This window comes from Primulina eburnea, chromosome 10 (assembly GCF_022965805.1).
Source record: "Primulina eburnea isolate SZY01 chromosome 10, ASM2296580v1, whole genome shotgun sequence".
Classification (NCBI taxonomy): Eukaryota; Viridiplantae; Streptophyta; class Magnoliopsida; order Lamiales; family Gesneriaceae; genus Primulina; species Primulina eburnea.
In genome coordinates, this window is record NC_133110.1 from 12,568,681 (window position 1) to 12,712,859 (window position 144,179).

At 37.4% G+C, this 144,179-nt stretch overlaps 2 protein-coding genes, 2 long non-coding RNA genes and 2 pseudogenes across 4 annotated transcripts; all 6 read right to left on the reverse strand.

Moving 5' to 3' along the window:
• Positions 1-11,151: 11,151 nt before the first annotated feature.
• LOC140803118 (probable U3 small nucleolar RNA-associated protein 11) lies at positions 11,152-103,944 on the reverse strand. The gene is made up of 7 exons (XM_073158817.1): positions 103,773-103,944; positions 21,337-21,427; positions 21,141-21,232; positions 20,945-21,037; positions 20,770-20,849; positions 11,931-12,014; positions 11,152-11,240 (listed from the first exon to the last, which is right to left on the reverse strand). The coding sequence occupies exons 1-6, from the start codon at positions 103,826-103,828 to the stop codon at positions 11,932-11,934; spliced, it is 495 nt and encodes a 164-aa protein (XP_073014918.1). The 5' UTR covers positions 103,829-103,944; the 3' UTR covers positions 11,152-11,240; position 11,931.
• A 3,054-nt stretch (positions 103,945-106,998) lies between these two features.
• Positions 106,999-109,815, reverse strand: LOC140803529 (probable U3 small nucleolar RNA-associated protein 11; annotated as a pseudogene).
• A 4,850-nt stretch (positions 109,816-114,665) lies between these two features.
• LOC140842901 (uncharacterized) lies at positions 114,666-116,093 on the reverse strand. The gene is made up of 2 exons (XM_073211107.1): positions 115,749-116,093; positions 114,666-115,616 (listed from the first exon to the last, which is right to left on the reverse strand). Exons 1-2 carry the CDS (start codon positions 116,091-116,093, stop codon positions 114,666-114,668), a joined length of 1,296 nt encoding a protein of 431 aa, XP_073067208.1.
• A 732-nt stretch (positions 116,094-116,825) lies between these two features.
• LOC140803791 (uncharacterized) lies at positions 116,826-117,666 on the reverse strand. Its single transcript, XR_012111932.1, has 2 exons — positions 117,417-117,666; positions 116,826-117,254 (listed from the first exon to the last, which is right to left on the reverse strand). It is a non-coding gene; the product is annotated as an uncharacterized lncRNA (long non-coding RNA).
• Positions 117,667-131,403: 13,737 nt separating this feature from the next.
• LOC140803115 (probable U3 small nucleolar RNA-associated protein 11) overlaps positions 131,404-144,179 on the reverse strand; it is a 23,478-nt pseudogene continuing 10,702 nt past the window's right edge.
• On the reverse strand, positions 131,749-134,339 carry LOC140803119 (uncharacterized). The gene is made up of 3 exons (XR_012111775.1): positions 133,730-134,339; positions 132,539-132,621; positions 131,749-131,975 (listed from the first exon to the last, which is right to left on the reverse strand). It is a non-coding gene; the product is annotated as an uncharacterized lncRNA (long non-coding RNA).

The window sequence follows — 144,179 nt, forward strand, 5'->3', positions numbered from 1 at the left end:
TGTTGTAAATGAAATAAAGATTGTTGCTTGTTTAATTACATTTGATTAAATGTAAAAGCAAAAAATTGACCCACGTTTTAAAATAATGATCCATTTAATCCCAAGAAAAAGAATTAGAGCCCGGGTCCCCACAGCTAATGTAGTGGCAGATGCGTTGAGCAGAAAAGTCGCAGTGGTGGCTCACTTGATGATTCAGAGACCTCTTCAGACTGAGATGCAGAGGTTTGATCTGGAGACTTATCCTCGAGGTAGAGTTCCCCGTCTATCTACCTTGACCATTCAGTCTTCCCTTCTTGACCGTATTCGCAGTGGTCAGTCAACAGATGAGCAATTGGCACAGTGGAATAAGAGAGATGAAGCCAAGGGCAGTGTCTTGTATACAGCCATCGACGGTATTGTGAGATACCGAGACAGGATATGGGTTCCTAGCAGTCATTCTATCCGAGCAGACATATTATCAGAGGCACATATGTCCCCGTACTCCATTCACCCTGGGAGTACGAAGATGTACAAAGATCTACAGCTATTGTATTGGTGGCCTGGTATGAAGAAGGACATCAGACGATTTGTGTCCGAGTGTCTGACCTGTCAGTTAGTGAAGGCCGAGCATCAGAGACCAGCATGTTTACTCAAGCCTCTCCCTATTCCCGAGTGGAAGTGGGAGAACATTACCATGGATTTTGTGACCGGTTTGCCGAAGTCAGCCAGAGGATCGAATGCCATCTGGGTGATTGTAGATCGTCTTACCAAATCAGCGCACTTCTTGCCTATTAAGACGACTTTCACCATGGTTCAGTATGCAGAGTTGTATAACCGGGAGATAGTCCGACTTCATGGTGTTCCAGTTTCGATCGTATCCGACAGAGATCCCAGATTCACTTCCTCATTTTGGAAGAGTTTGCATTCGACTTTGGGTACGAAGTTGCTGTTTAGCACAGCTTTCCATCCGCAGACAGATGGGCAGTTGGAGCGAGTTATTCAGATTTTAGAGGATCTTCTTCGTGCTTGCGTCATTGATTTCTCTGGGAGTTGGGAGTCGAACTTGCCACTGGTTGAGTTCACCTATAACAACCGTTTCCAGTCTTCTATTGGTATGGCACAGTATGAAGCTTTGTATGGCCGCAAGTGCAGATCTCCTGTTCATTGGGATGAAGTAGGAGAGAGAGCAGAGTTGGGTCCAGAGATTGTTCAGCAGGCTGCCGATGTAGTAGTCAAGATCCGGGATAGGATGAGGACTGCTCAGAGTCGACAGAAAAGCTATGCAGATCAACGGAGGAGAGATTTAGAGTTCGCAGTGGGCGACCATGTTTTATTGAAGGTGGTACCTATGAAGGGTGTCATGAGATTTGGCAAGAAAGGGAAGCTCAGTCCGAGATTCATTGGACCGTTTGAGATCCTCGACAGAGTTGGGACGCTAGCGTATCGTGTGGCTCTTCGGCCGAATCTGGCCGGAGTACACAATGTGTTCCACGTCTCCATGCTGAGGAAGTATATGGCAAATCCTTCGCACGTGCTGAATTTTGAGCTGTTGCAGCTTACTCCGAACTTATCTTATGAGGAGAGACCAGTGCAGATCCTAGACAGACTGGAGAAGAAGCTTCGGAACAAGCCGGTTAGACGAGTTAAAGTCAAATGGCTCAACCATTCTGAGGAGGAAGCTACGTGGGATTCTGAGCCGAAGATGAGAGATTGTTACCCTGAGTTATTCGGTGAGTTCTAATTTCGAGGACGAAATTTCTTTTAATGGGGGAAGGATTGTAGAACCCGTAAATCAGTCTACGTATAAGCCATGCATAATTCTAGTATTTTAAATTTAATTGACTTCATTGCCTGATTATTTTTGAAGTTAATTATTTTATTATTTCAGTTCAGTAGTTTGATTTTTTAGTTATTTCAGTGAGGCCGGACTGGAGTTGGAGTTTTGAGATAGAATTTAAGATTCGAGAAATATTTCCAGAAGTTAATTTAGCTAGCAAGTAAGTTCATTTAAGTTAAAAAGGAGGTTTGAGGATTTAATTTGATTACTTGAGGTGATTAAGAAATAAGTTCATTTAAGTTCCAATAATTAAGGGTTTAATTCACTAAATTAATTAAAGGATTAGTGAGGCTTTTAAGGGTTATTAATTTACTAGATAACCAAAATTTCCCATTTATTTTATTATGCATTTTCGGCCACCCCTAGTTGCTAGAATATTAATTTGCCAACTCATCACCTTGGACCCCTTCTTGGTATTTAATTAGGAGGATAATTCTTTTTGTTTGGGAGCACCATTAAATTATTAATTAACCTCATTCTAACCTAGACTACCATGCATAAACTCGGCCACCTCATCCCCAAGTAGACTTGATATCAAACAATAATTCAAATTTCAAAAGGAGAGTGGACTTGGTCTTGATTCTTCCTTATATTTTGCACCCATCTTCCCTCACTCCCCAACCAATTCCTCCCTCCCTCACCACCGAATTCAGCACCATTCAGAGCCCCATTTGTGTGAAAAAAATCGTGAGTCTTAGCTAGAGGGAAAGAAAGAAAAAATCGAGTGCAAGAGGAAAGGAAAGAAGCGCTCCATCTTCTTCGTGCCGCGTCGTCGTCGTTTCGTTCGTTTTCTTTCGAAACAAAACCAGGCATGTCTAGATCTCTTTCAAACCTCAATCAAGTCATATTAGCAATTTTTTTTCAGTACATGATCATGTTTTATCAAGCAAAAACCGAAATGCATGTCAAAACATTTTCGAAACCATGATGCAGAATTTTCGATTTTCCTTGGCAAGCTTCACGATTTCTTTTGGTTTGTGAGTTTCAGGTATTGGATCGACTCGAGGCTCCCAAGGAGACTTATATACATGTAATAGGATGCATTAGGACACATTTGTCCATCGGTTTCACCCCATGCTCGCTGGAAAGCAAGAAATGACAGCAACACCATTGGTGTCCCTTTTTGAGTTTGAAAATTCAGTTTGGTTGTCAAGGAGGAAGGATCTGATCTTGGCTGCCCCAAAGGCCTATAGCCATGGTTAGATCACTTCCCTAGCATGTCTAAGACGTGACTAAGTCGCCCTTTTGGTGTCTTGGTCCATGGCTCATCGGTTTTTACGCAAAACATCAAAACAGCCCCCTCCCCTTCTCGCCCCTTCGGTTGGACAGCACTTGTGCTTCGGGTTTTGTTGGTTTGGTGTGGATCTTGGTTGGCCTATGGCCCCTAGCCATGGTTCGAATCATTCCTTGGGACGTTGTGGAGAGGCTTTGGTCGGTGGTTCAAGCCCCAATGGCCAAAAGTCTCGCAAACGACGCGATGCAAGTAAGGTTGCAGCTGCTGGAAAATTACAGCAAGTTGCTGTGTCAGTTCGGAGGCTCGTTCGAGTTCTCGGTCGGCTTTTAGCCTATGGCTTTGCACTGGACAGTGCCCCCTTGAGTTATGAAGGTCGTGTTTTTGACCGTTCGTGATTCGGATCATTTTTGAGGTCGTACGAGAATTTACGGTGCGATGTGCCAAATTGACTCTCGAAAGAGCGTTTCACGTTATGGCCTCCATTCACCTAGATTTCGTCCCTCATCATTTTAGGAGCATAAGTTCATAATTTTAAGCATATTTTAATCATGACTATACGTCGATTCAGTGTTGGTTCGGGTTGGTTCGGGTTGGTTCGGAGTCATGATTAAATACGAAGTCGGTAGACGTAATTGTCGCATTTTCAAACTTGATTGCATAGTTGGGTCAAGAAAAATATATTGCATATTTTCATGGCATATTTAGGTTGCAGCGAGCCTGGGTACGATCCAATCCAGTTGGTAAAATGGTACAAGATATTTAATTCAGTCATTTAATTTATTACATGCAAAAATAATAAATGCTTATTTTTGAGATTTATGCGATATTGCTTGTGGTCGATTCACTATCATGGGAATATTATTTTACACGGTCGCCAGTGACCGATCATCTCAATTTGGTACCACGGTCGCCAGTGACCGATCAGTTCAGTTTGGTACCCCGGTTGCCAGTGATCGGACAGTTCAGTTCAGTGCAGAGACCACACGCGTAGACCATAATCTCAACAGAAAATTTTTATCAGTCATTTCAGTGCAGGGCTCCAAGGAGCAAACATTTTTACTATGTTATTTAATTCAGTTATGCACGTAATATAATTGCTCAGTACAAGGTATTTTCAGCATGCCTCATGACACGATATTTTATCCCATGCAAATTTTACTACAGTATTTTCCCGTTATCTACGATATATGCATGCTGAGTCTTTAGGCTCACTAGACTTGATTGTTGTAGGTACCGATGAGGTCAGGGCCGAGGGCGGGGATCAGTGAGCCAGCTTGGGTCGGCAGTAGCGGCACCCGAGGACCTCAGTTCAGCATTTATTATTTTATTCCGCAAACAATTTTTATCAATTGTTGGATATTCTTAAAATGTTATTTCGCAAACAAATATTTTCTTCCGCTGCCATCTTGGATATTAAACTTTGTTTATTAGTTTAATTATGAACGAGGCATTTTAATTATTTAAAAAGAAAATTTTTAGTTTTCCGCAAATATTCAAGTAAATATTTTCGGGCCTTCACACTACATCTCAATCTTAATGAAAGCAAACAATCTCTTTGATTGTTGATATTACAACTCCAGGAGTTTGATCCAAGGATCATTATGTACAAAATGACTTCTTCCAACATCCTCTTCGCAGCAAGCTGTCTTCTGAACATTCTTGCCTCGGCTTCTGGATCAGATTTTACTTTTATTTTTTTTCATTCGAGTTTTATTTAAATGTATACTTAACCTTGTTTACTCCTTGCAGGTATTTATAGTGATATTCAAAGGAGATAAGGATCATTGAGACTGTTCAAATTCAACGGTTTAGATTGAAAAGATTGCCAAGGGTTGTCTGGTGTTTAATATCCATTATTACTGCATTAATTGAGGGGGAACATCTTTATGGCATTTATATTAGAAACTGATTTGTCTTTTCGATAAAACAGTATATCTACCAGAATTTGTTGAAGTGCTGCATTTGTTTCAGCACCTTATCCACTTCCAGTAGATATTATAATAAAACGACAAATCAGTTTCTGTTTTTCCTTTAGCAACCGCCTCGAACAGCCCGCCAATTTTTTTAAAATATTTTGAAATGAGTAGAGTAACTGACACATTTGCCTCTATCTCTACTAACATATTGACACGTGTCCCTATGTTTACTAACGGCTGTACATATCATTTGTTAACTGATAATTTTTGTCTTCATTACGCTTTACGAACTCAGATTATTTCCTTGCCTCTACTGCTTTCTCGCATCTACTGCTAATATACCTCTTTTCTCTCTCAAACTCAGAAATGACCGCAGCTTATACTTTGATTTCTTATCAGGTGAATTTTGCATCTGTTCTCACTATTAAGGATGATAATCTTGTCAAGATGTTCAAATCATTGGAAAAGTCTGGGCTTCGAAAATTTTTGGAATCGCCTGCTGTTATCTACAAGTCTGCTCTTCTAGATTTCTATGCTAAAGCAGAAGTTGTGGAAAGAAAGATTACCTATACACAGAGAGATGCATCAATCTCTATTGATGCTGCACTTCTCGGTTCCACTTTCTTCCTACCGATTTCTGGACTTTCCGAGCTCTCGGACATATCAAAGGAAGACATGTCCATCGCCTTGACAAATTTTTCAGCCACAGTAGAAGAACTTTCACCCTCATGCTTCAAGAAGCTACTGAAAATTGAGTACCAGGTACTCGTTGATATAGTAGCAAAAGCCTTGTTAGTTAAGGCTGGAACCTTTGACAAACTAACAAAAGAAAAGGTTCAATTGATGGTGGCCATCACTTCTGAAAAGAAAGTAGATTGGGGTCATTTTCTGTTTCGTATTATGAAGGATATGATTCTCAGGAAAAGTACTGGATTTGCTGTACAATTCAGTACAATGTTGAAAGATGCTGGTTTTCCTGGAACAGCAGAAGAGGATGGCTCTTCGGTGACCATGACTGATGCTGATAGAGTGCTTGTTTTAAGGCCAAAGCCAACCGTTGGTGAGTTTGTGGCCATTAAGAAGGAGATTGGAGAATCTCAGGCTGAGGGGCAAAAGAAAATTAAACGAAAACGAGTTGTGGTTTTGTCTGATTCTGACAAAACGGAATCTGGAGAATCAGCAGCACCCACTCAGCAAGCTTCACTGCCTCCCACTTCATCAAAGAAGAAGCCATGCACCACCATCCACATCAAGAAAACAACAGCTCTTTATGAACTGGAAAATGTCCCTCTTCGACAAGTTTTTCCAACAGTTGTCTCATCCACCAAAGCCAAACCAATTGAATCAGGGCCTTCACATGCTCAAAGCTTCAGACCAACTTCTGGTGTGGTCATTCGAGAATCATCTACTGGTTCTTCTGCTTTTAAACCAGTAGTCTCTGCCTCTTCTGAAAAAGGGAAAGGTAAGATTACTGAGTTGTCTGAATCACCGGTGGCTCCCTCCTCAATCCAAACAGCAATTGATCTTCATCTGGAAGAAATTGAGATCTCAACCAGAGAAGATATGAAATTCTTTGACGATTGTCTTAAGGTAATAGAAGCTATAAATCGTCGAAATTACATTCTGGAAAAATTCAAACTGCAGAAGATGGGCACTGTTCTGAAAACTTTAAAGTCAAATTTTGACTCTTCTAGTCCTACTGCTTTTCATGACAAGAATGTCATTCAAATTTTGTCGGAGCAGCTGACAATTCTATCTGAACAAATTGCTAATAAGGAAAAGGCCTTTTCTCGGCCACCAAAGTTCAGTATCACTTCTGTCCCCACCTTTTTGAAGAGTCAGACAGTTGAGGAACCGACCAAAGCTTCTTTTGAAGTCAATGTCTCTAGTACTCCTGAACCTGTAGAAGTTCCTACTCAATCATCATCTCTGATCTCTGTTCATGATCTGGCCTCTGTTGATGAGGTAATTGAATCGATTGTGCCGACCCAAAGAGCACAAGATGACTTGCTTCAAGTTATTCCTACTTCTACTGATCCTTCTCCAGAATCTGCAACTGCTGCTGCCAATGCTACTATTATTGCTACTGCTTCCTCATCTCTTCCAGCACTTGAGCATTTTTCAGAAGCTCATCAAGCTGACATGGCAACTTTGTTGCATACTTCACCCTCTGTTGTTGAGCCACAAGCTATATCTGAACCTGCTGCTGACTTGCAGCAACCAGAAGAAAGGCCAACAAAACAGTCTACTACTTCAGAAGGACCTTCTGCTGAACCAGAACCAGCTGTTACGACTCAAGCAGAAGCTGCACATTCTTCTATTCTTTCTTTGTAGTCACCTGAGCGCATTGCCAGAATGGAGGAAATTAAACAACGATTGCAAGCAAGAACTCCTTCCCCAGTTGTGGAACCATTTGATCTAGAATTCCAAATTGATGCTCTACAAAGGGATCTTGTAAATATTTCAGACTTAGTCAAGCGGATATCTTATGAAAATGCCGCAGAAATTCATGACGCTCAGTTCTTCCGAGACCGCATGTCTAAAGAAATACAGAACACGGCGGAATTGATGCATAAAATGTATGCTGAGATCAATGTTTTTCGACGGGCTATCTCAAGAAATTCCAGTCAAATCACGCTTGCTCAATCGGACATACTTACCTGGATCACCGAGCATGATGATATGTTTCGATCAATCTGCACTACCATGGACCTGATGGATGCCAAGATTGATTCTCAATCTCAAACTCTCACTGCTATAAATGATCGAGTTTCTAATCAGGCTCCATATCTGGAGATGCTGACAAATGGCATTCACAACTTATCTGGGCGAATGGTTGAACTACTTGCTAGGGTCATTCCTGATGATGCAAAAAAGGGGGAAGAAGATAGAACTGGAGCAAGTAGCAGCAGACCTCATTCAACTGGAAGGAATCAAAATCCAGATGAAGCTACCTTCAGAGATATTGGAACAAATTAGTTCTCTTTGTGTCCTAATTAACTAATTAATTTTCTCTGGATATAAACTGTTTTGTTTATCTAATCCGTTCTTTTCTCTACTTTACTAACACAGAACATCTAGGTTTTGGCATCATCACAAAGGGGTTAATTGTTAGAATTTAAATTTATTGTGGAGATGCTAAGGAAAAACCAGTAGATGTTGGGTTAGTACAAAACCAGTAGATGTAAACCAGAAGCACTTAGATCGCGCTAAAACCAGTAGCAGCACTTATCAAGTACTGCTTAAACAAATAATTTCTTAGCTAAAACAAGAACTAGAAGGATACAAAATTCGAAATATACACTAACAGAATCTTGCGTATCTCAAAGTCTCTAAATATTACCGTTGATCTATTAACGTGATACTAGAATTTATTGCTTCATTAAATGCCATTAAATGTTATACGATAACATTTAAGACGGTTTACCATTTTTTATATGAACTGAGACTGATTATTTTTAATGTATTTTGCAGGGTCCATTTTAAGCAATAAAGCTGAACCACTGAAAATTTAAAGAGCCGTTCAGATTTTGGAACGTTAAATGGATCCTATATATGGAGATGAAGGATTTTGTCAAGTATATCGGTGTTGAAACAAAAAATCTGAATCAATAATATCATTCGAGCATTGTTAGAACTTTCAGTTATCTAAAAAGCTCAACACTGAAAAAGTAGCACACGCTTCATTGCATACATTTGATCATCAAGATCATATTGTGATAGCTATTCTCAGTTATATCTTCTTAAGCTATTCATTTCACCAACTCATTGATAGAAGAATTTGTAACTGGAAAAGAGTCTTTTCTAGAACTTAAGATCATTCAAGAAGTTGAGTTGTAAAGCTGAGAGTTTCAATAGGCGAAGGGTAAGTCCTGTTGAAGTGGGTGTGTACAACTGCTGTACTGTATTCACCAAAGTCTTTTAGTGATACCTTCTGGAAACAGAAGAAGGAGAGACGTAGAAGATTCATCTTCGAACTTCCAGAAACAAACCTTGTGCTATCTACTGCTTTTCTGCTTTATCATTTTTCACCCACTAACCAACAGATCGTTTTCCGCACATTATCTTGTGATCTGCTGGTCTTTGAACTTGAAAAAGAATTGCTAATATCTCTAACAGTATTTTAGCACATCAAAAGAAGAATTTATTAAGTTTGTCGTTGAGTTTATTCAACCCCCCTTCTAAACTCAACCCGATCCTCAACAAGTGGTATCAGAGCAGAGTTATTCTTGTTCTGAAAAATATTTAACAGACATGGCTCATTTCAGCAAAGTTCCAATGTTGATGCATAACCGTCACTATTATTGCGACGGTTAGCTTGAACCGTCGCTATATAGCGACGGTTTTATGAAAACAGTTGCTTATCATATTAAGCGACATTTTATGTAAATTGTCGCTCTATAGCGACTGTTTTGATAAAACCCGTCGTCTTTAGAATTAAGCGACGGTTGATTGAAAACGATCGCTAACATAGCGACGGTAGAATACAAGACCGTCGCACATGGGCGACGGTTTGTGGAATTGTCGCAATATTAGCGACGGTTGATGAAAAACCGTCGCTAATATAGCGACGATTTTAATAAACCCGTCGCTATTATAGCGATGGGTGTTAGTAAATTGTCGCTAAATTTAATAGGCGATGGTTTTAATAAAAACCTGTCGCTATATAGCGACGGTTTAGCGGTTTAGGAAACACCGTCGCTATAATAGCGACGGTTTTAATAAAATCGTCGCTACGCCTTCCGCTTTTTTGTAGTGAACCGCGCTATCAATGACAGTTGTAAGTTTATCCACTCTCAAATCCAAATCACGTTTTAAAAACTTCACTACTCAATTCTTCAATTCTAAAGCCATCAATCTTTGTTCCTGAAGTAACAATCAATATCTCATCCAATAATCGGACATCATAAATCTTCAATGGCTTATAAAAAAACATGGTCTGAATCTCTTTCAGCCGATACAAGATCATTTTCCACGAACTTAAGAATCTCTTTATTCTTGTTTAATAGTAATTCTTGAACTTCCTTATCAAACCCATTAAAGTAAACATTGATCAACATCGAACTCAAGGCAGATTCTTGAGGCCTAAACAAACCCCACCCAATTCAATGTTGACTATCTTACATTCAAACAACATTTTTATCAAATCTAGAAATGCCTTATCTTCAATTTTCTCGCCCAGTATCAAAAACAACTTATCAATATGGCCAGAACTAAATAATTCACGATCAAATTTAACAATAAATCAGCAACTTGGGTTCACCACCGAATTCTTTAAATACCAAATCGATGTGTGGCGGCCCAAGTTTGCTCGCTTGTCATAGCAAAAGGTTGCAAACCTAAAAACTTATGCATAAACCATAAAACTTGTTTGAACTCTCTCCAAAGTAACTCTTTTATTACACATATATCTAAATAGAACATATTTTTAAATGTTAGTTTTCTAAATATATATATATATATAAAACATTCAAAACAACACTCTATTTTTCCACTTTTTTCTATTATATTTTTATGGAAAAGAATTTCGACAATGAAAATACAAGCTATAAACTTTACACACATTATTGTAGTTCTTCGCAGTGAAATTTGATGGATCTGACTGCTCTAATGGCAGAGTATTTTTGGGAACTTAAAAGCATGAAATATCACTATATCGGTAACTATATCTTTTTCATTATTTATAATATTATATTATTATTTTATTTAATATAACAATTTTCAGTCACACCATAAATTCAACATGTGTTTTTCGATTCGATCACCGGTTCGGTTATGAAGGTGATCCGGTTATGAAAACATTGAAGTATACTTTTCTTTCAAACATCAGTCACAGAAAAATTATGTTTCATTGTTTACGGTTGTTCCGATTAAAAAATCACGCAGTTTCCACACAGTTACGAAAATTGTGCTTCCCAGATGACTACAGGATATTGTTGCACTTCCCCTCCTCATGTTCTCATTCAAGAAATCTTCGTTATATAAGTATTCTATTCAACGTTTCCTTTCCTGTCGCCATTTATACATGGGGCTTGAAGTGGGACTAACCATTTCATATTCACGCAGTTTGCGTTTCTTACCCCTTTTCTGCACCAATGATGCATTAAAATGATTACCCTACAGCGAAACAAGGAAAAAATGAAGCGTATAACGTACTCTCTGAAATATTGATACATGTAACTCTTTCTGCATAGACATATCCGTGTATATTTTCTCTAGATATTTTAACCGTTTTTTTCTAGCCTCTAGCTCTCGATATGAAGAATCTGTCTTCCTGCATGTTGACCGTGTTTCTATACACGATTAAACTAAACTCCTCAACCACAAATTCTAGTCTAACTTCCTCGATGTAGAAGAGAAACAAAAGTAATATGAAGGCATAAAGCCAAGGAGAGACTGAAAAGAAATTTGGAAATCAACCAAAGAAAAACTCATCAAAAGGAAAAGGATTTGTGCAAGGCGGACAGATAACCAACCATTTGATTCGATAAAGTTATGTTCTACAAGAAACAGAAAAGTCATTTTTGGAAAATGCAGCAACGATTGCCAACAAGCAAGAACCTTTAGGGAATATGATAGATAGTAGTTCATGATACAAGAAACGTCAGTTGGGTTTAAATGCTCTAGCACTTGTGCATCAATTCGATTTCTGATGAAGAGACAAATATCACTATATTCAATCAACAAGTGAGGTATTGATAACTTAAAGGGGGTAAAGTATGGGTGGTGAAGAGACAAATGAAAGAGCTGTGAGGACAGGCAGACTAAAGCAAATTATTTCTGATTGTCAAGGAAAATTTGTAGTCCACTTCGTTTTTGCAGTATAGCTTATGGATTGACGGTAATGATATCATTCGGTACTCGGTAATGATCTTAATTGTGGGGAGGCAAGTAAAAACAGGTTATCAATCTGGCAATCCAATTTCGTAGGAGGCAATTGACTAAAAAAAATAGCTTTTAGTACCTCAAAATAACTTTAGGCAAGTCTTTAAAAGCTGATGGGTTCCCTTGTTCTGAAACTTTTTTGCGTACTTCTCTTGCCTCCTCCCTAGAAAGAGAATCAACAGCCAGCCAACATACTTCATGAAACACAAAAATATCTACTAAGCTCAAAATGCTATACTACTGAGCAATATTTGCCCTGCACCATTTTATGCATTAATACTTTGTGTGACCAGTACATTACCACCAAATCACTGTCTTGGATGAAAAAAAAATCTGTCATTTGTAGACACACAAGTGTAAACATGGAATTCAAGTGATTCAAAAAGAAGTTCCAGAGAAGACAGTCTCATTGCCCCTTGGTGTAACGTCACGAAAACCGAAAAGTCCACGAGAACCTCATGATGCAAATTATTAAATTTATTTGGTATTTTATTAAATTCTTTTAAAGCATAAAATGCATGTTTATTTCATTAATTTGTGTTTAATTATTTTTATGCATTTTATACATAATTCATGCATGATAAGATTTAATTCATGAAATTCATGCATTAGGATTTCTAGATACATTTCAAGTTCGAACGAGGATCGGAGACCGGAGAATTTTCAGGAAAAACTATTTTATTTCACGATTTAATTTTGTAAATTAATTTAAAGCATTTTTAAGTGTATTTTTTCGAAAATGGGAAATTTTGGGTATTTTTAACCGCATGATTTTAATTTTTAACGGTATGCAAATTTTATCGAATCGAGAGACTTTTTAATGGTTCGTCTAATATTTTCAAAATCATTTCAACACGACATATTTTTCGAGATTGTATTTGGATGTAATGGGCCAACTTTTAAGCTCGTTGGGCTTAAAACTCTTTTAAGCTTTTAATTAAACAATTTAGGGTCCATTAGCCATTTGATTACTATTTAATTAACACTAAACCATTCTTTAACCTAAACCTAACCCTACCTTTCCCCCCACCAGCCGACACCCACTTGTTCATCATTATTCTCCATCGGTTTCACCATTTTCTGCTGAAGGTTCCATCGGCCAAGATCATTTCTTGAAGAAAAAAATATCTCCGGCAATCGTTCTTCGATCCCCTCGCATCTATAACATCAAGGCACACATTTGTACCATTTTCTTTATTCATCATACACGATATATACATGCTGTTAAGTGAGTATTTGTTTTGTGAAACTCTCGATCCAAGTATGTGCATGGTTAGTTTTGGTTTTTGCATGTATCTTTGCATTCCATGCTTTGAAACTCACGTTTTTCTGAATTCGGTGCAAAGGGATGCGATCCTTGTGTGGTTAAGAGTTTTTGGTGTGTCGAGATGTTTGGCTTGGAGTTTAGTTGAGTGGTTGAACGCTGCTAAGGAGTGGTCAAGTAGAGGGATTTCTGGGAGGGAGGCTCGGTTAGTGCAAATATGGAGGTAGGGGTGGAGTCGATGGCTTGAAGACCGATCCGAGGTCTGAACCAGGTTACATGGGGTCTGAACCGTGGCTGTGGAAAGGTCTGAAGGCTGCTGGTACACCGTGGTATGGTTCAATCACGGGAAGGAGCATGAACCGTGGGTGGCACATTTTAGTGTGGGGCGATCATGAGTGAAAGGGTTGGTGCATGGGGGTGTTTGCGTGGGTTGTTTGCGTCCAGGAGAGAGCTTAGATTAGTCGAGAGGTGATTGGTTGAGGGCAGGTTCGGTGGAGGAGGGTTGGCATGAATTTGGAGAGGTGAGCAAAAGGTAGACGTGGCTTGTGGAGAGAGATTAGTGTCAAATGATGTGCTGGAGTTCCAGCCGTGGGTTTATGAGATTGAGGTGATAATTTTAGGATCTTTTTAAAGTTTGTAAGGTGGGTTCAAAAGTTTGAAAAGATTTAGTTGGGTTTTCGAGTCGATTCGGATTAAAACTTGGACCCCGGTCCAAGTTTTAAAAAAAAGAATCGATTAAGTTATAGTATGGGCTCGAGTTTACGTATAAGAACACTTTTAAAAATATTTTGGGACATTTTAAGGAGTTTGGTAAGATTCGGGTCAATTGTAGAAGTCTAGGGGTGAAACGCTAATTTTCGGGTTTCTAGGGGCAAAATAATCATTTTGCAACCGAGATGAGATTTTTGGTCCTGACAGCGTCCTGAGCACAAATCATGATATTTTAAATGTTCATGCATCACGTTTACGATTTTTACGCTATTATAATAATTATGGTGCAAGCTTGGTTTAAAGGAATTAAGAGAGAAAAAGTGAGAAAGTGAAGAGCACTCTGTCTCCGCCGTGCCGTGTCGTTATTTCGATTGTTTTCTGTCAAAACAAACCAAGGCATGTTTATATCTTCTTTCACTCTTCAATCAAGCCATATTGGTATTTTTAAATATCGCAAGTACATGATTTTAATGCAAGAAGATCGAAATTGTTCATACTTAATGATGTTATTTAATTATATCACGTGAAAAATATTCATTTTGAGATTTATGCGATATTGCTTGTGGTCACTTTACTATCCTGGGATTCTTATTTCATCCGGTCGCCAGTTACCGGTAAGTTCAGTTCTCGGTCGTCAGTTATCGGTCCGATCGTCAGTTACCGATTAGTTTCACCCGGTCGCCAGTTATCGGTCAGTTTCCCCCGGTCGTCAGTTAACGGCCCGGTCGCCAGTTACCGGTCAGTTCAGTTCAGGGACCACTTGCATAGACCATAATCTCACCAAGTAAACTATTACAAGTTATTTCAATACAGGGCTCCAAGGAGCAAACATTTTTACCATGATATTTTTAGTTCAGTTATGCACGTACTATAATTACTATTGAAATGATATTTTACGTTACACCTCATTACAGGATATTTTCACTTGCATGCGACTTTATTAATTATTTAATTGTTATTTACGATATATGCATGCTGAGTCTTTAGACTCACTAGACTTGATTGTTGTAGGTACTGACGAGGTCGGGGCCGAGGGCGGGGATCAGTGAGCTAGCCTGGGTCGGCAGTAGTGGAACCCGAGGACCTCATTTTTAGCATTTATTATTTTCCGAACTCTGTTTTTATCTGTTGATGAATTATTTTAAATTGATATTTTGCAAATATTAATTTCTTTCGCTGCCATTTTGAACATTAACCTTTATTTATCGGTCTATTTTATGAATGAGGCAATTTAATTATTTAAAAAAGAAAATTATAATTTTTCCGCAAATTTTCAAGCACGAATTTCGGGCCTTTACAGTTGGTATCAAAGCCTATTTCTTGTAAAGGGTTGTACTACTACTGACCACGAGAAGCTCATGAAGTCACGTCTTCGGTCTGTAAGTTTTACATTTACGCCTTTTATTTAAAGCATGAAATATTTTATCAGCATGTTTTCATGAAATTTTTTATGTTTAGATTTTAATTATTCAGTATTTTCTTAAATTTAAAGAAATAATGTAATTATGCATTTTGGTTACGTTTGGAATTGTAAATGTCTAAGAATCCAAATATTGGGCTTTAGGAGAAGTTGAAATTGATTTGACTATATTAATTTTTGGTCAACAGTACCGATGTCCTCCTTATGGGTCATAAGTTAATCTTGAAAATTATGAATGCCTTTGGGACTTGGAGAATTTCTAAGAAATTATTGATGGTTCTTGGTTGCTAGTCGAGTGAACTTTTGAGGATTTCATATAAGCAATAGCGATTCGAAGACTACGACAATCGTTAAGATTATAAATGTACAATTTGAGAATTTTAAGTATCTATAAAAATGTAAGATTAATTATGAGAATTTATTTAGGATCCATGCTCTATCTAGTTGGATTTAAGGATTGAATTGCATGAATTAAGAATTTTAAGGACCCGATTGTGATAACTAATAATTTGAGGACCTAAGTACAAAACAAAAAAAATTCTAAGGGACTATTTTCGAATTTACCAAATTTTGGGATTTAATTTTTGAGTTCGAGAATTTAAAAGTTCAATGAGGGAAATATGGAAAATTTTATGGGGACAATAATGCAAATTTCGAAGAGTTGTAGGGCCAAAATGTAAATTTGGAGAAGTGTAAGGGCCAGATTACAATTTTCAAAATTTTTAAGGAGTAAATGCGAACTTTTGAGGAACACTTGGGATTGTAAGAAATGTAAGACGTGTTATGGGAATTAATTTTGGTTTTAATAAACTTAAGGCTATTGAACCTTATGATACCGGAAATCTATAAAATCAAATTGGGAATACTGAGGACTCACGGGTAATTGTTGAATTTCGAGATTTAGGGAAAAATTGGATGATGTTCGAGGAAAGTAAGAATTAATTTTACAATTTTAAGAAATTTGAGAACTTATTTAGTAGTAAGTGGGAATTGAACGGTTTAAAGGATAGGACTTTTCGGTTATTTAGTCTTGAAGGAAATATAGAATATTTAGATATTTGGGTTATAATGTTATAATGAATGGTAACCAAAGACATTGTAGGATGAATCAATCTTAGGCGTGAAAATTTAAACGTTAGATAAATAATGTTGTGACGAATTACGAATTTAAAGTGACGACAATTTAAGGTAAAGTGATAAGTTAGTTAAGTTATAATAGTAGATATTGAGTTAACAATAATTTGAGAAATTAAGTTCGACGTATCATAAGTTTTAATCGTGATCTTAAGAGTTAAAATTATATCTTTGTTGGGGTTAAATCTTTCTAGAAAGTCGGGTATGATGGATAGGTAGGTTACTTGATAGACGCATATAAGAATTGAGGTAGACACCTTACCTTGAGGAATTTTTGTAAGTCATTAAGAAATTTGGGAATAAGGGATTATGTGTGTTGGAATTAGGTTATCTTAGACTACTTGGATTGTGTAAGTTTGAATTTCATATTTATGGGATATTTTTTTCATACGGAAATTTTGGGTGAATTAAAAACAAAAAGAAATTAGTTGTGTTCAACATAAGTTATCAATGAATGAATGTTAAGATTTTTATCGAGTAAGAAATCTAAAAGCTTGTTATGGGGATTCTAGAACTCTATGGGTTATAATTGAAGTTGATTTATTAAAGTTAGTCTAATGCTACCATGAGATAACTTATTAAGTTTTATACGCTAATATTTAATTAAGTAATGAAGATACTTAAGAATGCGACATTTGTTCAATGAGGAAAATCCCGAGTCTTAGGCCTCGACTATATTGTAACTGGAAAGAGAATAGTTTAAGAATGTATTTTATACTAGAAGGGTTTTATTATTAAGGTAGAAGATCGAGATTGTATATTTTGGGTTTTATGGATTATCACTACTCGAATTTAAGATTTGCAATAATTTAATATTTGGGGTGTACTTGTAAATAATTAAGTTATGTAAGTTTGGTGCCGTAAGATAAATATTCGATTCAAGTATCTTAGGCTAATTTTGTTATGTGGTTGAGATAAAGTTTAAATTTTAAGTGTATCACCGAGGATAGAAGTCGATCAGTAAATTTTGAGGCTAAGGTTTCCTAAGTTGAACTGTCTAAATACCAGTGTAATAGGACGCTGGACATTATGGGTGTTGTATAAGAAAAGTAAAGTGCGATAAGTTGGGATATCCATTTATAGTATGATAAATTGCGAGAAAGTCAGAAATTTGAGGACATAGTAGAATAAAACTAAGTCACCATAAGTCTTTTAATGTTGCAATTCGCAATCAAGGATTCAATAGGCAATATAATTAGGATTGAGGAGACATAAGGACGGTTTAACATTTATTTTATCAGAGTAGTGCAGTGGAAGCGTGGATTATTTGGATACTAGAATTAATAATCTAAACTTTTTTATTATAAAGGATAAGCGAATTTCGGGGACGAAATTCAATTTAAGGGGGGAAGATTGTAACGTCCCGAAAACCGAAAAGTCCACGTGAACCACAAGAAGCAAATTATTAAATTTATTTGGTATTTTATTAAATTCCTTTAAAGCATAAAATGCATGTTTATTTCATTAATTTGTGTTTAATTATTTTTATGCATTTTATACATAATTCATGCATGATAAGATTTAATTCATGAAATTCATGCATTAGGATTTCTAGATGCATTTCACGTTCGAACGAGGATCGGAGACCGGAGAATTTTCAGGAAAAACTATTTTATTTCATGATTTATTTTTGTAAATTAATTTAAAGCATTTTTAAGTGTATTTTTCGAAAATGGGAAATTTTGGGTATTTTTACCCGCAGGATTTTAATTTTTAACGGTACGCAAATTTTATCGAATCGGGAGACTTTTAATGGTTCGGCTATTATTTTCAAAATCATTTCAACACAAAATATTTTTCGAGATTGTATTTGGATTTAATGGGCCAAATTTTAAGCTCATTGGGCTTAAAACTCTTTTAAGGTTTTAATTAAACAATTTGTGGCCCATTAGCCATTTGATTACTATTTAATTAACACTAAACCATTCTTTAACCTAAACCTAACCCTACCTTTCCCCCCCACCAGCCGACACCCACTTGTTCATCATTATTCTCCATCGGTTTCACCATTTTCTGCTGAAGGCCGTTCCATCGGCCAAGATCATTTCTTGAAGAAAAAAATATCTCCGGCAATCGTTCTTCGATCCCCTCGCGTCTATAACATCAAGGCACGCATTTGTACAATTTTCTTTATGCATCATACAAGATATATACATGCTGTTATGTGAGTATTTGTTTTGTGAAACTCTCGATCCAAGTATGTGCATGGTTGGTTTTGGTTTTTGCATGTATCTTTGCATTCCATGCTTTGAAACTCACGTTTTTCTGAATTCGGTGCAAAAGGCTGCAATCCTTGTGTGGTTAAGAGTTTCTGGTGTGTCGAGATGTTTGGCTTGGGGTTTAGTTGAGTGGTTGAACACTGCTAAGGAGTGGTCGAGTAGAGGGATTTCTGGGAGAGAGGCTCGGTTAGTGCATATATGGAGGTAGGGGTGGAGTCGATGGCTTGAAGACCGATCCGAGGTCTGAACCAGGTTACATGGGGTCCGAACCGTGGCTGTGCAAAGGTCTGAAGGCTGCTGGTACACCCTGGTATGGTTCAATCACGGGAAGGAGCATGAATCATGGGTGGCTCATTTTAGTGTGGGGCGATCATGAGTGAAACGATTGGTGCATGGGGGTGTGTGCGTGGGTTGTTTGCGTCCAAGAGAGAGCTTAGATTAGTCGAGAGGTGATTGGTTGAGAGCTGGTTCGGTGGAGGAGGGTTGGCATGAATTTCGAGAGGTGAGCAAAGGGTACGTGGTTTGTGGAGAGGGATTAGTGTCAAATGATGTGCTGGAGTTCCAGCCGTGGGTTTATGAGGATGAGGTGATAATTTTAGGATCTTTTTAAAGTTTGTAAGGTGGGTTCAAAAGTTGGAAAAGATTTAGTTGCGTTTCGAGTCGATTCGGATTAAAACCTGGACCCCGGTCCAAGTTTAAAAAAAAACGAATCGATTAAATTATAGTATGGGCTCGAGTTTACGTATAAGAACACTTTTAAAAATGTTTTGGGACATTTTAAGGAGTTTGATAAGATTCGGGTCAATTGTAGAAGTCTTGGGGTGAAAAGCTAATTTCGGGTTTCCAGGGGCAAATCATGATATTTTAAATGTTCATGCATCACGTTTACGATTTTTACGCTATTATAATAATTATGATGCATGCTTGGTTTAAAGGAATTAAGAGAGAAAAAGTGAGAAAGTGAAGAGCACTCCGTCTCCTCCGTGCCGTGTCGTTATTTTGTTTGTTTTCTATCAAAACAAACCAAGGCATGTTTATAACTTCTTTCACTCTTCAATCAAGCCATATATGTATTTTTAAATATCGCAAGTACATGACTTTAATGCAAGAAGATCGAAATTGTTCATATTTAATGATGTTATTTAATTATATCACGAGCAAAATATTCATTTTGAGATTTATGCGATATTGCTTTTGGTCACTTTACTATCCTGGGATTATTATTTCATCCGGTCACCAGTTACTGGTCCGTTCAGTTCTCGGTCGTCAGTTACCGGTCCGGTCGTCAGTTACCGGTTAGTTTCACCCGGTCGCCAGTTACCGGCTCGGTCGCCAATTACCGGTCAGTCCAGTTCAGGGACCACTTGCGTAGACGATAATCTCACTAAGAAAACTATTACAAGTTTTTTTATTACAAGGCTCCAAGGAGCAAACATTTTTACCATGATATTTTTAGTTCAGTTATGCACGTACTATAATTACCATTGAAATGATATTTTACGTTACACCTCATTACAAGATATTTTCACTTGCATGCGACTTTATTATTTATTTACTTGTTATTTACGATATATGCATGTTGAGTCTTTAGACTCACTAAACTTGATTGTTATAGGTACTGATGAGGTCGGGGCCGAGGGCGGGGACCAGTGAGCTAGCTTGAGTCGGCAGTAGTGGAACCCGAGGACCTCATTTTTAGCATTTATTATTTTCCGAACTCAGTTTTTATCTGTTGATGAATTATTTTAAATTGATATTTTGCAAACATTAATTTCTTCCGCTGCCATTTTGAACATTAACCTTTATTTATCGATCTATTTTATGAATGAGGCAATTTAATTATTTAAAAAAGAAAATTATAGATTTTTAAGCAAATTTTCAAGCACGAATTTCGGGCCTTTACACTTGGTCATTGAACTTTTGAAATTGTCCTTAGGATAGTTTTATTTTAATTGCCTAGATTACATATTAGACGTTCTTTCTAAAGCAGAAGGGAATAAAATGACTTTGAAGAAATAAATTAATTGAGCTATCAGAAGCGACCATATCTAATAATGAGAAAAGAATAAACTTTGGTGGTGACATAACTATTATAACATGAAATTGACTACTCTAAAAAATGGGTATGAAAACTATCAAGAATCAGCAGAAAAAGGGCTTGATCACTCACCTGTTGTCGGCATAATAAACATGTTTGGATGATGACTGATTGTCAAGAGAATGCAGCATACCATTAAGTCTTTCAATTTTCTGCATCCAAAAAGTTAAATTTCAGAATAAAGAACCTGCATGACAGCTATCTCGAGAATCCGAGACCCAAAAAACCAGAAACTCTAAAATAAAACCTTTTTTCAGTTTGAAGCTTCTGCAAAATATATCCAATGTCTTGGGTCTTCATCAACATCAGCTCTTCGTTAGTGTAATTATTAGCCTGGCTCCTTTACAAAATCCACATTCAACCGCTAATATTCAAATTACACTCAAATAAATATCCTCAAAAGAGAACAGATAACCTCATAAAAATAAAATTTTCCAGCTTACTCAGGTTTATGGACTCCGCCAACAATTTTTGTTTTAATCATCTTGAAGTAAAATTCATCTGGGTTCCTCAATGCTGCTTTTTCCTTAAGTTTCTGTTATAAACACGCAGAAGCGACTTACCATAAAATAAGAACTCGCCAAATTTCGTTCATAAAATGCTACCAAAACCAACAAGACGCAGGGTAGTAGAAATTACCAGTAAAGTCTGCTCCTTCTGGTGATAGGCTCGTGCATGAATGACATAATCTTTATGTTTTTCGAGCAGCCCAAATTTCCTTCTCAAATGCCTGGTACACACAACAAATCATCAATTGAGTGAACCAGAAATATACGTCAAAATATTTCAAAACGGGCAATAAAAAAATTAAATGCTCCAAAAAATAATCACTCTTACGGCTGAGCGCGCTCCTTGTGAGCTTTTCTTGGAATAGCATTCCTTAAAGACGACATCTTTATGCTAGCAAAAAAACTTCACAGAACTTTAAAATCAGTTTACGCACTTCAGAAAGGCAAAAACCACTACAGAAAACATAAAGGGCTAACAAAAATCTTGAGTTGAAATAATTTAACCGTGAAACAGCGAAGATTATCGGTACAGAAAAAAACAACGAATTTCTTTCGTATTTACACCAAATTCAAAATAATTATTAAGCACAGAAGACTCGCCTGTGGAAAGCGATGAAGGCTTAGGGTTTAAAGGAGACATCAATGCAGAGAATCTTGATTTGATGAAAAGTATTTTATATTGTGGCAAAAAAAAAAATTCTAAATTAACTAAAATTCAATCATGCAAATTGGCTTCCGGATTGAGTGCAAAAACTTATGTGAGACGATATCACGAATCGTATTTTGTGAGATGGATCTCTTATTTGGATCTTCCATGAAAAATATTACTTTTTATGGTAAGAGTATTATTTTTTATTGTTAATATCGGTAGGCTTGACCCGTTTCACAGATAAAGATTCGTGAGACCGTCTCACAAGAGACCTACTCCTGATTGAGTATACAAATACACACACAACACACAAAATTATGATATCACAGAAATAAAGAAAACAAAATCTTGATATTATATTTAAAAATTTAGAAATAATTTTTATATGATTTTCTTATAATTAACTAGAATAATTACTTAAATATGATAGTATTTTATTATTTCAAATTTATGAAATTGTTAGATATGATATCATATTTTAAAAGATTAATTTGGTTTATAAACATAAAGAAATATTTATTAGCATATGATAATTATAGACGAACCAAAAATTTTATAAAAATAGGCTTTGGCGATATTTTTTATTAAAAAAATAAAATATTTTATCATTTGTTTGAGCTTATTTTTGTTACATAAAAATTAGATAATGACATTAAATTTAATTACTTCAGGTCTCTTAATGTTTAATAATACTAATATCAATGTGCATACAATTATTTGATTAGAGTTTCATTAATTTTTAGATTAAACTTTGAAGATTGATATTGAAAATATTAATGATTCTTTTGTTATAGTTTGGAATTATTATTTAGATAATGAAAAGGGTAAGACGACGGTTTTAACGACGGTTTTGCGATCCGTCACCGGAGGCTGCATCGCATTCTAGAAGCGACGGGTTTTCAACTCTCGTCGCTTATAGCGATGGTTCTTTGGAAGAAGACCGTCGCTATTTTTGCGACGGTTTTAAGAAACCGTCGTTAATATTAAGCGACGGTTTATACAAAACCGTCGTTAATATTAACGACGGTTTTAAAAACCCGTCGCTATATTTAGCGACGGTTTCGTAAAATCCGTCGCTCTATTTAGCTTGAACCGTCGCTTTATGAACCGTTGCTTATCAAATTAAGCGACGGTTTATTTAAACTGTCGCTCTATAGCGAGTGTTTTGATAAAACTCGTCGTCTTTAAAATTAAGCGACGGTTGATTGAAACGATCGCTAACATAGCGACGGTAGAATACAAGACCGTCGCACATGGGCGACGGTTTGTGGAATTGTCGCAATATTAGCGACGATTGATGAAAAACCGTCGCTAATATAGCGACGGGTGTTAGTAAATTGTCACTAAATTTAATAGGCGACGGTTTCAATAAAAACCGTTGCTATAATAGCGACGGTTTTTGTAACGATCATGGGCCATTAGGCTGAACCAACAAAGGCCTCGGCCCATACCCACACACCACTACTGGTCATGGGTCGTTAGGATGGTCCAGCATGGGCCTCGGCCCATGCCCATGCACCGCCACTCATAGAATATCCCACTCCTGGAAAGTGGTTTCTTTCGCCTTCCCCAACACTCGAACCCAGGACCTCCAAGCTTAAGTACCTAGATTCCTAAGTGTTGGTACCAATTAAGCTAGTAGATCAACTGGTACCAACACTTAGGAATCTAGGTACTTAAGCCTGGAGGTCCTGGGTTCGAGTGTTGGGGAAGGCGAAAGAAACCACTTTCCAGGAGTGGGATAATCTATGAGTGGCGGTGCATGGGCATGGGCCGAGACCCATGCTGGACCATCCTAACGACCCATGACCAGTAGTGGTGCATGGGTATGGAGGCCTTTGTTGGTTCAGCCTAATGGCCCACGATCGTTACAAAAAAAGACGCCTTTTTTTGTAATGCACATGGGCTGTTCCCGATTGGGCTTAAGTCCCCTCACAGTTATCCCATTTCCCATTACTCATAGAACTTCTCCAGCCCAGGCACTAGAGCTTTTACCTCCCTAAGATTAGAACCCAAGACCTCCTGGACTTATATAGATCTTGGCAGCAATCCTGGTACCAGTTGATCTACTCTGTAAAGGCCCGAAAATTCGTTCTTGAAAATTTGAGGAAAAATTTAAAATTTTCTTTTTAAAATAATCAAAATTTCCTCATTCACAAACTAAATTGATAAATCAGGTTTAATGTTCAAAATTTGCAGCGGAAGAAATTATTACTCGCCAAAATAACAAGTTAAACTATCCAACAACTGGTAAAAAAAAATTTTGAACATAAAAATGGCAAGTGCTGTAAATGAGGTCCTCGGGTGCCACTACAGCCGACCCAAGCTAGCTCACTGGTCCCCGCCCTCGGCCCCGACATCATCAGTACCTACAACAATCAATTCTAGTGAGCCTAAAGACTCAACATGCATATATCGTAAATAACGAGTAAATAATATTAAAATTTTGCATGGGATAAAAATATCATGTCATGAGGCATAATTTGAAAATAACTTATCATGAACAATTATAATACGTGCATAACTGAACTGAAAATCATAGTGAAAATGTTTGCTCCTTGGAGCCCTGTAATAAAATAGCATGTCATTAATTTTCTGTTGAGATTATGGTCTACGCAAGTGGTGCCTGAACTGAACTGACCGGTAAGTGGCGACCGGACCGGTAACTGACGACCGGTAACTGGCGACCGGGTGAAACTAATCGGTAACTGACGATCGGACCGGTAACTGACGACCGGGAACTGAACTGAACTGACCGGTAACTGGCGACCGGACCGGTAACTGACGACCGGGTGAAATAATACACCCAGGATAGTAAAGTGACCCCAAGCAATATCGCATAAATCTCAAAATGAATATTTTTCACGTGATATAATTAAATAACATCATTAAGTATGAACAATTTCGATCTTCTTGCATTAAAATCAAGTTCTTGTGATATTTAAAAATACCTATATGGCTTGATTGAAGAGTGAAAGAAGATATAAACATGCCTTGGTTTTTTTTGACAGAAAACAAACGAAATAACGACGTGACACGGCGGAGACGGAGTGCTCTTCACTTTCTCATTTTTTCTCTATTAATTCCTTTAAACCAAGCATGCACCATAATTATTATAATAGCGTAAAAATCGTAAACGTGATGCATGAACAATAAAAAATATCATGATTTGTGCTCAGGGCGCTGCTAGGACCAAAATCTCACCTCGGGTATAAAATGACCATTTTGCCCTTGAAAACCCGAAAATTATCGTTTCACCCCTGAACCTCTAAAATTGACCCGAAGCTTATCAAACTCCTTAAAATAATCCAAAACATATTTAAAAGTATTCCTAGACGTAAACTCGAGCCCAAACTCAAACGTAATCAATTCGCTTTAAAACTTGGACCGAGGTTCCCGTCTTTAGCCCGAATCGACCCGAAACTTAACTAAAATTTTACCAAACTTAAACCATGACTTAAAAACACTTAAAGGACTCTAAAGAAACCAAAACCCAGCTTTTTAAGGCATTCAAATCCCCCTGGGCAGCCGCTGAAAGATCCAGCAGCTCGCCCCTCACCTCTAACCAAACCACTAGCACACAAACCCCACTCTTACACTCAAGCTGATGGCTCCAGCCCCTAGCCAGCCTATTGTGGACTTAAACCAGACCCCAAGGAGTCTACCAGCACCAAGAACACAGCCCCATACAGCCTGCACTACCCGCCTACACGCTAGAAGCAGTAACGCCAACACAGAGAGTTCCCTCAAGCTAGGTTCGATCGTGCTTGCTCGAGAGTTTGGACCATAGGGGTTAGAGCTCTCCTAGGTCGTGGTTAGTACCCCTCAGGGGCATGTCCAATGCCTGGAATAACGCTGACGCTGGTGGCCTCTCTCCCCAACTCATGATCTACCCGATACCCTTCCAAGCTCACCGATCCAGCATGTATTCTCACCCTCTCGACCAACCACGCCTCCAGCAGCTACACTACTGGAACCCTTGACAGAAACGACTCTGAAACACTACACCAGCAGCCCCTTTACAACACAGATTACAGAAAACGTGAGTAGTGAACTCATGATGCATGTATTTGAACAAAAAGATGAAAACTCCCCTGCACATGGCTAGATCGAAAAACCCTCATACATATACATACACACGATAGTATAAGGCTTGGATGATGCAGAAATAAAGGTACAAATGCATGCCTTAAGATTGGAGGAGCAAGAACAAGACAAAACCGATGGGGACCTCTAGTTGCAAATGGTGAAACCGATGGGTCCTCAAGCTGAATGAATTCAGAAGGGTGTCGGCTGGTTGGGGAGTAAAAGATTAGGTTTAGGGTTAAATGGGTGATTAGAGGTCTAATTATATGGATATTAATTAGTTAATGGGTCACAAATTGCATCTTAAAGGTTTTAAAATAGGTTTAAGCCCCACAAGCTTAAACGTAGGCCCATTAAGTCCAAATGCATTCCCGAGAAATAATTCGTGTTGGAAAGCTTTTGAAAATAATTGCCGAACCCTCAAAAAGTTCCCTGAATCGATAAAAGTTGCACACCGCTAAAAATTATATCCTGCGGGTAAAATACCCAGTAAATCCAAATTCTTGAAAAATACCTTTAAAACATCTTATATTAATTAATAAAAATTAATCTTGTAATAAAAATAATTTTCTTGAAAATTCTCCGGTCTCCGTTGATCGTTCGGGCGTGAAATACAACTTAAAAATCTTTAATTCAAAAACCTTTAAAATTTAATGAAATAATTTCTATCATGCATGAATTATGCATAAAATGCATAAAAATAATTAAACACATAATTTATAAAATAAACATGCATTTAATGCTTTAAAACAAATTAATAAAATACCAAAGAATTTAATAACTTGCATGCATGTCAATTTTTTTTTTTAAATATATTTACTAACATGCTAAATTACCACTTCTTAAATAAGTCTTTATTAACTTATCTCAATACTCCATCTCCAGTCCGGCCTCACTTATTTTACTGGAAAGATAACAATTAAGCTACTGCGTAAAATAAATAAATTTAAAGAGAAAAATTTAAATACTCATACAATAAAAATCCTTTTAATTTTAAATACTAGAATTATGCATGGCTTATACGCAGTCCAATTTACGGGTTCTACAATCCTTCCCCCCTTAAAAGAAATTTCGTCCTCGAAATTCGCTTATCCTCGATAAACAAAAAGTTTAGACCCTTAATTCTAGGATCCTAATAATCCACGCTTCCGATGTGCTACTCTGATAATATAAATATTGAGCTGTCCTTACATATCTTCAATCCTAATTAAATTGCTTACCATAAACCTCGTTCGTGAATCGCAACTTAAAGCGACTTATGGCGACTTACTTCTATTTTTCTATAACCTCGAATTTTGACTTATCTCCCAATTCCTCCTTCTAGAAATGGATGTACAAACTGAACGCACCTTACTTTTCTTATACTATACTCGTAATATTTATCGACCTATTATATTAGCATTTATGCAGTTCGACTTATGAAACCTTTGTACCAAAATTTACTGATCGACTTCTATTCTCAGTAGAACGCTTAAAGGTTAAACCTTATTTCACCCTCATTGTAGTATTAGCCTAGAATCTTTGAACCGAATCTTTATCTTACGACACCAAACTTACGTAACTTATTATTTATAAGTGCATCCCGGATGTGAAATTGTTGTAAATCTTAAACCTCGAATAACGTCAATTCATAAAACTCAATTATACAACATCGAATTTCTACCTGACTAACAACACTTCTAGCATCAAAAACATGCTCAAACTATTCTCTTCTCAATTACAATATAGTTGAGGCCTAGAACTCTGGACTTCCTCATTGGAACAAGTGTCTCATTCTTATGTGTCCTTAATGCTTGCTTAATTCTAGCATATAAACTTAAGGCAAAAACTTGTGTGAGACGGTCTCACGGGTCGTATTTGTGAGACAGATCTCTTATTTGGGTCACACATGAAAAAGTATTAGTTTTTATGCTGAGAGTATTACTTTTTATTGTGAATATGGGTAGGGTTGACCCGTCTCACGGATTATGACCCGTGAGACGGTCTCACATGAGACTCACTCTAAACTTAATAAGTTAGCCCATGGTAGCATTAGAATAACTTTACTAAATCAATTTAACCTATAACTCATAGAATTCTAGAATCCCCATATCAAGCTTTTAGATTTCTCCCCATATCAAGTTTTTAGATTTCTTACTTGGTAAAAATCTTAATATTCATCAATTGATAACTTATATTGAACACAACTAATTCCCTTTTGTTTTTATTTCACCCAAAATTTCCGTATGAACGAATATCCCATAAATTTGAAATTCAAACTTACCTAATCCAAATAGCTTTGAATAAAATAATTCCAATACACATATCCGTTTAGTCCCAAGTTTGTTAATGACTTCCAAAATTTCTCAAGACAAGGTGTCTACCTCACCTCTTACGTGCGTCTACCAATTAAGCTAACCATCATCGTACCCAACTTCCCAAAAAAAAAAAAACTTAAATTCTCCCAAGGTATAATCTTAACTGTTAAGATCATGGCTAAAACTTGTGAAACATCAAACTTATATTCCAAAAAAAAATTAGTAACTCAATGTTTATTCATATAACTTAACTAACCAATCAAATTTACCTTAAATCGTCATCACTTTAAATTCTTAATTTGCCACAACATTATTTCACTAACGCTTAAATTTTCACGCCTAAGATTGATTCATCCCACAATGTCCTTGGTTACCATTCATTATAACATTATAACCCAAATATCTAAATATTCTATAATTTCTTCGAGCCTAAATAACCGAAAATTCCTACCATTTAAACCGTTCAATTCTCACTTACTACTAAATAAGTTCTCAAATTTCTTAAAATTGTAAAATTAATTCTTACTTTCCTCGAATATCATCAAAACCCTAAATCTCGAAAATTCCACAATTACCCATGAGTCTTCAGTATTCCCAGTTTCATTTTATAGATTTCCCGTATCATAAGGTTCAATAGTCTTAAGTTTATTAAACCAAAAATTAATTCCCATAACACGTCGTACATTTCTATAAATACTTAAAATCCCAAGTGTTTCTCAAAGGTTCGCAATTACATCCTTAAAATTTTGAAACTTGCAATCTGGCCCTTACAATTCTCCAAATTTACATTTGGCCCTACAACTCTTCGAAATTTGCATCATCGTCCCCATAAAATTTTTCCATCTTTACCTCATTAAACTTTTAAATTCTCGAACTCAAAATCCCAAAATTTGGTAAATTCAAAAATAGTCCCTTAGAATTTTGTTTTGCACTTTGGTCATCAAATTATTATTTATTACAATTTGGTCCATAAAATTCTCAATTCATGCAATTCCATCCTTAAATCTAACTAGGTAGAGCATGTATCCTAAATAAATTCTACGTTTTATACTTCAAAATATCGTCGTAGGCTTCGAATCATTAATCCTGGCATGAAATCCTCAAAACTTTAACTCAACTAGCAACCACGAACCATCGTTAATTTCTTACAAATTCTACAAGTCTCGAAAACATTCATAATTTTTAAGTTTAACTTATGGCCCATAAGTAGAACATCAGTACTACTAACCCAAAAATTAATATAGTCAAATAATTTACGACATCTCCTAATGCCCAATAGCAAAATTCTTATTTATGTCCGGTGGGGGTGGAGGTGCATTTCCCTCCTGCCTCTGATGCTCACCGTCCTCATGACGGCGCTCATCATCTCTCGCGCGTTCAACAAGGCGTCTAGGAGGCATACTGTTCCATACATATAACCCAAACGTAACCAACATGCATAATTCCCTAATTTAAATTTAAGTAAATACTGAATAATAAAATCTGAACGTAAAATATTTCATGAAATCATGCTGTTGAAATTATTCATGCTTTAGATAAAATACGTAAATGTAAAACTTACAGACCGAAGACGTGACTTCATGAGCTTCTCGGAGTCAGTAGTAGTGCTACCCTTTACAAGAACATAGGCTCTGATACCAGCTGTAAAGGCCCAAAAATTCGTTCTTGAAAATTTGCGGAAAAATTTAAAATTTTCTTTTTAAAATAATCAAAATTGCCTCATTCACAAACTAAATTGATAAATCAAGTTTAATGTTCAACACTTGCAGCGGAAGAAATTATTACTCGTCAAAATAACAAGTTATATCCAACAACTGGTAAAAAAATGTTTGAGCATAAAAATTGTGAAGGCCCGATAATACTTGCTTGAAAATTTGCGGAAAATTAAAAATTTTCTTTTAAAATAACTGAAATTGCCTCGTTCATAAAATCAATTGATAAACAAAGTCAAAGATTAAAAATATCGCAGCGGAAGAAAATAAAGTTGCCAAAAGTCATAATTTAAAAATATCCAACGACTGATAAAAATATTGTTTGAGAAATAAAATAGCAACTGCTGCACTGAGGTCCTCGGGTGCCACTACTGCCGACCCAAGCTGGCTCACTGGTCCCCGACCTCGGCCCTAGCCTCATCAACACCTACAACAATCAAGTCTAGTGAGCCTAAAGACTTAGCATGCATATATCGCAGGTAACGAGTAAAATCTGAAGTAAAATATTCATAAGATAAAATATCATGTCATGGGATATGCTGAAAATAATCTGTACTAAGCAATTAAATTACGTGCATAACTGAACTGATAATCACAGTAAAAATGTTTGCTCCTTGGAGCCTGTACTGAAATAACTGGTAAAATTTTCTGTTGAGATTATGTTTTACGCCTGTGGTCACTGCACTAAGCTGAAACTGATCGGTAACTGGCTACCGGGGAGGCTGAAACTAAACTGAGCTGGCCGGTCACTGGCGACCGGGTGGTACCACACTGAACTGATCGGTCACTGGCGACCGTATAAAATAACACTCCCACATAGTGAATGAACCACAAGTCATATCGCATAAATCTCAAAAATAATCATTTTCTAATTAATGCACGTAAAATAATTAACTGGCATACTGAAATATCTTGTATTAAAATCATGTACTTGCGATATTTAAAAATACCTATATGGCTTGATTGAAGAGTGAAAGAAGATATAAACATGCCTTAGTTTGTTTTGACAGAAAACAAACGAAATAACGACGCGGCGCGGCGGAGACGGAGTGCTCTTCACTTTCTTACTTTTTCTCTCTTAAATCCTTTAAATTAAGCATGCACCATAATTATTATAATAGCGTAAAAATCGTAAACGTGATGCATGAACATTTAAAACATGATAAAATGTGCTCAGGGCGCTGCCAAGACTAAAATCTTATCTCGGGTGCGAAATGACCATTTGGCCCCTGGAAACCCAAAATTATCGTTTCACCTCTAGACGTAAAATTTCACGTTTGTGGCCTTTTCTTAATTCCATTGACTATAACATGTCCCAAATAATTATTTAAGCCTACATGAATTTTCCCATATTTTTATTTGGCTTAAATCGATAACTTTTAAATAAATCCTTAAATATAACATAATAATACGCTTTAATCCCGAATTAAATCAAAACTTAACATAAAATTCCCAAATTAAAAACTTAGACTTCTAATAATTATTTGAGCTTAAATAAAATTTTTCATAGTTTTATCAAGCTTAAATCTGGGCGTTTCAATTAATCCTTTAATTAACATTTCGTGTGACGATTAAATCTCGGATAAATCCAAAACTCATTATTTTGATCCTAAGCTTACCCATCTCCTTAATATATCCCAAAACATATTTAAAAGCGTTCCTAGACATAAACTCGAGCCCATTTCATAACTTAACCGAATTGTTTTAAAACTTGGACCGGAGTCCTGGTTTTAACCCGAATCGACTCGAAACTTAACCAAAACTTTCCCAACTTTTTATCACACCTTAAAAACACTATAGGGTTCCTAAAACATCAACCTCAGGTCCCCAACCCTCGGCTGATAATTCCAGAATTAATTAAAACTCTCGGCCCCTTCTCTTGTACATTTATTTCCCAACACCTCTTCCACCTCTTAAATGTTTCGGTCCAATCATATCCTCATGTGTCCAGCCATTAAGGGTCCCCTTTAAGACCTTAATGAACGCCTAAACCAAGACTAAACGAATCATAAAGCTGCTGATAATTCCATAAATTACCCCAACATTCTCGTCCCTACCTTGTTTGCACTCTATTTCATCATCTTCTCCAAAAACTCGTGTCCTTAGCCTACACCGACTGCACGCGGCTGTCTTTAAAAAAACCGAGAATCAACAAGAAGGCTTCTACCGAGACCAACTCGCTTCTACCTGGATATATCGATTGTCCCGTCACTCCAGCGTGGTTCAAGCTATTCCAGACCCCTACTCAGACCCACCAGGGTCTGGTCCAAGGCTGGAGAAGGCCCTCACACAGCTGGTGTAGCAGGAACACATGAATCGAACCCCTTTTTCACCTTACACCCGATCAACCTACCCGACTTCATCCAAACCGAACAAACTTCATACCCAGCGTGTAGAACCCGGAATTTAGACTGTGTACAAGCCATGCATAATTTTATTATTTTAAAATTTAATTGACTTCAGTGCATGTTTATTTTAATGCATTTCTTTGAAGTTAATTATTTTATTATTTCAGTTCAGTAGTTTGAATTTTAGCATTTCAGTTATTTCAGTGAGACCGGACCGGAGTTGGAATTTAGAAATAAATTTAAGGTTCGAGAAATATTTCCAGACTTTATTTTAGCTAGCCAATAATTTAATTTAATTTAAATTGAGGTTTAAGGAATTTATTTTAGCAACTTGAGGTTAGTAGAAAATAAATCCCTTTAAGTTTCGATAATTAAAGGATTAATTCGATAAATTAATTATAGGATTAGTGAGACTTCTAAGGGTTATTAATATTCTAGATAATCAACATTTTTCCACTCTTTTTAAATGAAAATTTTTGGCCACCTTGAATTGTTTAAACAATTATTTGCCTTATCACCATATTATCTCATCTTTGAATTTAATTAGTAATTTAAGTCTAGGATTTTTGGGAGCAACATGTAATTAATTAGGAGCTTATCCTAGTCTAGTTTAACTTGGGAGAAATCGGCCATCACCCTTCTAGTGCCATCCAAAAAGATTTGTTAGCAACAAACATTAGAGAATTTAAAATTTAAAAACAATTTGTTGGAGACTTAGCACTACAAGAAAAAAGGCCAACAACAACACATCAAAGACAACGGTTTTTATTAAAACCGTTGTCTTTTTCCTTTTAACAACGGTTTTTGTTGAAACCGTTGTCGTAGCCTAAAAAAACACGCTAATAGACAACAGTTTCTTAAAAACCGTTGTTAAAGATGTGCCTACGACAACGGTTTATAAAAACCGTTGTCTTTTATGGGTCTACGACAACGGTTTGCTAAAACCGTTGTCTATGGGCGTGTTTTTTTGTTGCAAAGACAACGGTTTTCAAACCGTTGTCTTTGTGCTGGTTTTTTTATTTAGCAAAGATGTGTCTACGACAACGGTTTATAAAAACCGTTGTCTTTTATGGGTCAACGACAACGGTTTGCTAAAACCGTTGTCTATGGGTGTGTCTTTTTGTTGCAAAGACAACGGTTTTCAAACCGTTGTCTTTGTGCTGGTTTTTTTATTTAGCAAAGATGTGTCTACGACAACGGTTTATAAAAACCGTTGTCTTTTATGGGTCAACGACAACGGTTTGCTAAAACCGTTGTCTATGGACGTGTTTTTTTGTTGCAAAGACAACAGTTTTCAAACCGTTTGTTAACACCGTTGTCTTTTATGTGTTATGACAACGGTTTTTATACCGTTGTCTATGAACAGATTTTTTAGCAACTATGACAACGGTTTTGAAAACCGTTGTCTATGAAGCAAAATAACAACGGTTTCTTAAAAATTGGCTATATTTCGCTAAATTTAGCGACGGTTTTAATAAAACCGTCGCTAAATTTAGCGACGGTTAGTTTAAAACTGTCGCCGATCTATATATCCTATAAATAACACCCCTCGGTCCATTTCCTACACACAACTTCCCAACACTTCAGATTTTGTTCTCTTTTTTCTCCACATTATTTCACAACATTTAAAATTTTTACTTTTTTGATAGTTTTAGTTTCGTTTTAAGTTAATTTTTTTTCACTTTAATTTTTTGGAAATTTTTAAATGTTAGTTAAAATCATGAAAATAGTTAATATAGTCAAACTTTTTTTTATTATTAAATTATTAAAAGTAAATTTTTTTTTTTATTTTACGGAAAATATTAGTGACGGATTATGAAAATTGTCGCTAAAATTAGCGACGGTCGTGATTAACAATTTGTCGCTACGTAGCGACGATCATTATGGATAATCCGTCGCTACATTAGCGACGGATTTTGTAAACCGTCGCTAATGAGCGACGGAATATTTTTAAAGTCCGTCGCTAACGTTTGTTAATAAACTTGACGGATTTCCAAAAACCGTCGCAAATATTAGTTACGACAACGGTTTTTCCCCGTCGTCGTTAGACATTTACGACGACGGTTTTTCACCGTTGTCTTTGAGTGTACTCTTTAACCACAGGACCTTTAACAACGGTTTTACAAGGCTTACGACAACGGTGTTTCACCGTTGTCTTTAGACGTCTACGACAACGGTTTTTCACCGTTGTCTTTGAGGGTACCCTTTAACCACAGGGGCTTTAACAACGGTTTTTTAAGGCCTTTAACAACGGTGAAAAACCGTTGTTAAAAGGGTTTTTTCTTGTAGTGTAGTCTTGAGTTATCCCCTTTATCTTGCACCTATCCTCCTCACTCCCATAACCACTTATCCCCTCTCCCTTGACCGAAAAACAGCAGCCCATTTCAGTAGAAAAAACGTGAGAAATAGCTAGGGAGATAGGGAAAAAATCGAGAGCCAAGGGAATCAAGAGAAGCCACTCCGTCTCTGCGTCGCGTCGTCGTTTCGTTAGTTTCTTTCAAACGAAAAATACAAGGCATGTATATAATTTTTTCTAAACCTCAATCAAGTCATATTATCATTATTTTTAACATCACATGATCATCTTTAAATGCAAAAACCGAAATACAAGAAGGATTTTCAGAAAATGTAACATGCAGAATTTTTCGGCCCTTCATACATGCCTCACTTTTTTGCTGAGTTTTGGTGGTTTCAGGTTATGGCTCGACTCCAGGCTCCCAAGGCGACTCCTAGACACGTAATAGGATGCATTAGGATCGTGTTTGTCCATTCATACAGCCCCCATATTGCTGAGAATTCAGAATTTGACAGCAACTCCCTTGCTGCCATGTATGCTCTTCGAAAATTTCAGATTTGTATGTCAAGGGGTTGGATCTGATCTTGGCTGCCCTAAGGGCTCTTAGCCATGGTTGGATCACTCCCCTAGCATTTCTAAGACGTGACTAAGTCACCCTTTTGGTGGCTTGGTCCATGGCTCCACGGTTTTTAAATAAAACGTAAGTACAGCCCACACTCCCCTCTCGGCCCCTTCATTTGACAGCACTTGTGTTTCGGTTTTGGGTTGGCTTGGTGTGGATCTGGCTTGGCCTTGTGCCCTTAGCCACGGTTCATACCACACCCCAAGATTTCTAGGTCGTGCCATGGTCCATTAATGGCCACTGGAACGACGCGAGATAACCCACGAAACAAGAACAACCCCCTCCCCCTTCTCGGCCTTCATTGTACAGCACATGCATTTCGAATTGTTTGGTTTGGTGTGGATCTTGGTTGGCCTATGGCCCTTAGCCACGGTCCATACCACACTCCTATATGTCTAGATCGTGCCATGGTCAATCAAATGGCCACTGGAACGACACGAGACAACAAGCAAGCAAAACACACCACACGCGCATCAAATGTGCTCTCGGTGCATCTTCTCGGTTGGTTGCTGGAATGGTGAGGATTGTGGCTGGCCTAGGGCCTTTAGCCATGGTTCAAACCCTTCCTTGGGATGTTGGTAAGGGTCCCTGGTCGGTGGTGCAAGCCCAAATGGCCGGCGGACTCGAAAACGACGCAAGCAAAGCGCATGCACAGCTGCTGGAATTTGACAGCAAGTTGCTGTGTCGGTGCGAGGGCTCGTTTGAGTTCTTGGTTGGCTTTTAGCCTATGGCCTTGGACTGGACAGTGCCCCATTGAGTTAGGAAGGTCATGTTTTCGACCGTTTGTGATTCGGATCATTTTTGAGGTCGTACGAGAATTTACGGTGCGATGTGCCAAATTGACTCTCGAAAGAGCGTTTCGTGTTTTGGCCTCCATTTCACCTAGATTTCGACCCTCATAATTTTAGGGGCATAAATTCATAATTTTAAGCGTAGAAAATCCATTGCATATTTTCATGGCATTTTTAGGTTGCAGCGAGCCTGGGGACGATCCAATCCAGTTGGTAAAATATACAAGAATTTTCATTATGCCAGTTAATGATTTTACGTGCATTAAATAAAAATGATTATTTTTGAGATTTATGCGATATGGCTTGTGGTTCATTCACTATGTGGGAGGGATATTTCATACGGTCGCCAGTGACCGATCAGTTCAGTGTGGTAGCACCCGGTCGCCAGTGACCGGCCAGCTTAGTTCAGTTTTAGCCTCCCCGGTAGCCAGTCACCGATCAGATTCAGCTTAGTGCAGTGGCCACAGGCGTAAAACATAATCTCAACAGAAAATTTTACCAGTTATTTCAGTACAGGCTCCAAGGAGCAAATATTTTTACTGTGATTTTCAGTTCAGCTATGCACGTAATTTAATTGCTCAGTACAGATTATTTTCAGCATATCCCATGAATATTTTACTTCAGATTTTACTCGTTACCTGCGATTTATGCATGCTGAGTCTTTAGGCTCACTAGACTTGATTGTTGTAGGTGTTGATGAGGCTAGGGCTGAGGGCGGGGACCAGTGAGTCAGCTTGGGTCGGCAGTAGTTGCAACCGAGGACCTCAGTGCAGCAGTTGCTATTTTATTTCTCAAACAATATTTTTATCAGTCGTTGGAAAATTTTAAATTGTGATTTTTGGCAACTTTATTTTCTTCCGCTGCGATATTTTAAACTTTGACTTGGATTTATCAGTTGATTTTATGAACGAGGCAATTTCAGTTATTTTAAAAGAAAATTTTTAATTTTTCACAAATTTTCAAGCAAGGATTTTCGGGCCTTCACAGTTGGTATCAGAGCCTATGTTCTTGTAAAGGGTTACACTACTACTGACCGCGAGAAGCTCACAAAGTCACGTCTTCGGTCTGTAAGTTTTACGTTTCAGCATTTTATTTAAAGCATGAATTATTTTGACAGCATGCTCTCATGAAATAGTTTATGGTCAGATCTTTTCAGATTTTCAGTATTTCAGCGCTCATTTAAAATAAATTATGGAATTATGCCTGTTGGTTACGTACGGGTTATGTTTGGAACAGTATGCCTCCTAGACGCCAAGTAGGACGCCCGAGAGGGGGCCGTGCCTACCATCACGAGGACGATTTTGATCAGAGACAGGAGAGGCAGGCACCTCCACCTCCTCCTCCTCCTCCTCCTCCTCCTCCTCCTCCTCCACCTCCACCAGATATGAATGCCCAGATGCTGGCTGGGATGAACAGGTTCTTCGAACGGTTTGCGGAGAACGAGGCCATTCCAGTTGCCGCAGCCAGGCCGACAGGGCCCGAGGCTGTCTATGAGAGGTTTATGAAGATGCGGCCGAAGGAGTTTTCAGGGACGTCTGATCCCATGATTGCCGAGGGATGGATCAAATCCCTCGAGGTTATTTTTGAGTTCATGGAGCTTAGAGATGCTGACCGAGTTAGATGCGCCACTTATTTGTTCAGTGGTGATGCCCGCTTATGGTGGGAAGGAGCTTCGGTAGCCTTGAACGTGGCTACATTGTCTTGGATCCGCTTTACGGAGGTTTTCTACTCCAAGTATTTCGTCGAGGAAGTGCGAACCAGGCTGACTACTGAATTCATGAGTCTGAGACAGAGAGATCTATCTGTTACGGAGTTCATCCGTAGGTTTGAGAGGGGCTATCACTTTGTGCCCCTGATAGCGAATGACGCCAGAGCAAAGATGATGCACTTTCTGGTGGGTCTGCGGCCGATCTTACGCCGTGATGTTAGGGTGTCTGACCCTACTACCTATGAGATTGCGGTCTCCAAAGCTCTTGCCGCAGAGCAAGACCAGCGAGATATTGAGAGGGACCGACAGGGCAAGCGCCCAGCCCAAGTACCGCACCGCCCTCCTCCTCAACAGCATCAGCATCAGCACAAGAGGCCTTTCCACGGGCCGCCTAGAAACCATGGTCATCAGCAGCAGCGGGGGCGCCCGACCCCGAGAAATTTAGAGCACCCACTCTGCCCCAGGTGCTCACGCCGCCATCATGGAGCGTGTATGGCTGGCTCAAGAAAGTGTTTCAAGTGTGGTAGTCCAGACCACGTACTGCTGCAGTGCCCTCAGCGGAATCTGCCTACCCAAGGCAGAGTTTATGTTCTCCATGCTGCTGAAACAAACCCAGAAACAATGTTGTTGACAGGTACCTTTAAGCTTTGAATTATTGTTTGAATTTCAGTATTTTGGGAATCGGGATTAAGATTTGAACTTAGAACCGCGATAGGATTGCATGCTCTAGTCAGTATTATTTTGGTATTTAAGTTAGAAGAACTTTGACCTTTGCATGCCTATGAGATTAGTTCTGGTAGCGTTTGGGTTCAACTTAGAGTTCCGATCTTTCAGGGAGAATTTCAGCCACAAAAGCCTTGATAGATTCAGGGGCTACTCACTCGTTCATTTTAGAGGTCTTTGCGAACTTTCTCAAAATTAAGACCATTGGGCTAGACATAGCCTTTTCAGTAGTGTTGCCGTCAGGCGAGGCGATGACAGCCACCAACGTGATCCGAGACATAGACCTCGAGCTGCATGGAAATCTTGTTTATGCGGATCTAATCGTGCTACCGATGCCAGAGTTTGACATCATCCTAGGGATGGACTGGCTATTACGGAACAGAGTGTTGATAGACTTTCAGCGGAGATTTGTTCTTGTCCGACCGCCTGGAATGGAGCAGTTCTTATTTGAGCCTGACAGGTACTTTCCTTTACCGCGCATTATTCCATATGTTCAGGCTAGGAAGCTCATGCATAGAGGGTGTCGGGCATTTTTAGCAACCTTTTTATCTGTTCCCGAGGAACCCAGTCAGTCAGCCGCAGATGTTCCAATTGTCAGAGATTTCTTGGACGTTTTTCCCGAAGACGTCTCTGGTATACCACCCGTGAGAGAGGTGGAATTTTCCATTGAGCTCATGCCAGGTACGACTCCGATTTCCAAAGCGTCGTACCGTTTAGTGCCGACAGAGATGGCAGAACTTAAGAAGAAGATTCAGGAACTTCTGGACAAGGAGTTCATTCGCCCGAGTTTTTCACCATGGGGCGCGCTAGTCTTATTTGTGAAGAAGAAGGATGGTACGATGAGACTATGCATTGACTACCAGGAGTTGAACAGGGTTACAGTGAAGAATAAATACCCACTTCCGAGGATAGAGGATCTGTTTGACCAGTTGCAGGGAGCTTCGATCTTCTCTAAGATTGATCTGCGCTCCGGTTATCACCAGTTGAGGGTGAAAGACGCGGATGTTTCCAAGACTGCTTTCAGGACTCGTTATGGTCACTACGAGTTCCTTGTGATGCCGTTCGGTCTGGCGAATGCACCAGCGATCTTCATGGATCTCATGAATCGCGTATTTCAGCCGTATCTTGACCAGTTTGTGATAGTGTTCATAGACGACATTCTCGTCTACTCCAAGAGTCAAGAGGATCACAGCAGACATCTGACCACAGTTTTGCAGACCTTGCAAAAGAACAAATTATTCGCAAAGTTCAGTAAGTGCGAATTCTGGTTAGAGAAAGTGGCGTTCTTAGGCCACATTGTTTCTAGCAGTGGCATTGAGGTAGACCCAGCAAAAGTTGCAGCAGTCAGATATTGGGTTGTGCCGCAGAATGCATCTGAGATCCGTAGTTTTCTCGGGCTAGCAGGATATTATAGGAAGTTCATTCAGGGATTCTCATCCATTGTCGTTTCTCTCACATCATTGTCAAGAAAAATGCTAAATATGTTTGGAGCGATGAGTGCCAGAAGAGCTTCGATACTTTGAAGCAAGCTCTTATCTCAGCACCAGTTTTGGCCATGCCGTCAGGGCCCGGCGAGTTTGTCCTTTATACCGATGCTTCGAAGCTCGGTTTAGGCGCAGTATTGATGCAACATGGGAAGGTAATAGCTTATGCTTCTCGACAGCTGAAAATCCACGAGAAGAATTACCCTACCCACGATCTAGAGTTGGCAGCAGTAGTTTTTGCCTTGAAGATCTGGAGGCACTATTTATATGGAGAGAAGTGCCAGATCTTTACCGACCACAAGAGCCTCAAGTATTTCTTTACGCAGAAAGAACTGAACATGCGTCAGAGGCGTTGGTTGGAGCTTGTGAAGGATTATGATTGCGACATTAGCTACCACCCGGGTAAAGCTAATGTAGTTGCAGATGCTTTGAGAAGAAAAGTCGCAGTGATGGCTCAGTTGACGATTCAGAGACCTCTTCAGCATGAGATGCAGAGGTTTGATCTAGAGTCATATCCTCAAGGTATAGTTCCTCGTCTATCTACCTTGACCATTCAGTCTTCCCTTATTGACCGTATTCGCAGCGGTCAGTCCACCGATGAGCAGTTGGCACAGTGGAAACAGAGGGATGAAGCCAAGGGCAGTGTCTTGTATACAGTCAGCGACGGTATAGTGAGATACCGAGACAGGATGTGGGTTCCTAGCAGTGATACTATCCGTGCTGATATTCTATCAGAGGCCCACATGTCGCCGTACTCAATTCACCCACGGAGTACGAAGATGTACAAAGATCTACAGCAATTGTACTGGTGGCCAGGGATGAAGAAGGACGTCAGGCGTTTTGTATCCGAGTGCCTGACTTGTCAGTTAGTGAAGGCAGAGCATCAGAGACCAGCAGGTTTGCTCAAGCCTCTTCCTATCCCCGAGTGGAAATGGGATAATGTTACCATGGACTTTGTGACCGGATTACCGAATTCAGTCAGAGGATCTAATGCCGTCTGGGTGATTGTTGATCGTCTTACCAAATCAGCGCACTTCTTGCCTATTAAGACGACTTTCACCATGGTTCAGTATGCACAGTTATATATCCGAGAGATAGTCCGCCTTCATGGTATTCCAGCTTCGATCGTATCTGATAGAGATCATAGATTCACTTCCTTCTTTTGGAAGAGTTTACATTCGACCATGGGTACGAAGTTGCTGTTTAGCACAGCTTTTCACCCACAGACAGATGGTCAGTCAGAACGGGTTATTCAGATTTTAGAGGATCTTCTCCGTGCTTGTGTGATTGATTTCTCTGGGAGTTGGGAGTCGAACTTACCATTGGTAGAGTTCACCTATAACAACAGTTTCCAGTCGTCTATAGGTATGGCTCCGTATGAAGCACTGTATGGCCGTAAGTGTAGGTCTCCTGTTCATTGGGATGAAGTAGGAGAGAGAGCAGAATTGGGTCCAGAAATTATTCAGTAGGTCGCCGAGGTAGTAGTCAAGATCCGTGATAGGATGAGGACTGCTCAGAGCCGACAGAAAAGCTATGCAGATCAGAGAAGGAGAGATCTAGAGTTCGCTGTCGGTGACCACGTCTTCGTGAAGATAGCACCTATGAAAGGTGTTATGCGATTTGGAAAGAAAGGAAAGCTCAGTCCGAGATTCATTGGACCCTTTGAGATCCTTGACAGAGTTGGGACGCTAGCTTATCGTGTTGCTCTTCCGCCAAATCTGGCCGGAGTACACAATGTGTTCCACGTCTCCATGCTAAGAAAGTACATGGCGAACCCTTCGCATGTGCTGAATTTTGAGCCGTTGCAACTTACTCCGAACCTGTCTTATGAAGAGAGACCAGTGCAGATCTTAGACAGACATGAGAAGAAACTTCGGAAAAAATTGATTAAGCGAGTCAAAGTCAAATGGCTCAACCATTCAGAAGAGGAAGCTACATGGGAATCTGAGCCAGAAATGAGAAGTCGGTACCCTGAGTTGTTCGGTGAATTCTAATTTCGAGGACGAAATTTATTTTAAGGGGGGAAGGATTGTAGAACCCGGAATTTAGACTGCGTACAAGCCATGCATAATTCTATTATTTTAAAATTTAATTGACTTCAGTGCATGTTTATTTTAATGCATTTCTTTGAAGTTAATTATTTTATTATTTCAGTTCAGTAGTTTGAATTTTAGCATTTCAGTTATTTCAGTGAAACCGGACCGGAGTTTGAATTTAGAAATAAATTTAAGGTTCGAGAAATATTTCCAGACTTTATTTTAGCTAGCCAATAATTTAATTTAATTTAAATTGAGGTTTAAGGAATTTATTTTAGCAACTTGAGGTTAGTAGAAAATAAATCCCTTTAAGTTCCGATAATTAAAGGATTAATTCGATAAATTAATTATAGGATTAGTAAGACTTCTAAGGGTTATTAATATTCTAGATAATCAACATTTTCCACTCTTTTTAAATGAAAATTTTCGGCCACCTTGAATTGTTTAAACAATTATTTGCCTTATCACCATATTATCTCATCTTTGAATTTAATTAGTAATTTAAGTCTAGGATTTTTGGGAGAAACATGTAATTAATTAGGAGCTTATCCTAGTCTAGTTTAACTTGGGAGAAATCGGCCGTCACCCTTCTAGTGCCATCCAAAAAGATTTGTTAGCAACAAACATTCAAGAATTTAAAATTTAAAAACAATTTGTTGGAGACTTAGTCTTGAGTTATCCCCTTTATCTTGCACCTATCCTCCTCACTCCCATAACCACTTATCCCCTCTCCCTTGACCAAAAAACAGCAGCCCATTTCAGTAGAAAAAACGTGAGAAATAGCTAGGGAGATAGGGAGAAAATCGAGAGCCAAGGGAATCAAGAGAAGCCACTCCGTCTCCGCGTCGCGTCGTCGTTTCGTTAGTTTCTTTCAAACGAAAAATACAAGGCATGTATATACTTTTTTCTAAACCTCAATGAAGTCATATTATCATTATTTTTAACATCACATGATCATCTTTAAATGCAAAAACCGAAATACAAGAAGGATTTTCAGAAAATGTAACATGCAGAATTTTTCGGCCCTTCATACATGCCTCACGTTTTTGCTGAGTTTTGGTGGTTTCAGGTTATGGCTCGACTCCAGGCTCCCAAGGCGACTCCTAGACACGTAATAGGATGCATTAGGATCGTGTTTTTCCATTCATACAGCCCCCATATTGCTGAGAATTCAGAATTTGACAGCAACTCCCTTGCTGCCATGTATGCTCTTCGAAAATTTCAGATTTGTATGTCAAGGGGTTGGATCTGATCTTGGCTGCCCTAAGGGCTCTTAGCCATGGTTGGATCACTCCCCTAGCATGTCTAAGACGTGACTAAGTTGCCCTTTTGGTGGCTTGGTCCATGGCTCCACGGTTTTTAAATAAAACGTAAGTACAGCCCACACTCCCCTCTCGGCCCCTTCATTTGACAGCACTTGTGTTTCGGTTTTGGGTGGCTTGGTGTGGATCTGGCTTGGCCTTGTGCCCTTAGCCACGGTTCATACCACACCCCAAGATGTCTAGGTCGTGCCATGGTCCATTAATGGCCACTGGAACGACGCGAGATAACCCACGAAACAAGAACATCCCCCTCCCCCTTCTCGGCCTTCATTGTACAGCACATGCATTTCGAATTGTATGGTTTGGTGAGGATCTTGGTTGGCCTATGGCCCTTAGCCACGGTCCATACCACACTCCTATATGTCTAGATCGTGTCATGGTCAATCAAATGGCAACTGGAACGACACGAGACAACAAGCAAGCAAAACACACCACACGCGCATCAAATGTGCTCTCGGTGCATCTTCTCGGTTGGTTGCTGGAATGGTGAGGATTGTGGCTGGCCTAGGGCCTTTAGCCATGGTTCAAACCCTTCCTTGGGATGTTGGTAGGGTCCCTGGTCGGTGGTGCAAGCCCCAATGGCCGGAGGACTCAAAAACGACACAAGCAAAGCGCATGCACAGCTGCTGGAATTTGACAGCAAGTTGCTGTATCGGTGTGAGGGCTCGTTTGAGTTCTTGGTTGGCTTTTAGCCTATGGCCTTGGACTGGACAGTGCCCCATTGAGTTAGGAAGGTCATGTTTTTGACCGTTTGTGATTCGGATCATTTTTGAGGTCGTACGAGAATTTACGGTGCGATGTGCCAAATTGACTCTCGAAAGAACATTTCGTGTTTTGGCCTCCATTTCACCTAGATTTCGACCTTCATAATTTTAGGAGCATAAATTCATAATTTTAAGCGTATTTTAATCATGACGTCACGTTGGTTCAGTGTTGGTTCGGGTTGGTTTAAAGTCATGATTAAATACGAGGTCGTTAGACGTAGTGGTCGCATTTTAAAAATTTAATCGCATAAATTTGCCCAAGAAAATCCATTGCATATTTTCATGGCATTTTTAGGTTGCAGCGAGCCTGGGGACGATCCAATCCAGTTGGTAAAATATACAGGAATTTTCATTATGCCAGTTAATTATTTTACGTGCATTAAATAGAAAATGATTATTTTTGAGATTTATGCGATATGGCTTGTGGTTCATTCACTATGTAGGAGTGATATTTCATACGGTCGCCAGTGACCGATCAGTTCAGTGTGGTACCACCCGGTCGCCAGTGACCGGCCAGCTTAGTTCAGTTTCAGCCTCCGCGGTAGCCAGTTACCGATCAGATTCAGCTTAGTGCAGTGGCCACAGGCGTAAAACATAATCTCAACAGAAAATTTTACCAGTTATTTCAGTACAGGCTCCAAGGAGCAAATATTTTTACTGTGATTTTCAGTTCAGCTATGCACGTAATTTAATTGCTCAGTACAGATTATTTTCAGCATATCCCATGAATATTTTACTTCAGATTTTACTCGTTACCTGCGATTTATGCATGCTGAGTCTTTAGGCTCACTAGACTTGATTGTTGTAGGTGTTGATGAGGCTAGGGCTGAGGGCGGGGACCAGTGAGTCAGCTTGGGTCGGCAGTAGTGGCACCCGAGGACCTCAGTGCAGCAGTTGCTATTTTATTTCTCAAACAATATTTTTATCAGTCGTTGGAAAATTATAAATTGTGATTTTTGGCAAATTTATTTTTTTCCGCTGCGATATTTTAAACTTTGACTTGGATTTATCAGTTGATTTTATGAACGAGGAAATTTCAGTTATTTTAAAAGAAAATTTTTAATTTTCCGCAAATTTTCAAGCAAGGATTTTCGGGCCTTCACACAGCGCCTACACCTCAACACTCTCGATCTGCACAGGCCCTTGACAACCTTAAACAACAGCCCCTTGCACCACGTATCAGAAAACGTGGGTAGTGCAGTATGAAAAATTACATGAAATACATGTACAAACCGAAATTATTCATGTACCATAATGGATCTAAAAAAATTTCATGCATGATACAAACATATTAAACATAAATCACGTGAATGATGCAGCAAGGATGGTATAGTACGTGCCTTATGATGAATAGACGCAAGAGAAATGAAGAGAGAAGTGCCGGATATCCTTTGATGCATGAACCAACAAACAACCGTGGCTTTAAATTGGTGCTCCCATTACTTTTCTGAAACCAAGGGTCCTAAATGTTTAATGGGGTGTCGGATGAATTATTCTTTGTGAGAGTAAATGAAACTGAGGCAACCAGCTGCCATTCATGGAGAGAAATGATGTTGAACCCACGTACATGAAGAAGAGGTGAGAGCTGGTGGGCTGGTGGAAATATTAATAATGAGTGTAGGGTAGCTTTAGTTTAATTTTAAAAATAGTTTAGGTTAATTAAGACGTACACTAATGAGCCTCAATTAAAATAAAAAGGGTTTTAAGTCCAATAAACTTAAAAGTAGGCTCATTAAATCCAAACATATTCTCGAAAAATGTTTCGTATTGGAAAGTTTTTTTTTTTTTTAAACATTAGCCGGACCCTCAAAAAGTCACCCAATTTGATAAAATTTACATAGCGAATAAAATAAAATCTTGCGGGTCAAAATAATTAAACACAAATTAATAAAATAATTATGAATTTTTATGCTTTAAAATAATTTAATAAAATACCAAAGAAATTTAATAATTTGTATGTATGTGGCTCATGTGAACTTTTAAATTTTCGGGACGTTACAAAAATGGCAAGTCATGTAAATGAGGTCCTCGGGTGCCACTACTGCCGACCCAAGCTAGCTCACTGGTCCCCGCCCTCGGCCCCGACAACATCAGTGTAATGCCCCAGATTCGACGACTGTCCTCACTGTACCAAGACGAGTCTTTCCAGCTTTCTTATGTCCTCACTCACACGCACCCTGAGAAACTTCCCAGGAGGTCACCCATCCCAAAATTGCCCCATGTCAAGCACACATAATTTTGGAGTTCTTATGTGATGAGCTACCGTAAAAAAGATGCACCTTCGTGATATGAGTAGTACCAATCAAATCTTTTAAGCCCTCTTCAACTGTACAGTCCATTACATTGAACAGTCTCGGAATCCCTCTCATTCCCGTGTGGGTCGGTTCATTAATGTTCCCTCCACCTAGAAGCCTGTCAGGAGCCGCTCATTGTCCGTGCAACTGATGGCACCGACGATCACCCCCCGCCCTCTTCGGCCCCGGGCCTCACAATCAGTACCTACAACAATCAAGTCTAGTGAGCCTAAAGACTCAGCATGTATATATCGTAAATAACGAGTAAATAATATAGTAAAATTTTGCATGGGATAAAAATATCATGTCATGAGGCATAATGTGAAAATAACTTATCATGAGCAATTATAATACGTGCATAACTGAACTGAAAATCATAGAGAAAATGTTTGCTCCTTGGAGCCCTGTAATAAAATAGCATGTCATAAATTTTCTGTTGAGATGATGGTCTACGCAAGTGGTCCCTGAACTAAACTGACCTGTAACTGGCGATCGGACCGGTAACTGATGACCGAGAACTGACCGGTAATTGGTGATCGGGTGACACTAACCGGTAACTGACGACCGGGAACTGAACTGAACTGACCGGTAACTGGCGACCGGACCGGTAACTGACGACCGGGTGAAATAATACTCCCAAGATAGTAAAGTGACCCCAAGCAATATCACATAAGACTCAAAATGAATATTTTGAACGTAATATAATTAAATAACATCATTAAATATGAACAATTTCGATCTTCTTGCATTAAAATCATGTACTTACGATATTTAAAAATACCTATATGGCTTGATTGAAGAGTGAAAGAAGATATAAACATGCCTTGGTTTGTTTTGACAGAAAACAAACAAAATAACGATGCGGCGCGGCGGAGACGGAGTGCTCTTCACTTTCTCATTTTTTCTCTCTTAATTCTTTTAAAACCAAGCATGCACCATAATTATTATAATAGCTTCAAAATAGTAAACGCGATGCATGAACATTAAAAAAATATCATGATTTGTGCTCAGGGCGCTGCTAGGACCAAAATCTCACCTCGGGTACAAAATGACCATTTTGCCCCTGAAAACCCGAAAATTATCGTTTCACCCGTGGACCTCTAAAATTGACCCGAAGCTTATCAAACTCCTTAAAATAATACAAAACATATTTAAAAGTATTCCTAGACGTAAACTCGAGCGCAAACTCAAACTTAATGAATTCGCTTTAAAACTTGGACCGAGGTCCCGTCTTTAGCCCGAATCGACCCGAAACTTAACCAAAATTTTACCAAACTTAAACCATGACTTAAAAACACTTAAAGGACTCTAAAGAAACCAAACCCAGCTTTTTAAGGCATTCGAATCCCCTGGGCAGCCGCTGAAAGATCCAGCAGCTCGCCCCTCACCTCTAACCAAACCACTAGCACACAAACCCCACTCTTACACTCAAGCCGATGGCTCCAGCCCCTAGCCAGCCTATTGTGGACTTAAACCAGACCCCAAGGAGTCTACCAGACCAAGAACCCAGCCCCATACAGCCTGCACTACCCGCCTACACGCTAGAAGCAGTAACGCCAACACCGCGAGTTCCCTCAAGCTAGGTTCGATCGTGCTTGCTCGAGAGTTTGGACCAGCGGGGTTAGAGCTCTCCTAGGTCGTGGTTAGTACCCCCCCAGGGGCATGTCCAATGCCTGGAATAACGCTGACGCCGGTGGCCTCCCTCCCCAACTCATGATCTACCCGATACCCTTCCAAGCTCACCGATCCAGCATGTATTCTCACCCTCTCGACCAACCACGCCTCCAGCAGCTACACTACTGGAACCCTTGACAGAAACGACTCTGAAACACTACACCAGCAGCCCCTTTACAACACAGATTACAGAAAACGTGAGTAGTGAACTCATGATGCATGTATTTGAACAAAAAGATGAAAACTCCCCTGCACATGGCTAGATCGAAACACCCTCATACACATACATACACACGATAGTATAAGGCTTGGATGATGCAGAAATAAAGGTACAAATGCATGCCTTAAGATTGGAGGAGCAAGAACAAGACAAAACCGATGGGGACCTCTAGTTGCAAATGGTGAAACCGATGGGTCCTCAAGCTGAATGAATTCAGAAGGGTGTCGGCTGGTTGGGGAGTAAAAGATTAGGTTTAGGGTTAAATGGGTGATTAGAGGTCTAATTATATGGATATTAATTAGTTAATGGGTCACAAATTGCATCTTAAAGGTTTTAAAAAAGGTTTAAGCCCCACAAGCTTAAACGTAGGCCCATTAACTCCAAACGCATTCCCGAGAAATAATTCGTGTTGGAAAGCTTTTGAAAATATTTTCCGAACCCTCAAAAAGTTCCCTGAATCGATAAAAGTTGCACACCGCTAAAAATTATATCCTGCGGGTAAAATACCCAGTAAATCCAAATTCTTGAAAAATACCTTTAAAACATCTTATATTAATTAATAAAAATTAATCTTGTAATAAATAATTTTCTTGAAAATTCTCCGGTCTTCGTTGCTTATTCGGGCGTGAAATGAAACTTAAAAATCTTTAATTCAAAAACCTTTAAAATTTCATGAAATAATTTCTATCATGCATGAATTATGCATAAAATGCATAAAAATAATTAAACACATAATTTATTAAAAAAACATGCATTTAATGCTTTGAAAAAAATTAATAAAATACCAAAGAATTTAATAACTTGCATGCATGTCAATTTTTTTTTAAAATATATTTACCAACATGCTAAATTACCACTTCTTAAATAAGTTTTTATTAACTTATCTCAATACTCCATCTCCAGTCCGACCTCACTTATTTTACTGAAAACATAACAATTAAACTACTGCGCAAAATAAATAAATTTAAAGAGAAGAATTTAAATACTCATACAATAAAAATCATTTTTAATTTTAAATACTAGAATTATGCATGGCTTATACGCAGTCCAATTTACGGGTTCTACAGTTTTATTAAAACCGTCGCTACGCCTTCCGTTTTTTGTAGTGAACCGCGCTATGAATGACAGTTGTAAGTTTATCCACTCTCAAATCCAAATCACGTTCTAATAACTTCACTACTCTATTCTTCAATTCTAAAGCCATCAATCTTTGTTCCTGAAGTAACAATCAATATCTCATCCAATAATCGGACATCATAAATCTTCAATGGCTTATAAAAAAACATGGTCTGAATCTCTTTCAGCCGATACAAGATCATTTTCCACGAACCTAGGAATCTCTTTATTCGTGTTTAATAGTAATTCTTGAACTTCCTTATCAAACCCATTAAAGAAAACATTGATCAACATCGAACTCAAGGCAGATTCTTTAGGCAGACCCCTGCCTAAACAAACCCCACTCAATTCAATGTTGACTATCTTACATTCAAACAACCTTTTTATATAATTTAGAAATGCCTTATCTTCAATTTTCTCACCCAGTATCAAAAACAACTTATCAATATGGCCAGAACTAAATAATTCACGATCAAATTTAACAATAAATCACCAACTTGGGTTCAACACCGAATTCTTTAAATACCAAATCGATGTGTGGCGGCCCAAGTTTGCTCGCTTGTCATAGCAAAAGGTAGCAAACCTAAAAACCTATGCATAAACCATAAAACTTGTTTGAACTCTCTCCAAAGTAACTCTTTTATTACACATATATCTAAATAGAACTTATTTTTAAATGTTAGTTTTCTAAATATATATATATATATAAAACATTCAAAACAACACTCTATTTTTCCACTTTTTTCTATTATATTTTTATGAAAATAATTTCGACAATGAAAATATAAGCTATAAACTTTACACACATTATTGTAATTCTTCGCAATGAAATTTGATGGAACTGACTTGTGAAGGCCCGAAAATCCTTACTTTGAAAAGTGGCGGAAAATTTAAAATTTTCTTTTTAAAGAACTTAAATTGCCTCATTCATAAAATCAACTGATAAATCAAGTTCAATGTTTAAAAATATAGCAGCGGAAGAAAATAAAGTTTGCCAAAAATAACAATTTAAAGAATATCCAACAACTGATAAAAATGTTTGAGCATTAAATAAAATGGTAAATGTTGAAACTGAGGTCCTCGGGTGCCACTACTGCTGACCCAAGCTGGCTCACTGGTCCCCGCCCTCAGCCCCCTGCTCATCAGTACCTACAACAATCAAGTCTAGTGAGCCTAAAGACTCAGCATGCATATATCGCAGGTAACGAGTAAAATCTGAAGTAAAATATGCATGGGATCAAATATCATGTCATGAGGCATGCTGAAAATAATCTGTACTGAGCAATTATGATACGTGCATAACTGAACTGAAAATCACAGTAAAAATATTTGCTCCTTGGAGCCCTGTACTGAAATAACTGGTAAAATTTTCTGTTGAGATTATGGTCTACGCCTGTGGCCCCTGCACTAAGCTGAACTGGTCGGTAACTGGCTACCGGGGAGTATAAAACTGAACTGAGCTGGCCGGTCACTGGCGACCGGGTGGTACCAAACTGAACTGATCGATCACTGGCGACCGAATAAAATAATGCTCCCATCATAGTGAATTGACCGCAAGCAATATCGCATAAATCTCAAAAATAAGCATTTTCTAATTTCATGCACGTAATAAATTAAATGACTGAATTAAATATCCTGTATCATGTTACCAACTGGATTGGATCGCTCCCAGGCTCGCTGCAACCTAAATATTTCATGAAATATATGCAATAGCTTAAACTTGACCGAACTATGAAATTAATTTTGAAAATGCGACAATTACGTCTAACGGCTTCGTATTTAATCATGACTTCGAACCAACCCGAACCAACACTGAACCGACGTATAGTCATGATTAAAATACGCTTAAAATTATGAACTAATGCTCCTAAAACGATGAGGGACGAAATCTAGGTGAAATGGAGGCCAAAACATGAAACTCTCTTTCGAGAGTCAATTTGGCACATCGCACCGTAAATTCTCGTTCGACCTCAAAAATGATCCGAATCACGAACGGTCAAAAACATGACCTTCCTAACTCAATGGGGCACTGTCCAGTCCAAGGCCATAGGCTAAAAGCTGACCGAGAACTCGAACGAGCCTCCGAACCAACACAGCAACTTGCTGTAATTTTCCAGCAGCTGTACAAGTGTAGTGTCTTGCTTTGATCGATGTCTCGTGTCGTTCCAGTGGCCATTTGATTGACCATGTCACGATCTAGACATCTAAGGGCATGGTATGAACCATGGCTAAGGGCCATAGGCCAACCAAGATCCACACCAAACAAACCAAACCCGAAGCACAAGTGCTGTCCAACTGGAGGGGCGAGAAGGGGAGGGGGCTGTTTTGATGTTTTGCGTAAAAACCGATGAGCCATGGACCAAACCACCAAAAGGGCGACTTAGTCACGTCTTAGACATTCTAGGGAAGTGATCTATCCATGGCTATAGGCCCTTGGGGCAGCCAAGATTAGATCCTTCCTCCTTGACAACCAAACTGAATTTTCGAACTCAAAAAGGGACACAAATGGTGTTGCTGTCATTTCTTGCTTTCCAGCGAGCATGGGGTGAAACCGATGGACAAATGTGGTCCTAATGCATTCTATCACATGTATATAAGTCGCCTTGGGAGCCTGGAGTCGATCCAATACCTGAAACTCACAAACCAAAAGAAATCGTGAAGCTTGCCAAGGAAAATCGAAAATTCTGCATCATGGTTTCGAAAATGTTTTGACATGCATTTTGGTTTTTGGCTTGATAAAACATGATCATGTACTGAAAAATAATTGCTAATATGACTTGATTGAGGTTTGAAAGAGATCTAGACATGCCTGGTTTCGTTTGAATGAAAAACGAAATGAAGAGACGACGACGCGGCACGGAGGAGGTGGAGCGCTACTCTTGTTTTCTTTACTCTCGATTTTCCTCCCTTGATTCCTACTGAATTCCCACGGTTTTTCTACTGAAAAATACTCTGAATTTTGGTGGTGAAGGGTGGAGAATGATAGATAGGAAAGTGAGTGGAGATCCACTAATAAAGGGATTAAGATGGCATGACCAAATCTTCTCTCTTTGAAATTTGAATTATGGTTGCTATCAAATACTTGTTGGGTGATCTAGAATGAGGTGGCTGATCCACTTGCTAGTCTAGGCTAGGATAAGCTCTTAATTAATTAAATGGTGCTAAATAACTAGGAGGGATTATCCTACTACTTAAATATTAAGAAGGGGTCAAAGTTTGATGAGTTGGAAAGGTGTTGTCTAGGCAAGGGGGTGGCCGAAATTTACACATTAAAAATGAATGGGAAGTGTTGTTTATTTACTAAATTAATAACTCTTAAAAGCCTCACTAATCTCTTAAATAATTTAGTGAATTAATTCCTTAATTAAGTAACTTAAATGAGCTTATTTCTTATTCACCTCAAGTAACTTAAATAATTCCTTAAACTCCCTTTTTAACTTAAATGAACTTACTTGCTAGCTAAAATAACTTCTGGAAATATTTCTCGAATCTTAAATTCTATCTCAAAACTCCAACTCCAGTCCGGCCTCACTGAAATAACTGAAATGCTAAAAATCAAACTACTGCATGAAATAATAAAATAATTAACTTCAAAGAAATGCCTTTAAAATAATCATGCAATGAAGTCAATTAAAATTTAAAAATCTAGAATTATGCATGGCTTATACGTAGACTGATTTACGGGTTCTACATGACTGCTCTAATGGAAGAGTATTTTTGGGAACTTAAAAGCATGAAAAATCACTATATCGGTAACTATATATTTTTCATTATTTATAATATTATATTATTATTTTATATAATATAACAATTTTCAGTCACACCATAAATTCAACATGTGTTTTTCGATTCGATCACCGGTCCGGTTATGAAGGTGATCCGGTTATGAAAACATTGAAGTATACTTTTGTTTCCAACATCAGTCACAGAAAAATTGTGTTTCAACGTTTACGGTTGTTCCGATTAAAAAATCACGCAGTTTCCACACAGTTATGAAAATTGTGCTTCCCAGATGACTACAGGATATTGTTGCACGTCCCCTCCTCAAGTTCTCATTCAAGAAATCTTCGTTATATAAGTATTCTATTCAACGTTTCCTTTCCTGTCGCCATTTATACACGGGGATTGAAGTGGGACTAACCATTTCATCTTCACGCAGTTTGCGTTTCTTACCCTTTTTCTGCACCAATGATGCATTAAAATGATTACCCTACAGCGAAACACGGAAAAAATGAAGCGTATAACGTACTCTCTGAAATATTGATACCTGTAACTCTTTCTGCATAGACATATCCGTGTATATTTTCTCTAGATCTTTTAATCGTTTTTTTCTTGCCTAGCTCTCGATAAGAAGAATCTGTCTTCCTGCATGTTGACCGTGTTTCTATACACGATTAAACTAAACTCCTCAACCACAAATTCTAGTCTAACTTCCTCGATGTAGAAGAGAAACGAAATTAATATGAAGGCTTAAAGCCAAGGAGAGACTGAAAAGAAATTTGGAAATCAACCAAAGCAAAACTCATCAAAAGGAAAAGGATTTGTGCACGGCGGACAGATAACCAACCATTTGATTCGATAAAGTTATGTTCTACAAGAAACAGAAAAGTCGTTTGGAATAAAACTAAATACCCAAAATCAAAGTCGAAAGATACAGCCTAGAAAAAGGATTAAATTTGTGGAAAATGCAGCAACGATTGCCAACAAGCAAGACCCTTTAGGGAATATGATAGATAGTAGTTCATGATACAAGAAACGTCAGTTGGGTTTAAATGCTCTAGCACTTGTGCATCAATTCGATTTCTTGAATCAAAGTTCGTCAAGTGGCAAGGATAAATGGAGAAAATTATCATCCCCTAATTCCCATAAAATTTATACAAAGATACAGCACTCACAATGACGGGATAGTATTGATCTCTGGGAAGAAATAGAAGCCCAGTAGAAAGTCCAGACAAGACAAAAAGGACACACGGCCATAAATATTTATCATGCACGCATAAATGGAATTATAATTAACTCACATAGCATGCGATTGATATTCCCAATTGGTATATATTTGTGACCAACAAATCCAAAAAATTTTTTGAAGATAAAACTCGAACAATAGCAGGGAATACCAAAGAAGTAGAAATTGAAAACTAAATTCAATAAGAAAAATAAGATATTATGACAAGGCGCCAAATATCACCATATTCAATCAACAAGTGAGGTATTGATAACTTAAAGGGGGTAAAGTATGGGTGGTGAAGAGACAAATGAAAGAGCTGTGAGGACAGGCAGACTAAAGCAAATTATTTCTGATTGTCAAGGAAAATTTGTAGTCCACTTCGTTTTTGCAATATAGCTTATGGATTGACTGTAATGATATCATTCGGTACTCGGTAGGGATCTTAATTGTGGGGAGGCAAGTAGAAACAGGTTATCAACCTGGCAATCCAATTTCGTAGGAGGCAATTGCCTAAAAAAATAGCTTTCAGTACCTCAAAATAAATTTAGGCAAGTCTTTAAAAGCTGATGGGTTCCCTTGTTCTGAAACATTTTTGCGTACTTCTCTTGCCTCCTCCCTAGAAAGAGAATCAACAGCCAGCCAACATACTTCATGAAACACAAAAATATCTACTAAGCTCAAAATGCTATACTACTGAGCAATATTTGCCCTGCACCATTTTATGCATTAATACTTTGTGTGACCAGTACATTACCACCAAATCACTGTCTTGGATGAAAAAAAAAATCTGTCATTTGCAGACACACAAGTGTAAACATGGAATTCAAGTGATTCAAACAGAAGTTCCAGAGAAGACAGTTTCATTGCCCCTTGGTCATTGAACTTTTGAAATTGGCCTTCGGATAGTTTTATCTTAATTGCCTAGATTACATATTAGACGTTCTTTCTAAAGCAGAAGGGAATAAAATGGGTATGAAAACTATCAAGAATCAGCAGAAAAAAGTCTTGATCACTCACCTGTTGTCGGCATAATAAACATGTTTGGATGATGACTGATTGTCAAGAGAATGCAGCATACCATTAAGTCTTTCAATTTTCTGCATCCAAAAATTTAAATTTCAGAATAAAGAACCTGCGTGACAGCTATCTCGAACTTTGAGGAACACTTGGGTTAAGTCAATAATTTTTTAGGTTATGGGAATTGATTTTGGGTTTAATAAACTTAAAATTTCTGAAATTTATGTACGAGAAACCTATAAAGTGGGATTAGGAACGCCAAGAACTTATGGGTAATTGTTGGATTCTTGCGATTAATGACAAATCGGATAATTTTCGAGGAAATTAAGAATTAATTTTGTAATTTTTTTAGAAATTTGGAGACTGGTTTATCAGTAGTAAGTGAGAATGGAACGGTTTAAATGGTAGGAATTTTTGGTTATTTAGGCTCGAAGGAAATACAGAATATTTAGATATTTGGGTTATAATGTTATAATGAATGGTAACCAAGGACATTGTAGGATGAATCAATCTTAGGCATGAAAAACTAAGCGTTGATGAAATAATATTGTGGCAAATTAAGAATTTAAAGTGACGACGATTTAAGGTAAATTTGATCGGTTAGTTAAGTTATAAGGATAAACATTGAGTTAGTAAATTTTTGGGAACATAAGTTTGATATGTCACAAGTTTTAGTCATGATCATAACAGTTAAGATTATACCTGGTGAGAATTTAAATTCTTTTTGAAAGTTGGGCACAATGAGGGTTACTTAATTGATAAACGCACGCAAGAGGTGAGGTCGACACCTTGTCTTGAGAAATGTTGGAAGACGTTAACAAACTTGGGACTAAACGAATATGTGAATTGGGATTATTTTATTCAAAGCTATTTGGATTAGGTAAGTTTGAATTTCAAATTTATGAGATATTTGTTCATACGGAAATTTTGGGTGAAATAAAAACAAAAGGGAATTTGTTGTGTTCAATATAAGTTATCAATGGATGAATATTAAGATTTTTATCAAGTAAGAAATCTAAAATCTTGATATGGAGATTCTAGAATTCTATGGGATATAAGTAAAATTGATTTATTAAAGTTACTCTAATGCTACCATTGGCTAACTTATTAAGTTTATATGCTAGAATTAAGTAATCATTAAGGATACATAAGAATGCGACACTTGTTCTATTGAGGAAGTTCAGAGTCCTAGGCCTCAACTAGATTGTAATTGGGAAGAGGATAGTTGAGCAGGTAATTGATCCTAGAAGTGTTATTATTAAGGTAGAAGGTCGATGTTGTATAATTAAGTTTTATGGATTAACGTTTATTCGAGGTTTAAGATTTACACGATTTCACACCCAGGATACACTTGTAAATAATAAGTTACGTAAGTTTACTGCCGTAAGATAAAGATTCGATACAAAGATTTTAGGCTAATACTACTATGAGGTTGAAATAAGGTGTAACCTTTAAGCGTTCTACTGAGAATAATAGTCGATCAGTAAATTTTGGTACAAAGGTTTATAACTGCATAAATGCTAATATAATAAGTCGATGAATATTACTAGTATAGTATAAGAAAAGTAAGGTGCGATAAGTTTGGACATCCATTTCTAGTATGAGAAACTGCGGGATAAGTCAAAATTCGGGGCTATAGTTGAATAGAACTAAGTCACCATAAGTTGTTTTAAGTTGCGATTCACAAACGAGGACTTTGGTAGACAAATTTATTTAGGATTGAGGAGACGTAAGGACAGATTAATATTTATCTTATCAGAGTAGCGCATCGGAAGCGTGGATTATTAAGATTCTAGAATTAAGAGTCTAAACTTTTTGTTTATCAAGGATAAGCGAATTTCGGGGACGAAATTTATTTTAAGGGGGGAGGGTTGTAGAACCAGTTAAATCAGACTGCGTATAAGCCATGCATAATTCTAGTATTTAAAATTAAAATGATTTTTATTGTATGAGTATTTAAATTCTTTTCTTTAAATTTATTCATTTTACGCAGTAGTTTAATTGTTATCTTTTCAGTTAATTAAGTGAGGCCGGACTGGGGATGGAGTATTGAGATAAGTTAATAAAGACTTATTTAAGAAAAGGTAATTTAGCATGTTAGTAAATATATTTTAAAAAGTTGGCATGCATGCAAGTTATTAAACTTCTTTGGTATTTTATTTAATTGTTTTTAAAGTATTAAATGCAGGTTTATTTCATTAATTTATGTTTAATTATTTTTATGCATTTTAGGCATAATTAATGCATGATATGATTTGTTTCATGAAATTTTAAAAGTTCATGCATTAAAAATTTTTAAGTTGCATTTCACGCCCGAACGAGGATCGGAGACCGGAGAATTTTCAGGAAAATTATTTTAATTACATGATTAATTTTTATTAATTAATATAAGATGTTTTTAAGTGTATTTTTCAAAAATGAGATTTTTCTGGTAATTTTTACCCACATGATTTTATTTTATCGGTACGTAAATTTTATCGAATCGGGGGACTTTTTGAAGGTTCGGCTAATATTTTCAAAATCTTTCCAACACGAAATATTTTTCGGGAGTGTGTTTGGATTTAATGATTTTACTTGTAAGCTTGTTGGACTTAATTATATTTTAAAGCTTTTAATTATTAAATTAGGGCCCATTATTTTGTAATTTACTATTTAAATAATACCCTAAACCTAACTCTATTATTATCAGCCGCCCCACCCACTATCCAGCAGCCTTTTTGGGCATGAAAACTAGCATCAACATTTTTCCTCCATTGTTCTTTCAAGAAAGGTTCACTCTCCGCTCCTCCGGCGCCTCCCCGACACGAAATTCTTCAAGTTTTCGAGATAAATCATCAAGGCACGCTCGTATCTCGTTTTATCTTCATTCACGCCATATTATTGCTGTTATTTAAGTAAATGCATGAGGCTTTGGTTCGGTTATCATGAGGATGCATTTTACTCAAGTTCTTGTTGTGTTTTTGCAATCTTTTGTTGGGATCTCACGTTTTCTTGCATCATTGTGTAAAGGGGCTGCCGATCTTCATGCTAGGGGACTTTCACGTTGAGAATAATGAGGTTAAGATGCTAGAGTCAAGGTTTGGTCGATAACTTTAAGGGCCGATCGGTGTTGGTTGTAGGGTGGTTCGGTATGGCAAGATCTAAAGTTTTGGGGTGTGCTGCAATGCATGGCTCGATTCCAGCCAAGGAGCTGACCCCCTTGGGTTTGTGACGGGGTTGGGAGAGGACCATGAGCAGCTGGTCAAGGTCTAGGAGTCGGTCGAAGAGCTAGGTGGAGTTGTGACTTGGTGGTCTCTTGCGGAGCGCCTTCGTGAGGATCGCACGGGTCTGGGTTTTGGGGGGCAGTAATGTCAGCTAGGTTTGGTCAAGGAGAGTCTCTTGGGTTTGAACTTGGTCCTAGTATGGTTGGTTAGGCGCTGGTCTTCGTGGTCTTGAGCTAGGATCGATAATTTGCAAGTTTATTGAATTATGTTGAAGATGTCTTGCACAGAAATTTCCAGCAGCCTAAGGGGCCTGGTCGAGGGGTTTAAGGGGCTGGTATTGAAGGTTTTAAGGGTGTTAATATGTTTATAAGGTATGGAAAAAGGTTGGGAGAAATTTGGTTAAGTTTTGGGTCGATTCGGGTTAAAACCGGGACCCCGGTCCAAGTTTTAAAACGAATATGTTAAGTTATGAATTTGGGCTCGATTTTACGTCTAAGGAATTCTTTTAAAATTTTTTTGGGACATTTTAAGGAGTTCGGTAAGCTTCGGATCAAAATAATGAGTTTTGGATTTATCCGGGATTTAGTCACTGCACGAAATATTAATTAAAGAATTAATTGAAACGCCTAGATATAAGTTTAGTAAAATTATGGAAAATTATATTTAAGCTCAAATAATTATTAGAAGTTAAAGTTTTTAATTTGGGAATTTTATGCTAAGGTTTGATTTAATTCGGGATTAAAGCGCATTATTATGTTGTATTTAAGGATTAATTTAAAAGTCATCAATTTAAGCCAAATAAAATATGGGAAAATTCTTATAGGCTTAAATAATTATTTGGGACATGTTAGAGTCAATGGAATTAAGAAAAGGTCAAAAACATAGAATTTTACGCCTAGGGGCAAAATGGTAATTTTTGGGTTTCCAGGGGCAAAATGGTCATTTTGCACACGGAGTGAGATGTTGGTCCTGGCAGCGCCCTGAGCATAAATAATGATATTTTTAAATGTTCATGCATAACGGTTACGATTTTTACGCTATTATAATAATTATGGTGCATGTTTGGTTTAAAAGAATTAAGAGAGAAAAAGTTAAAGTGAAGAGCACTCCGTCTCCACCGCGCCGCGTCGTTATTTCGTTTGTTTTCTGTCAAAACAAACCAAGACATGTTTATATCTTCTTTCACTCGTCAATCAAGCCATATAGGTATTTTTTAATATCGCAAGTACATGATTTTAATGCAAGAAGATCGAAATTGGTCATATTTAATGATGTTATTTAATTATATCACGTGCAAAATATTCATTTTGAGATTTATGCGATATTGCTGGTGGCCACTTTACTATCATGGGATTATTACTTCACCCGGTCGCCAGTTACCGATCATGGGAGCATTACTAAATCCGGTCGCTAGTTACCGGTCAGTTCAGTTATGTACCACCCAATATACTGTGGTATTAGTCTGATCAGACGTTCATTACTTAATCCGATCGCCAGTTACCGGTCCGGTCGCCAGTTACCGATCAGTTCAGTTCAGGGGCCACTTGCATAGAACATAATCTCAACAGAAAATTATTACATGTTATTTCAGTACAAGGCTCCAAGGAGCAAACATTTTTTTTCTACAATTTTCAGTTCAGTTATGCACGTATTATAATTGCTCATGACAAGTTATTTTACGAGTATGCCTCATGACATGATATTTTTGTCCCATGCAAATTTTACTATATTATTTACTCGTTATTTACAATATATGAATGCTGAGTCTTTAGGCTCGCTATACTTGATTGTTGTAGGTACTGATGATGTCGGGGCTGAGGGCGGAGACCAGTGAGCTAGCTTGGGTCGACAGTAGTGGCACCCGAGGACCTCATTTACAGCACTTGCCATTTTTTTATGCTCAAACTTTTTATCAGTTGTTGAATACTTTAACTTGTTATTTTGGCGAGTAATAATTTCTTCCGCAGCTATTTTTAACATTTAAACTTGATTTATAAGTTGATTTTGTGAATGAGGCAATTTTGATTATTTTAAACAGAAAAATTTTAATTTTTCCGCAAATTTTCAAACATGAATTTTCGGGCCGCTATACAAACGAACCACCAAATAACACCTAAATACATCTCATAAAATATCTAAATGCAGTAGCACAAGCCCGTCGATGTCCAACGAAGCCTGCAACAAATAACTTCAAGAACATATCACTAACATAATTTTCAGGAAACGCAATTTGAGCAGTCCCACGAAAATGGTCATAACTCACTCAATTTTTATATCAATCGAAGGTATCGAAAAGTTCTACAATTTTGACTATGAAAGTTTTCTCAGAATCACGACCGAAAATTCGCAGTTTTAAAAATGATAGCAAAAACGAGTTTTCAAATCTAAAATTATCTCAAAACTGATCCGAACCGTTTTCCGCTCAAACGACGAACGTCACTCATATATTTTTACGCAACAATGCAACACATAATATGACATGATCGATGCAGCAAAAGAAATATTATACGTGTCTTTTGATGATAAACTTTACCGACACGGCGATACCGAAGCGGAGAAAGAAGCGAGGTTGATCTGGGACGATGGTGGCTCGATTATCTTGCAATAAAATCGCCGAAAACTTGCTGGAAAATAGAGGGGAAGGGGGCGGCTGCTTGTTCTCTCAAGAACCCTAAGTTTTCTTTCTTTAAAAATCTGAAAATGAATGTGTAGGTGTGTTGTGTGTTTTAGTGTGTGTAAAAACATGTGAGTGTGTGTGAGTGTGTGTAACGTGTGTGTGGGTTTTTAATTAGGAGAAATTAGTGCTAAATTAACTAATTAAAATACTAACTAAAGGTTGACACACACTAATTTAATCAAACTCCTCCATTAAAATAATTACACACTAATTTTAAAAGTTCTAAACTCTTAAATTACTAAATACATAAATAAGGCTTTTAAAATACTAAAATCTTAAAAAATTATTTAAAATGCCTCATCTTAAACTTAAAATAAAATACCACACTTTAAATTTCTAACAATCGTTACCGGTCTTTTCCTCGATCTCGCCTCGAGTAATCGCCTGGACATGAAACTCAAAAAAAACATTTTAACGTGCATCAATTAAACATAAATATTAAAATAATGCAAATTCTTAAATCGTGAACTAAAACCCAAATCAATGAATTAAACATCATTAAAACCATTTAATAAAATATTTAAAGAATTTAATAACTTTCACGCACGTGGTACATGTGGATCTCAAATTTTCGGGACGTCACAATCTATCCCCCTTAATTTGAATTTCGTCCCCAAAATTTGCTTATCCTTGATAATCCAACAATTAGATTCTTAACTCTAGTGTCCGAACAATCTATGCTGCCGCTGCGCTACTCTGATAAATAAATTTTTAAATCCTAGGTTGTCCTTACGACTCTTCAATCCTAATTAGATTGCCTACCAAAAATCTCGTTCGTGAATCACAACTTAAAGCGACTTATGGTAACTTAGCCTTACTTTACTATGACCTCGAATTCTGACTTTCCTCACTGTTCTCAATATTAGAAATGGAAGTTCAAACTTGTTGTATCTTACCTTCCTTATACTATACACGTATTGTTCAACGACCTATTACATTAGCATTTACGCAGTTCAACTTAAGAACTCTCAGCGCCAAAGGTTACTTATCAACTTCTATCCTCGGCAATACACTTAAAAGTTAAACCTTATCTTAACTCCATAATAATATCAGCCCAATATCCTTGAATCGAATCTTTATCTTACGACACCAACCTTACGTAATTTAGCTATTTACAAGTACATTCCAATTACAAATTGTTGCAAATGTTAAATTTGAGTAGTGTTAATTCATAAAACCCAAAATATCTAATACCCATCTTCTACATGTTATATAAAATCTTTCTAACATCAATTACATGCTTAAACTGTTCTCTTCCCAATTACAATATAGTTGAGGCATAAGACACTTGGACTTTCCTCATTGGAACGAATGTCACACTTTGACATATCCTCAATACTTAATTAATTCTAGCGTATAAAACTTAAATGGTTTCCTTTGTTAATGATGGATTAACTCTAATCAATCAACTTCACTTATAACACATAGAATTCTAGAATCCTCAATTCAAGATTTTAGATTTCTTACTCAATGAAAATCTTAATATTCGTCCATTGGTAGCTTATGTTGGACACAGCTGATTCTTTTTCGTGTTTATTTCACCCAAAATTTCCATATGAACCAACATTTCTGTAGAACCCGTAAAATCAGTAGGCATATAAGTCATGCATAATTCTAGATTTTTAAATTTAATTAACTTCATTGCATGATTATTTTAATGCATTTATTTGAAGTTAATTATTTATTTATTCAGTTCAGTAATTGATTTTCAGCATTTCAGTTATTTCAGTGAGGTCGGACCGGAGTTGGAGTTTTGAGATAGAATTTAAGATTCAGAAAATATTTCCAGGACTTACTTTAGCTAGCAAGTAAGTTAATTTAAGTTAAAAAGGAGTTTAAGGGATTAATTAAGTTGCTTGAGGTGAGTAGAAAAAAATAAGCTCATTTAAGCTAAATAATTAAGGGATTTAATTACTAAATTAATTAAAGAATAAGTGAGGCTTTAAAGGCTTAAAACTTAGCAACTAGAAAACTTTTTCCCATCATTTTAATACCAATTTTCGGCCACCCCTTGGAGATGCACTAACTCAATTGCCAACTCAACACCTTTGACCCTTTCTTGGTTAATTAATTAGTAGGATAATCTTTTATTTTTGGGAGCACCATTTAATTATTATTTAGAGCTTATCCTAGCCTTTAAACCAAGGTATATTTCGGTCACTTTCATTCTAGATCCATCCAACAATTCGTTGCTAGCAACAACATTTCAAATTTGAAAGGAGGGGGAGACTTGGTCTTGCTTTCCTATCCCTTTTATTGTGGATCTCCCCTCAATATCTAGAACCACCCTCTTCCCTCTCCATCACCGAAAACAGCAGCTCATTTTCAGATCTAGAACCGTGAGTTTTCAGTAGAGCTTTAGGGTGGAAAATCGTGTGCATCAAGAGAGAAAAGAAGGAAGGAAAAGCGCTCCACTCCTCCGCGCCGTAACGTCTCGTTCTTTTCGTTTTCTTTCAAACGAAAAATCCAGGCATGTACATATGTTTTTCTAAACCTCAATCAAGTCATATTAACATTATTTTCATGATTCATGATCACCCTTCCATGCCAAAAACGAAATACAGCACAGAATTTTTAAGGAAACACATGCAGATTGTTTTTGAGTTCTTGAGCAGCTTTACGGTTTCACTTGTTGTGATGTTTCAGGTGGATGGCTCGACTCCAGGCTCCCAAGGCGATATCTAGACATGTTCTAGGATGGATTAGGATCACTTTAGTCCATTATTTCAGTCCACATGCTTGCTGGAATTCGGTTTTGACAGCAACCTTCCACAGGTGCTGAAATGTGGTTCGAAAATTCTGTTATGCTGTCAAGGAGAAGGGATCTGATCTTGGCTGCCCCAAGGGCATATAGCCATGGTTAGATTGCTTCCCTAGCATGTCTAAGACGTGACTAAGTCGCCCTTTTGGTGGCTTGGTCCATGGCTCATCGGTTTTGACTCAAAATGCAAGAACAGCCCCCTTTCCCAACTCGGCTTTCGGTTGGTACAGCATGTATGGTTCGGTTTTGTGGTGATTGTGTGGATCTTGGTTGGCTTGTTAGCCATTAGCCACGGTTCACACCATGCCTCATAAAGTCTAGATCGTGCCATGGGCAATTAAATGATCACCGGAATGATCCATGACAATAAACGAAGCAAGACACCACACGCATGTATGAGTGCTCACGGTTGGAGTTTCTGATGTTTGCTTGAATGGTTCGAATTGTGGCTGGCCCTGTGCCCTTAGCCATGGTTTGGGTCATTTCTTGGGATGCTGGTAAGGGTCTCCGGTCGGTGGTTCACGCCCCAATGGCCGATAGACTCGAAACCAACCCAAGACGAGCAAGTGCGCAGCTGCTGGATTTTGACAGCAAGTTGCTGTGTCGTTCAGAGGCGTCGTTTGAGTTCTCGGTTGGCTTTTAGCCCATGGCCTTGGACTGGACAGTGCCTAATTGAGTTAGGAAGGTCATTTTTTCGACCGTTCGTCATTCGGATCATTTTTGAGGTCGTACGAGAATTTACGGTGCGATGTGCCAAATTGACTCTCGAAAGAGCGTTTCACGTTTTGGCCTCCGTTGCACATGAATTCGACCCCCATCATTTTAGGAGCATAATTTCAGTATGTTTAGCGTATTTTAATCATGACGTGATGACGGTTCAGAGTTGGTTCGGGTTGGTTCGGAGTCATGATTAAAATACGGAGTCGTTAAGCGCAATTGTCAAAATTTTCAAACTTTAGTGCATCATTCATCCAAGTAAAATCTATTGCATATTTTATGGCATATTTAGGTCGCAGCGAGCCTGGGGACGATCCATTCCAGTTGGTAAAATTTCAGGATATTTTCATTACCGTCAGTTAATTATTTTACGTGCATGAAAACAGAAAATGATTATTTTTGAGATTTATGCGATATGGCTTGTGGTTCATTCACTATGTGGGAGCATTATTTATACGGTCGCCAGTGACCGCTCAGTTCAGGTTGGTACCATCGGGTCTTCAGTGACCGCTCAGTTCAGGTTGCTACCATCGGGTCTTCAGTGACCGCCAGCTCAGTTTCAGGCTCCCCGGTAGTCAGTTACCGATCAGTTCAGCTTAGTGCAGTGGCCACAGGCGTAAAACATAATCTCAACAGAAAAGTTTTATCAGTTATTTCAGTGCAGGCTCCAAGGAGCAATTATTTTTACTGTGATTATCAGTTCAGCATGCACGTATTATAATTGCTCAGTACAGATTATTTTCAGCATGTCTCATGGCATGATATTTTATCCCATGCATATTTTACTTCAGATTTTACTCGTTACCTGCGATATATGCATGCTGAGTCTTTAGACTCACTAGACTTGATTGTTGTAGGTACTGATGAGGCCAGGGCCGAGGGCGGGGACCAGTGAGCTAGCTTGGGTCGGCAGTAGTGGCACCCGAGGACCTCAGTGCAGCAGAGTTTATTTTATTCCGCAAACTAAATTTTTATCAGTCATCAAACATTTTTTTAAATTGTTGTTGTTGGAAAACAATTATTTTCTTCCGCTGCTTTTATTTTTAAACATTGGACTCGATTCATCAGTGGATTTTATGAGTAAGGCCATTTAAGTTCATTTAAAAAGAAAATTTTTAATTTTTCGCAAATTTTAAACCGAGAAGTTTTAGGGCCTTTACAATTGGTATCAGAGCAGTGGTTCTGTATAGGGTTTCACTACTACTGACTGCGAGAAGATCACGAAGCCACGTCTTCGGTCTGTAAGTTTTCAGTTCAGCATTTTGTTCAGCAATTATTTAAAGCATGAATTTATTTTGTCAGCATGCCACCAGACATTCAGTATTTCAGTATTCAGTTATAATAAATTATGGAATTATGCATGTTAGTTACGTACGGGTTATGTATGGAACAGTATGCCCCCTAGACGCCAAGTTGGACGCCCGAGAGGTGGTGGCGAGCACCGTCGCGAGGACGATGATCAGATACAAGAGAGGCAGACACCTCCTCCTCCTCCTCCACCTCCTCCACCGCCCCCACCGGACATGAATGCCCAGATGTTAGCTGGGATGACTCAGTTTTCGCACAGTTTGCGGGGAACAATGCTGTGGTGACTAGGCCGACAGGGCCCGAGGCCGTCTATGAGCGATTTATGAAGATGCGCCCAAAGGAATTCTCCGGGACATCTGACCCCATGGTTGCCGAGGGATGGATCAAGTCCCTCGAGGTTATATTTGATTTCATGGAGCTGGGAGACGCCGACCGAGTTCTTTGTGCGACCTATTTATTTACTGGAGACGCCCGCTTATGGTGGGAAGGAGTGTCAGTAGCCCTTACTTTGGCTACACTTTCTTGGACCCGATTTACGGAGGTTTTCTACTCCAAGTATTTTACCGAGGAGGTTCGCACCAGACTGACCACAGAGTTCATGAGTCTGAGGCAGGGGGATATGTCGGTTACGGAGTTTATCCGTAAGTTCGAGAGGGGCTGTCACTTTGAGCCCCTGATCGCGAATGATGCCAGAGCGAAGTTGATGCACTTTTTGGTGGGACTTCGGCCGATCTTGCGCCGGGATGTTAGGGTATCTGACCCTGCCACTTATGAGATCGCAGTCTCCAAAGCTTTAGCCGCTGAGCAGGATCAGCGGGACATCGAGAGAGACCGCCAGGGCAAGCGCCCAATCCAGGTACCCCACCGCCCTCCTCCTCATCAGCATCAGCAGCAGCATAAGAGGCCATTCAATGGACCGCCTAGGAACAGAGGGCCCCACCAGCAGCAGCAGCGGGGACGCCCAGCCCCGAGGACTCAGGAGTACCAAGTCTGTCCGAGGTGCTCTCGCCGCCATCCTGGAGCATGCATGGCTGGCTCAGGAAAGTGTTTTAAGTGTGGCAGTCCAGACCACATGTTGCCACATTGCCCTCAGAGGAATCTGCCCACTCAGGGCCGAGTTTTCGCTCTCCATGCCGCGGAAACCAACCCTGAGACCATGTTGTTGACAGGTACCTTTAAGCTTTAAGTTATCACTGAATTTCCGTATTTTGGGAATCGGGATTTAGATTTGAACTTAGAATTGCAATAGGGTTGCATGCTCTACTTAGTATTATGTTCGAGACTTAGTTAGAAGAACTTTGACCTTTGCATGCCTATAAGCTTAGCTCCTATGATCTTTGGGTTCTGCTTAGTGTTCCGAACTTTCAGGGAGAATTTTCATAGCCGGCAAAGCTACCAAGGCCTTGATAGATTCAGGGGCCACTCACTCGTTTATATCGGAGGTCTTTGCAAACTTTCTGAAGATCAAGACCATTGGGCTAGACATAGCCTTTTCAGTAGTGTTGCCGTCAGGCGAGGAGATGGCAGCCACCAATGTTATCCGAGATATAGACCTTGAGCTGCACGGTAAGCTCGTATATGCGGATCTGATTGTGCTACCGATGCCGGAATTCGACATCATCCTAGGGATGGATTGGCTACTGAAGAACAGAGTGTTGATAGACTTCCAGCGGAGATCTGTTCTTGTCCGACCGCCTGGAATGGAGCAGTTCTTATTTGAGCCTGACAGGTACTTTTCGTTACCGCGCATTATTCCATATGCTCAGGCTAGGAAACTCATGCATAGAGGGTGTCGAGCATTTCTAGCGACCTTTTTAGCTGTCCCCGAGGAACCCAGCCAGTCAGCCTCAGATGTTCCGATCGTCAGAGATTTCTTAGATGTTTTTCCCGAGGACGTCTCTGGTATGCCACCTGAGAGAGAGGTGGAGTTTTCCATTGAGCTTATGCCAGGTACGGCTCCGATATCCAAAGCGTCGTACCGACTAGCACCGACAGAGATGGCAGAGCTTAGGAAGCAGATTCAGGAACTTCTGGACAAGGAGTTCATTCGCCCGAGCTTTTCTCCATGGGGCGCGCCGGTCTTGTTTGTTAAGAAGAAGGATGGCTCGATGAGGCTTTGCATTGACTATCGGGAGTTGAACAAGGTTACAGTTAAGAACAAATATCCACTGCCGAGGATCGAGGATCTGTTTGACCAGTTGCAGGGAGCTTCGATTTTCTCCAAGATAGATCTGTGTTCTGGTTATCATCAGTTGAGAGTGAGAGATGCTGATGTTTCAAAGACAGCTTTCAGGACTCGTTATGGCCACTACGAGTTCCTTGCGATGCCATTCGGTCTGACGAATGCGCCAGCGATCTTCATGGATCTCATGAATCACGTATTTCAGCCGTACCTCGACCAGTTTGTGATAGTTTTCATAGACGACATTCTCGTCTACTCCAAGAGTCGGGAGGAGCACAGCAGGCATCTGACCACAGTGTTGCAGACATTGCAGAAGCACAAATTATTCGCAAAGTTCAGTAAGTGCGAATTCTGGTTAGAGAAGGTGGAGTTCTTGGGCCACATCGTTTCTAGCAATGGTATTGAGGTAGACCCCGCAAAAGTTGCAGCAGTCAGAGATTGGGTTGTGCCTCAGAATGCATCCGAGATCCTTAGTTTTCTTGGACTAGCAGGATACTACAGGAAATTCATTCAGGGATTTTCCTCCATTGCCGTTCCACTCACAGCACTGACCAAGAAGAATGTGAAATTTGTGTGGAGCGAGGAATGCCAGAAGAGCTTCGATACCTTGAAGCAAGCTCTTATCTCAGCACCCGTTTTGGCCGTACCGTCAGGATCCGGTGATTTTGTCCTTTATACCGATGCTTCGAAGCTTGGTTTAGGAGCAGTTCTGATGCAGCATGGGAGAGTGATAGCATATGCTTCTCGACAGTTGAAAATCCACGAGAAGAACTACCCTACCCATGATCTGGAGTTAGCAGCAGTAGTCTTTGCTTTGAAGATTTGGAGGCACTATCTGTATGGAGAGAAATGCCAGATCTTCACCGACCATAAGAGCCTCAAGTATTTCTTTACACAGAAGGAGCTGAACATGCGTCAGAGGCGTTGGTTGGAGCTTGTGAAGGACTATGATTGTGACATTAGCTACCACCCGGGTAAAGCTAATGTAGCTGCGGATGCTTTGAGCAGGAAAGTCGCAGTGATGGCTCATTTGACGATGCAGAAACCTCTTCAGATTGAGATGCAGAGGTTTGATCTGGAGACTTATCCGCGAGGTAGAGTTCCTCGTCTATCTACCTTGACCATTCAGTCTTCCCTTTTGGACCGTATTCGCAGTGGTCAGGCCGCAGATGAGCAGTTGGCACAGTGGAAGAAGAGGGATGAAGCCAAGGGCAGTGTCTTGTATTCAGTCAGCGACGGTATTGTGAGATACCGAGATAGGATATGGGTTCCTAGCAGTGATTCTATCCGAGCAGACATCTTATCGGAGGCCCATACGTCCCCGTACTCCATTCACCCTTGGAGTACAAAGATGTACAAAGATCTGCAGCTATTGTATTGGTGGCCAGGGATGAAGAAGGACATCAGGAGTTTTGTATCCGAGTGCCTGACTTGCCAGTTGGTGAAGGCCGAGCATCAGAGACCAGCAGGTTTGCTCAAGCCTCTTCCTATTCCCGAGTGGAAGTGGGAGAACATTACCATGGACTTTGTGACCGGATTGCCGAGGTCAGCCAGAGGGTCGAATGCCATTTGGGTGATTGTAGATCGTCTTACCAAATCAGCGCACTTCTTGCCTATTAAGACGACTTTCACCATGGTTCAGTATGCAGAGTTGTATAACCGGGAGATAGTCCGACTCCATGGTATTCCAGTTTCGATCGTATCCGACAGAGATCCCAGATTCACTTCCTCATTCTGGAAGAGTTTGCATTCGACTTTGGGTACGAAGTTGCTGTTTAGTACAGCCTTTCATCCGCAGACAGATGGGCAGTCGGAGCGAGTTATTCAGATTTTGGAGGATCTTCTTCGCGCTTGCGTCATTGATTTCTCAGGAAGTTGGGAGTCTAACCTGCCACTGGTTGAGTTCACCTACAACAACAGCTTCCAGTCTTCCATTGGTATGGCTCCGTATGAAGCACTGTATGGCCGCAAGTGCAGATCTCCTGTTCATTGGGATGAAGTAGGAGAGAGAGCAGAGTTGGGTCCAGAGATTGTTCAACAGGCAGCAGATGTAGTAGTCAAGATCCGTGATAGGATGAGGACTGCTCAGAGCCGACAGAAGAGTTATGCCGATCAGCGGAGGAGAGACTTAGAGTTTGCAGTGGGCGACCATGTCTTCGTGAAAGTGGCACCTATGAAGGGTGTCATGAGATTTGGCAAGAAAGGGAAGCTCAGTCCGAGATTTATTGGACCGTTTGAGATCCTCGACAGAGTGGGGACGCTAGCGTATCGTGTGGCTCTTCCGCCTAATCTGGTCGGAGTACACAATGTCTTTCATGTCTCCATGTTGAGGAAGTACATGGCGAACCCTTCGCATGTGCTGAATTTTGAGCCGTTGCAGCTTACTCCGAACTTATCTTATGAGGAGAGACCCGTGCAGATCCTAGACAGACAGGAGAAACAGCTTCGGAACAAGCTGGTTAAGCGAGTCAAAGTCAAATGGCTCAACCATTCAGAGGAAGAAGCTACGTGGGAGTCTGAGCCGGAGATGAGAGATCGATACCCAGAGTTATTCGGTGAGTTCTAATTTCGAGGACGAAATTTCTTTTAAGGGGGAAGGATTGTAGAACCCGTAAAATCAGTAGGCATATAAGTCATGCATAATTCTAGATTTTTAAATTTAATTAACTTCATTGCATGATTATTTTAATGCATTTATTTGAAGTTAATTATTTATTTATTCAGTTCAGTAATTGATTTTCAGCATTTCAGTTATTTCAGTGAGGCCGGACCGGAGTTGGAGTTTTGAGATAGAATTTAAGATTCAGAAAATATTTCCAGGACTTACTTTAGCTAGCAAGTAAGTTAATTTAAGTTAAAAAGGAGTTTAAGGGATTAATTAAGTTGCTTGAGGTGAGTAGAAAAAATAAGCTCATTTAAGCTAAATAATTAAGGGATTTAATTACTAAATTAATTAAAGAATAAGTGAGGCTTTAAAGGCTTAAAACTTAGCAACTAGAAAACTTTTTCCCATCATTTTAATACCAATTTTCGGCCACCCCTTGGAGATGCACTAACTCAATTGCCAACTCAACACCTTTGACCCTTTCTTGGTTAATTAATTAGTAGGATAATCTTTTATTTTTGGGAGCACCATTTAATTATTATTTAGAGCTTATCCTAGCCTTTAAACCAAGGTATATTTCGGTCACTTGCATTCTAGATCCATCCAACAATTCGTTGCTAGCAACAACATTTCAAATTTGAAAGGAGGGGGAGACTTGGTCTTGCTTTCCTATCCCTTTTATTGTGGATCTCCCCTCAATATCTAGAACCACCCTCTTCCCTCTCCATCACCGAAAACAGCAGCTCATTTTCAGATCTAGAACCGTGAGTTTTCAGTAGAGCTTTAGGGTGGAAAATCGTGTGCATCAAGAGAGAAAAGAAGGAAGGAAAAGCGCTCCACTCCTCCGCGCCGTAACGTCTCGTTCTTTTCGTTTTCTTTCAAACGAAAAATCCAGGCATGTACATATGTTTTTCTAAACCTCAATCAAGTCATATTAACATTATTTTCATGATTCATGATCACCCTTCCATGCCAAAAACGAAATACAGCACAGAATTTTTAAGGAAACACATGCAGATTTTTTTTGAGTTCTTGAGCAGCTTTATGGTTTCACTTGTTGTGATGTTTCAGGTGGATGGCTCGACTCCAGGCTCCCAAGGCGATATCTAGACATGTTCTAGGATGGATTAGGATCACTTTAGTCCATTATTTCAGTCCACATGCTTGCTGGAATTCGGTTTTGACAGCAACCTTCCACAGGTGCTGAAATATGGTTCGAAAATTCTGTTATGCTGTCAAGGAGAAGGGATCTGATCTTGGCTGCCCCAAGGGCATATAGCCATGGTTAGATTGCTTCCCTAGCATGTCTAAGACGTGACTAAGTCACCCTTTTGGTGGCTTGGTCCATGGCTCATCGGTTTTGACGCAAAATGCAAGAACAGCCCCCTTTCCCCACTCGGCTTTCGGTTGGTACAGCATGTATGGTTCGGTTTTGTGGTGATTGTGTGGATCTTGGTTGGCTTGTTAGCCATTAGCCACGGTTCACACCATGCCTCATAAAGTCTAGATCGTTCCATGGTCAATTAAATGATCACCGGAACGATCCATGACAATAAACGAAGCAAGACACCACACGCATGTATGAGTGCTCACAGTTGGAGTTTCTGATGTTTGCTTGAATGGTTCGAATTGTGGCTGGCCCTGTGCCCTTAGCCATGGTTTGGGTCATTTCTTGGGATGCTGGTAAGGGTCTCCGGTCGGTGGTTCACGCCCCAATGGCCGATAGACTCGAAACCAACCCAAGACGAGCAAGTGCGCAGCTGCTGGATTTTGACAGCAAGTTGCTGTGTCGTTCAGAGGCGTCGTTTGAGTTCTCGGTTGGCTTTTAGCCCATGGCCTTGGACTGGACAGTGCCTAATTGAGTTAGGAAGGTCATGTTTTTGACCGTTTGTCATTTGGATCATTTTTGAGGTCGTACGAGAATTTACGGTGCGATGTGCCAAATTGACTCTCGAAAGAGCGTTTCACGTTTTGGCCTCCGTTGCACATGAATTCGACCCCCATCATTTTAGGAGCATAATTTCAGTAAGTTTAGCGTATTTTAATCATGACGTGATGACGGTTCAGAGTTGGTTCGGGTTGGTTCGGAGTCATGATTAAAATACGGAGTCGTTAAGCGCAATTGTCAAAATTTTCAAACTTTAGTGCATCATTCATCCAAGTAAAATCTATTGCATATTTTATGGCATATTTAGGTCGCAGCGAGCCTGGGGACGATCCATTCCAGTTGGTAAAATTTCAGGATATTTTCATTATCGTCAGTTAATTATTTTACGTGCATGAAAACAGAAAATGATTATTTTTGAGATTTATGCGATATGGCTTGTGGTTCATTCACTATGTGGGAGCATTATTTATACGGTCGCCAGTGACCGCTCAGTTCAGGTTGGTACCATCGGGTCTTCAGTGACCGCTCAGTTCAGTTTCAGGCTCCCCGGTAGTCAGTTACCGATCAGTTCAGCTTAGTGTAGTGGCCACAGGCGTAAAACATAATCTCAACAGAAAAGTTTTATCAGTTATTTCAGTGCAGGCTCCAAGGAGCAATTATTTTTACTGTGATTATCAGTTCAGCATGCACGTATTATAATTGCTCAGTACAGATTATTTTCAGCATGTCTCATGGCATGATATTTTATTCCATGCATATTTTACTTCAGATTTTACTCGTTACCTGCGATATATGCATGCTGAGTCTTTAGACTCACTAGACTTGATTGTTGTAGGTACTGATGAGGCCAGGGCCGAGGGCGGGGACCAGTGAGCTAGCTTGGGTCGGCAGTAGTGGCACCCGAGGACCTCAGTGCAGCAGAGTTTATTTTTATTCCGCAAACTAAATTTTTATCAGTCATCAAACATTTTTTTAAATTGTTGTTGTTGGAAAACAATTATTTTCTTCCGCTGCTTTTATTTTCAAACATTGGACTCGATTCATCAGTGGATTTTATGAGTAAGGCCATTTAAGTTCATTTAAAAAGAAAATTTTTAATTTTCCGCAAATTTTAAACCGAGAAGTTTTAGGGCCTTTACAATTTCCATAGATTTGCAATTCAAACTTACGCTACCCAAATAGTTTTGGATAACATAATTCCAAACACACACATTCACTTATTCCCAAGTTGCTTAATGGATTACAAAAATTCCTCAAGGCAAGTTGTCTACCACAATCCTTACATGCATTTATCGAGTAACCTAACTATCAATCATACGCCACTTTCTAGAAGAATCAAATTCCAACAAAAATATAGTCCTAACTGTTAAGATCATGACTAAAACTTATGACACCTCAAACTTAAGTGCCCAACAATTCGTTATCTCAATGTCTACTCTTATAACTTAACTAACTGATCAACTATACTTTAAATCACCATCACGTTAAATTCCTAATTTGCCACAATGTTATTTCACTAACGCTTAAATTTTCAAACCCGAGATTGATTCATCCTACAATGTCCTTGATTACCATTCGTTATAACATTATAACCCAGATATCTAAAGGTTCTAAATATCCTTTAAGCCCAAATCACCTAAAATTCCTATCATTTAAACCATTCAATTCTCACTTACTGCTAAACTAGTCCCTCAAATTTCTTAAGATAACAACATTAATTCTTAATTCTCTCGAAAATTATCCATTTTTTTATTCTCGTAAATTCCATAGTTACCCATAGATTCTTGGCGTTCTTAATTCCATTTTATAGGTTCTCCGTATCATAAAGTTCAAAAATTTTAAACTTATTAAACCCAAAATCAATTTCCATAACCGTGAAAAAAATTACTTATTTAACTCAGGTGTTCCTCCAAGTTCGAATGTAATCATCAAAAATTTCGGAATTCGCAATTTGGCCCTTAGAGTCCTCGAGAATTACCATTTTGGCCCTACAACCACACGAAATTTTCATTTCCGGTCCCCAATAAAATTTTCGATTTTTGCCTCATTAAACCTTAAAATTCTAAAAACTTAGAATTTAATCCCAAACTTCGGTAAATTCGAAAATAGTCCCTTAGAATTTTTTTTTGCACTTAGGTCCTCAAATTATTTTTTATTACAATTAGGTCCTTAAAGTCCTCAATTCGCACAATTCAATCCTTAAACCCAACTAGGGGGAGCATGCATCCTAAATAAATTCTACGCTTTTTATACCTCCAAAGATCGTCGTAGCCCCAAATCATTAATCCTTACATGGAGTTCTCAAAAAGCAAATCAGCTAGCAACCACCAACCATCAGTAGTTTTTTAGAAAATCTACAAGTCCCAAAAGCATTCATAATTTTCAAGTTTAACTTATGACCCACAAGTATAACATCAGTACTACTAAACAAAAATTAATATAGACAAATCATTTCCGACTGTTCCTAACGCCCAAAAGCAGAATTCTTACACATGTCAAATTCCACCGCATCAGCATGCAAGAAAATTAAATAATTTCTCATTTCATGTCGTAACATGAATAAAAGTTTTAAGGATCCAATCTCAATTCGTAATGACAAATAAACATGTACTCTAAAATGTATATCATGTAAACATACAGGTGATTGCATTAAAACATGCACATGTTGAAATCATGACTTAACGCTTGCTACATAATCATAAATTTGAAACTTTAAAACTTATAGACTTGATGTGTGACTTCGTGAGCTTCTTGCGACTGGCAGTAGGCATAACCCTTTACAAGAACACCGCTCTGATACCAACTGTAACGTACCGTACTTTTGCTACTTAAAATTTGCGGAAAAATTAAAAATTTTCTTAAATAAAACATGAACGTTCAAAATCCAATAAAATAACTGTACAACTCAACTATTTGTTGCAAACAAAGATCTAAAAATAGAGTTTGACAAAAGCGTTTGAACATTTTCATAAAACTTCAAAACATGGGCGGTCCTCGGGTTTGCCTCCCGCTTAGTCCAAGCCAATGACGTGAATCTCGATACGAATAAATAGCAAACACGATTAAACAATCGCACCCTCTATTCAATTACGATAACAAGACTCGTGTGTTTTCCCGATCTTTGAAACAAGTAATGGATAGGTGTGATATTCACCTCTAAACTAGCAAGAGTTTAGCAACAAATAAACACGAGAGAAACAGTCGCGTTTCAAGAGAACCTCCAAAGAACCCGCCCTTGGCAACCCTCGTGAAAATCGATCGACAAACGCCACAAAAGATAAATCTTTTGATAAGTTTGATTTGATACAACGCAAAAGTTATAACGAAACTTAAGCTTGTGTTGAGAGAATTCTCAATATCATATAAGATGAATAATAACCAATTGTTTACAATGATGAAATTTTCGAGTATATATTGTATCAAAATCAAAAGATATCAAATCTACTTGCCAAAATAAATAAAACTCTAAAATAGGAAAAATCTTCTCTCCAATTCGTAAAGGACACGGACCCCGTGTAGAGGTCCGGAAGGGGGTCCGTGTAGGCACTGTAATTTTCATGTCTCGAAAGTAGTAGACACGGACCCCGTGTACAGGTCCGTGCTCGGGTCCGTGTAGGCTCGAGATTTCTCTTCCTCAAGTGTAATGGACACGGACCCCGTGTACTGGTCCGTGCTTGGGTCCGTGCAGCCTCGGTTCTTCAAAATAATGCTTGAATAATGTTCCTTCGGCTTTCCAACGTGCTCCCATGCATCACGAGCCCTTCTCCCTTGCTTATCAATAATTTGAACACCATGCCCGGCCACGTTCACATCACCAAGCCTGCCCCTTGGTCGCCACCTCATGTCTCCTCATCAACATACTCACCTGCATCGATCAAGTCTAGTAAGTCTAAAGACTCAACACGTATAAACTGGGAAATAGCGAATACTACATAATAAAACCGCATGCAACTTTAAAAATAGAACATACATACTTGAACTTGAATTTAACATGCTTGAAACTTGAACATCGTGAGCTTAACTTAGACGTGCCATCAACGTGAGTTTTTCTTAAACATTATCGTAACATAAACTTGAGTGTATAAAGCATAATTTTGCGTAGAGGCATGTTTCAAAGTAAGTGACCCATAACATAATAAGGCCTGATCAGACACACCACAGTACTGGGCTGACAGGGACGTATCCACTGCCGCATACATAAGATCCCCGTTCATAAGTTTAACGGGTGGATTGGTCCATGTTCATAAGTTTAACGCTTTCCAATCTCGATCTGAACCCGTTCATAAGTTTAACGGGACGGAGAGGTCCTCGGCCACGTTCACCGACTTCCAAACCCATTCATACATTTGGTCACAAAGCAATTAGCATACCTCAAAACTTTAAAATGTTTTCTTTTGCACGTCATCCTACTTACTTGGCGTTGAGGGATTCGTTGATCTTCGATTAGGGTCGTTGCTGCACATACTAACATGAATTTAAATACTTAACTTGCATGTCTTAGATGTAGGTACTCGAGCTCACACAAAAGTGAATAAATAGCTTATGACATTCTAGTTCGCTCCGGACTTGACCTCGTTTAATCATCGTACTAAGCCATGAGATAGAACCCCAAAACAAATCCTATATTTTTACATAAATAACTTTTATCCTTTATACTAAACCATGATATAGAACCCCGAAGCAAATCCAAAAAAATTAAATAAATTTTTTTTTAATTTTTTTTTAAAGAGGGGTACACGGACCCCGTGTAAGGGTTCGTGTACAGGTCCGGGTAGGCTCTGGAATTTCGTATTTTTGAAGGAAAACGGACACGGACTCCGTGTATGGGTCCGGGTAGGCACTGGACTTGCAAACTCACGAAAATTCACTAACTTATTCATTCACCCTTTCAATCCAAGCCTAAGGACCATGAACAAACACCTCAAGACTCATCCTAGGATGTTATTACATTGATTCAAACTCATACAAACACCCTGAAAGTTCCCAAACATCGACAAGTAACTTCAATTCAACAATAACCCGTAATTCGGCATCGTTTCGCTTCCTACAACTTCTATTACATCCCAAGCCAATCCTGACCCAAACTGTAAAGGCCCGAAAATTCGTGTTTGACAATTTGCGGAAAAATTTGAGAATTTTCTCTTTAAATAAATAAAAGGCCTCATTCATTTATTAATTTGATAAATAAAGTTTAATGTTCAAAATGACAGCGGAAGTATTTAATGTTTGCAAAATAACCGTAAAAAAATAATCCAACGACAGATAAAAATATTTGATCATAAAATAATAAATACTGAAAAATGAGGTCCTCGGGTTCCACTACTACCGACTTGAGATGGCTCACTGGTCCTCGCCCTCGGTCCTGACATCATCAGTACCTACAACAATCAAGTCTAGTGAGTCTAAAGACTCGTCATGCATATATCGTAAATAACGAGTAAATAATATAATAAAATTTCATGGGAGTAAAAATATCATGTCATGAGGCATAACGTGAAAATAACTTATCATGAGCAATTATAATATGTGCATAACTGACTGAAAATCATAAGTGAAATGTTTGCTCAATAGAGCCCTGTAATGAAATAGCATGTAATAATTTTCTGTTGAGATTATGGTCTACGCTAGTGGCCCCTGCACTGAACTGAACTGAACTGATCACCGGTAACTGGCGACCGGATGAAGTAATGAACGTCTGATCAGATTAATGCCACAGTATACTGGGTGGTACAAACTGAACTGACCGGTAACTGGCAACCGGGTGAAGTAATAATCCCATGATAGTACCTACAACAATCAAGTCTAGTGAGTCTAAAAACTCAGCATGCATATATCGTAAATAACGAGTAAATAAATAATAAAGTCGCATGCAAGTGAAAATATCCTGTAATGATTTGTAACATAAAATATCATTTCAATGGTAATTATAGTACGTGCATAACTGAACTGAAAATATCATTGTAAAAATGTTTTCTCCTTGGAGCCCTGTAATGAAATAACTTGTAATGATTTTCTTGGTGAGATTATGGTCTACGCAAGTGGTCCTTGAACTGAACTGACCGATAACTGGCGACCGGGCCGATAACTGATGACCGATAACTGGCGACCGGGTGAAACTTATCGGTAACTGATGACTGGACCGGTAACTGACGATCGGGAACTGAACTGACCGGTAACTGGCGACCGGGTGAAATAATAATCCCAAGATAGTAAAGTGACCCCAAGCAATATCACATAAATCTCAAAATGAATATTTCGCACGTGATATAATTAAATAACATCATTAAATATGAATAATTTCGATCTTCTTGCATTAAAATCTTGTACTTGCGATATTTAAAAATACCTATATGACTTGATTGAAGAGTGAAAGAAGATATAAACATGCCTTGGTTTGTTTTGACAGAAAACAAACGAATTAACGACGCGGCGCGGCGGAGACGGAGTGCTCTTCACTTTCTTACTTTTTCTCTCTCTTAATTCCTTTAAACGAAGCATGCACCATAATTATTATAATAGCGTAAAAATCGTAAACGTGAATGCATGAACGTTTAAAAATATCATGATTTGTGCTCAGGGCGCTGCCACGACCAAAATCTCACCCCGGGTGTAAAATGACCATTTTACCCCTGGAAACCCAAAAATTTCCGTTTCAACCCTGGACCTCTAAAATTGACCCGAAGCTTACTAAACTCCTTAAAATTTCCCAAAAAATATTTAAAAATATTCCTAGACGTAATTTCGAGCCAAAAATACAACTGAACCGATTCGTTTTAAAAACTTTGATCGGGGTCCCGGTTTTAACCCGAATCGACTCGAAACTCAACCAAATTTTTCCCAACTTTTACCACACCTTATAAACATCTAAAATACCCTAAAACCATTAAAATTAGACCTTAAAACTTTCGAACAAATCCCTAAACGGCTGCTGGAAAAATCCAGCAAGTTACCAACCGTAACCCGAGTGCACCGAATTCACGTTCTAACCTTCCTAGACCAAACCATCGAGGACCAGCCATTATTCGACCTCGCCTAGGCCTCCCTAGGACCTACTGGACTCACTTGAAACGAACCTACAGCCCCATGCAAGCCCTCAACCCTCGCACACTCCAAGACACACAAGGAAGCACCCCTCGGCCACTAGCCCTCACTCGACGCCAACGCTTAGACCACCCCTATGATACGACCAGCTGCTGTTGAGCCCTTCTTGGCCATGCCTCAACCCCCTCAAGGGCTGCACCGTGGTCTGTTTAGGCTCTCCTACAGCTGGAACTCTTCCCACCACCCCGATCAAGCCGCAACGACCAAAATGAAACAAACTCGATCGGATATTCCCACAACTCATGCAACCTTCGACTCCAGCACTATTTTCCTTAACCCATGACAGCAATAAACCTCTTCACAATGACCCTTATCAGCAGAACATGGCAGCCTTTGCACTAAGCAAGAAAAGCGTGAGTTTCATGCACAATAAATCAAGATTCACATCAAACTTTGCTCAAAAACATAAACACCATGTAGATCGATAAATTTATAAAAAAATACATGATTTTTAGCATATTAATGGAGTGAGTGATGAGAAAACGAAAATACAAGCGTGTCTTTGCGTTTATACGCTCGAAACCTAGAAGAACCACGTGAAGGGGAGGCACCGGAGGAGCTAGGGACGACCTTGCTTGCAAGAAAACTAAGGGGCCGAAGCTTGCTTATGGAATGGGAGAAAAAAATGCTGCTGAAAAACGTGGGGAGTGGCAGCTAAAAAGTGGAGTGGGCGGCTGCCAAATGGAGGTGGGAGATTAGGGTCTTAATGATAGGTTTAGATATAATATAATTAGTATAATGGGCGTTTAATTAAAATTAATGATGTTAAGTTGAATTTTAGGCCCATTATGCATAAAATAATCCCATTAAGCCCAAAAAAACACTCAAAAATATTTTGTTTAGGTACATTTTTTGTAAATATTTCACGAGCCCTCAAAAAGTCTCTCGTTTCGTTAAAATTTGCGTACCGATGAAAAATATGCTCTAGCGGGTAAAAATACCCAACAAATCCCATTTATTGAAAAAATACATTTAAAACATCTTATAATAATTAATAAAAATTAATCATGTAATTAAAATAATTTTCTTGAAAATTTCCCCGTCTCCGTTCCTCGTTCGAGCGTGAAATGCGTCTAGAAACACTAATGCGTGAACTTCTAAAATTTCATGAAATAAATCCTATCATGCATGAATTATGCATAAAATGGATAAAAATAATTAAACATAAATTAATGAAAGGAACATGCATTTAATGCTTTAAAAATAATTAAATAAAATACCAAAGAAGTTTAATAACTTGTATGCATGTCAACTTTTTAAAATATATTTACTAACATGCTAAATTACCACTTCTTAAATAAGTCTTTATTAACTTATCTCAATACTCCATCTCCAGTCCGGCCTCACTTATTTTACTGAAAAGATAACAATTAAACTACCGTGTAAAATAAATAAATTTAAAGAAAAGAATTTTAATACTCATACAATAAAAATCATTTTAAATTTAAATACTAGAATTATGCATGGCTTAAATACGTGGTTTAATTTACGGGTTCTACACAAACGAACCACTAAATAACACCTAAATACATCTCATAACATATCTAAATGCAGTAGCACAAGCCCGTCGATGCCCAACGAAGCCTGCAAAAAATAACTTCAAGAACATATCACTAACATAATTTTCAGGAAACGCAATTTGAGCAGTCCCACGAAAATGGTCATAACTCACTCAATTTTTATCCAAATATTTCGAATTTTATATCAAATCGAAAGTATCGAAAAGTTCTACAATTTTTACGTTAAAAGTTTTCTCAGAATCACGACGGAAAAGTCGCAGTTTTAAAAATGATAGCAAAAACGAGTTTTCAAATCTAAAATTATAAAACTGATTCGAACCGTTTTCCGCTCAAACGACGAACGTCACACATATATTTTTACGCAACAACGCAACACATAATATGACATGATCGATGCAGCAAAAGGAAGATTATACGTGCCTTTTGATGATAAACTTTACTGACACGACAATATTGAAGCGGAGAAAGAAGCGAGGCTGATCTGGGACGATGGTGGCTCGATTATCTTTCAATAAAATCTCCAAAAAACTTGCTGGAAAATAGAGGGGAAGGGGGCGGCTGCTTGTTCTCTCAAGAACCCTAAGTTTTCTTTCTTTAAAAATCTGAAAATGAATGTGTAGGTGTGTTGTGTGTTTTAGTGTGTGTAAAAACGTGTAAGTGTGTGTGAGTGTGTGTAACGTGTGTGTGGGTTTTTAATTAGGAGAAATTAGTGCTAAATTAACTAATTAAAATACTAACTAAAGGTTGACACACACTAATTTAATCAAACTCCTCCATTAAAATAATTACACACTAATTTTAAAAGTTCTAAACTCTTAAATTACTAAATACATAAATAAGGCTTTTAAAATACTAAAAACTTAATAAATTATTTAAAATGCCTCATCTTAAACTTAAAATAAAATACCACACTTTAAATTGCTAACAATCATCACCGGTCTTTTCCTCGATCCCGCCTCGAGTAATCGCCTGAACATGAAACTCAAAAAAAACATTTTAACGTGCATCAATTAAACATAAATATTAAAATAATGCAAATTCTTAAATAGTGAACTAAAACCCAAATCAATGAATTAAACATGCATTAAAACCATTTAATAAAATATATAAAGAATTAAATAACTTGCACGCACGTGGTTCAGGTGGATCTCAAATTTTCTGGACGTCACAATCATGTGAGGCCCGGGGCCGAAGAGGGTTTGCACGGACAATGAGCGGCTCCTGGCAGTCTTCTAGGTGGAGGGAACATGAATGAACCGACCCACACGGGAATGAGAGGGATTCCGAGACTGTTCAATGTAATGGACTGTACAGTTGAAGAGGGCTTAAAAGATTTGATTGGTACTACTCATATCACGAAGGTGCATCTTCTTTTCGGTAGCTCATCACACAAGAACTCCAAAGTTAAGCGTGCTTGACTTGGGGAAATTTTGGGACGGGTGACCTCCCTGGAAGTTTTCCAGGGTGCGTGTGAGTGAGGACATAAGCACGTTGGAAAGACCCGTCTTGATACAGTGAGAACAGTCGTCGAATCTGGGGCGTTACAAGTGGTATCAGAGCCGACCTCTCTTAGTACGGTGTGGTTCGGGGACGAACCAAGCGGAAGCTGGTGGGCATTTGAGGCCCGGGGCCGAAGAGGGCGGGGGGTGATCGCCGGTGCCATCAGTTGCACGGACAATGAGCGGTTTGTGGAATTGTCGCAATATTAGCGACGGTTGATATAGCTATTATAGCGACGGGTGTTAGTAAATTGTCGCTAAATTTAATAGGCGACGGTTTTAATAAAATCCGTCGCTATATAGCGATGGTTCAGGAAAAACCATCGCTATAATAGCGAAGGTTTTATTAAAACCGTCGCTACGCCTTTCGTTTTTTTGTAGTGAACCACGCTATGAATGACAGTTGTAAGTTTATCCACTCTCAAATCCAAATCACATTCTAATAACTTGACTACTCTATTCTTCAATTCTAAAGCCATCAATCTGTGTTCCTGAAGTAACAATCAATATCTCATCCAATAATCGGACAACATAAATCTTCAATGGCTTATAAAAAAACATGGTCTGAATCTCTTTCAGCCGATACAAGATCATTTTCTACGAACTTAGGAATCTCTTAATTCGTGTTTAATAGTAATTCTTGAACTTCCTTATCAAACCCATTAAAGTAAACATTGATCAACATCGAACTCAAGGCAGATTCTTGAGGTAGACCCCTGCCTAAACAAATCTTACCCAATTCAATGTGGACTATCTTACATTCAAACAACCTTTTTATCAAATCTAGAAATGCCTTATCTTCAATTTTCTCACCCAGTATAAAAAACAACTTATCAATATGGCCAGAACTAAATAATTCATGATCAAATTTAACAATAAATCACCAACTTGGGTTCACCACCGAATTCTTTAAATACCAAATCGATGTGTGGCGGCCCAAGTTTGCTCGCTTGTCATAGCAAAAGGTAACAAACCTAAAAACTTATGCATAAACCATAAAACTTGTTTGAACTCTCTCCAAAGTAACTCTTTTATTACACATATATCTAAATAGAACATATTTTTAAATGTTAGTTTTCTATATATATATATATGTATATATAAAACATTCAAAACAACACTCTATTTTCCCACTTTTTTCTATTATATTTTTATGGAAAAAAATTTCGACAATAAAAATATAAGCTATAAACTTTACACACATTATTGTAGTTCTTCGCAGTGAAATTTGATGGATCTGACTGCTCTAATGGCATAGTATTTTTGGGAACTTAAAAGCATGAAATATCACTATATCGGTAACTATATCTTTTTCATTATTTATAATATTATATTATTATTTTATATAATATAACAATTTTCAGTCACACCATAAATTCAACATGTGTTTTTCGATTCGATCACCGGTCCGGTTATGAAGGTTATCCGGTTATGAAAACATTGAAGTATACTTTTGTTTCCAACATCAGTCACAGAAAAATTGTGTTTCAACATTTACGGTTGTTCAGATTAAAAATCACGCAGTTTCCACACAGTTACGAAAATTGTGCTTCCCAGATGACTACAGGATATTGTTGCACGTCCCCTCCTCAGGTTCTCATTCAAGAAATATTCGTTATATAAGTATTCTATTCAACGTTTCCTTTCCTGTCGCCATTTATACACGAGTCTTGAAGTGGTACTAACCATTTCATCTTCACGCAGTTTGCGTTTCTTACCCCTTTTCTGCACCAATGATGCATTAAAATGATTACGCTACAGCGAAACAAGGAAAAAATGAAGCGTATAACGTACTCTCTGAAATATTGATACCTTTAACTCTTTCTGCATAGACATATCCGTGTATATTTTCTCTAGATCTTTTAACCGTTTTTTCTAGCCTCTAGCTTTCGATATGAAGAATCTGTCTTCCTGCATGTTGACCGTGTTTCTATACACAATTAAACTAAACTCCTCAACCACAAATTCTAGTCTAACATCCTCGATGTAGAAGAGAAACAAAAGTAATATGAAGGCCTAAAGCCAAGGAGAGACTGAAAAGAAATTTGGAAATCAACCAAAGAAAAACTCATCAAAAGGAAAAGGATTTGTGCACGGCGGACAGATAACCAACCATTTTTTTCGATAAAGTTATGTTCTACAAGAAACAGAAAAGTCATTTTTGGAAAATGCAGCAACGAATGCCAACAAGCAAGAACCTTTAGGGAATATGATAGATAGTAGTTCATGATACAAGAAACGTCAGTTGGGTTTAAATGCTCTAGCACTTGTGCATCAATTCGATTTCTTGAACCAAAGTTCGTCAAGTGGCAAGGATAAATGATGGAGAAAAGTATCATCCCCTAATTCCCATAAAATTTATACAAAGATACACCACTCACAATGACGGGATAGTATTGATCTCTGGGAAGAAATAGAAGCCCAGTAGAAAGTCCAGACAAGACAAAAAGGACACACAGCCATAAATATTTATCATGCGCGCATAAATGGAATTATAATTAACTCACATAGCATGCGATTGATATTCCCAATTGGTATATATTTGTGACCAACAAATCCAAAAAGTTTTTGAAGAGAAAACTCGAAAAATAGCAGGGAATACCAAAGAAGTAGAAATTGAAAACTAAATTCAATAAGAAAAATAAGATATTATGACAAGGAGCCAAATATCAACATATTCAATCAACAAGTGAGGTATTGATAACTTAAAGGGGGTAAAGTATGGGTGGTGAAGAGACAAATGAAAGAGCTGTGAGGACAGTCAGACTAAAGCAAATTATTTCTGATTGTCAAGGAAAATTTGTAGTCCACTTCGTTTTTGCAATAGAGCTTATGGATTGACGGTAATGATATCATTCGGTACTCGGTAGGGATCTTAATTGTGGGGAGGCAAGTAGAAACAGGTTATCAATCTGGCAATCCAATTCGTAGGAGGCAATTGACTAAAAAAAATAGCTTTTAGTACCTCAAAATAACTTTAGGCAAGTCTTTAAAAGCTGATGGGTTCCCTTGTTCTGAAACTTTTTTACGTACTACTCTTGCCTCCTTCCTAGAAAGAGAATCAACAGCCAACCAACATACTTCATGAAACACAAAAATATCTACTAAGCTCAAAATGCTATACTACTGAGCAATATTTGCCCTGCACCATTTTATGCATTAATACTTTGTGTGACCAGTACATTACCACCAAATCACTGTCTTGGATGAAAAACAAATCTGTCATTTGCAGACACACAAGTGTAAACATGGAATTCAAGTGATTCAAACAGAAGTTCCAGAGAATACAGTCTCATTTCCCCTTGGTGTAACGTTCCGAAAACTGAAAAGTCCACGTGAACCACATGATGCAAATTATTAAATTTATTTGGTATTTTATTAAATTCTTTTAAAGCATAAAATGCATGTTTATTTCATTAATTTGTGTTTAATTATTTTTATGCATTTTATACATAATTCATGCATGATAAGATTTAATTCATGAAATTCATGCATTAGGATTTCTAGATGCATTTCACGTTCGAACGAGGATCGGAGACCGGATAATTTTCAGGAAAAACTATTTTATTTCACGATTTTTTTGTAAATTAATTTAAAGCATTTTTAAGTGTATTTTTTGAAAATGGGAAATTTTGGGTATTTTTACCCGCAGAATTTTAATTTTTAACGGTACGCAAATTTTATCGAATCGGGAGACTTTTTAATGGTTCGGCTAATATTTTCAAAATCATTTCAACACGAAATATTTTTGGAGATTGTATTTGGATTTAATGGGCCAACTTTTAAGCTCGTTGGGCTTAAAACTCTTTTAAGGTTTTAATTAAACAATTTAGGGCCCATTAGCCATTTGATTACTATTTAATTAACACTAAACCATTCTTTAACCTAAACCTAACCCTACCTTTCCCCCCACCAGCCGACACCCACTTGTTCATCATTATTCTCCATCGGTTTCACCATTTTCTGCTGAAGGTTCCATCGGCCAAGATCATTTCTTGAAGAAAAAAATATCTCCGGCAATCGCTCTTCGATCCCCTCGCGTCTATAACATCAAGGCACGCATTTGTACCATTTTATTTATGCATCATACACGATATATATATTCTGTTATGTGAGTATTTGTTTTGTGAAACTCTCGATCCAAGTATGTGCATGGTTGGTTTTGGTTTTTGCATGTATCTTTGCATTCCATGCTTTGAAACTCACGTTTTTCTGAATTCGGTGCAAAGGGCTGCGATCCTTGTGTGGTTAAGAGTTTCTGGTGTGTGGAGATGTTTGGCTTGGGATTTAGTTGAGTGGTTGAACGCTGCTAAGGAGTGGTCGAGTAGAGGGATTTCTGGGAGGGAGGCTCGGTTAGTTCATATATGGAGGTCGGGGTGGAGTCGATGGCTTGAAGACCGATCCGAGGTCTGAACCAGGTTACATGGGGTCTGAAACGTGGCTGTGGAAGGTCTGAAGGCTGCTGGTACACCCTGGTATGGTTCAATCACGGGAAGGAGCATGAACCGTGGGTGGCTCATTTTAGTGTGGGGCGATCACGAGTGAAAAGGTTGGTGCATGGGGGTGTTTGCGTGGGCTGTTTGCATCCAGGAGAGAGCTTAGATTAGTCGAGAGGTGATTGGTTGAGGGCTGGTTCGGTGGAGGAGGGTTGGCATGAATTTGCAGAGGTGAGCAAAGGGTAGACGTGGCTTGTGGAGAGAGATTAGTGTCAAATGATGTGCTGGAGTTCCAGCCGTGGGTTTATGATGATGAGGTGATAATTTTAGGATCTTTTTAAAGTTTTTAAGGTGGGTTCAAAAGTTGGAAAAGATTTAGTTGCGTTTCGAGTCGATTCGGATTAAAACCTGGACCTCGGTCCAAGTTTAAAAAAAAAACGAATCGATTAATTTAGAGTATGGGCTCGAGTTTACGTATAAGAACACTTTTAAAAATGTTTTGGGACACTTTAAGGAGTTTGGTAAGATTCAGGTCAATTGTAGAAGTCTAGGGGTGAAACGCTAACTTTCGGGTTTCCAGGGGCAAAATAGTCATTTTGCAACCGGGGTGAGATTTTTTATCCTGGCAGCGTCCTGAGCACAAATCATGATATTTTAAATGTTCATGCATCACGTTTACGATTTTTACGCTATTATAATAATTATGGTGCATCCTTGGTTTAAAGGAATTAAGAGAGAAAAAGTGAGAAAGTGAAGAGCACTCCGTCTCCGCCGTGCCGTGTCGTTATTTCGTTTGTTTTGTGTCAAAACAAACCAAGGCATGTTTATATCTTCTTTCACTCTTCAATCAAGCCACGTAGTTATTTTTAAATATCGCAAGTACATGATTTTAATGCAGGATGATCGAAATTGTTCATATTTAATGATGTTATTTAATTATATCACGAGCAAAATATTCATTTTGAGATTTATGCGATATTGCTTGTGGTCACTTTACTATCCTGGGATTATTATCTCATCCGGTCGCCAGTTACCGGTCAGTTTAGTTCCCGGTCGTCAGTTACTGGTCCGGTCGTCAGTTACCGGTTAGTTTCACCCGATCGCCAGTTATCGGTCAGTTTCCCTCGGTCGTCAGTTACCTGCCCGGTCGCCAGTTACCGGTCAGTTCAGTTCAGGGACCACTTGCGTTGACCATAATCTCACCAAGAAAACTATTACAAGTTATTTTATTACAGGGCTCCAAGTAGCAAACATTTTTACCATGATATTTTCAGTTCAGTTATGCACGTACTATAATTACTATTGAAATGATATTTTACGTTACACCTCATTACAGGATATTTTGACTTGCATGCGACTTTATTATTTATTTACTTGTTATTTACGATATATGCATGCCGAGTCTTTAGACTCACTAGACTTGATTATTGTAGGTAATGATGAGGTCGGGGCCGAGGGCGGTGACCAGTGAGCTAGCTTGGGTCGGCAGTAGTGGAACCCGAGGACCTCATTTTTAGCATTTATTATTTTCCGAACTCAGTTTTTATCTGTTGATGAATTATTTTAAATTGATACTTCGCGAACATTAATTTCTTCCACTGCCATTTTGAACATTAACCTTTATTTATCGGTCTATTTTATGAATGAGGCAATTTAATTATTTAAAAAAGAAAATTCTAATTTTTCCGCAAATTTTCAAGCACGAATTTTGGGCCTTTACAGTTGGTATCAGAGCCTATGTTCTTGTAAAGGGTTGTACTACTACTGACCACGAGAAACTCATGAAGTCACGTCTTCGGTCTGTAAGTTTTACATTTACGCCTTTTATTTAAAGCATGAAATATTTTATCAGCATGTTTTCATGAAATATTTTATGTTCAGATTTTAATTATTCAGTATTTATTTAAATTTAAAGAAATAATGTAATTATGCATGTTGGTTATGTTTGGAATTGGAAATATCTAAGAATCCAAATATTGGGCTTTAGGAGAAGTTGAAATTGATTTGACTATATTAATTTTTGGTCAACAGTACCGATGTCCTCCTTATGGGTCATAAGTTAATCTTGAAAATTATGAATGCCTTTGGGACTTGGAGAATTTCTAAGAAATTATTGATGGTTGTTGGTTGCTAGTCGAGTGAATTTTTGAGGATTTCATATAAGCAATAGCGATTCGAAGACTACGACAATCGTTAAGATTATAAATGAACAATTTGAGAATTTTAAGTATCTATAAAAATGTAAGATTAATTATGAGAATTTATTTAGGATGCATGCTCTATCTAGTTGGATTTAAGGATTGAATTGCATTAATTAAGAATTTTAAGGACTCGATTGTGATAACTAATAATTTGAGGACCTAAGTACAAAACAAAAAAATTCTAAGGGACTATTTTCGAATTTACCAAATTTTGGGATTTAATTTTTGAGTTTGAGAATTTAAAAGTTTAATGAGGGAAATATGGAAAATTTTATGGGGACAATAATGCAAATTTCGAAGAGTTGTAGGGCCAAAATGTAAATTTGGAGAACTGTAAGGGCCAGATTGCAATTTTCAAAATTTTTAAGGAGTAAATGCGAACTTTTGAGGAACACTTGGGATTTTAAGAAATGTAAGACGTGTTATGGGAATTAATTTTGGGTTTAATAAACTTAAGGCTATTGAACCTTATGATACGGGAAATCTATAAAATGAAATTGGGAATACTGAGGACTCACGGGTAATTGTGGAATTTCGAGATTTAGGGAAAAATTGGATGATGTTCGAGGAAAGTAAGAATTAATTTTAAAATTTTAAGAAATTTGAGAACTTATTTAGTAGTAAGTGGGAATTGAAGGTTTAGAGGATATGACTTTTCGGTTATTTAGTCTTGAAGGAAATATAGAATATTTAGATATTTGGGTTATAATTTTATAATGAATGGTAACCAAGGACATTGTAGGATTAATCAATCTTAGGCGTGAAAATTTAAGCGTTAGAGAAATAATGTTGTAACAAATTAAGAATTTAAAGTGACGACAATTTAAGGTAAGTGATTAGTTAGTTGAGTTATAAGAGTAGATATTGAGTTAACAAAATTTTGAGAAATTAAGTTCGACGTATCATAAGTTTTAATCGTGATCTTAAGAGTTAAAATTATATCTTTGTTGGGGTTAAATCTTTCAGAAAGTCGGGTATGATGGATAGGTAGGTTACTTGATAGACGCATATAAGAATTGAGGTAGACACCTTACCTTGAGGAATTTTTGTAAGTCATTAAGAAATTTGGGAATAAGGGATTATGTGTGTTGGAATTAGGTTATCTTAGACTACTTGGATTGTGTAAGTTTGAATTTCAAATTTATGGGATATTTTTTTCATACGGAAATTTCGGGTGAATTTAAAACAAAAGGAAATTAGTTGTGTTCAACATAAGTTATCAATGAATGAATGTTAAGATTTTTATCGAGTAAGAAATCTAAAAGCTTGTTATGGGGATTCTAGAACTCTATGGGTTATAAGTGAAGTTGATTTATTAAAGTTAGTCTAATGCTACCATGAGATAACTTATTAAGTTTTATACGCTAATATTTAATTAAGCAATGATGATACTTAAGAATGCGACATTTGTTCAATGAGGAAAATCCCGAGTCTTAGGCCTCGACTATATTGTAACTGGAAAGAGAATAGTTTAAGAATGTATTTGATACTAGAATGGTTTTATTATTAAGGTAGAAGATCGAGATTGTATATTTTGGGTTTTATGGATTATCAGTACTCGAATTTAAGATTTTCAATAATTTAATATTTGGGGTGTACTTGTAAATAATTAAGTTATGTAAGTTTGGTGCCGTAAGATAAATATTCGATTCAAGTATCTTAGGCTAATTTTGTTATGGGGTTGAGATAAAGTTTAAATTTTAACTGTATCACCGAGGATAGAAGTCGGTCAGTAAATTTTGAGGCTAAGGTTTCCTAAGTTGAACTGTCTAAATACCAGTGTAATAGGACGATGGACATTATGGGTGTTGTATAAGAAAAGTAAAGTGCGATAAGTTGGGATATCCATTTCTAGTATGAGAAATTTCGAGAAAGTCAGAAATTCGAGGACATAGTAAAATAAAACTAAGTCACCATAAGTCGTTTAAAGTTGCAATTCGCAATCAAGGATTCAATAGGCAATATAATTAGGATTGAGGAGACATATTGTAGAACCCGTAAATTGGACTGCGTATAAGCCATGCATAATTCTAGTATTTAAAATTAAAATGATTTTTATTGTATGAGTATTTAAATTATTTTCTTTAAATTTATTTATTTTGCGCAGTAGTTTAATTGTTGTCTTTTCAGTTAAATAGGTGAGGTCGGACTAGAGATGGAGTATTGAGATAAGTTAATAAAGACTTATTTTATTTAAGAAGTGGTAATTTAGAATGTTAGTAGATATAATTTAAAAAGTTGGCATGCGTGCAAGTTATTAAACTTCTTTGGTATTTTATTTAATTGTTTTAAAGCATTAAATGCATGTTTATTTCATTAATTTATGTTTAATTACTTTTATACATTTTAGGCATAATTCATGCTTGATAAGATTAAATTAATGAAATTTTTAAAGTTCACGCATTAGAGTTTCTAGGTGCATTTCACGACCGAACGAGGAACAGAGACCGGAGAATTTTTAGGAAAATTATTTTATTACAGGATTAATTTTTATTAATTAATAAAAGGTGTTTTTAAGGGTATTTTTCAAAAATGAGAATTTTTGGGTATTTTTACCCGCAAGATTTTTATTTTTATCGGTACGTAAATTTTATCAAATCGGGGGACTTTTAAAGGGTTTGGGTAATATTTTCAAAATATTTTCAACTCGATATATTTTCGGGAGTGGATTTGGGCTTAATGGGCCTACTTTTGAGTCTATAGGGCTTAGTTATCTTTTAATCTTTAATTAAACAAGTTAGGCCCATTAACTAATAATCTATCTATATAATTAGACCCCTAATCACCCATTTAACCCTAAACCTAGTCTTCTACTCCCCAACCAGCCGACACCCTCTCAGAATTCATTATTCCCATCGGTTTCATTATTCTCAACAAGAGGCCCTACCGGTTTTGGCTTATCCTTGTTCTTCAATCATCTATAAGGCAAGCATTTTACCTTCATTTCTGCATCATTCACGTGTATTTATGCTTTTATGTGTGTACATATACGTATAATGTTGTTCGGAAATATCGGATCAAACCTACAGGGTTGTTTTGTTTGGTTTCTGCATGTAATCTTTCCTAGCATCTCACGCTTTATTTCTTTGTGAAAGGGGGCTGCTGATGAGGGTCTCGAGGGACTGCAGAGGTAGTGAAGAAGGGTTGGTTAGGCTAGAACCAAAGCTTACACGATTGGAGAGGGACGCTCGGTGGATCGGTAGATGGGCGTGGTTTAAAGTGGATCGGGAGTTCGGGTTGCCTGGGGGCACGAGGGTCTGTTCAAAGCCATGGTTCAGCCCCTGGTGGGTATGAGCCGTGACCTAGAACGAGCCCCACGCCGCTGGCCTTGTGATAGAACCGTAGGATCGGGTTGAGAGGTGGGACGCGAGAGTAGTGCTTCGAGTCTTAGCGAGAGAGTGTGGTGCGCGTAGGCTGCATGGGGCTGTGGCTTGGTTCAGGGGCACTACTTAGGATCTGATCGAGCTCCGTAATAGGTGGGAGCATGGCTGGAAAAAAATTGGTTAAGCGTGAGGTGTGAGCTGTTCAGAGTTAATTGTGCATGAAGTGGTGTAAAAGGATAGGACCGAAATTTTTTTGCCAAGTTCTGAAATTTTCAGTAGTGAATTTTGGGGGGGGGGGGGGGGGGGGTCCAATGTCATTATTTTAGGACTTTTAATGGATGTGTTTCGGGTCGATACGGATTAAAACCGGGACTCCGGTCCAAGTTTTAAAACGAGTCGGTTAAGTTTGAGTTTGATCTCGAGTTTACGTCTAGGAGTACTATTGAAAATGTTTTGGGATATTTTAAGGAGTTTTGTAAGCTTCAGGTCAATTTTAGAGGTCCAGGGTTGAAACGATAATTTTTGGATTTTCAGGGGCAAAATGGTCATTTTGCACCCGGGGTGAGATTTTAGTCTTAGCAGTGCCCTGAGCACAAATCATAATATTTTTAAATGTTCATGCATCACGTTTACGATTTTTTTACGCTATTATAATAATTATGGTGCATGCTTAATTTAAAGGAATTAAGTGAGAAAGTGAAGAGCACTCCGTCTCCGCCGCGCCACGTCGTTATTTCGTTTGTTTTCGGTCAAAACAAACCAAGGCATGTTTATATCTTCTTTCACTCTTCAATCAAGCCATATAGATATTTTTAAATATCGCAAGTACATGATTTTAATGTAAGAAAATCGAAATTGTTCATGTTTAATTATTTTGGTAAATTATATTACGTGCAAAAATATTCAAATTTTGAGATTTATGCGATATTGCTTGTTGTCACTTTACTATCATGATTAAATCCGGTCGTCAGTTACCGGTCCGGTCGTCATTTAGCGGTTATGAGAGCATTACTAAGTCCTGTCGCCAGTTACAGGCCCGGTCGCCAGTTACCGATCAGTTCAGTTGTTTCATCCAGTACTGTGGCAGTGGTCTGATCAGACGTACATTACTAAGTCATGTCGCCAGTTACAGGCCCGGTCGCCAGTTACAGTCAGTTCAGTTCAGGGACCACATGCGTAGACCATAATCTCACCAGAAAATTATTACAAGTTATTTCATGACAGGGCTCCAAGGAGCAAACATTTTCACTATGATTTTCAGTTCAGTTATGCACGTATTATAATTGCTCATGACAATTTATTCTCACATTATGCCTCATGACATGATATTTTTTATCTCATGCAAATTTTACTATATTATTTACTCGTTATTTACGATATATGCATGCTGAGTCTTTAGACTCACTAGACTTGATTGTTGTAGGTACTGATGATGTATGGACCGAGGACGGGGACCAGCGAGTTAGCTTGGGTTGGCAGTAGTGGAACCCAAGGACCTCATTTTTCAGCATTTATTATTTTTAATTCAAACCAAGTCTTTTATGTTGCTGAATTATTTTTAAGTCATTATTTTACAAACATTAGATTTCTTCCACTGCTATTTTGAATATCAAACATTTTTTATCAGTTTAACTTATGATTGAGACATTTTAATTATTTAAAAAAAAGAAAATTTTAATTTTTCCACAAATTTTCAAACATGAATTTCCGAGCCTTTACAGTTGGTATGAGAGCATATGTTCTTGTAAAGGGTTGTACTACTACTGACCTCGAGAAGCTCACGAAGTCACGTCTTCGGTCTGTAAGTTTTACTTTTACGCATTTCGTTTACAGGATGAAATATTTTAACAGCATGTTTCCATGAAATGTTTTATGTCAAAATTATGATTATGCAGTATTTATTTAAATTTAAAAGAAATAAGGGAATTATGCATGTTGGTTACGTATGGGTTATATGTATGGAACGGTATGCCTTCTAGATGCATTCTTGAGCGCGTGAGAGATGATGAGCCTCGCCAGGAGGACGGTGAGCATCAGAGGCAGGAGGAAAATGCACCTCCACCCCCACCGGACATGAATAAGAATTTCACTATTGGGCATTAGGAGAGGTCGTAAATTATTTGACTATATTAATTTTTGGGTTAGTAGTACTGATGTTCTACTTATGGGCCATAAGTTAAACTTAAAATTATGAATGTTTTCGGGACTTGTAGAATTTGTAAAAAAAAATTAATGATGGTTCGTGGTTGCTGGTTGAATTAAATTTTTGAGGATCCCATGTAAAGATTAATAATTCGAAGACTACGACGAGATTTGGAAGTATAAAACATAGAATTTATTTAGGATACGTGCTCTACCTAGTTAGATTTAAGGATGGAATTGCATGAATTGAGAATTTTAGGGACCTAATTGTAATAACTAATAATTTGAGGACCTAAGTGCAAAACAAAAAATTCTAAGGGACTATTTTTGAATTTACCAAATTTTGGGATTTAAATTTTGAGTTCAAGAATTTAAAAGTTTAATGAGGTAAAGATGGAAAATTTTATGGGGACAATGATGCAAATTTCGAAGAGTTGTAGGGCCAAAATGTAAATTTGGAGAACTGTAAGGGTCAGATTGCAAGTTTCAAAATTTTAAGGATTAAATGCGAACTTTTGAGGAATTGGAATTTTAAGTATTTATAGGAATGTAAGACGTGTTATGGGAATTAATTTTGGGTTTAATAAACTTAAGGCTATTGAACCTTATGATGCGGGAAATCTATAAAAATGAAATTGGGAATACTGAGAACTAATGGGTAATTGTGGAATTTCGAGATTTAGGAAAAAATTGGATGATATTCGAGGAAAGTAAGAATTAATTCTACAATTTTAAGAAACATGAGAACTTATTTAGTAGTAAGTGAGAATTGAACGGTTTAAATGATAGGAATTTTCGGTTATTTATGCTCGAAGAAAATGTAGAATATTTAGATATTTGGGTTATAATGTTATAATGAATGGTAACCAAGGACATCGTAGGATGAATCAATCTTAGGCGTGAAAATTTAAGCGTTAGTAAAATTATGTTGTGGAAAATTAAGAATTTACAGGGACGACGATTTAAGGAAAATTTGATCGGTTAGTTAAGTTATAAGGATAAACGTTGAGTTAGTAAATTTTTGAGAACATAAGTTTGATGTGTCACAAGTTTTAGTCATGATCTTAACAGTTAAGATTATACCTTGTGAGAATTTAAATTTTTTAGGAAAGTTGGGTACGATGATGGTTAGTTTAATTGGTAGACGCACGTAAGAGGTGAAGTAGACACCTTGTCTTGAGAAATTTTGGAAGTCATTAACAAACTTGAGACTAAACGGATATGTGTATTGGAATTATTTTATTCAAAGCTATTTGGATTAGGTAAGTTTGAATTTCAAATTCTTGGGATATTTGTTCATACGGAAATTTTGGGTAAAATAAAAACAAAAGGGAATTAGTTGTGTTCAATATAAGTTATCAATTGATGAATATTAATATTTTTTTTATCAAGTAAGAAATTTAAAAGCTTGATATGGGGATTCTAGAATTTATGGGTTATAAGTGAAGTTGATTTATTAGAACTAGCCCATCATTATCATAGGAGAACTTATTAAACTTTATAAGCTAGTATTAATTAAGCATTTAGGACACATAAGAATGCGACACTTGTTCCAATGAGAAAGTCCAGAGTTCTAGGACTCAACTATATTGTAATTGGAAAGAGAATAGTTTGAGCAGGTAATTGATGCTAGAAGTGTTATTATTAAGGTAATAGGTCGATGTTGTATAATTGAGCTCTTATGGATTAACGTTATTCGAGGTTTAAGATTTACAACCATTTCACATCCGGGATGCACTTGTAAATAATAAATTACGTAAGTTTGGTGTCGTAATATAAATATTCGATTCAAAGATTCTAGGCTAATACTACTCTGAGGATGAAATAAGGTTTAACCTTTAAGCATCCTACTGAGAATAGAAGTCGATCAGTAAATTTTGGTACAAAGTTTTCTTAATTCGAACTGCATAAATGATATTATAATAGGTCGATGAATATTACGAGTATAGTATAAGAAAAGTAAGGTGCGATAAGTTTGGACATCCATTTCTAGAAGGAGGAATGGCGAGATAAGTCAAAATTCGAGGTTATTGAAAAATAGAACTAGGTCACCATGGATCGTTTTAAGTCGCGATCCGCAAACGAGAATTTTGGTAGGCAAATTTAATTTGGATTGGGGAGACGTAAGGACGAGTTAACACTTATTTTATCAGAGTAGCGCAACAGAAGCGTGGATTATTGGGATACTAGAATTAAGAGTCTAAACTTTTGTTTATCGAGGATAAGCGAATTTCGAGGACGAAATTTCTTTTAAGGGGGAAAGGATTGTAGAACCCGTAAATTTGACAGCGTATAAGCCAAGCATAATTCTAGTATTTAAAATTAAAATGATTTTTATTGTATGAGTATTTAAATTCTTTTCTTTAAATTTATTTATTTTGCGCAGTAGTTTAATTGTTGGCTTTTCAGTTAAATAAGTGAGGTCGGACTGGAGATGGAGTATTGAGATAAGTTAATAAAGACTTATTTTATTTAAGAAGTGGTAATTTAGCATGTTAGTAGATATAATTTAAAAAGTTGGCATGCGTGCAAGTTATTAAACTTCTTTGGTATTTTATTTAATTGTTTTAAAGCATTAAACGCATGTTTATTTCATTAATTTATGTTTAATTACATTTATGCATTTTAGGCATAATTCATGCTTGATAAGATTTAATTCATGAAATTTTAAAAGTTCACGCATTAGAGTTTCTAGGTGCATTTCACGACCGAAAGAGGAACAGAGACCGGAGAATTTTGGTACGTAAATTTTATCAAATCGGGGGACTTTTAAAGGGTTCGGCTAATATTTTCAAAATCTTTTCAACTCGATATATTTTCGGGAGTGTATTTGGGCTTAATGGGCCTACTTTTGAGTCTATAGGGCTTAGTTATCTTTTAATCTTTAATTAAACAAGTTAGGCCCATTAACTAATAATCTATCTATATAATTAGACCCCTAATCACCCATTTAACCCTAAACCTAGTCTTCTACTCCCCAACCAGCCGACACCCTCTCAGAATTCATTATTCCCATCGGTTTCATTATTCTCAACAAGAGGCCCTACCGATTTTGGCTTATCCTTGTTCTTCAATCATCTATAAGGCAAGAATTTTACCTTCATTTCTGCATCATTAACGTGTATTTATGCTGTTATGTGTGTACATATACGTATACTGTTGTTCAGAAATATCGGATCAAACCTACAGGGTTGTTTTGTTTGGTTTCTGCATGTAATCTTTCCTAGCATCTCACGCTTTATTTCTTTGTGAAAAGGGGGCTGCTGATGAGGGTCTCGAGGGACTGCAGAGGTAGTGAAGAAGGGTTGGTTAGCTAGAACCAAAGCTTACACGATTGGAGAGGGACGCTCGGTGGATCGGTAGATGGGTGTGGTTTAAAGTGGATCGGGAGTTCGGGTTGCCTGGGGGCACGAGGGTCTGTTCAAAGCCATGGTTCAGCCCCTGGTGGGTCTGAGCCGTGACCTAGAACGAGCCCCACGCCGTTGGCCTTGTGATAGAACCGTAGGATTGGGTTGAGAGGTGGGACGCGAGAGTAGTGCTTCGAGTCTTAGCGAGAGAGTGTGGTGCGTAGGATGCTTGGGGCTGTGGCTTGGTTCAGGGGCACTCCTTAGGATCTGATCGAGCTCCGTAATAAGTTGGAGCATGGCTGGAAAAAAATTGGTTAAGCGTGAGGTGTGCGCTGTTAAGAGTTAATTGTACATGAAGTGGTGTAAAAGGATCGGACCGAAATTTTTTTGCCAAGTTCTGAAATTTTCAATAGTGAATTTGGGGGGGGGGGGGGGTCCAATGTCATTATTTTAGGACTTTTAAGTATTTCTAAATATTGTAGAAATTTGGGAAAATTTTGGATGTGTTTCGGGTCGATTCAGATTAAAACCGGGACTCCGGTCCATGTTTTAAAACGAGTCGGTTAAGTTTGAGTTTGAGCTCGAGTTCACGTCTAAGAGTACTATTAAAAATGTTTTTGGGATATTTTAAGGAGTTAAGTAAGCTTCGGGTCAATTTTAGAGGTCCAGAGTTGAAACGATAATTTTTAGATTTTCAGGGGCAAAATGGTCATTTTGCACCCGGGTGAGATTTTAGTCTTAGCAGCGCCCTGAGCACAAATCATAATATTTTTAAATGTCATGCATCACGTTTACGATTTTTTTACGCTATTATAATTATTATGGTGCATGCTTAATTTAAAGGAATTAGCTGAGAAAGTGAAGAGCACTCCGTCTCCGCCGCGCCACGTCGTTATTTCGTTTGTTTTCGGTCAAAACAAACCAAGGCATGTTTATATCTTCTTTCACTCTTCAATCAAGCCATATAGATATTTTTAAACATCGCAAGTACATGATTTTAATGCAAGAAAATCGAAATTGTTCATATTTAATTATGTTGGTTAATTATATTACGTGAAAAAATATTCAAAATTTGAGATTTATGGGATATTGCTTGTGGTCACTTTACTATCATGATTAAATCCTTTCGCCAGTTACCGATCCGGTTGTCAGTTCCTGGTTATGAGAGCATTACTAAGTCTTGTCGCCAGTTACAGGCCCGGTCGCCAGTTACCGGTCAGTTCAATTGTTCACCCAGTACTGTGGCAGTGGTCTGATCAGACGTACATTACTAAGTCCTGTCGCCAGTTATAGGCCCGGTCGCCAGTTACCGGTCAGTTCAGTTCAGGGACCACATGCGTAGACCATAATCTCACCAGAAAATTATTACAAGTTATTTCATGACAAGGCTCCAAGGAGCAAACATTTTCACTATGATTTACAGTTCAGTTATGCACGTATTATAATTGCTCATGACAAGTTATTCTCACATTATGCCTCATGACATGATATTTTTATCTCATGCAAATTTTACTATATTATTTACTCGTTATTTACGATATATGCATGCTGAGTCTTTAGACTCACTAGACTTGATTGTTGTAGGTACTGATGATGTATGGACCGAGGGCGGGGACCAGTGATTTAGCTTGGGTCGGCAGTAGTGGAACCCGAGGGCCTCATTTTTCAGCATTTATTATTTTTAATTCAAACCAAGTCTTTTATGTTGCTGAATTATTTTTAAGTCATTATTTTACAAACCTTAGATTTCTTCCGCTGCTATTTTGAATATCAAACATTTTTATCAGTTTAACTTATGATTGAGACGTTTTAATTATTTTAAAAAAAGAAAATTTTATTTTTCCACAAATTTTCAAACATGAATTTCCGGGCCTTTACACATAAGGACGGAATTTCGGGTACGAAATTCAATTTAAGGCCTTTCAAACATGATTGATTATAAAGGATAAGCGAATTTCGGGGACAAAATTCAATCTAAGGGGGGAAGATTGTAACGTCTCGAAAACCGAAAAGTCCATGTGAACCACATGATGCAAATTATTAAATTTATTTGGTATTTTATTAAATTCTTTTAAAGCATAAAATGCATGTTTATTTCATTAATTTGTATTTAATTATTTTATGCATTTTATACATAATTCATGCATGATAAGATTTAATTCATGAAATTCATGCATTAGGATTTCTAGATGCATTTCACGTTCGAACGATGATCGGAAATCGGAGAATTTTCAGGAAAAACTATTTTATTTCACGATTTATTTTTGTAAATTAATTTAAAGCATTTTTAAGTGTATTGTTCGAAAATGGGAAATTTGGGTATTTTTACTCGCATAATTTTAATTTTTAACGATACGCAAATTTTATCGAATCAGGAGACTTTTTAATGGTTCGGCTAATATTTTCAAAATCATTTCAACACGAAATATTTTTCGAGATTGTATTTGTATATAATGGGCCAAATTTTAAGCTCGTTGGGCTTAAAACTCTTTTAAGCTTTTAATTAAACAATTTAGGGCCCATTAGCCATTTGACTACTATTTAATTAACAATAAACCATTCTTTAACCTAAACCTAACCCTACATTTCCCCCCACAAGCCAACACCCACTTGTTCATCATTATTCTCCATCGGTTTCACCATTTTCTGCTGAAGGTTCCATCGGCCAAGATCATTTCTTGAAGAAAAAAATATCTCCGGCAATCGTTCTTCGATCCCCTCGCGTATATAACATCAAGGCACGCATTTGTACCATTTTATTTATGCATCATACACGATAGATACATTCTGTTATGTGAGTATGGTTGGTTTTGGTTTTTGCATGTATCTTTGCATTCCATACTTTGAAACTCACGTTTTTCTGAATTCGGTGCAAAGGGCTGCGATCCTTGTGTGGTTAAGAGTTTCTGGTGTGTCGAGATGTTTGGATTGGGGTTTAGTTGAGTGGTTTAATGCTGCTAAGAAGTGGTCGAGTAGAGGGATTTCTGGGAGGGAGGCTCGGTTAGTGCATATATGGAGGTAGTGGTGGAGTCGATGGCTTGAAGACCGATCCGAGGTCTGAACCAGGTTACATGGGGTCTGAACCGTGGCTGTGGGAAGGTCTGAAGGCTTCTGGTACACCCTGGTATGGTTCAATCACGGGAAGGAGCATAAACCGTGGGTGGCTCATTTTAGTGTGGGGCGATCATGAGTGAAAGGGTTGGTACATGGGGGTGTTTGCGTGGGTTGTTTGCGTCCAGGAGAGATCTTAGATTAGTCGAGAGGTGATTGGTTGAGGGCTGGTTCGGTGGAGGAGGGTTGGCATGAATTTGGAGAGGTGAGCAAAGGGTAGACGTGGCTTGTGGATAGAGATTAGTGTCAAATGATGTGCTGGAGTTCCAGCCGTGGGTTTATGAGGATGAGGTGATAATTTTAGGATCTTTTTAAAGTTTTTAAGGTGGGTTAAAAAGTTGGAAAAGATTTAGTTGCGTTTCGAGTCGATTCGGATTAAAACCTGGACCCCGTCCAAGTTAAAAAAAAAACGAATCGATTAAGTTATAGTATGGGCTCGGGTTTACGTATAAGAACACTTTTAAAAATGTTTTGGGACATTTTAAGGAGTTTGGTAAGATTCGGGTCAATTGTAGAAGTCTAGTGGTGAAACGCTAATTTTCGGGTTTCCAGGGGCAAAATAGTCATTTTACAACCGGGGTGAGATTTTTGGTCCTGGAAGCCTCCTGAGCACAAATCATGATATTTTAAATGTTCATGCATCACGTTTACGATTTTTACGCTATTATAATAATTACGGTGCATGCTTGGTTTAAAAGAATTAAGAGAGAAAAAGTGAGAAAGTGAAGAGCACTCCGTCTCCGCCGTGCCGTGTCGTTATTTCGTTTGTTTTCTGTCAAAACAAACCAAGGCATGTTTATATCTTCTTTCACTCTTCAATCAAGCCATATAGGTATTTTTAAATATCGCAAGTACATGATTTTAATGCAAGAAGATCGAAATTGTTCATATTTAATGATGTTATTTAATTATATCACGAGCAAAATATTCATTTTGAGATTTATGCGATATTGCTTGTTGTCACTTTACTATCCTGGGATTATTATTTCATCCGGTCGCCAGTTACCGGTCAGTTCAGTTCTCGGTCGTCAGTTACCGGTCCGGTCGTCTGTTACCGGTCAGTTTCACCCGGTCGCCAGTTACCGGTCAGTTTCCCCCGTTCGTCAGTTACCGGCCCAGTCGCAAGTTATCGGTCAGTTCAGTTCAGGAACCACTTGCGTAGACCATAATCTCACCAAGAAAACTATTACAAGTTATTTTATTACAGGGCTCCAAGGAGCAAACATTTTTACCATGATATTTTCAGTTCAGTTATGCACGTACTATAATTACTATTGAAATGATATTTTACGTTACACCTCATTACAGGATATTTTCACTTGCATGCGACTTTATTATTTATTTACTTGTTATTTACTATATATGCATGCTGAGTCTTTAGACTCACTAGACTTGATTGTTGTAGGTACTGATGAGGTCGGGGCCGAGGGCGGGGACCAGTGAGCTAGCTTGGGTCGGCAGTAGTGGAACCTGAGGACCTCATTTTTAGCATTTATTATTTCCGAACTCAGTTTTTTATATGTTGATGAATTATTTTAAATTGATACTTTGCAAACATTAATTTCTTCCGCATGCCATTTTGAACATTAACCTTTATTTATCGGTCTATTTTATGAATGAGGCAATTTAATTATTTTAAAAAGAAAATTCTAATTTTTCCGCAAATTTTCAAGCACGAATTTCGGGCCTTTACACTTGGTCATTGAACTTTTGAAATTGGCCTTCAGATAGTTTTATCTTAATTACCTAGATTACATATTAGACGTTCTTTCTAAAGCAGAAGGGAATCAAATGACTTTGAAGAAATAAATTAATTGAGCTATCCGAAGCGACCATATCTAATAATGAGAAAATAATAAACTTTGGTGGTGACATAACTGTTATAACATGAAATTGACTACTCTAAAAAATGGGTATGAAAACTATCAAGAATCAGCAGAAAAAGGGCTTGACCACATTCAACAGCTAATATTCAAATTACACTCAAATAAATATCCTCAAAAGAGAACAGATAACCTCATAAAAATAAAATTTTCCAACTTACTCAGGTTTATGGACTCCGCCAACAATTTTTGTTTTAACCATCTTGAAGTAAAATTCATCTGGGTTCCTCAATGCTGCTTTTTCCTTAAGTTTCTGTTATAAACACGCAGAAGCGACTTACCATAAAATAAGAACTTGCCAAATTTCGTTCATAAAATGCAAACTAAACCAACAAGACGCAGGGTAGTAGAAATTACCAGTAAAGTCTGCTCCTTCTGGTGATAGGCTCGTGCACGAATGACATGATCTTTATGTTTTTCATGCAGCCCAAATTTCCTTCTTAAATGGCTGATACACACAATAAATCATCAATTGAGTGAACCAGAAATATACGTCAAAATATTTCAAAACGAGCAATCAAGAAATTAATGGCCCCAAAAAATAATCACACTTACGGCTGAGCGCGCTCCTTGTGAGCTTTTCTTGGAATAGCATTCCTTAAAGACGACATCTTTATGCTAGCAAAAAAAAATTCACAGAACTTTAAAATCAATTTACGCACTTCAGAAAGGCAAAAACCACTACAGAAAACATAAAGGGCTAACAAAAATCTTGAGTTGAAATAATTTAACCATGAAACAGCGAAGATTATCGGTACAGAAAAAAAAAACAACGGATTTCTTTCGTATTTACACCAAATTCAAAATTATTATTAAGCACAGAAGACTCGCCTGTGGAAAGCAGTGAAGGTTTAGGGTTTAAAGGAGACACCAATGCAGAGAATCTTGATTTGATGAAAAGTATTTATATTGTGGCAAAAAAATTCTTGTAAATTAACTAAAATTCAATCATGCAAATTGGCTTCCGGATTGAGTGTAAAAACTTATGTGAGACGATATCACGAATCGTATTTTGTGAGATGGATCTCTTATTTGGATCTTCAATGAAAAATATTACTTTTTATGCTAAGATTATTATTTTTTATTGTTAATATCGATAGGATTGACCCGTCTCACAGATAAAAATTCGTGAGACCGTCTCAAAAGAGACCTACTCCTGATTGAGTATACAAATACACACACAACACACAAAATTATGATATCACAGAAATAAAAAAAAAACAAAATCTTGATATTATATTAAAAAATTTAGAAATAATTTTTATATGATTTTCTTATAATTAACTAGAATAATTACTTAAATTTGATAGTATTTTATTATTTCAAATTTATGAAATTGTTAGAGATGAAATCATATTTTAAAAGATTAATTTGGTTTATAAACATAAAGAAATATTTATTAGCATATGATAATTATAGACGAATCACAAATTTTATAAAAATAGGCTTTGGCGATATTTTTTATTAAACAAAATAAAATATTTTATCATTTGTTTGAGCTAATTTTTGTTACATAAAAATTAGATAATGACATTAAATTTAATTACTTCAGGTCTCTTAATGTTTAACAATACTAATATCATTGTGCATGCAATTATTTGATTATAGTTTAATTTTTAGATTAAACTATGAAGATTGATATTGAAAATATTAATGATTCTTTTGTTATAGTTTGGAATTATTATTTAGATAATGAAAAGGGTAAGGCGACGGTTTCGCGATCCGTCACCGGAGGCTGCGTCGCATTCTAGAAGCGACGGTTTTTCAACGCTCGTCGCTTATAGCGACGGTTCTTTGGAAGAAGACCGTCGCTATTTTTGCGACGGTTTTAAGAAACCGTTGTAATATTAAGCAATGGTTTATACAAAACCGTCGTTAATATTAGCGACGGTTTTAAAAACCCGTCGCTATATTCTATATTTAGCTTGAACCGTCGCTATATAGCGACGGTTTATGAAAACCGTTGCTTATCAAATTAAGCGAAGATTTATTTAAACTGTCGCTCTATAGCGACTGTTTTGATAAAACCCGTCGTCTTTAAAATTAAGCGACAGTTGATTGAAAACGGTCGCTAACATAGAGACGGTAGAATACAAGACCGTAGTACATGGGCGATGGTTTGTGGAATCCGTCGCTATATTTAGCTTGAACCGTCGCTTTATGAAAACTGTTGCTTATCAAATTAAGCGACGATTTATATAAACTGTCGCTCTATATTGACTATTTGGATAAAACCCGTCGTCTTTAAAATTAAGCGACGGATGATTGAAAACGGTCGCTAACATAGCGACGGTAGAATACAAGACCGTCGCACATGGGCGACGGTTTGTGGAGTTTTCGTAATATTAGCGACGGTTGACGAAAAACCGTCGCTAATATAGCGACGGTTTTAATAAACCCGTCGGTATTATAGCGACGGGTGTTAGTAAATTGTCGCTAAATTTAATAGGCGACGGTTTTAATAAAAAGCGTCGCTATATAGCGACGGTTTTTCAGCGACGGTTTTAATAAAACCGTCGCTACACCTTCCGTTTTTTGTAGTGAACCGCGCTATGAATGACAGTTGTAAGTTTATCCACTCTCAAATCCAAATCACATTCTAATAACTTAACTACTCTAGTCTTCAATTCTAAAGCCATCAATCTTTGTTCCTGAAGTAACAATCAATATCTCATCCAATAATCGGACAACATAAATCTTCAATGGCTTATAAAAAAACATGGTCTGAATCTCTTTCAGCCGATACAAGATCATTTTCCACGAACTTAGGAATCTCTTTATTGGTGTTTAATAGTAATTCTTGAACTTCCTTATCAAACCCATTAAAGTAAACATTGATCAACATCGAACTCAAGGCAGATTCTTGAGGCAGACCCCTGCCTAAACAAACCCCACCCAATTCAATGTTGACTATCTTACATTCAAATTTCAAACAACCTTTTTATCAAATCTAGAAATGCCTTATCTTCAATTTTCTCACCCAGTATCAAAAACAACTTATCAATATTGCCAGAACTAAATAATTCACGATCAAATTTAACAATAAATCACCAACTTGGGTTCACCACCGAATTCTTTAAATACCAAATCGATGTGTGGCGGCCCAAGTTTGCTCGTTTGTCATAGCAAAAGGTAGCAAACCTAAAAACTTATGCATAAACCATAAAACTTGTTTGAACTCTCTCCAAAGTAACTCTTTTATTACACATATATCTAAATAGAACATATTTTTAAATGTTAGTTTTCTATATATATATATATATAAAACATTCAAAACAACACTCTATTTTCCCACTTTTTTCTATTATATTTTTATGGAAAAGAATTTCGGCAATGAAAATATCACACACATTATTGTAGTTCTTCGCAGTGAAATTTGATGGATCTGACTGCTCTAATGGCAGAGTATTTTTGGGAACTTAAAAGCATGAAATATCACTATATCGGTAACTATATCTTTTTCATTATTTATAATATTATATTATTATTTTATATAATATAACAATTTTCAGTCACACCATAAATTCAACATGTGTTTTTCGATTCGATCACCGGTCCGGTCATGAAGGTGATCCGGTTATGAAAACATTGAAGTATACTTTATTTTCCAACATCAGTCACAGAAAAATTATGTTTCAACGTTTACGGTTGTTCCGATTAAAAAATCACGCTGTTTCCACAAAGTTACGAAAATTGTGCTTCCCACATGACTACAGGATATTGTTGCACGTCCCCTCCTCAGGTTCTCATTCAAGAAATCTTCGTTATATAAGTATTCTATTCAACGTTTCCTTTCCTGTCGCCATTTATACACGAGTCTTGAAGTGGGTCTAACCATTTCATCTTCACGCAGTTTGCGTTTCTTACCCCTTTTCTGCACCAATGATGCATTAAAATGATTACCCTACAGCGAAACAAGGAAAAAATGAAGCGTATAACGTACTCTCTGAAATATTGATACATGTAACTCTTTCTGCATAAACATATCCGTGTATATTTTCTCTAGATCTTTTAACCGTTTTTTTCTAGCCTCTAGCTCTCGATATAAAGAATCTATCTTCCTGCATGTTGACCGTGTTTCTATACACGATTAAACTAAACTCCTTAACCACAAATTCTAGTCTAACTTCCTCGATGTAGAAGAGAAACAAAAGTAATATGAAGGCCTAAAGCTAAGGAGAGACTGAAAAGAAATTTGGAAATCAACCAAAGCAAAACTTATCAAAAGGAAAAGGATTTGTGCACGGCGGACAAATAACCAACCGTTTGATTCGATAAAGTTATGTTCTACAAGAAACAGAAAAGTCATTTGGAATAAAACTAAATACCCAAAATCAAAATAGAAAGATACAGCATAGAAAAAGGATTAAATTTTAGGAAAATGCAGCAACGATTGCCAAAAAGCAAGACCCTTTAGGGAATATGATAGATAGTAGTTCATGATAAAAGAAACGTCAGTTGGGTTTAAATGCTCTAGCACTTGTACATCAATTCGATTTCTTGAACCAAAGTTCGTCAAGTGGCAAGGATAAATGATGGAGAAAAGTATCATCCCCTAATTCCCATAAAATTTATACAAAGATACATCACTCACAATGACGGGATAGTATTTATCTCTGGGAAGAAATAGAAGCCCAGTAGAAAGTCCAGACAAGACAAAAAGGACACACGGCCATAAATATTTATCATGCACGCATAAATGGAATTATAATTAACTCACATAGCATGTGATTGATATTCCCAATTGGTATATATTTGTGACCAACAAATCCAAAAAAGTTTTTGAAGATAAAACTCGAAAAATAGCAGGGAATACCAATGAAGTAGAAATTGAAAACTAAATTCAATAAGAAAAATAAGATATTATGACAAGGCGCCAAATATCACCATATTCAATCAACAAGTGAGGTATTGATAACTTAAAGGGGGTAAAGTATGGGAGGTAAAGAGACAAATGAAAGAGCTGTGAGGACAGTCAGACTAAAGCAAATTATTTCTGATTGTCAAGGAAAATTTGTAGTCCACTTCGTTTTTGCAATATAGCTTATGGATTGACGGTAATGATATCATTTGGTACTCATCTTAATTGTGGGGAGGCAAGTAGAAACAGGTTATCAAACTGGCAATCCAATTTTGTAGGAGGCAATTGACTAAAAAAAATAGCTTTCAGTACCTCAAAATAACTTTAGGCAAGTCTTTAAAAGCTGATGGGTTCCCTTGTTCTGAAACTTTTTTGCGTACTTCTCTTGCCTCCTCCCTAGAAAGAGAATCAACAACCAGCCATCATACTTCATGAAACACAAAAATATCTACTAAGCTCAAAATGCTATACTACTGATCAATATTTGCCCTGCACCATTTTATGCATTAATACTTTGTGTGACCAGTACATTACCACCAAATCACTTTCTTGGATGAAAAAAAAATATGTCATTTGCAGACACACAAGTGTAAACATGGAATTCAAGTGATTCAAACAGAAGTTCCAGGGAAGACAGTCTCATTGCCCCTTGGTCATTGAACTTTTGAAATTGGCCTTCAGATTTTTTTATCTTAATTGCCTAGATTACATATTAGACGTTCTTTCTAAAGCAGAAGGGAATAAAATGACTTTGAAGAAATAAATTAATTGAGCTATCAGAAGCGACCATATCTAATAATGAGAAAATAATAAACTTTGGTGGTGACATAACTGTTATAACATGAAATTGACTACTCTAAAAAATGGGTACGAAAACTATCAAGAATCTGCAGAAAAAGGGCTTGATCACTCACCTGTTGTCGGCATAATAAACATGTTTGGATGATGACTGATTGTCAAGAGAATTCAGCATACCATTAAGTCTTTCAATTTTCTGCATCCAAAAATTTAAATTTCAGAATAAAGAACCTGCATGACAGCTATCTCGAGAATCCGAGACCCAAAAAACCAGAAACTCTAAAATAAAACCTTTTTTTTCAGTTTGAAGCTTCTGCAAAATATATCCAATGTCTTGGGTCTTCATCAACATCAGCTCTTCGTTAGCGTACTTATTAGCCTGGCTCCTTTACAAAATCCACATTCAACAGCTAATATTCAAATTACACTCAAATAAATATCCTCAAAAGAGAACAAATAACCTCATAAAAATAAAATTTTCCAGCTTACTCAGGTTTATGGACTCCGCCAACAGTTTTTGTTTTAATCATCTTGAAGTAAAATTCATCTGGGTTCCTCAATGCTGCTTTTTCCTTAAGTTTCATTTATAAACATGCAGAAGCGACTTTCCATAAAATAAGAACTCGCCAAATTTCGTTCACAAAATGCTACCAAAACCAACAAGACGCAGGGTAGTAGAAATTACCAGTAAAGTCTGCTACTTCTGGTGATAGGCTCGTGCACGAATGACATGATCTTTATGTTTTTCGAGCAGCCCAAATTTCCTTCTCGAATTTCTGGTACACACAACAAATCATCAATTGAGTGAACCAAAAATATACGTCAAAATATTTCAAAACGGGAAATAAAGAAATTAATGGCCCCAAAAAATAATCACACTTACGGCTGAGCGCGCTCCTTGTGAGCTTTTCTTGGAATAGCATTCCTTAAAGACGACATCTTTATGCTAGCAAAAAAAATTCACAGAACTTTAAAATCAATTTACGCACTTCAGAAAGGCAAAAACCACTACAGAAAACATAAAGGGCTAACAAAAATCTTGAGTTGAAATAATTTAACCGTGAAGCAGCGAAGATTATCGGTACATAAAAAAAACAACGGATTTCTTTCGTATTTACACCTAATTCAAAATAATTATTAAGCACAGAAGACTCGCCTGTGGAAAGCGGTGAAGGCTTAGGGTTTAAAGGAGACACCAATGCAGAGAATCTTGATTTGATGAAAAGTATTTTATATTGTGGCAAAAAATTTATTCTAAATTAACTAAAATTCAATCATGCAAATTGGCTTCCGGATTGAGTGCAAAAACTTATGTGAGACAATATCACGAATCGTATTTTGTGAGATGGATCTCTTATTTGGATCTTCCATGAAAAATATTACTTTTTATGCTAAGATCATTATTTTTTATTGTTTAAAACGTTCAGTTGGGCCTACATAAATTTCGACATGACCTCCCCGTAAGTAGGACATCCCAAAAATTTCAAAACACAACAACAACAATATACGCTCGAAAATAACGTCAAGTTCACAATCAACCCAACAAATATCCTACAGTCGCACTGGTCAGGACTAGACACAACAAACCACGAATAAAATCCAAAACAACATAAAAACATCTCCATAGAACTACACAGGGCATTTCCCTGGCAAATGTATCCAACCAGTATAATATATAAATATCTGGGAACTCTGATTCAAACCAACTGACTACTAGGTACCACTCGCTGACGCTCCACCAGACGCGTCAAAACCCCTGGAATGACCTGATATGACATCAAAAACAACCACAACATCAAAAGAAAACAGGGGTCGGATCCCAGTACGACAAAACAGTAAAATCACAACGTATATAAAAGACATGTAATAATACCAAGTAAATGCCATGCTATGCGATGCATGAATTGTAACAACGGAACAACAGATACCGAATGGAGTCCAAACGAATAGCATCATCAACAGTAACAGTGGCCACCCGTGCCAGGAATGCAGCATCAAATCGCCGCTCGTCCATGCACGTAGCATCGGGAATGCGAGTAGCTAATTCGCTCGTCCCTAGCTGTCATCTGGTAATGTGGCTAATCCTAACCCACTCGTCCCTCTGATGACTCAATATATCTCAACAGAACCAACATAAATAGCCGTCAAAGGAGTCAAGGCTCAATATGTTATGCCAACATAATTTATGCATGAATGTAACAGAATCAACATTCAATGCACATAATAGCAAACAACATTCACTGAATATTCTTACACGCCAATATAACCGTCATAATGATATAGGTTTGAGCATACCTCAATTGCAACTTACAATACCACGGTAAATTCTTAAGGACTATTGGATGAACTCACCCAACAGTAAAACTTACAATATAAATTCGCTATATACCTCAATATATTGCATTCTAACTGACTAAAACAAATTAAATCAGCTCGGTTAACAATCGAATTTCGGGCAGCCTATATAACCCGATCAAATTCTGAAATTCAGGCTTAATACCTCAAGAAACGAAGCTAAAACGCACAACTGTGATCTCACGAAGATGGCTTGCCGGAAATGTCGCCGGAAACACTGTTCACGCCGGAAACCTAGCTGGAAATTAGGGGAAAAGCTCAAGACTTCACTTTTACAAATTAATACACCGAAATTCGAAGCCAAAAGCTTACCTAAAACCGAATCGAAGCTCATGCACAGTGCTGGAAAACAGGGCCGATCGAACTCGATAACTTACAATTCATGGCAGGAAATACTCTAATAGGTTGAAGGAAGAAAGTTTGCTAAGCTGCTGCACTATTCTCTGACCACAGGTGGCGCTGCGCGACTGAAGCAGAAAGATGAAAGGAGCGACAGGTTGCTGGAAATGGAAGAGAAGGGATTATTTTGTTTCATCAGATATACGCTACACAAAATGGGTTGGATATGTTTAAATAAAATGGGAAATGGGCTGGGCTTACTTATTGTTATTGGGCCTCACATTCTCCCTGACTAATAAAAGATTTTGTCCTCGAAATCTAACAAACACAACACTGATGTCCACAACATTACGACTGATAATACATAGGAAATTCAGAATACATCGCGTAATTCATTACATTCTCAAACAAATGAGTCCATTATTGTCGCATCTTTGCCTCTAATTCCCATGTAGATTCTTCTCTTCAATGCCTGCTCCATTGTACCAAAACTAGTGGAATCAACTTGCTCCTGAGCTGTCTTTCCTTGCGGTCCAAAATTTGCACTGGATGTTCAACATAGCTAAGGGAACTGTCTAACTCCACATCCTCGACATTCAAGATATGAGACGGATTTGGCTCATACTTCCGCAACATAGATACATGAAACACATTATGTATCAAAGATAAACTCTGCTGTAAATCCAAATGATAAGCCAATGTTCCAATCCTCTCAACAATCCCATACGGACCAATATAACGCGGAGCCAACTTCCCTTTATGTCCAAATCTCATAGTACCTCGGAATGGTGATACTTTCAAGAAAACATAATCGCCCACTTGGAACTCTAAAGGTCTACGCCTTTTATTAGCATAACTGGCTTGACGATCCTGGGCTGCTTTCATCCTTTTCCTGATCAATTCAACTTTATCTTTCATTTCTTGAATAACTTCTGGTTTTGACATCTGTCTTTCTCATACCTCTTCCCAACATATCGGCGATCTGCACTTCCTTCCATACAAAGCTTCAAATGTGCCATACCGATTGTTGCCTGAAAACTGTTATTGTAAGAGAATTCAACCAAAGATAATGATTTTTTTCCAACCACCTTTGAAATCCATCACTACTGCTCGTAACATATCCTCTAGAGTCTGGATGGTTCTTTCTGACTGACCATCTGTCTGTGGGTGATAGGCGGTGCTCAAAGCTGATTGCAAACTTCCCCAAAACTTCGAAGCAAAGCTTGGAACATGATCAGATACTATGGTTACAGGCACACCATGCAATCTCACTATATGATCAATGTACAGTTTCACCATTTTCATATAAGTACAGGTACGATCATACGGAATAAAATGAGCTGATTTAGACAATCTATCAACAATCACCCAAATCGCATCAAAAACACGATTAGAACGAGGTAGATGTGTCACGAAATCCATAGAAATGTGCTCCCAGTTCCATAGCGGCACTTCAAGACTATGCAATATTCCAACAGGTCTCATTCTTTCGGCTTTAACTTGTTGACACGTTAAACATTTAGCCACAAAATGAGAAATATCTTTCTCCATACCTTCCCACCAATAAAAAGCTCTCAAGGTATGATACATCTTTCAAATTCTTGGATGAATACTGTGCCGACTACAATGTGCTTCTCGAAGTATAGCTTCTTTCAAATCTATCAAATTAGGAACCACAAGTCTACCATTAAAGCGTAGACTACCATATGAGGCAACACTAAACTTTTCTGTCTGACCTGTTCGAGACAATTCTTTTAATCTTTGAATGTGCGGATCGGTCATCTGTGCTGCTTTGATACTGATAAAAATATGTGGCTCAACTTGAATAGATGACACTATAAAGTAGTCTCCACTGATCTGATAAGTCCATCCTGAAGTTCCCAATTGCTCGTGAACTTTAGAGATAGTCAAAGACGTCAGCATAGCATTCTGAACTTTCCTGCTGAGAGCATCTGCAACAAGATTCATTCGACCTGGTTGATACTGAATCTCACAATCAAAGTCTTTAAGCAATTCCATCCATCGACGCTGTCTCATGTTCAAGTCAGGCTGTGAGAAAAGATATTTAAGACTCTTGTGATCCGAATAAATCACAAACTGCTCACCATACAGATAATGACGCTATAACTTCAATGCAAACACAATGGCAGCCAACTCTAAATCATGAGCTGGATAGCGGGTCTCACGCGGTTTCAATTGACGAGAAGCATATGCAATCACTCGCACATTTTGCATTAAAACACAACCAAGTCCATTCAAAGATGCATCTGAACAAACAACATATCCACCTGATCCGGATGGCAAAGCTAGCACTGGAGCTGTTGTCAACTTTTCCTTCAAAGTCTGAAAACTCAACTCACATTCATCAGTCCACACAAAACGTCGATCTTTTTGCGTTAATTGGGTCATAGGCCATGCTATAACAGAAAATCCTTCAATAAAATTCCTATAATACCCTGTCAATCCCAAAAAGCTGCGAATATGAGAAATATTCGTCAGTGTTGTCCAATTGATAACAGCTTCCACTTTACTAGGATCCACTGATACTCCTTGAGCTGATATAACATGACCCAGAAATACGACTCTGTCCAGCCAGAATTCATATTTAGAAAATTTTGTATACAATTGCGCTGCTCTGAGTGTCTGGAAGACTAACCTTAAATTTTCTAGATGCTCCTTCCTTGTTTTCGAATAAATCAGAATGTCATCTATGAATACAATAACAAATATGTCTATAAATTCTCGAAAAACACGATTCATCATATCCATAAAAACCGCAAGAGCATTAGTCAATCCAAAAGGCATGACCAAAAATTCATAATGTCCATAACGCGTTCGAAATGCTGTCATCGGAACATCTTTCTCTCGAACTCTAAGTTGGTGGTAGCTAGAATGAAGATCGATCTTTGAATACACTGATGTACCCTGCAATTGATCAAACAAGTCATCGATACGCGGCAGAGGATACTTATTCTTCACTGTAGCTTTTTTCAACTTCCTGTAATCAATGCACATTCTCATCGTTCCGTATTTCTTCTTTACAAACAATACCGGAGCTCCCCAAGGTGACATGCTTGGTCTAATGTAGCCTTTTACTAGAAGTCCTGTAATTTCTCTTTGAGTTCTTTCAATTCCGCTGGAGCCAAACGATATGGTGCTCTCGAAATAGGATTTGTCCCGGACACCAACTCAATGCTAAAACCAATTTCCCTCTGGGCTGGAAATCCAGGAAATTCATCGAAAAATACATCAGGGAATTCCTTGACAACAGGAATATCAGAAACTTCAAATCTTTTTCCCTGAGTCGCATCAACTGTATAGATCATGAATCCTTCATTTCCTGTCGACAAGATTCTAAACATTTCCATTGCTGACACTAATGGAATACGTGATTCTGAATCACTACCGTAAAAATTCCATTTACTACCATAATACGGTCTGAATCTGACAACTCCATGGAAACAATCAACGGTAGCTCGATAATTAGACAGAGTATCCACTCCCAGAATACAGTCACAGTCAGACATATCTAGCTTGATGAGATTAGTTATCATAATATTATCATCGAATCTAATCACACAATTCAGAACTATCTCATGAGACATCAAACATACACCGGCAGGAGTAGAGACTGACACAGTATCTATCAATGGATTAGTAGCAATCTCATGCTCATCAGCAAATCCAACAGATATAAATGAATGAGATGCTCCTGTGTCTATCAGTATGCGCGCAGGATGATTAAAAATAAGGCAGATATCTGTGATAACTCCTCCCTGTGCGTCTTGAACTTGATCTTGATCTTGAGTTAGAGCATGAACTTGAGCCTGATGTGGCCCTAGGAAACACTGATTTGCAGAACCTCTAGGCTGAGGATAGCTAGACTGATGAAAAGACTGAGTAGGAACAAAAGGCCTAGTTGCTTGTCCTCTAAAACCCTGACCAAACTGAGGTTGCTGAAATTGTTGTCTTGCTGTATTCGGATATACTCTAGCATAATGTCCAACTTGCCCACAAATATTACAAGATCCTTGAACTCCAGTACACTGAGTACGGAAATTCTTACCACCACAACGATCACAAAATACTCCAACTGGTGACCCAACTGAACTTCCTCGCTAACTGCCAGAACTAGAAGAACTACTACGAGTCTATTTATTGAATTGTTTCCCTTTGGCCTTATAGTTTTGCTGGTTGGATTGCTGATATGGCTGCAAAGGCTGATACGTCAGTAAAGGACGGTATAGTGGTGCACCCACTGACATTGGCACATTACCTCCGAAACTCTGAGGAAAACCTGGTTGATTTGACTGTGGTTCTGCCAAAAGTAAGCTTGCCTCAACATTCTTGGCTTTCTCAACGGCATCGGTATAATTAACAGGCGCTCCAGCTACTACCAAAGTACAAATGGTTCGATTCAATCCTTGCATAAAATGTGATAGCTTGTTCCGATCACTGCTAGCAACATGAGGAACATAGGCAAGAAGCGCTGAGAATTGAGAGGCATACTCCACTACAGTCATGTTACCTTGAGTCAATCTATTGAACTCAGCTTCCTTGGCGGAATAATATGAAGGCGGTGAATACTCTCGAGCAAAATGAGCGCAAAACACATCCTAAGTAACTCTTTCACCTGATTCTTTCAGAGCTTCATCAGTAGTTTCCCACCATAACTGAGCTCGGTCCTTTAATTGACGAATGGCCAACTTAAGCTGCAAATCAGGGGTGTAATCAAAACATATTAAACAAACGCTTCATACTTTTTAACCAGGCTATGGCTTTCTCGCCATCTTCATTTCCAAAGAATCGAGGAGGACGCATGTTCTGAAATCGAGATATCACTAATTCCATTTCAACCATTCCTCTCGTCAATTGATCCACTTCACGCTCAACATTAACATTTCATGCTTCACCACGAGGACGACTACCTCGTCTTCCCCAATCAGTCTCGTTTAGTCCTCTCACATTAGGAGCTTCAGATTCCTGGACAACTTCTTTTCCTTTTCTACTCTTCCGTCCAGGTGCCATCTACAAGACACAGGTATTTAATCCACAGGCAGAGACAAAATAATAGGTTGAGTATAAAAGCATAAACTTAAACTAATACGCTCTAGCCATGCTGAGACAATTAATTCAAAACATTGAAACAAGTAAGAGCAAATAATCAAACACATGCACAATCATTTTATTTGTGTCTAAACTCGAGTGTCCTAGACTCTAATTCGAGCGTTTCCCAGTTACGCTCTGATATCAAACTGTCAGGGCCCGTGCTCTACTTAATATTTAATTACCAAACAACAAGGATTAATTGGTGTAAGCAGCGAAAACGAGTTTAAAACGTTCATTTGGGCCTACATAAATTTCGGCATGACCTCCCCGTAAGTAGGACATCCCAAAAATTTCAAAACACAACAACAACAATATACGCTCGAAAATAACGTCAAGTTCACAATCAACCCAACAAATATCCTACAGCCGCACTGGCCAGGACTAGACACAACATACCACGAATAAAATCCAAAACAACATAAAAACATCACCATACAACTACACAGGGCATTTCCCTGGTAAATGTATCCAACCAGTATAATATATAAATATCTGGGAACTCTGACTCAAACCAACTGACTACTGGGTACCACTCGCTGACGCTCCACCAGACGTGTCAAAACCCTTGGAATGACCTGATATGGCATCAAAAACAACCACAACATCAAAAGAAAACAGGGGTCGGACCCCAGTACGACAAACCAGTAAAATCACGACGTATATAAAAGACATGTAATAATACCAAGTAAATGCAATGCTATGCGATGCATGAATGGTAACAATGGAACAACGGATACCAAATGGAGTCCAAACGAATAGCATCATCAACAGTAACAGTGGCCACCCGTGCCAGAAATGCAGCATCAAATCGCCGCTCGTCCATGCACGTAGCATCGGGAATGCGAGTAGCTAAGTTGCTCGTCCCTAGCTGTCATCTGGGAATGTGGCTAATCCTAACCCACTCGTCCCTCTGATGAGTCAATATATCTCAACAGAACCAACATAAATAGCCGTCAAAGGAGTCATGGCTCAATATGTTATGCCAACATAATTTATGCATGAATGCAATAGAATCAACATTCAATGCACATAATAGCAAACAACATTCACTGAATATTCTTATACACCAATATAACCGTCATAATGATATAGGTTTGAGCGTACCTCAATTGCAACTTACAATACCACGGTAAATTCTAAAGGACTATTGGATTAACTCGCCCAACAGTAAAACCTACAATATAAATTCGCTATATACCTCAATATATTGTATTCTAACTGACTAAAACAAATTAAATCGGCTCAGTTAACAATCAAATTTCGGGCAGCCTATATAACACGATCAAATTCTGAAATTCGAGCTTAATACCTCAAGAAACGAAGCTAAAACGCACAACTGTGATCTCGCGAAGATGGCTTGCCGGAAATGTCGACGGAAACACTGTTCATGCCGGAAACCTAGCTGGAAATTAGGGGAAAAGCTCAAGACTTCACTTTTACAAATTAATCCACCGAGAACAACCTAAATTCGAAGCCAAAAGCTTACCTAAAACCGAATCGAAGCTCATGCACAGTGCTGGAAAACAGGGCCGATCGAACTCGATAACTTCCAATTCATGGCAGGAAATACTCTAATAGGTTAAAGGAAGAAAGTTTGCTAAGCTGATGCACTTTCTTCGACCACCGGTGGCGCTGCGCGACTGAAGCAGAAAGATGAAAGGAGAGACGGGTTGCTGGAAATGGAAGAGAAGGGATTATTTTGTTTCATCAGATATACGCTACACAAAATGGGTTGGATATATTTAAATAAGATGGGAAATGGGCTGGGCTTACTTATTGTTATTGGGCCTCACAGAAACAAGGAAAAAATGAAGCGTATAATGTACTCTCTGAAATATTGATACCTGTAACTCTTTCTGCATAGACATATCCGTGTATATTTTCTCTAGATCTTTTAACCGTTTTTTTCTAGCCTCTAGCTCTCGATATGAAGAATCTGTCTTCCTGCATGTTGACCGTGTTTCTATACACGATTAAACTAAACTCCTCAACCACAAATTCTAGTCAAACTTCCTCGATGTAGAAGAGAAACAAAAGTAATATGAAGGCCTAAAGCCAAGGAGAGACTGAAAAGAAATTCGGAAATCAACCAAAGCAAAATTCATCAAAAGGAAAAGGAGTTGTGCACGGCGGACAGATAACCAACCATTTGATTTAATAAAGTTATGTTCTACAAGAAATAGAAAAGTCATTTGGAATAAAACTAAATACCTAAAATCAAAGTAGAAAGATACAGCATAGAAAATGATTAAATTTTAGGAAAATGCAGCAACGATTGCCAACAAGCAAGACCGTTTAGGGAATATGATAGATAGTAGTTCATGATACAAGAAACGTCAGTTGGGTTTAAATGCTTTAGCACTTGTGTAAAGCCCAAAAATCAGAATACGTAAAATCCATGCATATATTTAATTTATGAAATTTATTATTTTAATTATTTATGTTTATTTAATGTACGTTAAAATGTTTTTTTTTAGAGTTTTATGTTTCAGGCGATTATTCGAGGCGAGATCGAGGAAAGGAGATCGGGACGATTTTTAGTAAAATTTAATGCAGTATTTTATTTAAGATAAGGATGGAGTATTTTAAATAATTTTATTAATTTTAGTAATTTAAGAGCTTAATTAAATTATTTAAATGATTAATTGATTTTAAAATTTTACAATTGTAGTATTTGTGCATCTTATTTAAATTTAAAATTTATAATGAGGTTAATATGAGATTTATTTTAAATTAGTATGTTAAATGTTTTTAAATAGTTTTTTTTTATATTAAATATATATGTTACAATTGTTTATATATGTGTATATATATATATATATATATACACATATATATATTTCAACACACAAGCACACACACTTTGACTCACACACACACTCACACATTTACACACACATATACACGTACACACACACAACACAAAAAACAAAACAAAACACAAAAACAAACCTTTCAAACCTTTTGACTAAGGAGATGGAAATGTTTCCCAAACTCTCCATTCTCAATCACTTCTCCAATTATTTCCTCTCCCCTCTCCCTTCATCAAACGCATCTTCTTTATAAAATTCCAGCAAGTTTAGTTTAGTTTTATTCAAAGAAAAATAGAGCAAAGTTCATCCCGGATCTTCTCCCGTATCATCTCCGTTTCGGTATCGTCGTTACGGCATTTTTTAAATATCAAAAGGCACGTATAATCTGTTCTTGCTGCATCGATCATGTCATATTATGTGTTGAGTTGTTTTTAAGCATAAAAATGTATATATGATGTAGAAGTTTGAGCAAGAAATGTATTGAATATGTTTTGAACAAATTTTAGATCCGAAAACTCATGTTTTGATGTTCTTTCGAAAACTGCAATTTTTCGGTATATATTTTGAGAAAACTTTTAACTACAAAAACGTAGATCTTTTTGATACATTCGATTTGATATAAAATTCGAGTTATTTGGATTAAAAACAAGTGAGTTATGATGTTTTTCGTATGACTGCTCAAATCGTGTTTCAAGAAAGTTATGAATGTTGATTATGTTCTTGAAGATAATTGTTGCAGGCTTCGTTGGGCATCGCCGGGCTTGTGCTACTGTATTTAGGTATGTTATGGGATGTGTTTAGATGTTATTTGGTGGTTCGTTTGGGTCGGGATTGGCTTGGAATGTAATAGAAGTCGTAGGAAGCGAAACGATGTCGAATTACGGCTTATTGTTGTATTGAAGTTATTTGTCGATGCTTGGGGTGTTTGTATGGATTTCAATCAATGTAATAATATCCTAAGATGAGTCTTGAGGTGTTGGTTCATGTTCCTTAGGCTTGGGTTGAAAGAATGAATTGAATTTTCGTGAATTTCCATGTCCAAAATGTACCCGGACCCCTTCCCGAACCCCCTCACGGAGTCCGTGTCCGTTTTCCTTCAAAAATACAAAATTTTCGAGCATACCCGGACCGGTCCGTGTTCCCCTTTAAAAAAAAAAATTTAATTTTTTAGGATTTTCTTCGGGGTTCTATATCATGGTTTAGCACCATGGTTAAAATTTATTTATGTAAAAATATAGGATTTGTTTTTATGGTTTTATGTCATGGTTTAGTACAATAATTATACGAGGTCAAGTCCGGAGCGAACTAGCGAACTAGAAGGTCATAAGCTATTTTTTTTTTAACTTTGGTGGTGAGCTCAAGTACCTACGTCTAAGACATGCAAGTTAAGTATTTTAAATTCATGTTAGTATGTGCAGCAACGGCCCCGATCGAAGTCCAACGAATCCCTCAACGCCAAGTAAGTATGTATGACGTGCAAAGAAAATATTTGAAGTTTTTGAGGTATGCTAAATGTCTTGTGACCAAAAGTGAATGGGTTTGGAAGTCGGTGAACGTGGCCGAGGACCTCTCCCCCCCGTTAAATTATGAACGGGTTTGAAGTTAGGATTGGAAAGCGTTAAATTATGAACGGGGACCAATCCGCCAGTTAAATTATGAACGGGTTAGATCGTGGTTGTGAAGCGTTAAATTATGAACGTGGATCAACTGGCCTGTTAAATTATGAACAGGGATCTCATGTATGTGGCAGTGGATACGTCCCTGTCAGCCCAGTACTGTGGTTTGTCTGATCAGATATTTATTATGTTAAGGGTCACTTGCTTTGAAACATCCTCTACGCAAAATGATGAAGTTAAGTATGTTGAAGTATGAAAGTATGTTTAAAGAAAAGTTTATGCGATGGCACGTCATATTATGTATGCATGTATGTTCAAAGTTTATGCAAAGCTCAAGTTTATGAAAGTTCAAGTAATTATGCAAGTTCAAGTTTCAAAATATGTATGTTCAAGTTCAAAGAAGTTTATGAGAGTTCAAAGTTATTATGAAAGTTTAAGTTTATTAATAGTTCAAGTTTATTACGCAAAGTTTAAGTTTCAAGTATATATGTTATATTTTGAAGTTGTATGTGGTTTTATTATGTAATACTCGTTATTCCCAGTTTATACGTGTTGAGTCTTTAGACTCACTAGACTTGATCGATGCAGGTGAGTATGTTGATGAGGAGACAGGAGGTGGCGACCAAGGGGCAGGCTTGGACTGAGCGGAAGGCTAAACCCGAGGACCACTATGTTTATGTTTTATGAAAACTTTAAAATATTATGTTTTTATGTTGGTTGTGAGATGATTTGGAATAAGTACTTTGTTGGAAAATTTGAGTATGGGATGTTGATTTTAAATATTATTATGTTGAATGATAAGTAACGACTGTATGAATTTTATGTTTAAGAAAATTTTTAATTTTTCCGCAAATTTTGAATGGTAAAAAGTACGGTACGTTACAACTTGTGCATCAATTCGATTTCTTGAACCAAAGTTCGTCAAGTGGCAAGGATAAATGATGGAGAAAAGTATCATCCCCTAATTCCCATAAAATTTATACAAAGATACAACACTCACAATGATGGGATAGTATTGATCTCTGGGAAGAAATAGAAGCCAGTAGAAAGTCCAGACAAGAAAAAAAGGACACACGGCCATAAATATTTATCATGCACGCATATATGGAATTATAATTAACTCACATAGCATGCGATTGATATTCCCATTTGGTATATATTTTTGACCAACAAATCCAAAAAAGTTTTTGAAGAGAAAACTCGAACAATAGCAGGGAATACCAAAGAAGTAGAAATTGAAAACTAGATTCAATAAGAAAAATAAGATATTATGACAAGGCGCCAAATATCACAATATTCAATCAACAAGTGAGGTATTGATAACTTAAAGGGGGTAAAGTATGGGTGGTGAAGAAACAAATGAAAGAGCTATGAGGACAGGCAAACTAAAGAAAATTATTTCTGATTGTCAAGGAAAATTTGTAGTCCACTTCGTTTTTGCAATATAGCTTATGGATTGACGGTAATGATATCATGCGGTACTCGGTAGGGATCTTAATTGTGGGGAGGCAAGTAGAAACAGGTTATCAACCTGGCAATCCAATTTTGTAGGAGGCAATTGACTAAAATAAATAGCTTTCAGTGCCTCAAATAACTTTAGGCAAGTCTTTAAAAGCTGATGGGTTCCCTTGTTCGAAACTTTTTTGCGTACTTCTCTTGCCTCCTCCCTAGAAAGAGAATCAACAGCCAGCCAACATACTTCATGAAACACAAAAATATCTTCTAAGCTCAAAATGATATACTACTGAGCAATATTTACCCTGCACCATTTTATGAATTAATACTTTGTGTGACCAGTACATTACCACCAAATCACTGTCTTGGATGAAAAAAAAAATATGTCATTTGCAGACACACAAGTGTAAACATGGAATTCAAGTGATTCAAACAAAAGTTCTAGAGAAGACAGTGTGAGGCCCGGGGCCGAAGAGGGCGGGAGGTGATCGTCGGTGCCATCAGTTGCACGGACAATGAGCGGCTCCTGGCAGGCTTCTAGGTGGAGGGAACATGAATGAACCGACCCACATGAGAATGAGAGGGATTCCGAGACTGTTCAATGTAACGGACTGTACAGTTGAAGAGGGCTTAAAAGATTTGATTGGTACTACTCATATCACGAAGGTGCATCTTCTTTTCGGTAGCTCCTCACATAAGAACTCCAAAGTTAAGCGTGCTTGGCTTGGAGCAATTTTGGGATGGGTGACCTCCTGAAAAGTTTCCCAGGGTGCATGTGAGTGAGGAAATAAGCACGCTGGAAAGACCCGTCTTGATATAGTGAGGACAGTAGTCGAATCTGGGACGTTACAACCCGAAAAACATATTACGTATAAACCATGCATAATTGCTACTATTTAAATTAAAAATGAATTTTTATGAATATGTGAGGTGTTTTATTTATTTTAAAAGTAGATATTTAGTTTTATTTGTTTTAGATAAATACGCGAGGTCGGACCGGAGTTTGGAGATTTGAGATAAGATTAATAATTAGAAAATATTCCTAAATTTAATTTAAGGCAAGGAATAATTTAATTTAAAGAAATAAACTGTTTTAGAATTTATTTAATTAATTAGAGCTAAGTTGGTAAATAAATTCTTTTAGATTCAATATTTAATTAAAGCTTAATTTAAAATAAGTAAACAAGTGGGGATAAATTAATCTAAGTATAAAATATTCAAGAAATTAAACATAACATTTAAATACTTAAATTCTAAGTTAAGCTTACCATGCAATGTTCTATTCTAAATTAAATTGTCATTCATAAAAAATATATATAATGAATGTATTAATCCTTAAGAATTTAAAATGCAAGAATTAAAACACTAGCACACCATGCAAGAGGTAGTAATAATATTTTTTTAAGACAATTAAAATATTGTAGTAAACCTCATTCAAATCATCTCATTAGCCTTTAAGGTGAATACAATTCCTCACCTTTAATTCATTAGTTATTAGTGAATTCAAACACAATAATATACCTAGAGTCTCCCTTAACCCATCATGCTAGTATCTGAACGAAATCATGCAACAAAATGAGGAAAGGAATCGGCAACTAAGGGAGAAGACACAATTCAAAAATCCATTCAACTCTTGCACTTGTAACTCCTAACTAAATGCATATTATTACCCCCTTAACACCTCCTATAACACCCTTCTTCATTGCCTAACAAACCCACAACCCCACCTTCGAAATTACAGAAGAAAACATCAGCAAAATAATCGAGAATAACAGCAGCTGAACAAGAAGGAAGCCAACTCCGATCCCGTCGCGTCGTATTGTCGTTTTGATTTGTTTTTCTTCAAAACAAATTCCAGGCATGTATATATTATTCCTTTGCTCTAAAATCAAGTTATACTAGCTATTTTAAATCTGTATATGTTCATAAATCAAGGGACAAACCCAATTTTAACAGCAACACTCTCCAAAAATCTGTACAGCTTTTCGGTTTATGATGTGTGCTTCACGCTTCAGTGTTTTATGTTGTTGATAGGGGGATTGCTCGAGTCCAGGCTTACAAAGCTGCATATAGACATCATTTAGATTGTGTTATGGTGGTTTTGGTTCATTGGTTTGAGTCCATACAAGTCGAACAAGGGCATGACAACAATTAAATTATATAAGCTACAGAATGTGGTTCAATATTCTGTCATGTGGTGTTTAGAGTGGGTTTTAGAATCCTGGCTGCCCTAGAGGCTGTAGCCATGGTTAGAACCCTACCTTAACATGTCTAGGACGTGACCAAATCATCCTTCCAAGGAATGGTTCACAGATCCATCAGAATTCCATCAAAAACAACACAAGTGCATTTCGTTTTTTTTCATTCCTGTGAGTGCACCCTTCGGTTTTTCAGTGTTTGTATGAATGATGGTTGGCTCCTAGCCCATAGCCATGGTTCACACAACACTCTATCATGTCTAGATTGAGCCATGGTCAATCAAATGGCCATTGGAACGACCCAAGACAGTAAACCATGTCAATACATCACACTACACAGAAAGTGCATTCTCGGTTGAGTATTGTAATTGTCTTAGGGGGTTGCTTGGTTTGTGGTTGGCTTTTAGCCCTTAGCCACGGTCCAAGCCATGCCTTAGGATGTTGGTAAGAGTCTCTGGTTGCTGGTGCAAGCCAAAAGGGTCATTAGTTTCATAAATTGAGCAAAACAAACACCATAGTTGCTGCTGTAACTTCTGTTTTTGACAGCAACTTTCATTTCGGTTCAGGAGGTTTTTCTGAGTTCTTGGTTGGCTTTTAGCCCATGGCATTGGACTGGACAGTACCTCAATGAGTTACAAAAGTCATGTTTTTGGACATTCATGATTTGGTCAAGTTTAGAGGTCGTACGAGAATTTACGGTGAAAGGTGCCAAAATGACTCTCGAAAGAGCGTTTTATGTTTTTGGATTCCTTTCACCTATTTTCGTGTTTTACAGTTATTATGCATATTTTCAGTATGTTTGGGGTATTTTAATCATGGTTAAACATCGTTTTAATGTTGGTTCGGGTTGGTACGAAGCCATGGTTAAAAATCAAATTATTGGTTCTAATCGTCTCGTTTTTGGTTCTATTGTTATGTTTTTGTCAAGTTAATATTTATTGCATGTGTCACATATTAGAATTAAGTCGCAGTAAGCCTGGGAATGATCCAACTCATCCGGTAAAAATAAGGTTATAATTATATTACGTGCATAAAAATATAAAATGTTTATTTTTGAGATATATGCTATATGTCTTGTGGCCATCTTATGCTTATGGGTTTGGAAGTCAGTAGGCGCAACCGAGGACCTCTCCGCCCGGCGACTTACGACCGGTTATGATTATGTATTGGTACAGACATCCAGTCCAAGGGCTGTGATTGATCTCTACCGCCTAGTATACTGTGGTTTAGTCTGATCAGGCGCTTACGCTATGTTATGGCCACTTGCTTAGAAACATTATCTCTACCAGAAAATTATGATATGACATGACAGAGCTCTATTGAGCAAAACTTTTACGTATGATTTTCAGATATGCACGTAGTTATAATTATTCATGATACAATTTTCACCGTACGCCTTACGATACTTTATTCTTACGATTACATGCGGTTTTACGATATATTTACTTGTTATTCACGATATATACATGTTGAGTCTTTAGACTCACTAGACTTGATTGTTGTAGGTATTGACGAGGTCGAGACCGCGGGCGGAGACTAGTGAGCGATCTTGGGACAACAGTAGTAAACCCGATGACCTCATGATTTAGTTTATGCACCTTTTATTATTCAAACTCGTTTTAATACGTTGGATTATTTTAAATCGATGTTTACGTTGGTTTATTTTTAAATTGTTGGTTGAAACATTATTCGCTTCTGCTGTTATTTTAAAGTTAAAAATTATTTACATGTTTATTTTAATTGGCCGAAGAGGGCGGGGGGTGATCGCCGGTGACATCAATTGCACGGACAATGAGCAGCTCCTGGCAGGCTTCTAGGTGGAGGGAACATGAATGAACCGACCCACACGAGAATGAGAGGGATTCCAAGACTGTTCAATGTAACGGACTATACAGTTGAAGAGGGCTTAAAAGATTTGATTGGTACTACTCATATCACGAAAGTGCATCTTCTTTTCGGTAGCTCCTCACATAAGAACTCCAAAGTTAAGCGTTCTTGGCTTGGAGCAATTTTGGGATGGGTGACCTCCTGGGAAGTTTCCCAAGGTTCATGTGAGTGAGGACATAAGCACGCTGGAAAGACCCGTCTTAATATAGTGAGGACAGTCGTCGAATCTGGGATGTTACAGAGTGTCTCATTGCCCCTTGGTCATTGAACTTTTGAAATTGGCCTTCGGATAGTTTTATCTTAATTGTCTAGATTATATATTAGACATTCTTTCTAAAGCAGAAGGGAATAAAATGACTTTTAAGAAATAAACTAATTGAGCTATCAGAAGCGACCATATCTGATAATGAGAAAAGAATAAACTTTGATGGTGACATAACTGTTATAACATGAAATTGACTACCCTAAAAAATGGGTATGAAAACTATCAAGAATCAGCAGAAAAAGGGCTTGATCACTCACCTGTTGTCGGCATAATAAACATGTTTGGATGATGACTGATTGTCAAGAGAATGCAGCATACCATTAAGTCTTTCAATTTTCTGCATCCAAAAAGTTAAATTTCAGAATAAAGAACCTGCATGACAGCTATCTCGAGAATCCGAGACCCAAAAAACCAGAAACTCTAAAATAAAACCTTTTTTTTCAGTTTGAAGCTTCTGCAAAATATATCCAATGTCTTGGGTCTTCATCAACATCAGCTCTTCGTTAGTGTACTTATTAGCCTGACTCCTTTACAAAATCCACATTCAACAGCTAATATTCAAATTACACTCAAATAAATATCCTCAAAAGAGAAAAAATAACCTCATAAAAATAAAATTTTCCAGCTTACTCAGGTTTATGGACTCCGCCAACAGTTTTTGTTTTAATCATCTAGAAGTAAAATTCATCTGGGTTCCTCAATGCTGCTTTTTCCTTAAGTTTCTGTTATAAACACGCAGAAGCGACTTACCATAAAATAAGAACTCGCCAAATTTCGTTCATAAAATGCTACCAAAACCAACAAGACGCAGGGTAGTAGAAATTACCAGTAAAGTCTGCTCCTTCTGGTGATAGGCTCGTGCACTAATGACATGATCTTTATGTTGTTCGAGCAGCCCAAATTTCCTTCTCAAATTTCTGGTACACACAACAAATCATCAATTGAGTGAACCAAAAATATACGTCAAAATATTTCAAAACGGGCAATAAAGAAATTAATGGCCCCAAAAAATAATCACACTTACGGCTGAGCGCGCACCTTGTGAGCTTTTCTTGGAATAGCATTCCTTAAAGACGACATCTTTATGCTAGCAAAAAAAATTCACAGAACTTTAAAATCAATTTACGCACTTCAGAAAGGCAAAAACCACTACAGAAAACATAAAGGGCTAACAAAATCTTGAGTTGAAATAATTTAACCGTGAAGCAGCGAAGATTATCGGTACATAAAAAAAACAACGGATTTCTTTCGTATTTACACCTAATTCAAAATAATTATTAAGCACAGAAGACTCGCCTGTGGAAAGCGGTGAAGGCTTAGGGTTTAAAGGAGACACCAATGCAGAGAATCTTGATTTGATGAAAAGTATTTTATATTGTGGCAAAAAAATTATTCTAAATTAACTAAAATTCAATCATGCAAATTGGCTTCCGGATTGAATGCAAAAACTTATGTGAGATGATATCACGAATCGTATTTTGTGAGATGGATCTCTTATTTGGATCTTCCATGAAAAATATTACTTTTTATGCTAAAAGTATTATTTTTTATTGTTAATATTGATAGGGTTGACCCGTCTCACAGATAAAGATTCGTGAGACCGTCTCACAAGAGACTACTCCTGATTGAGTATATAAATACACACACAACACACAAAATTATGATATCACAGAAAAAAAAATCTTGATATTATATTAAAAAATTTATAAATAATTTTTATATGATTTTCTTATAATTAACTAGAATAATTACTTAAATATGATAGTATTTTATTATTTCAAATTAATGAAATTTTTAGAGATGATATCATATTTTAAAAGATTAATTTGGTTTATAAACATAAAGAAATATTTATTAGCATATGATAATTATAGACGAACCACAAATTTTATAAAAATAGTCTTTGGCGATATTTTTTATTAAACAAAATATAATATTTTATCATTTGTTTGAGCTGATTTTTGTTACATAAAAATTAGATAATGACATTAAATTTAATTACTTCAGGTCTCTTAATGTTTAATAATACTAATATCATTGTGCATGCAATTATTTGATTAGAGTTTTATTAATTTTTAGATTAAACTATGAAGATTGATATTGAAAATATTAATGATTCTTTTGTTATAGTTTGGAATTATTATTTAGATAATGAAAAGGGTAAGGCGACGGTTTCGCGATCCATCACCGGAGGCTGCGTCGCATTCTAGAAGCGACGGTTTTTCAACTCCCGTCGCTTATAGCGACAGTTCTTTGGAAGAAGACCGTCACTATTTTTGCGACGGTTTTAAGAAACCGTCGTTAATATTAAGCGACAGTTTATACAAAACAGTCGTTAATATTAGCAACGGTTTTAAAAACCTGTTGCTATATTTAGCGATGGTTTCGTAAACTCCGTCGCTATATTTATCGGCGGTTTTAAAAAAAAACCGCCGTTTAAGAAGCGACGGTGTTTATCAATAAAATCCATAAAAAATAACTACTACGCAAAAATTAAAATTATGTATAAATTTTCTGTAAAAAAAAAACTTAAAACCTGATTTGCGCGAAGATATGCAGCTTCACGTAACGCTGGAAGATCGCACCGACGAGGAAATCTACGAAATAAATAGGAAAAAATGTTAGTACAAAATAAAAAAAATCGAAATTTCGAAAAATTTGATAGAGTTTCGCTACTACCTGAGATAGATGAAAAATCGTTCAAGGAAATGTTCGCGAACCTCGGTATATATAGAATCATAGCGACGGTTTTTTCCCAAGCGGTCGCTATATAGAGACGGGTTTTTCGAAAACCGTCGCTATAATAGCGACGGTTTGGCATATATCGGCGACGGTTTGTTTATAACCGTCGTGGATCTAGATGGGCGACGGTTGATGCATAACCGTCGCTATTATTGCGACAGTTAGCTTGAATCGTCGCTATATAGCGACGGTTTTATGAAAACCGTTGCTTATCAAATTAAGCGACGGTTTATGTAAACTGTCGCTCTATAGAGACTGTTTTGATGAAACCCGTCGTCTTTAAAATTAAGCGACGGTTGATTGAAAACGGTCGCTAACATAGCGACGGTAGAATACAAGACCGTCGCACATGGGCGACGGTGTGTGGAATTGTCGCAATATTAGCGACGGTTGATGAAAAACCTTTGCTAATATAGCGACGGTTTTAATAAACCCGTCGCTATTATAGCGACGGGTGTTAGTAAATTGTCGCTAAATTTAATAGGACCGTCGCTACGCCTTCCGTTTTTTGTAGTGAACCGCGCTATGAATGACAGTTGTAAGTTTATCCAATCTCAAATCCAAATCACGTTCTAATAACTTCACTACTCTATTCTTCAATTCTAAAGCCATCAATCTTTGTTCCTGAAGTAACAATCAATATCTCATCCAATAATCGGACAACATAAATCTTCAATGGCTTATAAAAAAACATGGTCTGAATCTCTTTCAGCCGATACAAGATCATTTTCCACGAACTTAGGAATCTCTTTATTCGTGTTTAATAGTAATTCTTGAACTTCCTTATCAAACCCATTAAAGTAAACATTGATCAACATCGAACTCAAGGAAGATTCTTGAGGCAGACCCCTGCCTAAACAAACCCCACCCAATTCAATGTTGACTATCTTACATTCAAACAACATTTTTATCAAATCTAGAAATGCCTTATCTTCAATTTTCTCACCCAGTATCAAAAACAACTTATCAATATGGCCAGAACTAAATAATTCACGATCAAATTTAACAATAAATCACCAACTTGGGTTCACCACCGAATTCTTTAAATACCAAATCGATGTGTGGCGGCCCAAGTTTGCTCGCTTGTCATAGCAAAAGGTAGCAAACCTAAAAACTTATGCATAAACCATAAAACTTGTTTGAACTCTCTCAAAAGTAACTCTTTTATTACACATATATCTAAATAGAACATATTTTTAAATGTTAGTTTTCTAAAGATATATATATATATATATATAAATTCAAAACAACACTCTATTTTCCCACTTTTTTCTATTATATTTTTATGGAAAAAAATTTCGACAATGAAAATATAAGCTATAAACTTTACACATATTATTGTAGTTCTTCGCTGTGAAATTTGATGGAGCTGACTGCTTTAAAGACAAAGTATTTTTGGGAACTTAAAAGCATGAAATATCACTATATCGGTAACTATATCTTTTTCATTATTTATAATATTATATTATTATTTTATATAATATAACAATTTTCAGTCACACCATAAATTCAACATGTGTTTTCCGATTCGATCACTGGTCCGATTATGAAAACATTGAAGTATACTTTTGTTTCCAACATCAGTCACAGAAAAATTATGTTTCAACGTTTATGGTTGTTCCGATTAAATAATCACGCAGTTTCCACACAGTTACGAAAATTGTGCTTCCTAGATGACTACATGATATTGTTGCACGTCCCCTCCTCAGGTTCTCATTCAAGAAATCTTCTTTATATAAGTATTCTATTCAACGTTTCCTTTCCTGTCGCCATTTATACACGGGTCTTGAAGTGGGACTAACCATTTCATCTTCACGCAGTTTGCGTTTCTTACCCCTTTTCTGCACCAATGATGCATTAAAATGATTACCCTACAGCGAAACAAGGAAAAAATGAAGCGTATAACGTACTTTCTGAAATATTGATACATGTAACTCTTTCTGCATAGACATATCCGTGTATATTTTTCTAGATCTTTTAACCGTTTTTTTCTAGCCTCTAGCTCTCGATATGAAGAATCTGTCTTCCTGTGTGAAGGCCCGAAAATCCTTACTTGAAAATTTGCGGAAAATTTAAAAATTTCTTTTAAATAATTAATAGTCTCATTCATAGACAAACTGCCAAAAAGTGTTAAATGTTTAAAATAGCAGCGGAAGTAAATATTTGCAAAGTAACAATTTAAAATAATTCAACAAGCGATAAAATGTTTGAGCATTAAAAATAAAATTTTGCAAATGCTGAACTGAGGTCCTCGGGTGCCACTACCGCCGACCCAAGCTAGCTCACTGGTCCCCGCTCTCGGTCCCAACATCATCAGTACCTACAACAATCAAGTCTAGTGAGTCTAAAGACTCAACATGCATATATCGTAAATAGCAAGTAAATACTACAGTAAAATTTTCATGGGATAAAATATCATGTTCTGACCAATTATAATACGTGCATAACTGAACTGAAAATCATAATGAAAATGCTCGCTCCTTGGAGCCCTGTACTGAAATAGCATGTAATAATTTTCTGGTGAGATTATGGTCTATGCAAGTGTTCCCTGAACTGAACTGAGCTGACCGATACTGGGGACCGGACCGATACTGGGGATCGGATTTTCGTCTGATCAGACTACTGCCACAGTACTGGGTGAAACAACTGAACTAACCGGTAACTGGTGACCGGACCGATACTGGGGACCGGATTTAATACTGATAGTAACGTGACCACAAGCCATATCGCATAAATCTCAAAATTTGTATTTGCACGTAATATAATTAAATCGCATAATTAAATATGAACAACTTCGATTTTCTTGCATTAAAATCATGTACTTGCGATATTTAAAAATACCTATATGACTTGATTGAAGAGAAAAAGAAGATATAAACATGCCTTGGTTTGTTTTGACTGAAAACAAACAAATTAACGACTCGGCGCGGCGGAGACGGAGTGCTCTTCACTTCCTCACTTAATTCCTTTAAATTAAGTATGCACCATAATTATTATAATAGCGTAAAAATCATAAACGTGATGCATAAACATTTAAAAATATCATGATTTTGTGCTCAGGGCGCTGCCAGGACCAAAATCTCACCCTAGGTGTAAAATGACCATTTTGCCCCTAGAAACTCAAAAATTAACGTTTCAACCCTGGACATCTAAATTTGACCCGGAGCTTGCCAAACTCCTTAATAATGTCCCAAAACATATTTAAAATATTCTTAGACGTAAACTCGAGCCAAAATCACAACTTAACCAATTTATTTAAAACTTAGACCGGGGTCCCGGTTTCACCCGAACCGACTCGAAACTTAACCAAACTTTTCCCAACTTTTTAACATAACTTAAAAACACTACACTGGTCCTAAAATCTTAAAAACCAGACCTCTAAACCTTCTCAAATTCAGACATCTAGCTGCTGTACTTTTCGTGGCTCCATATTCCTCCAAACCCATGTGCATCACTTTCTATTTGCTCCCTAACTCACAACCGGTTGGTCCAGCCCTGACTCGGCCCTACTTAGGACACTCTAAGGACCCTCTAGACTGAACCCACATCAGCTCCTTGCCCCATGCAGCTTACAAAACAGAAATGAGCGCTAGAACCCGAAACCACTACACCCGAGCTCCCATCTTCAAGCGTGCGGTCTGCTAAGCCTGGGGGTTCCAGCACGCTTCAAGCCTTTCCAAGCCTTGTCTCAGACCTAGCTACCAGGACCTGGTCCAAGGATTGGTTCAGCCCTCGCACCGCCGACTCGGCCTCTCCCCCAACCCCTACCAAAAACGTGACCCTAAGCCACCAAACCTCAATAATTCGCCCAAAGCTTACCCACGCTGCAAGGCTTCGTTCCAGCTTGCAAACCCATTTCCAACTTGACTATAACAGGCCCTTATCACACCCTACAGCAGCCCCTTGCACAAGAATTCAGGACAAAACGTGAAATGCGAAAGGTTATGCACCAAAAATCGTTTCAGTCGAAGCCACAAGCTTTGTACATGCAAGATCTGAAAATATTCGAACATGGCACACACATACAGCGTATTTACAGCATAAATGATGCAGGAAAAACAGAACATGGCATGCCTGGTGATGTTTCACGCATGGATGACGAAGATCGAAACGCCGGGGGATTGTTTGTTGCAAGAAAATGGTAGCTGAAACCTTTGCTGGAGAATTTCTGCTGAAGCCGAGAGAGAAAGGTTGGAAAACTGAGATAATTGTGTGGTTGGAGAGCAAAACGATGTGAAGGAACCCGGATGAGATTTTCTTTGCAAGGAAATGCTATGGCCGAGGGAACTAGTTGTTAAGTTGTTGAAACTGAGAGAAGAGGTTGAGGGAGGGGATAAAATCTGCTATCTTCACGTGGAGGGGCTGCTGAATAATTGAGAGAATGGAGTGGGTTGGAGAGGAGTGTCGGATGAATTAATCTTTGTGAGAGTAAATGAAAATGAGGCAACCAGCTGGAATTCATGGAGAGATGCTGTACATGTTGAACCCACGTACATAAAGAAGAGGCGAGAACTGGTCGGATGGTGGAAACATTAATAATGAGTGTAGGGTAGCTTTAATTTAATTTTAAGTATAGTTTAGGTTAATTAAGACGTACACTAATGAGCCTTAATTAAAATGAAAAGCGCTTTAAACTCAATAATCCTAAAATTAGGCCCATTAAATCCAAACATACTGCCCAAAAATATTTCGTGTTGGGAAGATTTTAAAAATATTAGCCGAACTGTCAAAAAGTCTCCCGATTCGAATAAATTTGTGTACCGATAAAAATAAAATCTTACGGGTTAAAATACCTAAAAAAAATTCCCATTTTTGAAAAATACACAATAAAATATTTTAACTTAATTTATAAAAATAACTCGTGTAATAAAATAATTTTCCTGAAAATTCCCCTGTCTCCGATCCTCGTTCGAACGTGAAATGCAACTTAAAAAAAATCTTAATACACGAACTTTTGAAATGTAATGGAATGAACATGCTATATTACCAACTTCTTAAATAAGTCTTTATTAATTTATCTCAATACTCCATCTCCGGTCCGGCCTCACTTATTTAACTGAAAAGGTAACAATTACTACTGCGTAAAATAAATAAATTTAAAGAAAAGAATTTAAATACTCATGCAATTAAAATTACTAGGAATTATGCATGGTTTATACGCAGACTGATTTATGGGTTCTACAATCTCTCCCCCTTAAATTGAATTTCGTCCCCGAAATTCGCTTATCCTTGATAATCACGAAGTTTAAAATTAGTTCTAATATTCCAATAATCCACGCTTCCGCGACGCTACTCAAAAAAAATAATAAATCTTAAGATGTCCTTATGTCTCATCGATCCCAATTATTTTACATGTCAAAATCATCGTTTGTGAATCGCAACTTAACACGATTTATAGTGACTTAGTTTTATTCTACTATGTCTTCGAATTTTGACTTTTCTCAAACTTCCCAATACTAGAAATGACAATCCAAACTTATCGCATATTACTTTCCTTATAATATGCCCATAATGTTCATCAACCTATTACATTAGCATTTATGCAGTTCAACTCAAGAAACTTTAGCACCAAAATTTACTGATCGACTTCTATCATTGCTAATACACTTAAATGTTAAAATTTATTTCAACCTCATAATAATATTAGACTAAGATCCTTGAATCGAATCTTTATCTTACGGCACCAAACTTACATAACTTAATTATTTACAAGTATATCACAATTATTAAATTGTTTCAAATCTTAAATCTCAAGTACGTTAATCCATAAAACCCAAAATGTACAATACCGACTTTCGCCTAAATAATAAATCCTTTCCATCGTAAATTACATGCTTAGACTATTCTTTTCTCAATTACGATATAGTTAAAGCCTACAACTCTTGAATCAATTCTTTACCTTACAATACCACCGAATGTAACTTAGTTATTTACAAATACGTCCCAAATATAAAATTGTTGCCAACCTTTAATTTCGAGTAAGGAGTACGACAAGTATAAAAGTCTAAAAATTTTTTTAAACAAATTAATTATGACATCTCATTATAATAATGAGATATGATATACATAATTATTTAAACATATCTAATATTATATACACTATATTTATACCATAAAATTATACAAATACATACATATACCAACGGTCATAAAACGGTAACAAACGGCTATATTTTTCTTTCTCTCTATAAATACCATCTCACAAATACATTCAATCACTCCAACTTTCTCTACTTCTCTAAAACTTATTCTTCATCAAATTATCCGAAGAAAAAGAAGATGGCTCTTGCAAATTTATTTTTAATTATTTTAGTTATTATGTTTACGATTCTTGTATTTATCGGAGAATATCCTCCTCAGGTTTTTTCTTTATTTTTAGGATTACTTGTAATTGTTGTTTATCCATTACTTTGTATTACAATCTTCATTAATTATTAAAATGCATCGTGATTTGTCGTACCACCATGGCAAACTTTTAGATTTCTTACTCAATAAAAATCTTAATATTCATTGATTGATAACTTATGTTGAACACCACTAATTCCCTTTTGTATTTATTTCACCCAAAATTTCGTATGATCAACTATACCATAATTAATTTGAAATTCAACCTTAAGCAACCCAAATAGTTTTGGATACATAATTCCAACACACATTCACTTATTCCCAAGTTTCTTCATAACTTACAAAAAATTTCTCAAGACAAAATGTCTACCTTAATTCTTACATGCGTCGTCTATCGAATAACCTAATCATCAATCATACCCAACCTTATAGAAATATCAAATTCCAACAAAGGTACAAGCTTAACTGTTACATTCATGACTAAAACTTATGACACATCAAACTTATATTCCCAAAAATTTACTAACTCAATGTTTATCCTTATAACTTAACTAACCGATCAAATTTTTCTTAAATCGTCGTCACTTTAAATTCTTAATTTGCCACAATATTATTTCACTAACGCTTAAATTTTCACGCATAAGATTGATTCATCCTACGATGTCCTTGGTTACCATTGATTATAACATTATAACCCAAATATCTAAATATTCTACATTTCCTTCGAGCCTAAATAACCAAAAATTTCTATCATTTAAACCATTCAATTCTCACTTACTACTAAATAAGTTCTCAAGTTTCTTAAAATTGAAAAATTAAATCTTACTTTCCTCGAATATCGTCCATTTTTTTTTAATATATAATCTCGAAAATTGCACAATTATCCATGAGTCCTCAGTATTCTCAATTTCATTTTATAGATTTCCCGCATCATAAGGTTCAATAGCCTTAAGTTTATTAAACCCAAAATTAATTCCCATAACACGTGTTACATTTCTATAAATACTTAAAATCCCAAGTGTTTTTCAAAAGCTCGCAATTACATCCTTAAAATTTTTGGAACTTGCACTCTGGCCCTTACAGTTTTCCAAATTTACATTTTGGCCCTACAACTCTTCGAAATTTGCCTCATTGTTCCCATAAAATTTTTCATCTTTACCTCATTAAACTTTTAAATTCTCAAACTCAGAATTAAATCCCAAAATATTGTAAATTCAAAAATAGTCCCTTAGAATTTTGTTTTGCACCTAGGTCCTCAAATTATGGGTTATTACAATTGGATCCTTAAAATTCTTACTTTATGCCATTCAATCCTTAAATCCAACTAGGTAGAGCATGCATCCGAAATAATTTCTACAATTTTATACTTCCCAAGAATCGTCGTAGTCTTCGAATCATTAATCCTTACAGGGAATCCTCAAAATTTAATTCAACTAGCAACCATGACCCATCATTAATTTCTTGTAAATTCTACAAGTCCCGAAAACATTCATAATCTTTAAGGTTAACTTATAGCTCATAAGTAGAACATCAGTACTACTAACCCAAAAATTAATATAGTCAAATATTTTACGACCTCTCCTAATGCCCAATAGAAAAATTCTTATTTATGTCCGGTGGGGGTGGAGATGCATTTCCCTCCTACCTCTGATACTCACCATCCTCATGACGGCGTTCATCATTCCTCGCGCGCTAAACAAGGCGTCTAGAAGGCATATTGTTCCATACATAACCCGTACGTAACTAACATGCATAATTCCATAATTTATTTTAACTGAACTCTGAAATAGTGAAAATCTGGAAGCATACTGACAAAATAATTTATGCTTTAAATAAAATGCTGAACAAAATGCTGAACTGTAAAACTTACAGACCGAAGACGTGACTTCGTGAGCTTCTCGTGGTCAGTAGTAGTGTAACCCTTTACAAGAACATAGGCTCTGATACCAACTGTGAAGGCCCGAAAATCTTTACTTGAAAATTTGCGGAAAATTTAAAAATTTTCTTTTAAATAATTAATAGTCTCATTCATAGACAAACTGCCAAAAAGTGTTAAATGTTTAAAATAGCAGCGGAAGTAAATATTTGCAAAGTAACAATTTAAAATAATTCAACAAGCGATAAAATGTTTGAGCATTAAAAATAAAATTTTGCAAATGCTGAACTGAGGTCCTCGGGTGCCACTACCGCCGACCCAAGCTAGCTCACTGGTCCCCGCTCTCGGTCCCAACATCATCAGTACCTACAACAATCAAGTCTAGTGAGTCTAAAGACTCAACATGCATATATCGTAAATAGCAAGTAAATACTACAGTAAAATTTTCATGGGATAAAATATCATGTTCTGACCAATTATAATACGTGCATAACTGAACTGAAAATCATAATGAAAATGCTCGCTCCTTGGAGCCCTGTACTGAAATAGCATGTAATAATTTTCTGGTGAGATTATGGTCTATGCAAGTGTTCCCTGAACTGAACTGAGCTGAGCTGACCGATACTGGGGACCGGACCGATACTGGGGATCGGATTTGCGTCTGATCAGACTACTGCCACAGTACTGGGTGAAACAACTGAACTAACCGGTAACTGGTGACCGGACCGATACTGGGGACCGGATTTAATACTGATAGTAACGTGACCACAAGCCATATCGCATAAATCTCAAAATTTGTATTTGCACGTAATATAATTAAATCGCATAATTAAATATGAACAACTTCGATTTTCTTGCATTAAAATCATGTACTTGCGATATTTAAAAATACCTATATGACTTGATTGAAGAGAAAAAGAAGATGTTAGAAACTTAATTCCGGCGTTTGACAAAAAGACTCAACTGAATTCAGCAACTAAAGCTACCAACTGATCGACTTAACTGAATCAAGCTCAACTGATAAGTTCAGCACATAATATATCAGCAGATGTTCTCGCCAGTTCATTTTCGCCAACTGATCGTTATCAGCTGATTCCTCAGCTGTACACGTCATCAAGTGAAAACGACAACCGACAAATAGTACAGTCTAACTGCAACAGTAGTAGTGGAACGCCGCATTTCAGAAAAGGTGCAGTGTACGATCTGTCAGAGAATATCGACGTGGCAAATAACGGGTGTTATTCAAATTAATGTTACCGTTGACAGAAGCCTATAAATACTCGAAGAGAGCAGCTGAAGAATACACCGATTCTGAACTACTCATTTTACTTGCTGTTACTCTGCGAAAATACTTTCTCAACTTTGTCAACACAGCTCAAGCTTATAAGATTTATCAGTAGCATTCAGGCTACGTTTTTGAGCTAGAAAAAGCACTTTGTAATCTTCGATAAATTGTACAAGTTGTGCTAAGATCAGTTGTGATCTGTAAAAGAGTTGTTAACTAAGAGTTTCAGTCTTGGCAATAGATAAGTCCAAACTGAAGTGGGTCAGTACACGTTATTGTATTTGATCAAAGTCTTTTAGTGAATATCCTATCTTTGTGATAGAAGGGGTGACGTAGGAGTTATTCAAATCTCCGAACATCCAGAAACATTTCCTGTGTCATTTACTTTCAGTTATTCGTTCTATCTTTCAGTCAGTTAATTTTCCGCAACTGTTTTATTCAGTTTAACTGATTGTTATCGACCAACAAGATACTTGAGTCAGTTTATAACAAAACTGAACTCAACTTTTCGAAGAAGTTATAAATTTAGCAAGTGTTTATTCAACCCCCCCCTTCTAAACACTTTCACCTTGAGTTAACCGATCCTATCAAGTGGTATCAGAGCAAAGGTCATCTTGTCATAGAACATATTCTCAACTGATTCATCATGTCTTCTTTCAACAAAATTCCTATGTTTTCCAGGGAAGACTTTGACGACTGGAAAATCAGAATGCAGGCTCACTTAGCTGCACAAGATGATGATATGTGGTACGTCATAACTGACGGGCCAATGAAAATTCTAAAAGCAAACACAGCAGTTGCCATCACTGAAGGGGCACCTCAACGAATCGAAAAACCCAGAGATGAGTGGACTGCTGAAGATAAAAGGAAAGCAAACCTTGACAATGTAGCCAAGGACATACTGTATAAAACACTGGACAAGATAACGTTCAGTAAGATCAAGATGTGCAAGACAGGGAAAGAAATATGGGAAAAGCTAATTCAGTTATGTGAGGGAAATGAGCAAACAAAGGAAAACAAACTTTCTGTTGCTGTACAGAAGTTTGACAACATCAAAATGAAAGCTGGAGAATCAATGCTTGAATATGATGAAAGAACCAGTGGAATCATAAATGAACTGAATGCACTTGGAAAGGTGTATACAAACAAAGAAGTGGCTCTCAAGATTATCAGAGGACTTCCCAGGGAATGGGATGTCAAGACAATGGCTATGAGGGAATCAAAAGACTTGAACAAAGTTGAAATTCATGATTTGTTTGCTGATCTGAAAGCTTATGAGTTTGAGTTACAAACTCGAGGAGAAGCAGAACCATCAACACCTTCAGCAACTACTGCTTTGACTGCTATAAGAACAGAACCAACTGGTTCAGTGGAGAAAGCTGCAGATCAATTGAGCAATGATGCTATGTCATTGTTTATCAGAAAGTTTGGTAGATTCATGAGGAAGAATCAGGGAAATTTTCAGAAAAGCTACCAAAGAAACAACTCCAGAGAAGAGTCAAACGCTTGCTATAACTGTGGAAAGCCAGGACATTTCATTGCTGACTGTCCAAAACCAAAGAAGGACAGTCAAGTCTCAACTGAACGGAAAAAGAAATCATACGAGCACAAAAGGAGACCTAAGGATGAAAGGAAAAACTATAAAAAGAAGCATGAAGTGCTAGTAGCTGAAGAAAGCAAAGCCAAATGGGCAGAGACTGACAGTGATGAGTCAGAAGCAGAAACTTCATACAGTTCTAGTGACGAAGAGGAAGAAGTCAATTGTCTGATGGCTGATGAGACGGAAGATCAATCAGATAATCAGCAGGTATTCGACTTTAGCTCAACTGATTTCTCAAGAGATGAACTTATTTCTACTCTTCATGACATGGTAAGTGAGTATCAAAAGCTTGCTTTATCGTTTGAAAAAGCCAAGGCAAAGCAAGATGATCCCTTGGACAACAATACTAAAACTGATCAGTCAGTTGAGATGTTGAGTCTAAAAAGGGAAATTGCTGAGCTCAATGCTGAAAAGAGCAGGAATCAATTGTTGATTCAAAAATTGATGCTTGAAAATGCAAAGCACAACGAGCTCATTCAGGCTTGGAATAAATCTTCTGCAACTTTAACTGATATTCAAAATTCGCAAAAATCAGTTGCTGACAAAACTGGACTAGGGTTCAGTAGTCAAAGTGAGATTACTTCCAATAATACTCAGCCACAACTGAATATGGGCAAAGGAAAATTCATTCACTTTGTCAAATCAGTCGTGGAACAAGAACAGCTTGAACCAAGTAAACTGATTGAACCGGCCATCGAGAACAAGAACAAGGAAAACAGATATGGTATTGGATATAGTCCAAATGTTTCAACTGACTCTCGTAGTCAAAGATCGAAAAGAATTTCAAAACAATTTTCAAATGAATACTCCAACTACTATAACTGTAAGCCTGTTCAGAAGCGATATTGGCTGAACAATCAGTTGGGAAAGGAAAAATCACACATTGTTTCACCTATGCATCACACACAAAGCACACACAAAACGAGAAGGACCACATGGAATACAGCAACTGGACGGCCAATCAGACTGATCCAAGTTTGGATTCCTAAAGGACTAATCAACTTCGGACCCAAATAAACAAAGGGTACCACAATCTTATTTTGTATTTGACTGCAGGTAACAGGCACAAGTACTGGATCTATATGGTATCTGGACAGTGGATGCTCACGCCACATGACAGGAGATTCAAGGATATTATCTCAACTAGTCAAATACACTGGTCCAAAGATTAGTTTTGGAGACAACTCGAAAGGTAAAACTGTGGGTAAGGGTAAGCTTATCCATGGTAACTTCACAATTAATGATGTTTTGTTAGTCGAAAATCTTAAGTATAATCTGATAAGCATCAGTCAGTTATGCGATAATGGATTTTCAGTTCAATTTGACAAACTTAGTTGCTCAGTCAAAAACTCAACTGATGAGATTATTCTAACTGGCAAAAGATGTGGAAACACATACAAAGTCAGCTGGAATGATCAACCTTATGCACCAGTGTGTCTTATTGCTTCAAAATCTTCCAAAAACTGGTTATGGCATAAGAGATTAAACCACTTGAATTTCAAATCTATTGCATATTTGAGTAAACATGATCTTGTTACTGGGCTGCCCAAAATAGATTTTACAAAAGACAAAATTTGCTCAGCATGTCAGTTTGGCAAACAAATAAAATCTTCTTTTAAGAACAAGGGTCGTAAATCTTCTTCCCGATGCTTAGAACTGTTACATATGGATCTCTTTGGTCCAATACCGGTGATGAGCTTAGGGGGAATGAAATACACCTTGGTGGTTGTAGATGATTTTTCAAGATTCACATGGGTCATTTTTCTCAAGACCAAAGAGCAAACTGCTGCTCAACTGATCAAGCTTTTCAAAAGATTATCAAATGAAAAATCAGTTGGAATTGATAGAATCAGATCCGATCGAGGAACTGAATTCATCAATCAAATTCTTTCAAACTATTTAGAGAATACTGGAATCAAACATGAGCTCTCAGCAGCAAGAACTCCTCAGCAAAATGGTGTAGCTGAACGGAGAAATCGAACGCTTAAGGAAGCTGCTAGAACAGTGCTTGCTGATTCTAGTATCTCTCAAAGGTTTTGGGCAGAAGCAGTGAACACTGCGTGTTACACTCAAAACAGATCAATGATTAATAAGAATCATTTGAAAACACCGTATGAGATCTGGCATGGAAGAAAAAGTGTGGTTTCTTACTTTAAAATATTCGGCTGCAGATGTTTTATACTCGACAATGGTAAAACTCATTTAAAAGCTTTTGATGCTAAATCTGCAGAAGGAATATTTCTTGGTTATTCATCAGTAAGTAAAGCTTACAGAGTCTTCAACAAAAACACTTTAAATGTTGAAGAAACTATTCATGTTGTCTTTGATGAAACTGTACTAACTGATAAGCCAACTGATACAGTTGAGCTAGCTGACAGATTTACAGATATCAGTTTGGAGGATGATGATGAAGAAGATATTCATATCAATCAAAGTAATCTCCAAACACCTGAACCTGAAATATTAGACCAGGCTGATGAATTGGAAGCTAATCAGTTAGTAGAACAAACAAATGAGACTCAGTTGCCAACTGAAGCAGCTCCAACTGAAATTGAGACCAATCAGTTACCTACTGAAGCAGTTACCAATATGGAATCAACAAATGCTGAACTCAGATGGAAGAAATCACATCCTCCAGAATTGGTGATAGGTAATCCATCTGATCCGGTAAGAACGAGAAATCAAATGCTTAACTTATTCATTCATTCCGCTTTTGTATCTCAACTGGAACCAAAGAAAACTGACGAAGCTCTTGCTGATCCTAACTGGATAAATGCTATGCAAGAAGAGTTAAATCAGTTTATCCATAATAATGTCTGGAATTTAGTTCCAAGACCGATTTCCAAAACTGTTATAGGTACAAAATGGGTTTACAGGAACAAACTGAACGAGGATGGTTTAGTTGTGCGCAACAAAGCAAGGCTAGTTGCACAAGGATACAGGCAGGAAGAAGGGATTGATTATGATGAGACATATGCACCAGTTGCAAGACTGGAAGCAATAAGGATATTCCTGGCCTATGCATCATTCAAAAATTTCAAAGTGTATCAAATGGATGTTAAAAGCGCATTTCTTAATGGACAATTGCAGGAAGAAGTCTACGTCGAACAACCTCTAGGTTTTGTTAATCATCAACTTCCTGATCATGTATATCATTTGAACAAAGCACTGTATGGTCTTAAACAAGCTCCAAGAGCTTGGTACGAAACCCTTTCAAAATTTCTAACTGATCATGATTTTTCTGTTGGATCAGTTGATAAGACGTTGTTCAAATTTTCTAAGAATGATCATATCTTACTTGTCCAAATTTATGTTGATGATATCATATTTGGGTCAACTAACCCCAAATTATGTGAGAAATTTGCTAAGTTGATGCAGGAAAAATTCGAAATGAGCATGATGGGTGAACTGACTTTCT

Coding starts and splice junctions, on each gene's coding strand:
- LOC140842901 (XM_073211107.1), bottom strand. CDS start 116,093: ATGACTGTAGTGGAGTATGCCTCTCAATTCTCAGCGCTTCTTGCCTAT. Junction 115,617..115,748: donor CCAACCAGCAAAACTATAAG/GCCAAAGGGAAA, acceptor TTCCGTACTCAG/TGTACTGGAGTTCAAGGATC.
- LOC140803118 (XM_073158817.1), bottom strand. CDS start 103,828: ATGTCGTCTTTAAGGAATGCTATTCCAAGAAAAGCTCACAAGGAGCGC. Junction 21,428..103,772: donor CACAAGGAGCGCGCTCAGCC/GTAAGTGTGATT, acceptor TGTGTGTACCAG/GCATTTGAGAAGGAAATTTG. Junction 12,015..20,769: donor GTTTATTATGCCGACAACAG/GTGAGTGATCAA, acceptor TTCTCTTTCTAG/GGAGGAGGCAAGAGAAGTAC.